Raw genomic sequence first — 144,179 nt, 5'->3', positions numbered from 1 at the left:
TAAAATTTCATCAGGAAGCTGGAACTGCTCTATAATGGGGCAACAGTTCGAGTCAGTGGGGCAATAGTTAGAGTCGAGTCCCAAACCCATGTAATCAATCACAAATATCAAATATATTCTTCGGAAGAGAAATAAAGTCGTTGGTCCCCGGTTCATGAGTTGATGGGTCGATAGGTAGGGTCCAGGTGTGGAAGCTGCTTCCCTGGCGTCGGTAGCATTGGTGCTCAGCAAGGAAAACAAGATCGACGGAAAACAAATCAAGGAAAAAAAAAATAACTGGAGCAAAATATGCTAAAACCCTCTATACAAATGTGACCTTTTTGTGGCCCTATTTATCCGTCGATGAAATCATTCGTGCTCTTGAATCTTTGGATGCTTCAAAGGGTGCTGGACCAGATGGTTTGACACATAGTTTTCTAAAGTCATTTCAGAGGAACTAACCTTTATTTTGGCTATTTATTTCTCTCAGGAGTCCAGTGTTCTTCCTTCAATTGAGAAGGAATTATTTTTAATCCAAATTTTTAAAAGTGGGAAAAGGTCTGATATATAAAATTACCTTGGAATTGTTATAATATCATGTATTCCTAAACTATTCCAATCAATCATTAACGATAATGTGTTCTCACAGGCTAAAACTTTAATTACTAGTAAACAACATAAGTTTGTTAAGGGACGATCCACAACTCTTAACTTGAACCATTTTGTAACTTTTTCTTAAAATGTAATGGATGAAGGAAGCTCTGTTGAAATGTTATATACTGACTTTAGTAAAGCGTTTGATAGAAATGACATACCGCTCTTGCTTTTTAAGATATCTAAGTTATATATTTATATTTATCACAGAGAGTAGGATTTAAAGGAAATTTGTCTACCATAGTTAATGTTACATCAGGTGTGCCACAAGGTTCACATTTTGGTCCATTACAGTTTATTTTATTTGTCAACGATATAGAACGCATTTGGAAAACTTTTCATGGAGATAAACAAAGCATCTGACATTTAAACATTTCAACATGCAATTGACGTTTTTAACACGTGGTGAAGGAAAATTTAATAGAACTTAATGTAAAAAAATGCAACTCTATATCGTTCACTAGAAAGCATGCTATTTTTCATGACACAATAACTCTAGGTCAGAAACCAGATTAAATATATGTTATCAAGTTAGACAGTTAGAGACTTAGGTGTTGTTCTTGATTTAAAGTTGTTATTTGCTGAATACTACAATAGCATTATCTATAAAGCAAATAACATGCTCGGGGTTATCAAACGGTTTAGTATGCACTTTAATGATCCTTACACAATCAAAGCACTGTACATAGCATATGTGAGGCCTCTTTTGAGTACTGTAGCGTAGTTTGGGCTATATACACACTTAGAAATTATCGCCGACTTCGGTAATTTTTACCGAAATCTGAACAGCTGAACTGTTCGGTAAAATTTATGCAATCCAATTCAATTGCTTTTCAGCTACTTTGAAACTAAATCTCCACTAAAATGACAATATTTGATCATTTAAACAAGGTTGAACAAGTTTTGAAATTATTTTCAAGTTCAATAGCTTTTAAAATGATGGTCAAAGTTTTAACGAACGTTCAGCTGTTCTGATTTCGGTAAAATTTACCGAACACGAAAACAAAATCTAAGTGTGTATCATGTTATATATGTATACTTATTGAGTCTGTTCAAAAGCAGTTCTTGTTGTTTGCTCTAAGAAAGCTAGGTTGGACGAGTCGTGATGTATGTTAATAAATTTAGAATGAGCCCAAAAAGCGAAGAGAGTTTGCAATAATAGCATTCATAAACAATGGTATTTTGAAAAAAAAAATCCAGAGGCCTTGGAAAATATTAATTATTATGCTCCAATTCACTCACTAAGAAATAGAAACTTATTTTATGTTAACATCCAAATACTATGTCAAAAATGGTACATTAAATAGAATGATGTTTTGCTATAATGCCTATTGCAAATCCATTGATTTATAGCGACTGTAACATGGTCACGACGCATGGTAGGCTAGTCGCATAGGAGTATTGAGCGAAAACCCAAAACTTGATAACTCCAAATCGAAAAAAAAACATCGTTTATTTTTTGATATGTTGTGTGAATTTTCAAGGAAAATAATAAAAAAACATATTGCGCCCTCGTTCTACAAACTATGAAAACCATAAAAAATCAATGCTTTTTTCAATACAAAATCATATTTGTTATTCATATGTTATATTTGTTCTAGGTAAAGAGTATTTTTAGTTACCTTTAATTTGATATTTTTCGGAGATGAGCCAAAGGCTAAAAATTTCCTTAATAAAGATTAAAAAAAGAAGATATTTGCATCTTTGAAATTGGCTAGTGGTTCGAAAGTTATAAACTTTTGAAAAAATGTAATTTTTGAAAAAAAAATGCCCCCACCCCCCTATCCTGGAAACGGTCACCCGAATGACAAAATAATAAAAAAAATACGGGTGTAATATTTTGCGTTAAGGAACAAAACTACCAATTTTAATGAAATTCTGCGAACCGCTATATCGTTTTGCTATGGAATGGCTGTGTATGTAAACTTAGTATAGTTGTAAAATAGCACTTAAGACAACTATTGTAAAACGGTCTTATTGACGACAAATAAATAAACAAATTTATGTCTCGCGACTGATACAAAATACACGCGGTCAGCAGGTGTTATGAAACTATAAAAATTCCCATGGTTGCGATCCTCATCCTTTTTACACATAAGCTTACGGGCAACCAGAATCCTCTAGCTGCAATGCATTTTTCTATTATACTAAGATTTAAATTGTAGATTTATGCAACAGCTGTTGTCGGTCCCGGGAGATATGTTATTCGTGTTCGGTGAGTAAAATAGAATCTCTGATTTTCATTTGCTCTCCCAGCAATTCATTTTTTGTCTGCAAATAGGGACAATTTATGTTAGCTACATAGGGTAAACGTGCCATCTTTGCCACTAGTGATGTGTTTTTTACCCTAGGGTCTAAATCAATTTTGAAATAGATTTTCATGTTTTATTTGCGTAGATATATGATATGGCAAAATATATGTTCTAAACTTGCACCGAAATAAAGTTGGTAAAGAATAAAAAAAAAGTTAAATTTAAGATCGGGCCAACAACTGGCTGAATTATCCTATTTTTATGCCAATATCAGTGAGTAGGTAATTCGTTTTTCCCATTAATTAAAGCCGGTATCTGCTCTGCAATCGAGTGCCAGCCAAGCACCGACGAGCGTCGATTGACAATTGACCACTTTTTCAAGCAGTTCTGGCGTGACTTTCTACCAGCGACTTCACAAAACTGGACCAAATAATTTATATTTTTTTATGAAACGCACAAATGTTGGCTACTTTTCTCGAGGTTCTAGAAGAAAAAATCTCAAAATAATGTTTTATTTCAAAGTTCGAGTGGTAGTAAACGTCATTTTAAGTGCTCGAATAAAGTGGTTAATTGGTGTTTCATTACTGAAGGCAATCTAGTGCCACATCTGGAACCTATCGAACCTATCAACACACGGGCTGGGACCAATGGTTTTAATTTCCTTCTGAAGGAAGACGTGACCAGAAATTTTTTAGCCTAACTACCTCGGCTGGTATTGAACCCAGGCACACTGAGGTGAAAAAGCAGTCACGCTTACCGCTCAACCACCGGCGTAAGTAAGAAATTATTTGTGACTATAAAAAAAAATGATAAGGGTTCATAAACTTCTTGATTGTGAGACGAAAAAAACTCAGACGAAATTTATCTCCAACCTAAGTGTAGTTACAAGGAAATATGTGCATGTCAGATTGACTGCTTTTTGATTAGTTTTCAGTTTACTACATTTCGTGGAACATAGTAATATATAGCAGTAGCAGGTGAATTGCCTTTTATTCGTAGATTTATTTACCTTTAACTAAGGCACTTTTTGAAGTAACTCAATCTCGTTCTTATTCATCTTATATATTTAGTAATATACTGCTGTATTGCTAGATGGAGATGATGCATAAACCGTGTCAATTTCACTTCACTCATAAAATCGTTGATTGTTACTTTAGAAATCAAAATATACAGGTTTTATGTGTCAATGCTTTGGAAACTTTTATTGTACACGCTATTTCAAAACCACCAAAATTTTGGTTGAATCCACCCATCGACATGAATCCGATCGACGTTGTTCATTTGTCAACTTGTCACTCCCAACATAGTTTACCCATTTTTGGGAAGGTTCAGTTTTGACAGATCTGGGCGGATTCTACCCAAATTTGGGTAGTTTTGAAATAGAGTGTAGCTTACAAGTAAAACATGTTATCATAACATGTTTTGATTTCATTATTCCATGGTTTGTCTGAGAAATGAGCAGCCGGCGCCGGTGGTATAGTGGTAAGCGTGACTGCTTTCTAACACCCCAATGGGTCTGGGTTCAATCCCAGCCGAGGTCGGTGGGATTTTTCTGAGGCATAAAAATCTCTGGTCACGTCTTCCTTCGGAAGGGAAGTAAAGCCGTTGGTCCCGGCCCATGTGTGTTGAATGGGTGCGATATCCTACGCAGGTGTGGAAGCTGCCTTCCTGCACATTCGATTGCCGTCAATGGATGGCAATCGATGTCCGTCGGTGATTGGCACTAGATTGCGGAACAGAGACCGACGTTAAATAAAGGAAAGAAGAAGAAGAAGAAGAAGAGAAATGAGCAAATGCAACCTTGGTTAGATTTAGGCGCCATCACAGGTGAGTTCTGAGACAATTTCAAGAGATGGTCCCTTGCTGGACACCAAGTTCTGGAAATGGTGCGCTTTGACTTTATTTATTTTGTCTCGGAAGGTTGCATTCCTGGCCCAGTGTGCAATGCTTGCGTCCGGTAAATGCAATTAAACGTGAAATAAAAACCCCTTTGGCATTTCTAGTCGTCCACGTCGCGACGGTAATATTGTTTATGTGGTACTGTAACTTTTCTTGGGAGATACTAAAATACATAAGGATGATTATTGCGCTCAGTTCGTATTTAGCTGTTGATTGAATATTTTATTACTAGGTTCTATTTGTAATTTTCGGTGTTTCTGATGTTGGGAGCACCACACACTCAATGTTATCATTGGCGTAACTAAAAGGGTGTAAGTTATGTAGGCCCCTCTAGAAATGTTACTACAACTTCTTTTTTTTTACACATCAAAACTGTTCGCTAATTGTGCCTAATTGAGAAATTTGAAAAATAAATTGAGTCCCGTCTAGGTTTCTTAGTAATGCCTAAACTTACAACATATCCCAGACATCCGTCGAGGTATAAATAAGTCAAAAATGCATTATGGTTTGTAATGCCTGTTTTTACATGGGTTTCAAAATCTACCAATCTTTAATCTTGCTGTTTTTCGCCACACGATCTGAAAATTCAGTTCATGTATAAATTTCCCTGTGATATTGCCATACTCTGTACAACAGCTTGCAGTGTACCTAGGGTTCATAACTATTTCGACGTATGCGCCCATGTCCGTCATATCGAGCAGAAACATCAAATAATATATCATTGATTTGGACGTAATTGAATCAATCATACATTTGGTACGATAGTTTAGCTAAAAACCGTAGCTTTAAGAACGTGTAATATGAATATTTACATTCATTATTCTCAAAAACAAAAGAATTTAATCCAATGGCGTTTCAATGTATTTGAACGGAATGAAACTCGTATAACGGAATGGAAATCAATAAGCAGTGTTAGATTTTTAGCAACATCTCAACAATTTGTTACCCGTTCGAAAAAGAGAGGTTAGTATGTCGGAAATTAGATCTTAGCCCTATTTGATATTGTGGAGGCCTGCCATGACAAATAAGATACGTTGACGGGATGACGTCGAGCTGTTGATGAAGGAGCGTATTAACTTGAACATCATCATCATTATTATCTTTCGCGATATATCATAGCTACTGTGACAATGAACTTTAATGACTATGACAGCACGTTACCGGCATTTCATTTGTTGAGCATCCATTGCATAGCGTGTTGGTCGTGTTCCGCCTGTTCCGGGAGACCTTTCAAAGCTCAAAGTTACAGTTAGCTATTTTGTCTTTTGGCTATCCTAATTAACCCTTTGTTCTAAATCAACTATTAAGGTTGCCTTGATTGATGAACTTTTTGCCGTATCCGTTTAAAATTAAGTTTCAAAAACACCAAAATATGTAATCCTCTATCAAATTGATACTATTGACACCCACTTCGTTAAGGACGACTTGTTTACTTGCACATACATTTTAATTCAATTAAGGATTGGCATAAGGTTTTCTTATTTTGTGGAAAGCGGAGATCCACATATATTTTGTTTTTCAATACTGCCAGCCATTCAAACGAAGTATATCTATATGTCGTCAATCACCTGACCCACTTCTAAGCCTTTGAGTGGAGATTTGAAGTATGATGTTCATCAAGCCAGAAATACCTGGACGTGGTTTTGTAAATATCTCAATTCTTGATGGAAGGTTAGTGGATTGTATATACTTGATTGGTGTGATGCGTGCAGTTTGAGCATGTCTCAGAGATCAGCAGTTATTTGCAAAACGGATACAGTACGAAGCAATCTTGAGAAGGTGCCCCAATTGCGAATAGTTATGCATGATCGAATCAACAAATGTGACGCATACGAGTACAGGTATGCGTCGAGATAACGTAACTGTCACTTCGCTGATTGTTAGCTAACAATCGTTGAATCAAACAAAGTAATAACATCATCGGATATATGAGACAATCGTCCATCTATTGGTCATACCAATTTATATGACTGAATTGTTATTTCTGAGATATCGACGATGGAAGCCAAAAGTTACAGTTACGTTATATTGAGGTATACCTATATTATCAATGGATCTGGCCAGGGCCATGGTCCATTCCACCATGTATCTTCTTTATAAGGTCATCGAGTTTTACTCCGCGAGAAATGTGATCCGAAAGATTTTGTAGCGTTGAAATGTTTTCCACGACAACAGCGTAGAATTGATGCAAAACGATTATGGATTCCAACCCAGTTGGTCCTTAGGTCCTTAGGTTACGACGTGTTAATGAATGCTCGATTGCAAAATCCGTCGACAACGCTGGTATAGGCTTTTGAGGTTTTTTTTTTCAATTCTTTTTATGAGTTTCCCAAAGGGTTTGGAACTCGGGTCTAATTTCGACACATTATTTTCAACAAATTTTGATCCTCAGGACAGAGAATAGTTTTTTAATTTGTCGGCGTGTTCTTTGATATTGCCTTCCACGGTTAGTTTTTCAGACTGATCAAGAGCTGAAGATCGTATAATTGAATCGAATTTAACCTTGCCATTTGGTAAGTATCATCACTCAGAGAAGCGTTTGCTGCGACTATAGAAGCACGGGGCATTGAAACACGAATATTATCGAACTTGAATGAACTCCGATTTTTTTCGTGGAAAGTTGGGCAAGAGGGTCAGAAACAAGATGCAGAAGTTTGCATTGGCGAAAATTGAAAAATAAGCATTTTTTTCATAAAACGGAACTATTCATTTGCTTGTTAAAACCATAATTTAGGCTTGTGCAATGGTTTAAAACCTTGATAAAACTTGTAATGTTACTTGGGTTGGTCTATAGTAAAAGAATAGTAACTTTTGAACAGTTCCACTCCAAATGAAGAATCGGAAAAACATGACCTTCTCTGATTTGCATGAAACTTTGCATAATTATTTTTATGGGTAATAGTTGATATTTCTACTAAAATTCGTTTAAATCTTGTAAATTTTCTGACATCTTTGAAATAAAAAAAAACTCTGCATTGAAACGGCATTTCTCATCAAAATGACGTCTGAAACAAAGTTTTGAGCATAATAATGTATATCTTAATAAAATATACGAGCAAATGTTTTTAGTAATTTCTAGTAAAAAAAGTAAGAGGTTGTATCCAAGACACGACCGTAGATTTGACATAGGATTACGAAAGGTAGTTTTGATGTCACAGCAAAAGTATAGTAGATATTAAATTGATTTCTTAACTCGTTATCCGAGAAAAAGTTCGATAGGTTGAAATTCGGAAGCAATTTGAGAGTTCTGTTTGTGAGGTGCTCTGTCGATGTCCATGTAGTCAATCCTGGATGGTATGTCTTGGATACAAGCTCTTACTCTTTAGTTAACTCTTTTATCAGTCATTTGTGGTCCTTAAAAGGACCGATGGGTTGGAAGATTGGAAGCCAGTTTAGAACAATGCTGTAGAAATTTGTCCTCGATGTTCTTGGAGATGATAGCGGTGCGGAAATGAAATATGTATTAGAGAAAACACATCAATCATAGAATCACGACGAGCAACTGAATCCGATCAGCGGTTGAGGGCAGCCTTGATAGCACTCACCACACGCAGTGATTGAATGAACAGCGTTTGTTGAGACCGGATGGATTTCAATTTTGAAATCTGTGTTAGGGAAAACCCTTTTTGCAGGCAATCGGTGACCATTTTATGATCATAGCAACACTTGCACATTTGTGAAATTTTCAAAAGTGACAATTTGAAAAATGATAAAGTTTTAATTTTAACAAATTCGTAATTTCCTATCCATTTGCGTATTCAGATTTAAAATCCATCATCTCTGGATCAAAATCAGACCACTTTCATGCCGCGACCGACTTTGGATTCTGAAATTGTTGCCTTAAAAATATATGCTATGATAGATTTAAACATATGGGAACTGACATCCGATTGAAAGGACCGTTTTGTCGTGTCGGTTGAGTAATGCTGAGCTATTAGCATAGAGGTAACTCCAAGACCAGAAGGTCTCGAAGAAACGAGCTCAACTTGTTGGCTCAGCTCTGGTACTATCTTCGGTCCCAAGCTAATCGATGCACCCCTCGAAACATAGGAAAATCCACTAACCCCTAATTTTATCTGTCAAACTTTCATAGTGAATCAAAACAAACATAGTGTAGTACTGGAATTTAAACTAGAATAGGGTACGTTAGTCGATTTGCTTGGGACCAATAGGCTAGTCAAGTAGTGAGCCAATTTGAAATCGTTAGTTTCGTATTGAATGTAGCATCCTGAACCTTTCCAGGATGAATACTCTCCGTTCTTCTAATGTCTGAATTCCAGCCAGGAGGTGGATCTTAGAATTTCTAGTCCGCGGGGGACTGTTTAGGACCATCCTAAGGATCTTGTTCTGGATCCTTTGGAGGTTTAATGATGTCATTTGGCGAAAATCTCCCAGATTGGAATCCCGTATTTTATTACGGGAAGGATGGTTTGTTTGTAGACAGCAATTTAATTTTTCAGGGACAGGGTAGACCTCCTGATGATGAGTGGATACAGTGATCTTATCAAGATGCTATACTTGGTTTTGGTTTTGTCAACGTGCTCCTTGAAAATCAGCTTGCTGTCTAGTGTTTAGCCGAAGTAGACTACCTCTTTCGATCATTCCACCACTGTTCCGTTCAGGCAGATCTTATTATTCACCGACGGAACAAGTCTGGGAGATTTAGAGTGTGGAAAGATGAACTGGGTCTTTGCCGCGTTGATACGGATCTTCCAGCTGTTGAAATATTCAGACAGGACGTCCAGGCCTCTTTGAAGTTTGGCAGTCAGAGCTCCGATGACCCTACCCTTGTAGACGATGGATGTGTCATCTGCGAACAGAGACAACGATCCACCATCAGGGAGAGCATGCATATCGAACAGGTTGAATAGAATGGGGCCAAGGATGCTTCCTTGTGGAACCCCAGCACGGTCAGCACCGATGTTAAAAGCATCCGATGTGATGCTATTCAGAGAGGCTCGGAACGTCCTGTTCGATAGATAGTTGTTAATTATCTCCACTAGGAAGATTAGAAGACCGTAGTGCTGCAATTTGAACACCAGGCCATCACGCCAGACATTGTCGAACGCTTTTTCAACGTCCAACAACGCCATGGCAGATGTTTTCGAAACAGACTTGTTCCGTCTGAGAATGTTTGTTACTCGAGTCAGCTGGTGGACGGTCGAACGACCTTTCCGAAAACCAAATTGTTCCTCGAGTAACAAGTTGTTTTCTTCGGCAGATGTTAGGAGCCGGTGGTAGACTGCTCTTTTGGCCAGTTTCCAGGTTTCTGGATGGGTATGACTTTAGTTGACTTCCAACACGAGGGGAAGTAGCCAAGTCGGAGGCACAGATTAAAAATCAGTGCTAGATGGTTGTAGAATCTGGAACTCAAGTATCATCCATCTATAGTAGCATCACTCCATTTTTGCGTTCATATCCGTTCGAAAAAGAGAAGTTAAGTGCGGGTCGTGCTTAGTAGGACGGAAATAAGATCTAAAAGTAAATTTGAAAATGTTTTCCGTCCAGATCATTTTCAACAAGATTAATAAATAATTTAAGAATAATTTAATTTTGAAATGCCTATCATGGAGCAACTTTCCGCTAATTGGTTTAGTGGTTACTTTTTTGCGTTTTCAATGTACACCCACAGACGCTGCCTTTCGTTCACCAAAGCGTCAATAGTCCGCATCCTCAACCGATGGTTATCAGCTTTAAAATAATAGATTTTTCTCACTTGGAAGACGCAAATTGAATCTGAGATTCGACGATGGTTGAATTTCTTATTTTGGCGTTTCATCAGTAGAGTTGGCGAAGGTCCGAGAAGAAACACGTAGAAGCGGGTAGTATACCCGAGTAAAGTCGGTCAACAAAATAAAGCAAATCGATATTAAAATTTGCTGCTCATAATTTTGGACTTCAATTGTTGCGAAATAAGTCTGATAAGCTTTCATTATTTTAAAATTTATAATATTTTCATTTTTGGAATAAAGTACCATAACTTCGAGTTTTAATAAATTTAATTTAAGCTGTCGTTGAAATAATAACTATTGTTTGTTTGTTTTGTTTAACACATTTTAGAGCATTCGTGATTTGTCTGGGGTGAGATTGGAACTCAAGTCTTTCAGCGTGAGAAGCATGGATGCACACCATTTTCGCCAGACCCGTACCCAGTTAAATATTATGAATGCAAAATCAGTAATTAAATCTATTTAATTGAAAACAGGATTAGCTTTCCGTTTGTTTGTGTTTAACCGTTAATGCATATAAAACGAGATCAACTGGAGTAATCAAAAAAAGCTACATCATAACTGCAAATTTTGATTTCAATTTGATCTCCCGCTTTGCTCAGGTAGGGGGCATTGTTGATAATTTTAGAGTTCCCCTCCCTCTTGTAGCGTATATTACTATACCTAGTACATGGCCGGTTACAACTTTTGCAGACCTCCCCTTCCCCCGTAAAATGATACGTCCCTAAGCTTATTGAGCCATTAAACCCCGTAATTAGCAACTTGTTTTCTTTGAATAAGTTGTTTGTTGTTTTCTGCAAGCATATCTTTTTAGTCTTAACAGGTCATTGCTTCAAAGGATAATACGGATTGTAGTGATTGAATCTTTCTAACATTTAGCTTCTGCGTTCAATTCATGCTAAAAGTTGCTCAATAAGATACCATGTACGTCATATTAATCCCAGTAGCTAGTGAAAGGCTTGTATACGTTGGTCGTTGACGTAGTAGTCTTTCGTTGATAGTAATTAATGACCCGTGGTGCGATAACTATGCCTATATTCGCATATCTGTCCCATATGCAAAAAGTTGATATTGAGAAAATGGCAGTCGAAAGTCAGCTCCAGTGAAGTTTGCATGTTTCGTTATGCATGTGGAAAATATAATGGACTGATATAGAAGACCTTTAGCTTGATATCTGAGCTAAATAAATAAAAAATCAATTTCAGGATGACAAAACTGACTGGTTGTATGTTCCATCTTTTTATAAGAACAAAGTCCTTGATTTTATCACACAATATGGAAGTAGATGCCAGTGGCTGAGACGAACCAAAATATCCTAAATAAAGATGTACGAAGAAGAAGAAGAAGAATATGTCAATTGATAGCCCTCAATGTTGTTTAATAGAATTTGTCGCATATGCATTTGGGACCGATATGCGATTATAGGCAGTTATTGTAGGGATTAATGACACATAGAGTTGTTTAACCTTCGGAGTGTGAATTTCTGCCATCAACTGTCAATCATCAGCTTGCGCATTGTTTGCTTTCAACTTTTGAAGGCTTGTACGCAATTTTTTTGGAACAACATTTTCCCTAATTTGAATAATATGATCGTAAAAGGCTTCCAAGGGAGAAATCCACTTGCTAGAGCCGCTCGTGGTATTTTGTTTCATACTTTTTCTTGTACGATGCTCTTTTTGTTGAACAGAGCCACCTTCTTATAGCAGCGATGCACAAGGGATGATGGAAAGAAGGTATGCTTATCGTGCTCCGATAGAAACGACCAATTTACTCGCTGTTTATAAGCCACACGAGCTATGCATGCATTATCGAAGGTGAAATTGATTCCTTTAGCGACAGAATGTAACCTTGAGTAAGCATTGGATTATAACAGATTATAACGTGTTGGAGAGGTAGGGTCAGAGAAGAATTTTAGGTTATGTTGTGGCAGGAAAAATCACCCGTTGGCTGGTTCGAAACATTCGTGACTAGTCCACTGCGTGTCAACTGTGAAATAATGTGACGCAGTCGGTTGGAAAAGTTCGTTTGATAAATTGAACTTGTATAACGTAGGATAGCAGTCTAAAAAAAAACACTGAGCTTGGATAGTCGTTTTGTAAGATTGTAAAAAAATTGCGCCGCACGAATTTTCATTGGAACCAAATTTGTGCTGCTTTAAAAGCTGAACTGGAATCCAACCACCATCGACAAAAGTTTCGTAGCCATTCAAGAGACCCTGCGGGATGCTTTCATCTATTTATGTGCTTTGATTGTTGCTGATACCTAAAGCATTTTCATTTGAATGCAAACCTACAATAGCGATGCGCATTTGTTGTGTTGAACCAAAAAAAAAAAAAAACCAAGGGTAGCGTCAAGTTCAAACGTGTTAGGTTGGGTTAGGTTGGGTTAGCCATGTCTTGGTCTGGGTCTTGTAGTGTATGTGATGTATGATCTGACATATCTTGGGGTCTGGTTCAATTTCAAATGCACCTGGAGATCCCACATTGAGCGGAAAAGCGAACAAAGCATCAATTTTCTCCGTAAAATTACCGGAACGTGGTGGGGAGCTCATTCGCAAGATCTTCTAACGTTGTACCGTACAACGATTTTATCGATTTTACATAGGATTTCCAGGGAAAACTAGATGTATGAGTGTTCACTGCAAGACAGCGTATATCACGTGATACACGATGTAATGTGAACGGGGTATAAGGTTTTAAAATGGAGGGTATACGTTTGAGTACATTTCTACCCGTGACATCCCAATAAACAATTGCCTATTGAAGAAACGACTTCTTGACGATTTTATTCCACTTCATGCTTAATAATACTTGTACTATTTTTAATAATAACTTCTGTTCAGGCTTTGTTCACACAAATCTGGAGAAATTGTTCAACCACAACATCGAAATATTTGGTGTTGAATAAGGTATGTCGAGAAGCTTTTATTCGACTTACAAAAGTTGTAACAGAGCTTATTCGATCAAATTTTTTTGATTATTCAGCGTCTATTATACATCATTACTTCCTTAGACAGCGATGGTATAAAGGTGTATAAAGACGCTTGATTCTCATGTGAAGTAATGTTTAATTAGACACTATTATACATTTATTAAACGATTATTCAACTACAGAATAATTAATCCGAAAATAAGAACGGCACAGAGCAGAGGGTTGTTCTCGTTTAGTGATTGTTGTGTCATTTATTTCTGTAGAAGCACGCACCCACCACCACAGATACTAGAAAATTCATTACATACATATATACATACACACACATGTCGTTAGATGGGATTCGAACCATGACTTTCCGATCACCAGCCGCTTGCCTTGCCATCTGAGCTATCCTAGAAAACATCATATGGGTAGCTAAATAAGCAATAAAAGCTTGAATCTGAATACCTATCAGCACTCCCAGCCGTAACTCTAGCTAATTCAAGTAGATGTGAGAATGATTAATTCATTCATAGTTGTTGAACATGAGACCAACGTTACCTCTCCATCTCTCTAATTTCGATGGAAAGGATGCTATTCTTTTCGATAGATCTATGAATTGGTTGTCGTGAGTTATACAATCTATGATTACGATTAAAATTAATTAGGCGTAGAAAATAAATAAAAAAAAAGGGTTGAGGCTGGGATTGAACTCGCGACCTTCTACTTGGAAAGCGGAAACGGTAACCACTATGCTACCAATTTCGTTTTGTTGTTAGCCTGAAGCAGTGTTGTGAAATAATTAATGAATACGCCGTTTGTAAAGCATTTACAAAGCATGAAATTAAAACATGGACGCATAGTGGTATAAGAGCTATTCTGCTGACTGTATTCACCATTATTCAGCAATATTTTAAAGCAATGCAATGGAATCTAATAATGAAGCTAGAAAACAATTATTAGACGTATAAATAAAGCATGTAACTAAATCAATTTAAAACAGTCGAATTAAAGCGTCAATGTATGTGAAAATTACACTTATTCAGTATGTTATTAGATCAAACTTCTGGTGTCGAATCAGGAAGACAGTCATCGTTTGTATAGATTTTAAAAAGTATATTAATCAAATCAGAGCAATCAGCGGAATAAAGGCGCATCATCGATCTCAAAGAGGTTTTCTGAGCACATAATTTGAAATCCCGTTTTATTCAGCATTGTACACTGTTATAAAGCAGTTATTCAATCTATATGCTTATTTGTGACTCTGAATTGTTTGTTGGGCAGTGTTGTGGAATAATAAATCTAATACGTCGTTTATAAAGCATTTAAAAAGCATTCAATTAAAACATGGGCGCATGAGCTATTTTGCTGACTGTATTCACCTTTATTCAGCAATATTGTAGAGCAATGCAATGACATTTAATAATGGAGCTAGAAAACATTTATAAGACGTCTAATATAGCATTTTATTAAAGCAATTGAAAACAGTTGAATCAAAGCGTCAATGTATATGCAAATAACACTTATTCAGCTTGTTATTAGATCAAACTTCTGGTTCTGAATCAGGAAGACAGTCAACGTTTATAAAGCTTTTAATGAGTAAAATAATCATATCAGAGCAAACGGCGGAATAAAGGCGCATCTATCGATCTCAATGAGCTTTTTTCAGCACATAATTCGACATCCTGTTTTATTCAGCATTGTACACTGTTATACAGCATTTACTCAATGTGTATGCTTATTTGTGACTGTGAATTGTTTCTTGGGATGACAACCCAGGTAACCAAAGGTACGTTATTTCGCCTTTTTGGCTATATACAGCTGAACAACGGCTATACCAGTGTTTGCAAGTTCTGATGAGGCCCGTATATAACCAAAAAGGCGAAATAACGTGCCTATGGTTACTTGGGTACTACCGAGCCTACTGATTGGGGCAGAAATTCATCTGGTCCTCATATGCAAAAAGCATATATTTTTATTCCCTTCATAGAATATATTTCCCTTCCGATTGAGGAAATGCAGCGATGTAGGAATTTCTTTTTTCACATCCCAACGTACATCAGTGTTCATGTCGAAGCACAGCTCTGCTGGGAGTTTTTCCGGATGACATGCCTCACTGTACACCGTTTGACCAATTCATGTAAATTTCTGGGAAGGGTAATCGAACCACCCACAATTAACAAATTTCCGATGTTACACAATATAACCAAAGAAGTGGAGAAGTACCAAAGTACCGATAAATTGGCTGAACTTACACTTTCCTGAGAACTCCGATAAAAGTTGATTTTGGAACTGCAACACAGTTTTCACCACAAACCTTCAAATACAATTTGCCGCACAATAAGCTTGATTTGAAAGCTCTGAAGGCGAGGCGAATATTTATTATTCTGCTCTCTTGAGTCCATCGGAGGGAATAACACACCAGGCGACAGATTTTTTCCTTATCATATTTTGCTAGCTGCCAACAGTCTTATGAGCAACACTGTACTATCCTTTATCAGAATATCGCATCGTCTACGTGTTTGAAAGAGTAGCTAAGCGTCGCTGTCTTCTGGTTACATCTAGCCTACACTGTGCCAGTGAATATTCGTTTTATCTTTGCAGACAACGTTTTTCGTTTCCTATCCGCCGTACCACCACCGTATCATATCAGAAGATAGCTTACCTATAGGAGAATTTCAATTTCACATTCACCACCTCGATTGAATTGCTTTCGACAGGGAAAGCTGTTCGAAACTGTATCCAATGCATCGTTGATTTTTATTTACTTAGGTACTTGAATTTTCCAAATTTAAAATTAAAGTTAAAAGCTAAGTTTTGCTTTGGCAGAGATTAAAAGCTTTGTAAATATTGATTGGATTTTCCCCCTCACTTCCCTAGGATACGTTCAATACTATATTATGAGAAAACACGGTTTATCAAGATAAAAGTTCAATCTGTTTCTCTCGCTCATGGCTTTAGTTTTTCTCGATACAATGAATCAACCGTGCTGAAAATGTTCTGTGACAAATGTTGCCACATAGAATTTTATTTTCAAGTATTCTTTCCTTGCTCTTAACTTGTAGTAAACATGTTGTTTTGGACTTGGTGTCGTGCCATCTAGCAATCCGAAAGAAAAACTGAGTAGGCTGTGGGAAAAGAAATTGAATTCGTTCTCTTTATGCGTTACGTGCCGAACATTTCGTCCTGAGAATTTGCATTAGCATACGCAAGCATGGTCGCGATTCAATCTGATAAGCCCATGCTACGGTATTATACATCTTAGGTGAAAGTGGGCGGGTGGGCGTCACTTTCGGTTGTTTGATCGTATCCTATATAATATATTTATTTTTTTAACGGGTAATTTTATGTGTCCGGTGGGAGTGATTAGGATTGTGAGCTCTTGTAGAAGTGAAAATTATGTTTTTGATTTCACTGTTGGGCTTGTCAGGGCTAGTGCGTCAGTATTGGCATTTGCGCCAAAAATTGGCCATGGCACGTTAGATGTTTTTATATGGTTTTTGATCTCATTCCGTCCTAGTTATGAAGGACGGGTATGAACAAAAAGTTAAATGTTTCTACCAAAAATGACTTCTAAATTTATTTAACTTTCCATACGTACCGTTGGATTTGTATTATTATTATTTATCTTTATTAGGGAGGCTTTCAGCCTTGGGCTGGTTCGCCTCGCCGTTGGATTTGATGAAGAGTCACAAATTGTTGAGACGATTGTCATGCGATTTTCAATTCCGTGCAACCGCATTGAAACGCCATGGTGTAGCAAAGATGTATTTCAACTAACTTTTCTTAAAACAGCAAAAAAGGTTATCTTCCATTTAATTCAACTAAATTAATGTTGGTATCCATGCCATGCCATCCATGTAAGTGGACTTAAATGGAAGATAACCTTTTATGCTGTTTTATTTAAGCATTCCGCTAACAACCCAATTTCATTACTTCATAACTTTTCTTACTTAACATAAATGTTCCCCTTCATGGAAGATGCCCTTAAAAGCTGAACTTTCACCAATTCTCATTAAATTCAACAAAATTCTCAAGTATACGACTATATAATGCTTTCGAATTTAAATGAACAACAAAGTTTGCTCAGGATGGGTCGTACTTTGGTTACAGTTTGCAGGCAATATAGATTCGCTGTTGTGAATCATGATTCAGAGGAAAGTGAACCCACATTGTTTTGGATTGCAGAACTAGCGGACACAGGGGCTACGTGAAACCAGTGGAGGTAATTCGAGGAAGGAAATCCTTCATTATTGATGGATGGTCAGGCCTACTCGAATGAAACGCAAGGCTTGAGTGAAATGAACCCTCTCAGTGAGCCGTATTGTTTGCTGACACTTCGTAGCAGGTGGGTGAGCAATGTCTTTTTTTGTCATTTTCTGCTTCCGGTTTATGCTGTTCATAGTGTCATAGGAGGGATGCAGGATACTAATGTTCATTAAAATTGTAAAAAATAGTGAAAAGCTGATTTTTTGTTTGATTAAAATGATTTTTTTTTTTGCGGGACGATTAATTTACGATTACGAGTTACGATTGCACTTTATTCTCGTAACACTTGAACTTAATGCTCACTGATATCGGGGTTATTCATGCTATTCTATAAATCAGAAGACTTGTAGCATCGTAATATTGTACCCTAAGTGTTGATGCCATGTGCCGAAAAAATCCATATATAGCTTTTCTCAAATACCCTACGATTATTTCTCTTCTTATTAAGGGTTGAAAATACGACTTCGTCACATATGGCTTGCCTGTATCATTCAAAGTTCTCGGTTGATTGATTTCAATACTCATAACTCATTTTTCTCGCCTGATTGCATTCGACGATTACGCATATGGTGACATTTTATTGTATTTCATATTAAATTTGAAAAAAAGAAATATGATTGGATGAGGTCGGAGATCTCTCATACGTCATGGTCGTTGACAATGTCGGAAGATATACGACTTTCCGCAAACATGAATACCGAAATTCTTTGATCCTATTATTGTTAAATGGAATTGAACGTGACAAGTTACACAAGCAATATGTACATATATTGCCAGAGGAAAAAGTTGCAGGGTTGTGTACAAGACACAACCGCATTGTTGACGTAGGACTACAAAATTTTTTACGGTTCGGACGTTTTCGAAGATGTCGCGCAGCAGGAGAATGCATACGATGAGGGTTTCTCAAGCGAACCCCACACGTATCAATATATTGACGCGAAGGGGAATTATTGACAATAATATTGATGATGTGAGTGCAGAAATATTGAATGTATTGACAATACGATTATTGTCAATAAAAGCAATCGTGTAGGGTCCACTTCAGTTAATGAAAGTGAAATGGAAAAAAAAATTTAACCCACCGATAAGACTACAAATAGAACATAATTTAGGGCAACTAAGTTCATTTCAAAAAAATGTTAGAATAGAATTTATATAGAGTATCCCCTGCTTCCTAGTTTGGTTACAAGATTACAACTCTAGAGAGCAGTGGCACCCGTGGTGTAGTGGTAAGCGTCCCAGCAGGCCTGGGTTCAGTCCCAGTCAACGGTGCCGGGAAGTTCTGAGGCATAACATCTCTGATCACGCCTTCCTTCGGGGTTCCCGGTTCATGAGTTGATGGGTCGATAGGTAGGGTCCAGGTTCATGCACAGTTGTACACACCAACTGCTCATTTGGTAATAATTTTGGTAAGATGTTGAAATTTATTTTTCTTTAAAGTAATTGATAGATTAGGCTCATAGTTTACTATAGATATGCGAAGATTAGGTGAAGCTTAACATTTGAATCAACACTAATCAATTTAACACTTAAATTCCGAGATGTGTAGTGAGCATTTCTCACCTCTTTTTTACAACGCAAAAACAAATACAGTTTACTACTAGCATTAAAATCTACTTTATTTTACGTATCTATAACACTCTATTCTATCTACTGCTTCGAAAAGAACTATGTTCCGTCAACTGTGTGCAAAGTTATTAGAAAATGAGCAGTTCGTGACCAAAACTGTGTATGCAAAGCATGGGTGTGGGTAGCATTGGTGCTCAGCACGGAAAAAACAGCATTTTGTGTGGTCGTTGGGGGCGTGTGGTTCTGAATTGGCAAGAAAATGTTCCGCAATTGTATCCCCCTATTCGTACACGCCCGGAGATCGTAGGCGAATGTCACTTCGATTTGTTTCATCTAGGAACCATTATTTGATGACTGTGTTGGGGAAGCAGCACATGCATGTACGTAATTGGTGGATTTGTTAGTTATTTAGAAGTTTTTGGACAATGCTTAACATTTACCACTTTTTCAATAGTTTAAATTTGAAAATCAACAGTCAAGAGCACTGTTATCGATGCGTAGAAATGTTTCTGATCGATTGGTGCTAAAATAATGGAAATTGGTCCAGAGGCAGCTATGTTATTAACGTTCAAAATCTTTCATAATTTCATTTTTCGCTTTTCATAAATTGTACCCCCATCTTCCCGAAAGACGTAGTCCTACGTCAAAAGCACCGTCAAACGGGGTAATTTGCGACTATTTTAAAATTTTCAGGCGTGTGACAAAATGTGTATAGATAAATTGATAAATTTTATTCCACTCCAAGTTATTAGTCTGAAATAGAACAGTTCCACGTACCTAATAAGAAAAAAAAAATTCAATTTATACAAAAATTTGGTCTTTGAAAAAATGGTTTCCTAAAATTATGCAGTAGGATCCATTGCAAATTATCTTGCTTATCTCGTAGGATATTATGTTGATAAAATACTATATAGACAGCTGTGAACCAGCATTTTTACACAAAGCCTTTTGCAGTCATTTGGTTTTTGTTAATTATATGTACTTTTTTTTCCATACGAGTTCTTTAATGCATTTCAAGTTTATATCATAGTTCTAAAATTTGATTTGACTGATATTAGAAAGGTTTTTTTCCTTCATTTTTTTTTTCGTCGATTTCGTGTTCCGTATTGAGTACCAATACACAGTGGTCCAGAATGCAGATTCAGGTGGAATGATATGTTTTGAGCCTAAAATTGAAACTTTAGACTAGAAGTCTCTTCTACAAAGTTGTTCCTTATAGTTAGGCCCTCAGTTTTATGACAATGAATTCTAGGGTGGTTCTTATTATCATTAAAATCATAAATATAACTTTTTTGTTTGAAGAAATTAAGGTATACATACTTTGGCAAAGTTAAAGCTGAGCTAATTTCAAGCCAATTAAAAGAAATAACCGATTTAGAGCTATTTTTTTAATGGAGTTAGGGTGTCTCTAAAACAAAGTTGTTTCGCTCCAATTTGGCTGAAAAACAGTTGAACTTTGGAATTTTTTTTCAGGAGAATGAAAAGACATACGAACTTCCGGTTTCGATAATTATATTTGTCCACTATTCCTGAATACTTGGAAATTTTTTGAAGGTAAAAAAACAAAATGGCGGCTCAAAATGGCGGCTCGCGTGGAGGAGTGTCAGTCAGGTTTTGCTGCAGAACTTCGAGTGCACACCCTCTGGTGGTGAACTGAAATGAAAAATTGGTTAAAGTTGATAATATTCCCTATGGCTTATACCTAACTAGAACGAAATCCGACAAAAATTGACCAAATTATGGACATTTGAAAATTTAGTGCTTTTTTAACTCCTTTTTTCTCACTTTGACCTTGCTTAAAAAATAGTAACTAACAATTTTTTTTTCATTTTAGGTATAAGCCATACAAAAAATAGTATCCTTCAAAGCGCAATTTTCCGATTGTAAATCGGATCATTTGTTCAAGCCCTATGCTCTAAGTTGTTATAAAAAATATGGTTTCGAGAAAAACGCGTTTAAAGTTTTTGTAGCGTCCCTCAGCGCGCATGACAAAGGTTCACTCAAAGCGTCATAACTCGCTAAATATGTTTCGGATCGTAAAATCCTTTTGGCCACATATTCTACACACTTGTAGCTTTCATTTTATGCAAAAAAAAATCAATTTTTTTTGAAAAAATCCAAGTAAACCTCCCCTCAATAGAAGAGATATAGACAACGGATTCTGGTATAAAACTTTCGTCTTAAAGAGTTTTAGAAGTCTCTAGAGGATGACTTTCATGAGAAATTTGAAATAAAAAAGTTAGTGCTAAAAAACTATTTTTTTTCCAGGAACACCCTGAGTCAACTCCGAAAAATTACTCTAAAATGAGAACGTTAGGAGATATTAAAAATTTATGTTGCACGAAGTTGCTTGAAATCAACTTAGCTACAACTTTTTCAAACAACACATGTATTTATTTTGTAAAACAAAAATGTTAGTTTTAAAAATCCTCTAACGTTTGCAAACACCAAAAAAGGGAATTTTTAAACACAAAAACTTCTTCGAAGACACTTAATGTGCAAATATTGAAACAAATGTACTGGCACCTTTTATTTAAATTTGTCATTAGAGTGGTCCTATGAAAACCATTTTTTGACAATAACTTTTTTATTTGAAATTTCTCATGAAAGGCTTTTAAAGCTGAACACACGTACTGAAAGTTGTGGTCTGTATCTCTTCTAATAAAAAAGATATACCCAATTATAGTAAAAACTATGAATAAATTCAAATTGATTTAATACGAGTTTAAAAAATAACATACCCCTAATTTTTTAATATTATTGAGAATAACATACGCGCTTTCAAATGCCGTAAAAAACTTTTTTTTGTTTGCCCCAACCAGAGAAAAGGGCATACTTTTAGTAGAAGACTTGACCCAACATTTGTAAAGGGCATATTTTTAGTAGAAAAACGTCAATAACTCTTGATCGGCGGAAGATATTCACAAGGTTTGCGCCTTCTAAAGATCTAAAAGTTATTTCAAGACACCTTTGCTGAGAAATTTGAAATAAGAAAACTAGAGCAAAACAATCTATTTTTTAGGGACACCCTAACTCAATTCAAGAAAATCGGTCAATTTAAGAGATACAAAAAAGTTTTTTTCAACAAAGTTGCTTGAAATGAAATGTACGACTCATGCTGAAAAATCATTATTTTACCCTTTTCCCTGGTTAAAAGGAACGTTCATAGACCAATAATGCTTAATTGAGCTTTATGAGCTTTGTACTGCTCTTTAAGGGAAAGCTAATCACAACAATGTTGAAAAAGAAACCAAAAATCCAAGAAAATAAGATTTTTTTTTTAAAGATTCCTGAGAAAATTTACAAATATGTTTTTATCTCGTGATGAAAAAATAAAATAAATTGGAATCAAAACACAACCGATAGGACTATTTTTGCGATTTTTTGAGTCCAACTTTCTTCCATGATACCATTTTTTTTCCTTGATTCGTTTTCCGTCGATCTTGTTTTCCGTACTGAGTACCAATACTACCGATGCGAGGGAGGCATCTTCCACACCTGGACCCTACTTATCGACCCAACTCATGCTCATGGACCGGAAATCAAGGGCTTTTCTTCCCTTTCGAAGGAGGCGTGATCATAGATTTTATGCGTCAGAATAAATGAAAATAAATTATTTCCTTTAGATTTTCGAAATATCTACAAATAATTTAAAAAAATTCAAAACTTATTTTTTTTTCGGAGCGGTAATCTTAAAAAAATTATATTTATTTTTATTTTATGTGTGAATATTTTAAGCATGCAAAGCCGATCGCCTTAAAAATCAGATAATCTGATTTTTAACGCAACTGGCACATTTCGATTTTTATAAAAATATTGGAAAAAGATGTAGATAGTCAGTTTTTTTCCTGTGATCTTAAGAAAATTTAAGTGTAAAATCATTTTTCTATTTCATCATTTTAAAAAGTTGGATAAAATCAAAATCATAAGGTCTGGTTTTGCGGTATTTCATACCCATGTTTTACTATCATGATGAAAAAAATTTTTTTTCCACGCTTATTTTTCTTAAGAATCACTTGCAAAAACTGATTTTATTGGATTTTTAAATCATTATGAAACATCTAAATTTCGGTAAATCTAGATGAACATTCCAAATGGTGCCATCCAGTCTTGGTAAAACCATCAACCAAATGATATTTGTCCGCTCTCATACGCTGGAACAAAATATCATGCTTGATAGTGATTTTACAAGCTCCTTTGATATTGCGAGACTATTCACAGCATGTAAAATGAAGCTAAGAGTTGACTCGATACAAAAATCATTCCGTTGCATATCGTTTACTTAGAAAGAGAAAGTATAGTTTGCTATCTCTCTTTATTCTTCTCCGATGGCAGACTCGAAGCTACTGCTGCCTGCAGTGACGGTAGTTTCGGGTCGCGATAGGATGTAAAGCAAAAATCATAAAACTCAAATTCACCCCGGCGAGCTTAGTTAGTTTGATATTCGTAGCTACGATATCACAGCTGGTAATATCATCCGGAGTTGCTTGCTTGTTGATTTTGGTTACGAAAATCAAGCGTGATCTTGGGCATTGATGGGATTTGATTTTTTTAATATTTTATCAACAATGGTCATACCTGCATTCATCAACTTTCTATTTGGATATCCTTAGCTATCGAAACGCATTTCGTCCTATTTATAGCTAATAGTCCCTATCAGGGATGTATAAAAGCCAAAAAGAAGAAGGAATCCCCCGAAGAGCGCCTTCATCCATCGCATATTTTCGGCTCTCCTTCAACCAATTGAGTTGATTCACTATAAGTGACTTGTTTATTGTTGACATTAATCACATACAAAAAAATCAGCTCAATCGGTTGAACAAACAGCCAACAAATAGCGATGGGAGGAACGGACCACCTACTGTGCTCTTCAGGGGATTTATGTATTATCTTAATTAACATTTGAAGACTTCGGAACATTTTTTTTTCATTCGTTTGACCCTAACTTTTTCTGCTGTTGCTGTGGCGAGTAGCTATTTGTAATGTAATGATGTTCTACAGCCATTTCTAATCCACCATATAAGCTGTAAAACAGGAAATGGTCAACCCAACAGCCAATTTCATTCATAAATATTTTCTTCAACTGAATAAGTTGTAATGCGGAATTCAAATTTACTGCTTATGTTTACGTCATTGTTAGGCACTTTTAACGGTGAATTGGATACTGAAATGAGATGAATCGCGTGTTATTTTTAACCTTCTATTCATTGCGATTGGAAGCAAACTTTTTAATATTCTATGAGATGCCACCGGCTGAGAAATCTTGCTTACTGTTTACTTTACTCTACTCAGCGTGGTGAAGTTGTCCACCGCAAATTATTCTTCATATGATCTTAACAGCATATGGCGCCGATGTTCAAAGACCTTCACGGCCAATGGAGTAACTCAGTGACTGAGTCGAATTCGACTCAAAAGTGGAAATAGTGGGGTTACTCAGTGATTGATTAAAATTTGCCTCGATTTCCCAGGTAAAACTTCTTGAATATGAGGGAAATCTAAAGATATTACACTCAGTCTATTAGTATACTCCTAGACTGAGTAAAATTTTCTTCGATTTTCCTAATATTCAAGTAGCTTTTCCTGGAAAAGTAAGGCAAATTTTACTCATTCACTGAGTACCCCACTTTGTGAACCTTTGAGCCGAATTCGACTCAGTCACTGAGCTACTCTCATTAGCCGTGTTTATGTCCGGAGCACACGACGAAAATTTGAAATACAAAAATAAACAGATGCTAATGGAGAATGGAGCTGACCACGACACCGCTGTTTCAGTTTGTTTTGCTTTCCATACAAAGCACTGCTGATTGTGATAATCTGCCACGTACAGACATTTACAGCTTTCGGTGTTCTTAAAAGAAAATTGCTCCTACATACGATAGCGGTCCCCATGCTGACCAGCCGATACGCTTAATGGCAATCACAATGGGACATCAGAGCGCCGACCAGTTTTTACACGGACAGGTATGGTAAAAAAACGTAACAATAAACATAACAATGAAATTGGCTTTGGACAGTGTGGCAGTCTTCAATGAGAAATATTATTAGTCCAATCATGCCAATGTTCATCTTTTTTTTTTTTGTTTATTAATTTATTTGATAAGGCTCAACCGAATTAACTTTACAGAGCCGAGGATTCTTGGTCACTATACAATACATCTTAAAACTATAGTCAAAAGGTACAACACAATAAACACTTTATCTTCCGCTATCCAAAAAGCCTCCTCCATCAGAACTGGAGCCGCTTCTAGTAGTTTCATTGTATGGCAAATTTTTGTACGCCAACGAGGGTCAGAGCGCGTCCATTGCAGCAATGGACGCAAAACGTGGTCAGCACTCACACACTCATCACGAAACGGTTGATTTCCAAAGTCGACGACGCATCGACCGAAAGAACTGCTGATGAAGAACAATGAGGAGGACCACACAATGGTTGCTGCCGAGAAAACAGACGATCGCGTAGCACACATCGAGAGTGGCCTGCTTTTGTCGACAGCCGAGTGAACACTGCAATGTTCATCTTAGCGTGTAGAAATCATACGAATATTGTTTGGTTGCGCTAAATTGTAATCACATAAAATTAAAGTTAGTAAAAACTAATGATAATTTACCATTTATAAATATAAAATTATATTTTCCTACCTTACTCGTTGACCCAAGACAATCTCGCATGTTTTGAGAGACGAACAGGATAGGATAGGATGTTTGAAACTGGAAATCCACCGATGCACGATTATTCGGCCGCGCTGCGAAAATGACGTGTTTTCGTTCTTGTGAAATTTTCAGTTTTAACAAGTTTTAACTAAAAGTACTGAAGTGGTGTTGAAAAGTGTATTAAGTGACATTTATCACATCCCTCCCTTTCCATTGCATCTGGTGTCGTTTGTTTCAACTAACTTGTTGCCGTTGCAGCTAAATTAATTTTCGTTCCTCTATAGGTTTTATCCATCTAATTTGAGAAAATAATTTAAAAACTTGTAAAATACGCGTCAAACAAGTATTGAACTACTGCTTGATTTAAAAAAATGGAGGCGAACCAGCCCAAGGCTGAAAGCCTCCTTAATAAAGCTAAATAATAATAATAATAATTTAAAAAATTCCCTTAATGCACCAACTATCTTTAGTATAATAGTGAATATCATCAGCGTTAACTACTGCTTGGCACACAAGCTATCGTTCTTGGCACACAAGTTATCTTGATGCAAAACATTTGTGATGGTTGTAATTACGAATGCTTCGCGTGTCGCACAAATCCGTCACGAGAGACGCATGTGACCCGCGGGCTTTGCGTTGGAGCACACGGCACAAAACCATCATCCCGAGGAAAGTCTGAGATCGATTTGAAAACTAACCATTGCTAAAACGAACTTTTGCCGATTCGGTTTAAAAAAATCGTTCAAGCTATGCATGGACTGAACACTGATCAAAGTTCTGTAAGAGAAAGTTGTATGCCTTGAATGAGGGATCCTGTGTATGGAGCTAATTTGATTCCAAATGCTTTTAATTTTGAGAAATTTTATTTTTTTTCAAGTCAGGTTGAGCTTTTGCCGCATCTTACTCTATATGGCAAAAAGGCTTATTGGTTACCATGTATCAGAACCCTAGTCTGAGGCCATGTATCAGAACCCTAGTCTTAACTACTTCAAACTAGGGAACAACGAATAGAAGATTAAAAATCACATAGATGAAGACTAACAAACTATTTTTTTCCTGGCTTCAATGTCATCCTCGATCCAGGCAATCACTATTAACACGCATAAAAAGTAACAAGGACTAAGATGTGTCCCTTTGATTAATTACTTAAAAATCCTTTTTGAAGTAGTCAGGACTAGGTGGTAGATCTTACATCCCGTAACGTACCACGAAAAGGTTATCACTACGGGGTGAGTACCTGGGATGTTAAATTCGAAACGTGTGAGTGAGCGATTAAGCGTGTTATTCGGAAGGAATTTTTCACATGTGCACAGGGAATACATTGTATAACGGGATTAAAGACAAGTGTTTCATATGCAAGATGGAGAGGCAGTTAATAAATTTCTGGCCCCAACGTAAATTTCGGAAACAATCAGAATAGTAATTATTAAGGTTGAGAAAATTATCTTGGCATTACTCGGACTTGGCGTTAATTAAGGAAAGAAACGGATCATAACTTGTTGAAAATATTGTGGCGTTTAAGCGAGCATCCTTATGATGAAAATTCATGTAGGAGGACAACATTGTTCGTTCTACGATAGCTCGCATGAATTATCAAGTCTGCAATGATTATCTCATATTATAAATATTCGTTCTTGGATAATACATTAAAGGATACCAATCTTGATATCAAAAAAGTTGCAATTTCAATCACACATCGTTATCAATCATAGTAACATCCCAGTTACTGCTTGAATTCAAGCTTAACATTGCATTAGGTCTTAAGTAGCATTGGCAGATCCCACGTAACGTCGGTAGATCACCTTTTCGTACGTTACGGGATGTAAGATATATCACCGATTCCTAGTCTTGACTACTTCAAACTAGGGGAACCGGATTTTTCAGTAATCACAGGAACACATCTTAGTTCTTATTACTTTTCATGCCTTGATGATAGTGATAAGACTCGGCTTTGTCCACCGAGGATGACCTTGAAACAAGGAAAAAATGAATTAGTTCATCTATGTGATTCCTAATCTTCTATTCGTTGTTCCATAGTTTGAAGTGGTTAATACTAGGGTTCTGATGCATGGTCATTATCGGTGTCATTGCTTATTTTTTGATTAGTGATGTTGTTGTAAATTAAAAGTTTGTTTATATTTTTTCTTATATCCAAGAAATATTGAATTTCAGCTAATTTTTTAAGCAATGTAACTATTTTTTGAAGTGGTTGTGCCAGCAATATCACTAATCTAACTGAGAAATGGTGTTTATTTTACCGAAAGCAAATTTTTTTAGCTTTAATTTAGCGTTAAAATAATTGATATAGCTTCATTACAGTCAGTTAGGTAATCAAACGTAAGTATTTTTTTTTCGGAGTGGTGATCTTCCCATTAAAATCAAACTTATTGAGAAATATTGGTAGGGGCCTCATAGCCTAGTCAGTAAAGGTACGGTATTACCAAGCCGGAGGCGGCAGGTTCGATTCCCGGTCCAGTTGAGGGAATCTTTTGGGTTGGAAATTGTCTCGACTTCCCTGGGCATAGAGTATCATTCTGCTTGCCACACAATATACAAATTCATGCATTGGCATCGAAAACTCTCAATTAATAACTGTGGAAGTGCATTTAGAACACTAAGTTGAGAGCACGCAATAAGCGAAATGCGAATAAGGAGAAGAAGATTAGAAATATTGGTGAAAGGTAAACGTAAATTTTCAAAGAAATGAACTTATTTTCTGCAGTTTGTTTGATCAATTTCACTCCAGTGATCAATTTACCCCCGGTTAACGGTAGTCAAGAAACGGAGCAAAATTCTTCAAGTTCATCTGTGGCCTGCGTGCACGTCGCTGTTTCATCGAATGACGTGAAGCTACATGAAGTGGTTAAATGAGCATAACTGAAAATAAATAATTAAAAAGAAGTAAATAAATGAATGAATAAATTAATAATTAATAAATAAATCGATAAATAAAAAATAAATAAATAACTTATTGAATCGATAAAAAGTAAATAAATAAATATATCAATAAATAAATAAATTAATAAATTAATAAATTAATAAAACAAAAATAAAAAATACATTAAAAAATTAATAAATATATAACTAAATCAATAATCAAATAAATAAATTTGATTATCATCAATTTGGGCAATGCATGTTTTTGCTTGCCTCATAATCCGTACATATGCCTAGTGACACATGAAAAAGTTACAGACAGTTTTTGATGTCCGTTTTATAACATGAACAGTCCTTATAGCTGCAATTTAGGAAATATTAAAAATCTGTACAGTGCTCGTACACTCATGGCTGTCCAAGTTTGATTTAAAAAAGATGTTTATGATATCTCAGTTTGCCAGCTGCCATCCGGAAGCACCGTCACCAAAAACCAACAACTAGAAATATGTGTCTGTGATGACCATTCGGTAAATGTTTTCTTTCATTTCTGCACATTAAAGAGCTTGCAAAAATAATTAAATTCACGATTCAAAGTAATTGCGTATCAATTTCTGAACACGGGCCGAACGTGGTTTCTGGATCCCAACAGTAAGCCCGAATAATTATGAAAAAAGGCAGCCTGTAACATGTTCATTGAACATAAATACCACCATTGAATGAAAGAAGTTTGGCGAACATGGACGGGATTGTTTTACGTCAACCCAAAGCCAAAAAACCTCAAATTAAATCCCAGCTCATTAACAGGGCATCAAAGTATGGTATTCTTAACATTATACATAGTTGAAACGAAAAGAAATAATCAGGAAAATTGTTCCCAATCCTGAGCGAACATTGGAAGCGAAGGAAACTTGTTTCCTTTTCTGCCTTCCAATCGTGTTTCGACACTTTAGATGAGTTGTTATTTTTCACGATCTTATTGTTATTATTATTGCGGTAATGTCGTAAAATACCACGTTATGGCTTTGGGTCAATGTGGTGGGTGTGTAGTAGTAACATGTTTCAATAAAGGCAATAACTTTTTTCAAAGTGTTGTTGTGTATTTTCTGGCTTCTTGCTCTTTAATCGTTGCATGTTGATACACAAATGAAAATGGAATAATAAAATTCAAGTGATACATATTTCGCTTTGCAAGTATTTTCTTGCTATCATATTGAAATAAAATAAATTGTTTGGTAAATCTCTAGGAATCACAACGCAGACAAATGTCAACTGTAGATATGTGTAGATATCATGATTCAATTTATCAAAGAATGCTACAAACAATTCAAGATAGATTAAATGCGGATAACTCGCAGAAATGCCAAAACTTTGTCCCTTCGAGCACCTGCTCTGGCAAAAATAGAACAGCAGATTGTGTGAAGATATGTGAAAGTCACTGATTAAGTTACAGCAGTGCATATAGAACACCACTTTGAGAGCACGCAATAAGCTAATGTGCGATAAGCTATAAGCTCAAAATGCGAGGAAGAAGAAGTCCTGCCGACCGAAATGGAACGTTTCGAACAATGAGCAGGAGGTCGATTGAGGGACATCTTATTAAACAGTATCTATTGAAAATCAATGAGATTCTTTGTGCTATGCTTGTTTTGTTGATTAAACAATTCTCTTCATACATATAGCGTCTTTCAAAGGAATTCTCGCTCAAAATATTGCATATTCGATGGTGGTGGTGGGTTTTGTTTTGAAGGTTTGACGGGTTACAACCTAGAGCTTCTTTGTTTTGCGTTGAATATCATTTATTACCAGGGCTATAATAAGTCGTTAGAAACTTGAACAGCTGCATTATCGAAGATGGCTCGATGGCTGCTGCATTCTTTCAGAAAATATACACAGTGCATAGTCTAAGTAATTAAATTCAATCATTATTGAACGTCTTATTACATCTCATTTATCTGAAAACACCGGCAATGAAGGAATGGAACAGGTTTAGCTGGTTTTTTGCTTTCCCGTAATTGTCTGCAGTACAGTAATCCCTCCATTTGCGTTCACAAACCGCTATTTTTTGGCTGTCCTTTAACCAATTGAGCTGATTTTCTTTGGATAACTAGTTTATATCACATACAAAAAATCAGCATAATTGGTCGAAGGGCAGTCGGGAAACTGCGGTGGGCGGTTGGTACCACCCACCGCATAAATGGAGGTATTACTGTATATGTGCAGTTGGGAAATCACCGTTTAATTGAAATACCGACTGATATGAACGATTACTGGATAATTTACCGGGTTGCATACACTCGCGCATCCAAGCAGCACTCGTTGGGCGTTTATAAGTTTTCGTTAACCTTGGGTGTTGATGAAAGGGTGGATGGATGATCAGTGGGGTCGTTGCGTTTGGTTGATACGGCAGGATCGCAAATGGAAATTCGTTTTTCATGTTATTTTCAATTTATTACTTTAATATGTATTAAACACTTACGGGAAGTTGCTTTAAATACTGTATTTCCCGAGGACTACGAAAGTTAATTTATAGTTAGATATACTCGTAAGAGAATTCTCGGTAATATACTTATTTGCAACGTGTTAATGTAAGGTTCTATTGAGTGTATTGAGGCTTGCGTTAGTTCATATGTTTTCAATAAACAACAATACTCTGTAGAGAACAATTCTAACATACGTCGTATTTCTGTCCATCTATCTTACTTATTTTTGCTGGTCCGACGTCCCTCAGGATTTGATCTGCATTATGTGCAATGTAACACCAACTAACAGAAGAAAATCTATTCTATAGATATCGTCAAAAAAAGAAGGGTTTGAATTTCCTGAAAATTAACCAATGAAAATTACCCTTCAAAAATATAAAACAAATCCAAAATCAATGGTGCAGTTCATGCAACAGTGTCGGCTACACATGTGTTACACAGCAACGTGTCTCACCCCATGTTGCTAGGGCAAAGTGAACCGAATGAACTCTGAGTTTGTGAATGGTTTCAATTTGCGAACGACGCCGACGACGGTACGTTGGCCAAAGAAGATACCGCGTGTGTTTTGTGTTCAGTATAGCGCGGGTTATCGAGCATTTCACAGGTGTAGCCGTTGCTCCAGTACACCACGCGTGGCAGCCGACGGGCGTAATTTTTGATTCGTGTTTGTCTTCGGCATAATCTACAGTGCTTGTTGCTTCGAATCACGAAAAGTGGTCCAGTAAGGAATTGCTTCATAGTGAATGTTATTGATGCACGCTGATTGAATAAAACTGGCATAGTGTTGTGCGGAATATAAGTGGATCAACGTTGGGCAGCATTAGAGGGAAACATTTCACCCGAGAGTTACCGATTGGATGCTGTAATGGGTGTGCGGACAGTAGCTCATAGGTTCACATATCGGTGTCAACGTTACCTAATTCGTTTGCGCAGAGGAGGGAATTGATGATAGCATGTTCGTATTAGTCGGAGTGATTTTTGATGAAGCTGTTGTTGCTAGTAAACAAGTGGCAAACGGAGAGTTCAAATTGAGACAACAGTAACGAAGAACACTTGTGAAAGATACCATACACGCCCGTCGAAAGTAACTCAGAGACTGAGTCTAGTTGACTCACTCTCTTTTTTTCCCATACAAATTATACTAAGTTTCGTAAAAAGTAGAGTTACTTATATCTCTGAGTTACTCCACATTATACAAAACTGTGTAAAATGTGTATGGGAAGAAATAAAGTGAGTCAACTTGACTCAGTTTCTGAGTTATTTACAACGGGCGTGTAAGCGTTTGAAGAAATAAATCAACTAGTTAGAACGAATTTGCCCCTAGGACAGGCAACTGGTTGGTATCGTAAAGTGGATTCAAAATACATAAAATGAAGTAGAAATTGCTTCAGGACTCCTACACCTTGATGCCGAAGCAAATTTAGTCAATGAGAAAAATTAAGCGTCACTCATGGATGACTGGAAGAATTATTCACAGACAGGTGAGCATTAGATTTGAGGGAAAAATATGATTGCTACTCAAATTTATGGTTTTTCGTTTCATATTTTTCCGTTCCGATTCGGTTGTTAGATATTTGCTCGTTCCCTTGCTGGATTGTGCAGACGTGTTTTAGCCTTGAATTTCAATTGGAATGGAAATTGCACGCATGCAGTCATAGCCTGGCTAATTTAAATTCATTCAATTAGCTGAGTCAAAATAACCACTTGAAACTGGTCAAGTATGGTAAGTAGTAAAAGTCAATATAATCCTGTGTAAAAATAAAACACGATCGTATTTTTCTTGATTGAGTAAAGCCATTATACCGCCGTTATCATTTCAAACTTCATATTGAAATATCAATTACCACAGCTAAAACTAAAGCTAATTGGGCCCATCGCTAAAAATCTGCTATTTATCAATTTTATTTATATGAACGCGTCATTGGGACGGTACTAATGAATATTTTTGGTCACTATTGATAATTTAGTCGATTGCTGAATTTATGTATGGGCCCAAATTAGGGGCATTTAGGCCAACATTACATCCATTTCCCTTATGTGTATCTACTGAAATTTATTTCAATTTTCAGTTTAAATTTTCTGTAATGAACAAGCATCTTTTATAGCAATATTTTATAGAAATAATATAGTTGAATGTATTGAGTAGACATCAATTAAATACATAAACATATTTTACATGAACTCTTCCGATGTTCCCGCTACAGAATTAGCATACTTTGCCATTCATTACAGAATCCGCATAAATATCAATTATACAAAACTACAAAAACAAAATCAAATATGACGTCCACTTTTAAGGTGGTTGGGGGAGGTGATCCTTGTGATAGTACGTGTTTTTTTATTACAGTCACTTTAACACTCTTGGTTCATTTGTGACTTGTCCGGGAATGATATTTGAACTCGTGACCTTGGCCATTACGCCGGGGCCGTCCCCTGACAGTACATGTAATAAGTATGACAGAGGAGGAAGAGGAGATAAAAAATCTAGAAACTTGTGAACGTCATGTCTTTGAATCGCTCCTGGCTGGATGCACAATTAGAATTGCAGTGTCATTTACGAATCACATTCATCCAATCAAAACATAGGGTTCATCACTGTTTTATAATGTGGATCCCATTTCTGTCATACTCGCTAAAAATCAAAAGGAACAAAACGCGCTTCGATTGTAAACAACTATTGTTTTTTAATCGTTTTTCTAATCGCTTCATCGGAATGTCAGAACGTATTTAAAAATCGTTCATTCAGTTTCAAATCCCGTCGAGCTGTATATATGTATGACATTTGACCCTCCGCGCCTTAGACCAAAAATGTGTTTTTAATGTGCTATTACGGTCTTTCGATACACCTACATGTACGAGAAAGGCAATAATTTCCCTACTGGTGTAATCATTTTAAAATCACCCGTACAATGTCGAAGGATTCAATAACTACGAAAAAAATTAAATAAGCACAGCCACATCTTCTTCTTTATCAAGGCTTTTTACGCTTCTGTAGCGAGCGTTTTGTCAGCTCTCAACGTAATGTTCTAGATACACTTCCACCGTTATTAATTAGAAGCTTTCTATGCCGACCAAGGCATTTATTTGTATATTGTATGCCAAGTAATACCGTGCCTATTGACAAGGCCCTAATAATGATTTTGAAATAAAATAAAATCATGCTTGTAAGGCATTACATGAATTGAGCATCGATAGAGGTTTTAAAATTTGACTTGACTGCAATTTAAAAACTATTATTTGATTTGAAGAGTGAGAGCACTTATGCATGCAGTTTCATCAGTCTTAAATCAAATCATTCAAATAGTTTATTGAAAAGATACTATCGACCCAATTTGCTTTCATTTTTGAAAATGTTCATCACATATTTCCATGAAAATTCCGGAGAGTGCTCATGCTGGTTCGTGTGAATGTGGGAAAACACTCACCTACAATTTGAATGAAGTTATGTTTCATTCCTGGACGCAATTTTTGCATGAATCACCGAAATAATCAAATGGAAGCGAGTAATGGCCATAAATGGCTAGGGCAAGAATAAGTGCTCATATCTCAACCGTCAGAGGAAAATGGAGCATCACTTAACCTTTCTAGACTTGATGATCAAAACGCGTATGTTCGATGTGAAACATACATCAAATAGACATGGTGTGGAGGTATATCCATCATTTTCCAGGATGCTTTCTGTGCACTGGCCGTGTTGGTGTTAAATAGGATTAAAAGCATCGAAATACACAAATGGTTTATATGACAAATTATATGTCAGAATTTTGGAACTGCCTTTCAAAATGTCGTCATGAAATGATTGCCCGAGTTTTTTCATGTGTGTTATTTTAGGATACGTTTATGAATATTCTCAGCAATATTTCAAGGATGATCGAAGTGTGCGGTGTCAGAAATGTATTGATTTTGTTCCGTTTTTTCTTGTTTCGGGTAGTTTCGGTTAGAATTTAGTGCGATATTATGCAGAAAGCCTTCAAGAATCGCCAATTTATTAAGAAATATCTGCTGAATCCAGAAAATGGGGAAACTGGTCAGAAGCCCAACACAACGGAATCCCGTGAATTTACCATAAAGGAATTCAAATAGATCAAGAAGTAGCTTTCAACATTACAAAATTGGTGAAAGATTTCCAAATAATACACTCACCCACAGTATGTTAATATTTTTCGCTTATTTAAATGCAACGAATCGATATTTTCGATGGCTGAAAATGATCCACACATATGTTCTATTTATCGATGCAATGTGAAATCACATAAGGGAAGATGCAAAATACGCTACAAGGGGGAGTGTTCGATGAAACACCAACGTCGGACCCCCTTCCTTTTGTAGCGTATTTTTCTACAAGGCTGGTCACCCTTAAATGCTACGTCATTTATGCATCCACCCTAAGCCCTCATTTTCTTCTTTTCTGTTTTCGAGACTCAAGTACCATCTACGTTGCGTCATTTGAATTTGAAAGGAAATGCTTTTTCAACCCTGGGGAAGGATAGGAAAAGCGAAATTTTCGTTCTCATCGTTCCGCCCTTCGCCATAATGCTATCTGTTCTTATTTGAAATTTTATCATCTACATCTTTGCTCCTTCAAGGTAATTAGTTATTAATTGATTTCAAAGCCGAAAACTTTCTGATATGACTAATTGACTGTTTTCTGGACAACACTGCATCTTGCACTTATGACATAGTAGCAGTGTTGGGAAAATATCAAAAAATCAAATCTCACCAATGCCCAAGATCACGCTTGATTTTCGTTGACAAAAATCAACAAGCATACAGCTGCCGTTGATTTAGCAAGCTGTGATATCGCAGCTCTCGGAATATCAAGCTAACAAAACTCACCAGCAGCGTTGCCAGATATACCGATTTATCGGTATTTATACCGATTTCCGTATAAGGTTCCTCAGAATACCTGTTTTTGAGATTTTGTACCGATTTATACCGATTTTTTTTTTAAATAACCAAAATGATTATTGCCTGCCCGCGCTCGAATTTCGGAGAAAATTATTGTGACAGACTTATATCTTTTTGAATATTTCAAATTATTTTAGACTTCAAAATTCTAAAAAAAAAAAAAAAATCATCCTCAAAAATGTCTTATGGATACTCTGTCGATTAAATTTTCTCACCGTTTTTGACGACCCATGAATCGATAAACAGTCGATGGCTCTTTCTGGTAATTCCGGGGGAATCGGGAAATACTTTTTAAACATCATTTAACTTCCTGAATTTTCTTCCAACTTTCCCCTGGAATTTTCTTCCACATTACATCGTAAATTATTTTTCGATTCCAAAAGCCTCCTAAATAAAGCTAAATTAATTAATTAATTAATTTTTCGATTCCTCTCGGCGACTTATTTCGACTTCCCTTGGAAGCTTCTTCAGTCTTCGCTCGAATGATTATTCCATCTTCTCCCGCCAGATTTTTTCAACTGTCCTGGAACTTAAGGGATGCTTCCAGATTTTGATTGCGGATCCACACTAGCTGCAGGAGCTTTTAAGAAGTTCTGAAACTTCAGAAAAGTCCAGACTTTTGAGTAAGTTTCGATAAATTAAAGAATGTTTCAATAACTTCTGTTAAAATTCTAAAACCCGGTCCAGCGAACTCCAGTGAACTTAAGGAAACATCATAAATATTTTGGATACTTCACAAGTCCAAAAAACTTCCGGAAAATTTAATGGTTTTCAGGACAGGATAGGAAGCTCCGAGAACATCCGGACAGGTCAATAAATTTCAAGGAAATCGCTGAAATTTTAAAGGAGTTCCGAGATATTCAGGTGATTTCCAAAAATTTCAGCAATGTTCCGAGGGGCTCATGCAAATTTAAGAAACGTAAGGGAAGTTACATGAACATTAGCACATTGTGAGAACATTTTATGGGAAGTTTCGTGTTGATAACTTTTAAAAATTAGAAAAATCGGAAGGATCAGAGAACTTCAATGAAGAAAAATTGTGAGAGCACTTAAGAAATTCCGTAATCTTCAAGAAAGTCTAGAGACTTTCAATGACCCTCATTATAATCAGGGAAGTTCCAAGTATTTCAAAGATTAGCAGAGTACTCAAAAACAGCCCTATCAACTTAAGGAAAATTATAAGAACATTTAAGGAATTCCGAGGAAATATGGAATATTCCTAGGTACATTTCAGGAATGTTCCAAAAACTTCAGGGGCATTGCGGGGTCTTCAGGGATGTGTTATGATCATTTGGAAAAATTTCTGGATTGTTAGAACATCCCCCAGGAGCTCTTTCTTCCGAAATTATGTCCTTGTTTCTTTCGACTGTTCCGTAAGCGCTCTGGCTTCCAACTTTCTCCAGAATTTTTTTTTCCAATCTACCTTAGGAAGTTTCTACCAGCGTATCCAGGAAGTTTCTTTAATGTTCTCCGGGAAGTTCAATTAAACTTCTCCCAGAAATTTCTTTCGGCTATTTCTGGAATTTTGCGAGTTGTTTTTTTTTACTTCTATTCGAAGGTTTTTCCGAGCTTCTTCTGGCTTCCCCTGGAAATGACTACTTCTGGAATTTACTTCTGATTTCCGAAACTTTCCTGTCTTCCTTTGAATGGGAAATCCAATATTTTTTTCTGAAAGTTTCTTTAAATTTTCGCCAGAAGTTTCTCAATTTATGTCTTGGAAGTTCCGCGGTTGTTCCGACTTCTCTTAGAACTTTCCTCAAATTTCTTCCAGGAGAGCTTCTTTCTTCTTTCTCTGGATGTTGTTTTCAGCTTCCTCAAGAAGCTAATTCAAACATTCCCCGGAGTTTTCTTCCGGAATTTTCCGATCATAGTCCAAAAGTTTAAACTTTCGCTTTCAAAAATGGCAAAAATTTAAAATTAATTAAAAAAGTAAATACTGAAAAATAGCGATTTTTTAAAACCTTTGATACCGATAAGGTTTAAAACATTCTGGTAACCCTGCTCCCGAGCTGCAAATCTCAACAAACTGTGGTGAGTTTGAGTTTAATGACTTTTGCTTTACACCCGAACGCAACCGAAACTTCCTTAACGGCTGGCAGCAGTCCCTTCGGTGAACAGTAAAAAGAGATAGCAAACTTTATTTTCTCTTTCTAAGAAAACGATGTGCAACGGAATGATTTTTGTGTCTATATACAGTCACCCCAGTATTGTGGGTCACCCACAATTATGGGCCACTTCCATTTGATTAACACACTGAACTGACTGACCCATAATATTGACTAGCTGGCCCATAATACTGGGGTGACTGTAGTCAATTCTCCGCTTGTTTTGTCTCGCAGCATCAAAGGAGCTTGTAAAATCAATATCAAGCATGATATTTTGTTCCAATATCACGCGTGATATTGAGAGCGTATGAGAGCGGAAAATATAATTTGATTGAGGATTTTTCCAACACTGCATAGTAGCCTTGATTTTGACGTAGGACTACGTCTGTGATTTCTAAATGGGGTACACTTTGTGAAAACCGAAAATGGAACATGTAACAAAATTATGAAAGATTTTGAACGTTAATAACTCAGCTGCCCCTGGACTAATTTCAATAATTTTATAACCAATGGATCAGAAATATTTCTACGCATCTGTTAAATTATAGACTGTATCGTTTCTCAAAATGTCAAAATTGAAAATTGCACAAATGTGCAATTGTTGCTATGATAATTAAAATTATCACCGATTGCCTGCGAAAAGCGATTTCCCTAACACAGATTTCAAAGTTGAATTCCTTCTGGTCTCACCGAACGGTGTTTATTCAATCACCGCGTGGTGAGTGGTGGTGTTCTTCAGTACACAACGAAAGGCTGACTGCAAGCAGCGAGCTGCAGCCCACATGAGCATCCATAGAAGGAGGAAGAAGCCGCAGCGATATTGATCGGAATCAGTAGCTCTTTGTGAGTCGTTGTTGGGAGCAATTCTCTACAGATTGACGAATTTTTTAATTTTTTTTAATTTGTCGGCTCCGATTTTGATGAAAATTTGCAAAGTTGTTCTTTTTTAGTAAAGATGCCAATTTGTGTTATCAGTTCTTCAAATTGAATCACGACTACTTTTCTACCAGGGCCTGTGTAAAAATAGTACTAATGAGTTAAAAAATATATATTGCTGAAACGGTTTGTTGGATTGATTTGGTGTCTTCAGCAAAGTTGTAGATATTATTTTGGCAATAATGTTAAATTGTAAAAAATTTCGTTTGTTTCAATGAAAAAAAATTATATTTGTTATTAAAAAAGTTAATTTCGAAAAAAATGCATTTTTTTAAATTTTTGTTTTAAGCCTCAATGAAGCTCATAATGTTTGCTACAAACTGGCAAAGTTTGGTGATGGTAAACTCAAAAACAAAATTGAAAATTTCACGATTTTTAAATTTTCATTAAAAACACATGTTTTTCAACCGTGTATATTTTTTCAAGAATCACATTTTAATTTTGCATAACTTTCCTGAAGACACTTTTTGAGAAATTAACTGTTTTAATAATAAATATTTTTTTTCAGTGATAGAAACGAGATTTTTTACAGTGTATATTTTTTACACAACTGCCAAAATAATATCTACAACTTTGCTGAAGACACCAAATCAATCGAACAAAGCGTTGCGGCAATATATATATTTAATCTCATTAGTTCTATTTTTACAAAGGCCCTTTTCAAAAAGTATTCGTGATTCAATATGAAAAACTGAGAGCACAAAATGGCGCCTTTACTAAAAAGGAACAACGGTGCAAAGTTTCAGCGTAATTGGAAATCATCGGTCAGGATCGATTTGCGAACCTTCGTGGAATGCCTCTTGGCCATCTATGCCGAGCGCGTCATACTAAAGAGTATAAACAGAGAAAACCCCGGTCAAATTCCTATTCCTACGCAAAGCACAAGCTCCTGCTGCAGTTAACAAATAAGATTTATTATATAAGATCACGTAGTCCTACGTCACTATTGCATACAACCCCACCGAAATTTTTGGCCCTATTCTTCGCGCCATGTACACCAATATTTCCTGCTGAGCAGTAGATGGAGCATACCAGAACAACATCATCTTCGAAATCAATCAATCCCTAATCATCTTGACGTTCTATTAAAATGTAATAATGAGCAAAGTTGTAGCTGGGAAAATTTCACATAAGTAAGGTAGCAAACTTTTCCGTATATGAAACTTTTCTGGTGAAGGGCTAGAACGATGCGAACGAAAATAAACGCCCATATAAATTTCAAAGGGCCAATGCAGTAGGAGTTCGCATCCAAATGAGCTCAAATTTTTGGGATTTGAAATCGATTGAACTTTTTGGAGCAAAAACGATATGTTGAACCACCTTATTGCCTATATTCTGATTTGTATGGGATTTGAATTAGGCTTCTAAATTTTCCGTTACTTATTAACTAATCCTGTTTTATTTTAAATTTGAATGGCGTACAACTTATAATGTCTCGATCGCAATAATTTATATTTTTATATTTTGAAATAAAACTTAAAAAAAACTCTTAACATCATTTCGCATAATACTAATAAGCAAATTGATTCTATCAAGCAGAACGAAAATAATACCTTCAGAAATAGCTATGAAAACTATCAGATGAATCACGAAACTTTTACGTAATCACCTTTTGTCGTTAAAGTTTTCTGAAATGAGTGCTTCCTCGTGAGAATTACATAATTAATTTACTCTATGCATGCTTAACGGAACATTGAAGTGTGCATTATATTGATTGGCACATTTAATTGAAGATTTCAACCTTCGTTTATATGTAGAGTAGATGTACCATTCATTGTTATACGCTGAAATTATGGTGTGTTCCTATTATGGCATATGGAATCTTCATAATAAGAATATTTGATAATAGTAACTGGTACATCTACACTACGAGTGATGTGAAATCTTTAATGCCATCCTCATCAAACACAAACATTTGGAATTCCAGTGACTTGTAGCTGAAAACACTGCAGGCTTGGTTACATTTACACTTTATTTGTTACCTATAAATTACTTTTACTGTAGTCTTCGCAGTGTTTGAAATGAGGCATCTTTTACAATTATTTATGAGCCTAAGTAACAAACGGATTCAACACGATTTATACAAATAATGAATGATGTTTATTTTTCAATATTCAGCTTATTTGGTGGCAAATAATACAAGTTGACAATCGCTACTCAGTCATATAATGGTCAGGATTGGGAAAGGGTGCTGAATGTCTTTCATGAATTTCGCTGTCACTGTGTTTCTTTTTAAATGTTTACCCTCTTCTTGCCAACCATGGCAACGACAACGAAATTTAAATTACTTATATAACCTATACATATCGCAGTGACTCCATAGCAGGTTTTTGGTTTCACTCTGTCGGTGGCATGGAACTGTTAGTTTCAGTAATAATATTCGTTTATCTTGGAACAAGCTTTTCGAGCAAAGAGTGTAGTCGTTTGATTTCATTATTTTCAAATTATCATCTATCTTCTCTTTTTATTTGGATGATATGTCTCAATTTTTAGCTTTACGTCTGTCCCCAACTTAGTGTAATTTAAGCACTACCACAGATGTTAATTGAGAGCTTTATCCTTACATACATGTGTCCATATCCATACGTCATTGCATTTGTCATTTGTTGTCAGTTTACCAAAAAACTCACATGTTTTATAGCAGTTTATATAACCTTTGTTTGACTGGTTTTGGTTATAAAAAAAGTTTACTTCACTTAATTCTAAGAATTTGTGTTACTTGGGTATCAGTCTGTGGTTGATGAATTTGTTCCGAATATTTAATACAGATAGGCGTACGCATATCGGTTTCGTAACATACCTGATCTCCCCCGACAAATATAAAGCCAACACGATGTTATATCGATGTTATAAAAAAATACACATCGTGCCCGAAATCGCGAGGACAAAAAATTTCAATGACAAACTTGAAATTTGTTGTTGGCTTACTTATCATCAGCAAATAATCTGACATTTGCCTGTTTGACTGGATTTATGCAATGCTAAAAATACTAATACTGGATTCAAGCAAATAGTTAATTTACTGACCTTATTTCAGAAAATTGTTTTGTGGAAACTGCTCGTTGGTGGGGTATATGAAGACGGCTTATGTTGGAGAAGAATGAACCACGAGCTGGCGAGCCCAGTAGGGGAGAACAGTCCACAATAAACCCCTGGGGTAAAATGGCACCGCGTGGTTTTTCGTTGCTTTCCCATTAGTATTTCTGGGATTTCATACACCAGAATGCCAGTTGAAGTAGTTCAGTTGCTGCTCGTTAAATTCACGAAATGACTATCGGGAAGCTATCAAAAACAGCGTGAGGTCAATTTCAAGGGTGCGTTTTAGTCCATCCTATCCTATCCAGAAAGTCGCTAAAGCTGGGTACGATGGGTGTTGTAAGAATGCGGAGCGCAGCGAGGTAGATGGAAAAAGTACAATGATACTTACTCTCTATACCTGGAGAAGTCGTGAAAATTTCCAACCCTAAATATTTTCTAGACCGGACTGGGATGTCTGAACTTACTAGGCTAATTATCTTAGGCCACCATGAACGAACTATTCTGATCATTTAATAAGTCTAGTTGAGCGTACATGGTGATTTCTCTCAATGAAAAGGTCTAATGAGGAGCATATCTTGTCAATCCCCGTGTAGCAAAGAATGAATGGTGTTGGTTATGGCTTAGTGCCACAATATAAAACCATTGTTGAGCACTTTGTGAGAGGCTGTGGTAAGTCGAGTCATCAGCAAAGCCTGATCAACCATCGAACGAATTTTGTTTTAATCTTTCAATTAAATTGCTGATGTTACAACTCCCTATACCCTATCGAAAATAAATTGTTGTTTTCTTGCTGTCTCACTGCTATTCTCACTACACCCTAAGCATATAGGTAAAAAACAATCAACATAGCAACACGAGACATCGGTTATAACTGGCAGACATTGGGTAGCATCATGTAGAACTATCTATCAAGCTTGATGAGCAATTTTAAGCACAATATTTCAAAGGCAGAGAGCGTGGTGTATGAATAAATCATGAAACTTTTTTATTGTTTTCTTCGGCTCTTAATGAAGCACCTGTCAGAAGTGGTTGGTTCCACTTGACGTTGAACAAATATTGAACCATGAAATAATTCAGTGTAAGAAGCATATATTATGCCATTATCTCATTTAGGGTGGGTAATAGAGGAAGTAAGATTGGTTATATTAGTATTTATACTTTAATTCCATGGCGTCCAGTGTTGGCAAGCGTAAAATTTGATTTTTCACTTTTAAATATTTTTTTTTCGTTCTGCTTTTTGGAAAGTTCTACTTTTCGACACTCTTTTGAGTGCGAAAGATTTCGTATGCAGCTCAATGCAAAAATCGATTTTTTCAACACTCGTCGTCATTAAACTACAACTCGTGTTTAACAAATCTTCTTTTTGCAACTTGCATCAGCCTTATCGTTTAAAAATAAGTTTAGCACTATTATTTATGTTAAAACCCCACACCACAACTATATTTTAGGAGCGACACTTTTACTGGAAAACCTACCCTAATTCTCTTGGAAATATTGTAAAAGTAGTTATGCGAGATATTATTAGGCATAGGTTTCTTTTTTTTAATTCTTTATTAAGGAAATTTTTAGTCTATGGCTAGTTCATCTCCGATCGCTTAGGTTTCTATTTGAGCCTAACGCATAAACCTAGGATTGAAGAAACTTGTATTTTATTTTCTATGTCAACGAACTATCGTAAGCTAGCTAGTCTCAATTCTTCTGATCCTTCAGACAAAAGTGCCTGAGGCTAATGAACCCGACGTAGACTGCAAAACAAGGGTAATTCATGTAGTACCCCAGTAGCACGCTTGTCACAAATCAATTTTAGAAACTTATATACGACTTATTTCAGTCATAAACAAGTTGCTGTAACTTATTGTGATGATAGTGTGCTACTCGGGTAGTGTTACAGGCCATTTAAAAAATGTGCAGAAATAAATTTATGTTTTAGGATATTCAATTGGATTCAAACATTTGATAGGAATTAAATTCAATAGGTTCAGTTGCAAACAAAATAGCATCGAACTATTTAGGTGATAGATCCATAATAAGTGCATAAGGTGACATAATGTCCCGTAGCCCTATATTTGTATGTGTACGTCTTTCGCTTAAATACTCTGTATGCAGATGTTCATGTATAGAGTTCCCTGACGTTTACTCATTTGGGTAAATTAAAACTTACATCAAAGTATAAGTGAAAAAACCGTGTAAATATAGGGTGGGTGAGCCAGTAGTGGTGGTACTAAGCCATTTTATCAATTAAACAATAAATATACGATGTACACACAATTGTTCTACGTCAATCTATAACTTTCAACCTCTATTTGATAGAAAAATATTACACTGTAATAAAATTGCATACAATTTAGAAGACTCACCCTTCATTAATAGGAACACTGTTCCAGTAGTTATGGTAGTTGCTAACTTTGGTTCCTATAATAGTGGAATACGTTGGTTTCTTATGGGTTCCACTATTATAAGAACTCTACCGCAACTATATAGGTATATAGGTGCAAAGGAGTGAAAATCTTAAGGAAAATTTTTGGGCATATTTCAAGTTTGAAATATGCAAATATGCTTTATTTTAGGACAGCTACCGATAAAAAAAATAATCTTATCTGGGTCCTCCTCACTATTCCGGCACAACCTCCATACCGCAACTATAGGTACACCACTATTACTGGAACACCTACCCTACGATCACCTATACATATAATTTTCCGAAATGAACAAACCAGAGACGATGTTATATAAGAGACGCGCGGAGAGAATAAAAGTTAATCTGGTTGCACGGCCAACTAAGTTATTTTTCTCCAAGGTTTGGCAACCCGCAATTATGTGTTTACTTCGAGTGACTTTTAATATGAGCAACTGTCGTAAGCGTCACGGTAAAATGAATACTTTTTTAATCGTATCGGTAGTATCGCTATTCAATCGAAGTATTTGAAGGCTCAATTTCGGACAACTCTAAGTGAAACAAAATATACCACATTGTAGGGCATATTCTACAGAGCGTTGCACAATATAATTCAATTTGCGATTGTTGCTTGCTATCTGGTATGAGTGAAATCTCTCTTTTGAAGTATTTCACAAATTTTACTATTTTGATATAATATGCATATGACTTTGTTACAGAGCCTGTGTAGATGTATTTCGTTGTGCACGAGCGAATATTTCGTGAGAACATAACGAGAATATAGTTGGTGAATAACAATCATATTCCTTGTCCAATTTAACTTTTCATACGCAAACTTAATTATAATTATTTAAATCTCAACAATTAACCAGCGTCTGACTGAAAATCTCCTTAATAAAGACAACCAACCAACCTCAACCATTAAATTCAACCCCAATCTCAATACTCCCCACGATTTTTTTTCATGAAGCGCTCGTGTTTATTTACATTGCTCGATTGGAACCGCGTTTGACGGTTCGATTGGAACTTATGGCTTCAGTCTTCACGCGTCTCTTATTTAACATCGTCTCTGGGACAAACGTTAGAGAGGTCTATCAATTCGGTAGGGAGTTTCTGAACCAACTGTAGAGGTCAGAATAATTTTACGCTTGGAGTATTGTGTATTCTGACACACCATGAAGATGACTGTTTATTATTTTAGTAATGAATACCTGAAAATGTGAAGGCTCCTAAAAATCATGTTGTGCTGGTGATGAGTGCCCTTCAATAACTATCTACTGTAAATTCTTCTTAGTCTGTATAAAATCTGGATTCGTTGATTTTTTTTGCTTCTAGATGGCCCAATGTCATGGTACCGACCGAAACACTTGACAAGCGGATGTTATTTCGAGCCGTCATGCGGCGATAAAAAAAATGCGATGCTAATTAGGTATTCAATGAGATGTGGTGGTTTATACTTTGCTGCCGTTTGCTTGCTCATCGCAATTCACTCTTATTCGAACGTTCGATGGTTTTTGTTCTGATTGCCATTATACAAGGAAAGTAAAATTGAAAAAAAAAACAAGTCGAAGGATGTCTTTCTAGACTGAGTTTGATTGAGTACTTGGCTACTTGTGCAGATAATTATCGATTAAGCAAAGCTTCAGTGCAGTACTTTTTTGGTTATTTTGCAAATAGGGTGAACTGCCCTAGTACAACAGTACTATTTTAAAGTACTTCATGAAATACTAATCAAATTATTTTGTAATAATATCGAAAATTGAACGGTGTAGTGATCAACTTCACCTCAATGTGAAGAGCTTTGAGTGGGTTGGTTTATTTCCTTTAAATTTTATAATTGCTTATCTTTTGACAAAAACGGAATTTAAAGGAAATAAACCAACCTACTCAAAGCTCTTGATAAAGGGATTCCGTTAAGAGGTTCGACAAATTTAAAGGAATCACCTCAAAGATCAACTTCACTCCGTTCCGTTTCACGGTACCGATATTAAAATTTCAAAGTTGACTAAACCGAATTAGAAATTAAGCAATTTTTAAGTCATTAAAGCCGGCGCCGGTGGTGTAGTGGTAAGCGTGACTGCTTTCTCACCACAATGTGTCTGGGTTCAATCCCAGTTGAGGTCGGTCTCTGGTTCTTCCTTCGGAAGGGAAGTAAAGCCGTTGGTCCAGGCCCATGTGTGTTTGAATGGGTGCGATATTCTACCCAAGTAACATTGCAGGTTTTATCGCGGTTTTATAGCATTCTACAAGTCTAAATCATGGTCTCCAGAACCTTCATGAAACCAAAATTGTTACTTGGGTACGCAGGTGTGGAAGCTGCCTTCCTGCACATTCGATTGCCGTCAATGGATGGCTATCGGTGTCCGTCGGTGATTGGCACTAGATTGCAGAACAGAGACCGACGTTAAATAAAGGGTATTAAATAAGTCAATAAAGTTTAAGGAGGCTGTGGTTCGTCAAGCTAGCGTTGTTTTTAAAATCAGGCTTGGGTAGAGATCTAAGGACCTCGTGCGATAAATTTCGTCGGCTGTATTTAATATTTTACTCATGAATTCGATGTTCATTTATCTGATAAATGTTCAAGAACTAAGCTGGTGAAGTAATTAGAACTGTTTAAACGAACCCTGCAAAAAAAAAACCGTGGTGAATAGAGCTGGTTCACGAAAATCGCGATTTGCGAAACTGTTAAATGTTCTAATTTTTGGTTTAATTTTGTAATTTCTTCGTCACGCTGGTTCTTAAACATTTATCCAATCGAATAAATATCGGATTCATGAGGAAATCACACATTTTAGTGAACCGCGATAAGAACCGTCCTGTACAGCCTCAGTTTATTACCCAAGTCCGTTTAAAATCTTAAAAAATATCTGATTTTAAAATTGTGTTGTGATTATCATGTTGTGGTTGTAATTTTGTAGCAAACAATATAGATAGAATTTAACGGATAGAATATTTTATTATTTAAAATTTCCGTAAATTGATATAAGCAATAAAATTAATAATATTTTTTTTCTATTCTGCAATTAAAAAAAATGGTTTCTATAAACAGGATCTGTAAAACTGGATTTTTTTTTTAATTTATTGACCAGGAAAACTGAGAAAAAAAAATTGGAATTTTAAACCGTTGGTTGAGCACCACTGATCTTGTGTATTACCATTAAAGTTACAAGGGAGTCCCCTAGAATGTGTCAACTTATATCGTGTGAAAAAAAGAGAAGTTAACAACACTGACCGGGAGCGGTGATAAATGTGCCAGTCAGGCAAGATTGGAAAGTAGTCCTGGAGTTACTCTCCTAGCAACTTGACATGTGCTTGGGCATAGTGGATGAAAGTGGAACTTCGGATCCAAGAGTGGCGTTGTGCGTGTGCTTTTCTATATCGGGTTTTCCAAAAGGGATTTACAAGTTCAGGTTCAAATCATATAGAGGAATTTACGTATTATCGGCAACCTAAGAAGCGACCATCTTTCTATAGCCTTTTTTCTCTAAGGAACGCACACATATGCATTTTTGGTTTGTTTACAATCTTTTGCTGCTAGTTGCCCAAACAATTTCAGTCGAAAGAATTGTCAAAAACTGTTTTGAAACGCTTCTACAAAGCTCCAATATTCCCTAGTGAGAGCGACTATTGTGGGTAACATCTTTTTATTCGGCAACCTTTCTATTTAAGCTGCGTGTTAAACAGCTGTGCTTTCATGGGCAACTCGACATCAGCAGCATTTAGTAGTGCGTGTGTTTCATTTGAAGAAAATCCTGCTAGATTGCTTTTTCTCAGTGGTAAAAATATAATCAAAAAGCATAAAGAATCGTTAGAATGCATTCAGCGAAGTGTTTTCGTAAGAAAATCCAGTGAAATTAGCGTTTCAATTTGGGTTGCCGAAAATAGTCTGTCATGCCGAAGCCGTCATTTCACCTAGGTACCTCGTCTATTTTAACATAACAAAATTAGACGAGGTATATGATCCCGCGTAAACGTATATTGGTCAATTGATGGTTTGATTTGATGTCTTTTTCATTCGAGCCATGAAGGTCCTAGTTCATCCAGAGTGAGAGTAAAAGCGTGTGAAATTAATCATGAAAAATGAATGTCAACTAACCTCAATCTTGTTTTATGTCCTTCACAGCCTTTTCGCTCACAAGCTGTGAGTATCTGTGGAATGATTTGTAAAGGGGAGTTGTACACTTCAGAGCAATGCTAAGCTCTGCTCTATCAAGCCTGCCCTATTCACACCAAGTACCACTGTGGTCAGTTCAACGGGTTTATCCGTAGGTCTATGGATTTTTAGATTTACTACGGATCTAAGGACTGACCATAGATTTTTACGGATTTTCTATATGTTTTGGGATCTTCTGGAAATTGCCGAAGAATTTCTACGGATTCTAAAAATGTCGACACACACAAATTTTTTAACTTTTTGTATGACTGTTTTTGGAAAATGGACATTAAATTTAGCAGTGTAGTGGAAGCAAATTTACCTATTTACGGATCGTACTTCATGAAAAGTTAACATCACTGTCAAGTATACCAATTTCTGAAGCATGAAGTAATGAAATCGTGTTGTTAGCGGAATGATTAAATATAACAACAAAAAAGGGTTATTTCCATTTAATTCCACTTAAATCATTTTGGTATCCATGACAGATACGTATTTCGACTACAATGTGCGGTCTTCATGAGTGTCATTCCCACTAAAAGTGGGACACATTTTTAGTGGGAATGACACTGATGAAGACTGCACATTGTAGTCGAAATATGTATGTCATGGATACCAAAAATATTTAAGTGAAATTAAATGGAAATAACATTTGTTGCTATCTGAAGCATCTCTGAAAAACAACAGAGCAGTTTCACGCCAAATGACGAATCAATCAGACTAGACCTTCTTCGTGAATCTTTGTTAGGACAATAGTTCATATGTTTGCTAAAATTCGGTCATTTTAGATTGTTTATATATTTTTTTTAAATGACATTGGAATGAATTTGAATGAAAAATTGACATTTTTCAATAAATTTTAACACATAAACGTCCCTTCTGATCGAAATGACGTTTGACACAAAGTAATGTAATTTTAAGAAAACATTAAAAAAGTGTTAAAAATTTAAATACATCAAAATCTTTTTGTTTAATATTTAAATTGACTCATGACAAATTCAAACTTCTGAAATATTAAAAACCTTGATCTTTTACACAGGGATCATTGTCTGAGATATTTAAAATCGTACTAACATAAAGTTCAAAAATTTGACCAAAAGTTGTTTAGTAAATTTTTAAATTGCCAAGGTTGAATTCAAAAGTTTTAATTTTTCATGAGCTTTGTTTTAAAATAAAATATGAAAATTAAACAAGGACATTTTGACATATTAAAGGTTATAATATTTTTTTAAATTTTTTCTCAAAATATATATGTATTTTTACTGTCTTTTTTTTCCAAGATAGACTTTATTTTGTCCACAACTTTGTTTTAAAATCTATTGAACTGGGTGGAGCAAAATCGATATTTGAACCACCCTAGTGGGTATCCAGCTCCCATTTGAATAGCACGCTGTACAAAAAGGCCAAAAATTCCTCATCAGTTAGAGTAATGTTTCCCAATAATACAGTGAGGTTAGTTTGCGTGGGTGAGCAAAAAGTTTCGAAAAATTGACGTTTGAATCTTTGTTTACAAAAGCAGATACGTCCTTTTGAAACATCATCCATGATACGGGCTACATATTTGCGTGGAATACAGATGTGTCATTCTGTAGCAGTGTACCGCCGTAAACCGAAATTATTAAAGCTGTATATAATGGTCATCATAACCTAGTAAGTATAGGCACGGTACTACCAAGTCGGAGGCGGCGGGTTCGATTCCCGATCCGGTCGAGGGAATCTTTCGAGATGAAAATTTACTCGACTTCCCTGGGCATAGAGTTTCATTGTGCTTGCCACACAATATACAAATTCATGCATTGGTATTGGCATCGAAAGCTATCAATTAATAACTGTGGAAGTGCATATTTAGAACACTAAGTTTAGAGCACGCAATGAGCTAATATGCACTAAGGAATAAGCTTGAAATGTGAATAAGAAGAAGAAGATATAGGGAGCACCATTGTTTACAAACAAATGATGGTCAGCTATCAATTTCTCGCGCTTGTTAGCGCAGCTACACTTTTGGCACTACACCGCAAAAACTAAAACGACATAACAAACAGTTGTACTGCAAATCCTTTTACAAATTTACTAGTGATACCACTTCAGAAGTGAACTCACGTTTTATTGCTGCAAACTGTCGTTTGCATAGGTTCCTGTCGGAAGTTTAAAACTTTCTGTAACGTCAAGCAAACGGGTTGGTGCCGTGATAGGAAACAAGCAGTTGGATTACCATAGAAGAATCTGAAAAATTCTTTGAAGTTGAATGACTCTGTCTAGAGACGGAAGACGGAAGACCGGTCGGAAGACACATTCTTGAATCCAAAGGCAAGGTTGCAAAGACTCATTTCAGCTAAAACAATGTTTTTCTAAATTATGAAATAATTAGATGCCATGATCAAATTTTGAATTGGTAGGATACAAGAAGAGGTTGCAAAGAATGTGTTTGACATATTAAACCTGTTTATTTCACTTCATGAGAGTCACAATCAGCGATTTTTCACAAACTCACTCACTCACTCAGCGATCAGCAAATCGCTGATTGTGACTCATAGAAAGCTAAATTTACAGGTGTTATGTTTCCAACGCATACTTTGTAACCTCTTCTTGTAAGTTACAAGTAAAACATGCCATCATACCATCTTTTGGTTTTATTATTCCGAAAAACATTATTTTAGCTGAAATGAGTCTTTGCAACCTTGTCCAAAGGACGGGTGGAGCCGTGCCACGAGAGTAGGGGAGCATTAAATAATTACGAAAGCAAGGAGGGGGTGCTAAAGATTTTCTTACGTAGGAGCGAGGGGGGGGGGCGACATATCTTAATCGCAATTCTAGATGCTAAACTAATCTCACACTAGCGAATCAATGTTCGGAAAATCTTCTTACTTTTCTCGTATTTACTTGCATCGCGCATCATCTTTTTGCAATAAATCTTCAGAATCGTCATCAATATTCTTTTTAACTACTCAGCGTGCACGCAGCTAAGCACAGCAAAATACATTTTTTCCTGCATCGTAGATAGAGTTGGAAATATCTTACGTAAGCATGAACAAGTCATATACACACCATTCAAATATTCGATGTTGATCTTACAAAGGGGGAAGGGGATTGGAAAATCCCTGAAAGGTGCTTACGTAATTATTGGTTGACACCTAAGGATTATGCCGATGAAGAAAGCAGGAATCATTAAAGTGAACAAGGTCTCGTCGGAACTATTTGGAAACTTCCTGAAACCTTGAACGATTGGTTGTAACCATGTCTCAAGAGTAGGAGAATGCTTGGATTCCTTAAAAGAGTAGAGCAGAGCAGAAGTTTGGTGAAAATTTATTGTTATCTTATTGTGAATTGGGTTCTTTAAGGGTATTGAGGTAAAAACATATTCGTATTCTGCATTTGCACTTTGATGTACTGGATCTATTTTTAATATAGAAATTACATTAGTAAAAATCACCACCATAGCCTCACTATGGAACTTTTTGTGAGAACGAGCTGTCAAATTGTTAGTTTGCTTGACACAGTGAAGTTATTATTTTACTTTCAATCTATAATTAAAAATCGAGATGAAAATCGTTCTGCTCAGAAAAAGGAGCTCTTTCTGATAGTGTATAAAAACCTAGGGGTATTCAACTCTGCACACATTAATTCGTGCCGAGTAATTGAGTTGTACCGAAAGCTGTGCCGAACGAGCCTGTCAAGATCAATCAATGTATGCCTATCAAGGCGTCAATATTTCATGAGTTTGGCAACCCTCAAAGTTATGACTTTTGAGATTGTGTTTACATTCTCAATTTCTCTGATGGATGGATGGTAAGCATTCAGTTTCATTCTCATTAGAGCGTTCGCGGGTCGTGGAAGAGGAATTGGAAACCATCAAACCAATATGGTGTTCAAGCAAATTCCACAAAATTCTGGCTCGATGTCTTTTTAAATTGTTGATTCCTTGCAGGTGTAGAGAAACAAAGATGATGAATGAAATTCCTCCCCGACTAAAATAAACCCAGAACTGGAACGGACGATAGTGCAATCCCACGCTAGCAGCAATATAGTCAAACCAGTTTTAAATCATCTGATCGACTCAGAAGTGCGTGTCCTCAAAGATATAACCCAAGCCTATCGTATTGCTGATTATGATACCTTCTACTACCTCCTAATTACACACCACCAAGGAATTAAAAATATATCCAAATGACAAAATGACAAGCGATCAACAAACCAAATGATAACGCAATGTCAGAAGTGGAAAGCAATAATGATTTAACCTTCTTCCTTTTTTTCATGACAAGCAGCCCGTGCGACACAGCTTACTCAGGGTGGTAGAAGGAAACGAGCAAATTGTTGGCAAGCTGCTTCACGAAGTAAAACCGAAGATGAAACACGTGTGTTAATGGGAATCTGTTTTGTTATGTCTTTTCTCGATTCAGATCCAGCTATGTCCTCTTCCGTGTATATTTCAAAAAAGCAGGCAAGCAATATATCATTATCCTTCTACCACTCCAATCGAGCTGTGGTACAGAGCGAGTTTGTCATGGTAGTCGTAGCAACCGTTTTGTTTGTATCGTTGGTTGCTATATGTGTTTGGATTCGCTGCACACCATCAAGCCTACCAAACTACGATCTGATGCAGTTGAGGTACCTTTCGCTATGTACCACCGATGAAAACTATCTAACATCTCCCCCGAACATCTTTCATGCTTCGAAAATAGGATTCTCGGCCATAGCAAACTTCAGCGAAAGCGCTTTATCCACCTGTAGGTCTTTATAGAACTCGAGCAAATTCCGACCAATCCACTCAGCTCCACACATATGACAAACGTGGGTGATTCTTGATTCAAGAGCTTATAGCATTCTATGGTCTTCCCTATAAAGTCCTGTGGTTATGCCATCGAAGTCCATGCCAATTGAGACTAATGACTAACAAGAATATTCGAGGAAAAACGCAGGAGAAAGTGTGAAAATTTCTGTCCTGAAGGTACTCGGCAAGACCGGGATTCAAATCTGGCCATCCCCTATGATAAGCTTGTTTTCTTTTTTATTGTCCATTCTGCATAATAACATTGTTAATGTACACCCGCTCTCTTCGTTGTACGCTTCATATAAAATGCTAAGTTCAAAAATAAGAAATGTATTCTGAATAACGCCTCCAATGGGTGACCTTTGCGTAAAACATGTGGGCGAGTATGTGAGCAGAGTTGGGAAACTTTTCGATATTTCACGAAGTTCAGCAAATAAATCGTGCGTCGTATTGAGTTTTGGTGAACTTTTCCAATGCTTAATGTGAGGATTCATCAAACTCGATGCTCATAGTTAGTTCGTATTTATTTTCGTACGAATAACAGCATAGTGTAGGTGTTCCACATCCCCGTCGTATAGTTGGGATCCATTTTCTTATAATTGATGAAATTGTTGGTTTAACCTTCCGAATTTATCACCAAAGGCAACCGTCCGACCGAGTTGTAAAAAGGGCCTATCTGCTTTGATCGATTCTCTTCATCGACTTTCTCTTTCATTAATAATTCAGCTGCAACAACATTCCCTGTTGTATTTGACGATGTGGACGATAGATAAAAACCTCTTTTATCATGCTATGTGGTAAACATAGCACGAAAGCTGTAGTCGTGGTTATCAAAAGAGAAAGTCGATGAAGAGTCGATATCAAAGCAGATAGGCCCTTTTTCCAACTCTGTATAGAATTATTCCATCATCGAAAACTAATCATCTCTAGAGGTAACCCATTTCAGCTGTCTTGACTGCCGTACCGACATGAACCGGTCATGGTGTAGATGAACTCGACTGAAGTGTGGCCCGAATAGAAGCTGCTCTAGATAAAAACACGATCCACTGAGATTTGTGCTGTGATTCGGAAGAGACGAACTTAGTTTTGCTAGGTTTGAAGAGATTCACGATTCAGACAATACTTACAGAATTTTTTGAAAGATCCTCAACACCGGTGGGTGCACGTTTGGTCTATCCTAGGTTTTATGTATGACACTCTCTCACTAGATTCATTTGTGAGTAAAAAAAAAGTATTGAGCCGAGTAGTAAACCTTAGCAATGATTGGCAAAACGTCAACACACAACAGTGATGCCGTTTTATATTATATTTTTTGTGTCCTACTTATCAAAGTGTGCCTTAATGTGTCCATGCTGTGTTTCGGCACAGTGTGCAGAGTTGATTGACCCTTGATAATGGCTGTCGGGATAATGGTCGGGATGGCTGAGCTGTAGTAGGCGTGCTATATAGAAGTGTGATTCTGTATCAGAGCACCTAATGAACGGTTGTTTTTACTATCGTTTTATGTGTAAGGTTGTCAGCCAAGGGCTGATTTACCAATGAACAGCTGTACTGCTCATCATTCTACAATTTCAGGATATATATTACATTTTAAGAACAGCCGGGTGGAATTTTAAAATGGAAATTCAGGTTCCAGTCTGAAAGTAGATCAACGGAACAAACAACTGAAGGAATTTTTAATAATGCGTCGCATTCGCAGGTTTCAAAAATTAATAAAAAAAACAGTCACATTTGAATTCAATTTACTTGCAAAGGCATCGTGAGCAACGAATGGATAACATTTGTCATACATCAAAAATACCTAATAAATTCTCTTGTTTTTATTTTTCGTTACAGTAACTGTAAATGGACATCGAGGGTGCAATGTACAAAAAGAAAAGCAAATGGATATTCAATCCTTAATCGTAACTTTATTGTGATGATGTGCTGTTCAGTACGGGAAAGCAGCAATCCTGTCGAGTGATCGGGTGATAATTTCAATGCTATTATAACTGTTTCCAAAATGTTCAGTACAAACACAACAAATGCAATGAAGTTCGCGGAAATGCAACGAGTAAATGAAACTTTTACGTCTGTGATAATTAATAGCAGTACCTTTTTAGATTATTTGGGTACATCGCTGAATTACAGTGGCACGGAATGGTCTATCGATAATTCGTCATACTTTTACGGTCCTAAACGGGATCCACTGTACGTTGTAATACCAATGACGATCATTTATGTTTTGATTTTTATTACCGGAGTCATTGGCAACATCAGCACATGCATCGTGATATCAAAAAACAAATCCATGCATACGGCGACCAACTACTACTTGTTTAGCCTGGCGATATCCGATTTCCTATTACTAATTTCCGGCGTGCCACAGGAAATTTATTTTATCTGGAGCAAATATCCTTACATATTTGGAGAAATCTTTTGCGTAGTACGCGGAATAGCAGCGGAAACGTCAGCGAATGCCACTGTCTTAACAATCACCGCCTTCACAATTGAGCGATACGTGGCTATATGCCATCCTTTCCTTTCACATACAATGTCGAAACTATCGCGAGCAATTCGATTTATATTTGCCATCTGGCTGGTGGCGATTGCTTCCGCCGTCCCACAGGCACTACAATTCGGGGTAACTAATCAGTCAGGAATGGATCAGTGCGTAGTGAAGCGAATAATCATTCAGCATTCCTTCGAGTTATCGACGTTTTTGTTCTTCTTCGCACCGATGACACTGATAACGGTCCTATATGCCTTGATTGGCCTAAAGCTCCGTTCTTCCACCTTAATGAAACGGGACGGAACTCTACAGAGGCGGAACAACGCATGTCCCAATAACCGACAGCAAGGAAATAGTCAAGGCACGAGAAGGGTTCTGAAGATGTTGGGTATGTAATTAATCCAGAGAATGCTTGCACGCCAAAAAGGGGTGTAGACCTACACTGAGCGAAATAATTATAAGGACAAAGCTCAATCCTGCTATCCCTTATACCTTTTGACAAATTTCTATTGCTGGTTATTCACGAAATGTATAAGTCAACTAATAAGCAGACAAGTTAATGAAGATCATGAAGATAATGAAAATCATCGTTTATGCATTCTTATAGGATCTATGCGGTTTGTCTTATGGAATGTATACGGCTGATGTTTTGGCAAAAATGTATAAGAGAAACATATGAATAAAATAATTAGTTTTCGTTTCGTGTAGATATCCAGCCAAGTGGATTTTTTTTTGCGCAGATGATCAGCTAGATATGCATGTATTTATGTTTTATTTACTAAGAGACTTGATTTACAAAAATAAACTTGGTTCTCAAAATATCCTGCTTTATCATTATCCTTAAAGTTATTTCGCACAGTGATGGTTTTGGGTTGTCTGATAAATTTAATGAGTAAATATTTTCCTCTGCGTTGTTTCAATTTTCCACATCCTTGCAGTTGCAGTAGTAGTTGCATTCTTCATCTGCTGGGCTCCGTTCCACGCACAACGATTGGTCTACATTTATGGTGTCGACAAGGATCACCAACCCACCGATCCACTGGTGTTGAAGTTATTCGTGATAACCACTTACATCTCCGGCATACTGTACTACCTATCCACCTGTATCAATCCGCTTCTATACAACATCATGAGTAACAAATTTCGTCAAGCTTTCAAGGTACGTCGTTTTATCTATATCACTAACCGTCAAAACTCGCAAAATTGTTTCACTGCACCTGGTGTCATGAGATCCGATTTTCCTCTTTCCTCTATCATTAAGAAGACAGAATACAGGACGGAGTGTCTTGTCTTCTTAATGATACCTAGCAGATTTTTCCTACCTTACTGTTTTGTAGGTACTTACCGTTTGTCATCACAAAACTTTGGCCATATGCGCGCGTCTGTTCGTTCGTACAAACACATTGCCCAAAGAAAAACGCATTCAGCGCTGTGCACTTCCCCTAATGCTATTTTCACGCTTCAGCGTTGCGTGCTCTTTCAAGCCAATCGGAAATTATGAGTCGCTGAATTTCTATCCTACTTTAATGATTGATTCCACTCGCTTTCTGGGCAGCACATCTTTGAAGATCAATCAAAATTTCCGTCGATCTTCAGAATTAATCGCACCTTCAAGAAAGATGGGATACTCTTTCGCTCGAACCCAATCAAAACTTTGCTCGTTTAGAAATGTAATTTATTTTGGTTTAATAAATAAACAGACATCTGCTAAGAGAGGACAGTTCGATTTTGTCGTACAGCCTTTCTGGCAATGTGACTAATTTCACCTTATGGATGGGAAAATGCAATTAAATTTGCGCTACCGTCAATATTGTTCATTGAAGTCCTCTGTGCTGGATGTCAAATAAATAGGAGTGAATAATCACAACGAATGTTTGATTTCTCAAGGGAATCTATGCCAATGGCTTCGCCTCAAAAAGCTCGACATCTTTCCGGAAGTTGAGCAAATTTGTCTTCACTGTCGTTTAGGGATCTCTTGTTATTCTGCTGCCAATTTAGTGAAGTTTTTTTTAGAAGCAGCACAATTCTTTACACTGAATTGTTGATTCAATCTGCGGCATATTTTAAGTGCCTGTTTCTGAGATTAACACTCCAAACAAGTCGCCTCCGGTAAAATATGTAACGGCAAATTGGCAAGGTTTGAAAAACCATTGCTCAGCAATTCATCGACAGACTTTTAAATTCTTGATATAAAATAAATCTTTAAAGTATGTAGTTTTAAATGTCGTCAATAGATCAGAAATTCGTCAATAAATCGCTGAGCTATAAATTTTCAACATTGCAAGTTTTCCATTACACATTTTACCGGAGAGTGTTAAACACATTGAAAAACCTGATTTTTTTTTACCGATGGTGCGATCAGACTTTCCTAACAAATATCTTACGATACTTCGATTTATGAGATTTGCCCACCCCAGATTCTGCCCAACTTCACGGGGACACCTTAAACACATCCAGGTGTGATACAATACATTTGCAGAACGAAACAACAGTGGGGAGCAGGTGGTTGTTATGTTGACTCACTCTAATGGTAAGTTTAGGATAAGATGTCAGATTCAGTTCACTTCACCAGGAGCACTTATGACCAGGTATGGCCAGTGTGATCCTGAGAACTCAACATAAATGCCAATGATTATGTTATTGAATTATCATGTGGTTTGATGTGTCGCATGATGGCTTTTGGCTAAAGTTAGATTCTGGGCCCTTCCTGTGATGTGGACATTTGATATGATAGGTTTGGCTCGTTTCTTGTCTTATGACACGGTCTCACCTGTTTTGTTCTGTTCTGTTCTGGCTTTATCTCCAGATGAAAAATGTTTCCTTGAAAATTATTTCGGTGCCAGGGTAAGGAAATTTTTTCAATGATTGTTTATGCTTTAAAACTTGTTATATTTTGCTGGTGAAAATTTTAGAGAGTTGCTTCTCACCAGTTTTGAGTTGAATAAAAAAAATTAAAAAAAACTAACAGCCCGGAAAATTTTGGTTTGACTTCTCTGATTGTTCCGAAATTTGCATATAGTATTTTCAAATTCCATAACTCATGAATTAAGTATTATAGAAAAATTCTTTTTCAGTGGAATGATCAGGAAATTATCTAGGCAATCCATAAAAAAAAATTGAATTTTTTTTCCATGACAATTTTCACGATGGAGGAAAATTGTAAACAATAACAGGGAAAACAATTTTCCGAATAATGATCTTTTTCAATGTCTTTTCTCTTGCCGTTTTTAATTGAAATTTTCCTCATAATCTAAAAATACTCGGAGAAAATAAAATTTCAGATTATATTTTTTATGGTTTGCTTAGGGAATTTCCTTAAAATTTTACTACAGATTTATTTGTTTACGATGAGTTATGAGTTTTAAAAGTACGTGATGCGCGGGAAAATCCAAAAACTTCTACAGCAAATTTTCAGGGAAAATTTACCACCCTGAATTTTTCGAATAAACTAAGAAAATACCTGTGAGCATAATTACATAAAATTTTATTGACAGATAGTAAAAAAAGGGACCGTCCCCTTCTGTGGAAGTAGTGACAGTAGCAAATTATAATAAATACATCCAAACCAAAAAATATTACAATGAATATTAGTTGCATTTCCTATAATTCAATAATTTTTTTAAATCTTTTTAATTTCGTGTTCTGTCTGCGCTTTCTTCTATATCAGCAATCTTTTTAATTATAACATTGTAGAACGACGCACACACTTGCCACGATTCTCTCCAATTTCCATTCAGCGGAAAAAGCATGCGAAATCAAATTATCGTTCTATGAGCGCTTCTCATCCTCTTTTAGCCTCTCCATGGTCCGAAGCATGAAGAGAGCAGTGGAGAAAGGACAGGTCTGTTAATCGTGACGTTCGTAGCTGGAGTCCAGTCAGCAATCTTTTTTCTATTTTTCCACATAATTCATTTCGCTCACTAATACACTCCACATTTTTGGGTATCCAATTTTCTTGCATTGGAGCGCAGCTCAGTATATTTCATCCTCCATCCATGTGGTCTCCTCTAACATCCTGCGATGATGAATTCCTTATAATTGTAAGCAAATCACACATCCTCCGGTTGGGTGTAAGAATAAACAGTTGACAACAATTCGCTTGTAAAATGGAATAACATAATAGGCAAAATTCTAAGGATATCTCAAAGCTTAGTTCAAAGTAGAAATGAGCAGATTTTTTAAGGAATCCCGAGAAGAATTCTAAGGATACCCTATATGACCGTTATAGACATTGGACATTTTAAAGTAGTTCTGAATAACAATTCAAAAATCTCTGGTATTTATAGTGGTAATAATGAATACAAAGAGAGTTCTGAGAATAAATTTATTTTCTGAGGAAAATTTTAAGGAAATAATAAGAGGAAAATTTCGACAAATTGACAAGATCATGTCCAAGGGAGTGCTGAGGAATATTCATAAGGAATTCGGAACAATACTTAGGAGCACCTGAGGAAAATTTTACGGACATTTTAAAGAGCAAGTGCAGTTCTGAAAAGATTTTTTAGAAAATTACAGAAGAGTGCTCCAAGGTAATTCTAAAGAGTCAAGTAAATTCTTAGAGTATTGTATATAATTGTGGAGGAGAACATAACTGAATATTTGTGGGACAAATTTGAAGGGAATTCTGACTTATTTATTTATTTATTTATTTCTTCATCAACAGGCTTCTTGGCCCCAATGATGGATAAGTTTTTGCCAATGAACTAAATGAATATAAAGAGATATAAAGTGATATTGGTCGCACATTCAAGTTGACTCGTTGTAGGATTTCAGGACAATCAACTCGACCCAGCAAGACATCAGAAACCAGCATAGCCTTAGCAACGTCTCTTCGTGTTCTAAGTGTATCCAGACGAATTAGCTGACATCGGTGCTCGTAGTTTGGGAGATGACATGGATCCCGCCATGGTAGTCGACGAAGTGCGAGTCGCAGCCGTTGCACTGATTCTATTCTCTCAATTCCATTTTGGTAGTGAGGGCTCCAAACAGTCGAACAGTACTCCAATGTCGACCGTAGAGCGCCTTTAGACAGTAAATGTCCGTGAACTCTTTTGTTAACCGGAAGATAAAGCCTAGAGATTTTGAAGCTTTATTCACTATGAACGACACGAGCTGCTTGAAAGTCAACTGGAAGTCGAGGATAATTTCCAAGTCCTTGATTTCGTTCACTCTTACCAGTGGTACTCCAGAAAATGAATAACCGTGGAGTTTTGGATCTTTCAGTCGAGAAAACGTAATAACTGAGCATTTTGCAGAATTTACGGTCATACGATTCATTTGGCACCAATGAGCGAATGCATCAAGTTGTTGTTGTAGAAACTGAGCGTCAGCCTCAGAACGAATCTTGAAATATAGCTTGAAGTCATCAGCAAACGAAAGCCTTGGTCCATCCAGCACTGCATTGACATCGTTGAAGTATAAAAGGAAGATGAGTGGTCCAATATGACTTCCCTGCGGAATCCCTGACGTGATTGGAAATGAAGCTGACGACCGTTCAAGTAGGACTAGAACCAATCCAAAAGAATTCCATGAATTCCAAGCTTTTCAAGCTTCGCTACATTCGACATTCGCACATACATTCGCACATTCAATTTACATGGGTAGTGGTTTACTAAGTAGACTGAGCTTTACGGAATGAATTCCTAATATAATTTCAAAGCCCTCGACTACTGTTTACTGATAACCGGTATTTTTTTTTAAATCCTAAAATTACTTTTTTTTAGCCATGGAATCGTGAACATTGTTCCAATCCCGGTGCTGCTTTTTATATTATTTTTTTCATCAAATCCAAAGATTTGCAAAGATTTATTTATCAAATTCGTCAATTGCGTAAACTGAAATTAAATTATGATTTCAGTTTGATGTTGATATCAAAACTTGATTTCAATTTGCTGTTATTTTGGTCGGGGATTGACCTGCATCCCGAGCAAAGTCCAGCATCAAAATGACAGCAAATTGAAATCAAGTTTTGATATCAGCATCAAAATGAAATCATAATTTGATTTCAGTTTACACATTGACAAATTTGATACCAAATTTTGTTTTCATTTTGCTGTACATTTGTTCTTTAAAAATATGTTGTTACGGGTTTGTTTTCATTGCCTTAGCATAACATCAAATTGAATACTTGATTTGTTATCAACAGGAAAAATGGATATCAATTCACATTGAAATAATTTTCAATGTGATGTCACAGGAAGATTTGTTTGCTCTCAATTTTGATATTATAACCGTTAAAACGACCAAAATGACAGCAAGCTGAGTAATCAATATCAGTGAAATCACAACATCAAATTTAGATTTCAATTTGATTTCAGACTTTGCTCGGGATACTGTACACACCTGCATACTATACACACATCTTGATGACAACACTGTTTATGCTGATGGCTGCTGCAGATTAACCGGCCCGTAGGGTTGAATGCCTCTTTTCGAGCCGCCGCTCGCGTTCATTTCGATGACATTATCATTCAAAACGCCAACACTATAGATTGGCCTTATCTTCAAGTGCCCGATCAATTGGTGACAGTTCCGTAACACTGTACACTGTTTGAAAAATTCGTGTAACTATCTGAGATATGTAGCGCACACTTAGTTAACGCAAGATTTGGCATAAGTGTATACGATATTTCATGTAAATTAAGCACGATATTGCATAAATCAAGCTTGTTAGCAATTTCGTTGTTTACGTAAAACTTAAGCTTAACATTGAGCAAGGGAATATTTTACGCGATTCTTAAAATTTAGATTTGTTTTGTGTGTAGCGCATGCCTGTCTGCTTGCTTTTCGTTGACCGGATATTGGGTCGCACATTGAAGGCATCTGGTTGAATAGCCCAGCGCCTTCACATTTTTTTCTTCCGGTTTCGTTTGAACCGTTAATCGCTTCGACATCTGGACGTCAGAATTTGCACACCCGTTTCGATAGAGGGGAATCCTCGCTTGATCGCGTGGTACGCGCTATGTCCGTCACATGCCGTGCTTCCAGTGGATAAATCCTGGTATTATGGAGCAAATGTTGGTCCAGGAATCCGTCAAAGAATTAAGAACTTAAAGAAGTCCAGTCGTGCACAGTTCGAAAAAGTAGAATAAATTTCTGTTCAATTTGACGACATAACAGTTTACAGTGAGCCATTTAATGAAATGTTGCAAATATTGTATACAAAATCCCATCTTTGTAAACAGCATTGCTTACAAGTTGCTCGTTTGCGTGAAATGAAAGTTTACATAACAATTGAAATTCAGAATTTTTCCCCATATTTTGATTTATTTTTCTGCGATATCACTCAAGTATTTCGAAGACACGCAATTTGAAAAGTTTTGTTTATATTTTTTATGTTCCAGAATCTCCGCACTTTAATTCCACGTTTGGGGTACTCGATGAATCTCACAATTTTGTTATTTTGTAAGGACTGGCACAGGGATGGCAAATGTCATTTTCAATGAAAGATCTCACTCGATATCGGATGAGAAAACGATGACAGAGATTTTCTTCAAAATCTCATCGATTTTTATGTCCTGCCAGAACGTGACAGTGCTGTGATCATCATGATTACTAGCTCATGATATTGCTGTTAAAGTTACTTGTATCAAGGAAATCCTAAAAATATACATCCTACCGATTACTTACGGTTACTTGCTAAAATTCATCTAAACTAGTTTGAAATGTTGATGTCAAAACTGCATAAGATTTATTCTCATGGGTGATTGATCATTGGAAAATGACAAGTTTGCTAATGATCGTTCGTTTCGTCTCGTGATAGTGAGAGGACCTGTTTTCTAATTGTCACATGACGGCCGTGATATTTACCAGCTCTGATCTGGCATCAAAAAAAAAGTTTTCCGGAATCATCAATATCCAGAGTATTAAATGGAAGTACCAAAATGTTGACTATTTTCCATGTTCTAGAAACGAAATGAACAGAAATACGAAATTCGAGAAATTTATAATTTTCCTTAGCTATAATTTGTTAAGCTTGAGATCCATAAAATACCGAAATCATCAAATATGTAAGTTTATAAATAATATTTGCCCCAGAATTTTAATCTTCGAAGACCGGAGTACCCGGTTACCTATTCCCCATTTTAATAACACGGTGTAGAAATTGCAAAAAAAAAATCTTCACTAACATTAATGACTGAGTTGTGACCCCTTTGGCCTTACAGCTTTCGGCTAATGGTAGTGAGCCTGTTGGTATCTTGTCTAATCCTGCAATAGAAACCAGGCTACGTCCTTGTTGCTTGTGTTGGTGTTCAGGGAGACAGAAATGAACAAATCGGTTCAGTAGATGACAGCAAAAACAGACAGATGTATGTACATTAGGGTGGCCCAAAATAACATTTTGTGTAGATGCATAATGCAACATGCAATCAGATCAGATGAGAAATTCAATGACAATAATTTATGGATGATTTATTACTTTCTAGAGAAAAGATACTCATAGTTTTGCAAATCGCCTATAAAATATTTATATATTTGCAATATCGCTCATAAAATATGATTTGTTCTAAATAATCGAGTGATAGAACTCTTCAGAGTTCTCTGATTTTTTGTGCATATAAATATCAGTATGAAGATCAAAGATAAGATAAGTTTAGGAGTAGGGCAAAAGTTTAAAAATTACCTAATATATTTCGATGAATTGCAATTAGTAACAAATAATTTTAAATATTAGATCATCTATTTGCGTATGATTTTTTGCATATTTTTAAGCTAATAATAAAATTAATGGATGGTGAATTTATTCATTTTTTTTTAATTAAATTTGATATCCCAATGTACTTTGGGTAAGCTGCAACGAGTTTGATCTAATAACTGAGATTTAGCGACACCTTAAAATCTGGAAAACTCTTTGAAAATCTTTATTTTAAAACATTTTCTTGATAACTCAAACTTTTAGACATTTGATTAGATTGGCTTTTATGGTGACGTTGAAACCGAAAAAGCTAATCTAATCAAATTAGTACATGTCGACGGTGATTAATCCTAACCATTTTTAGAAATTTTGATTGTTATTGTAGTCACAGTACAAATCTATCATATGCCAATAGTTTGACTAAAACCCATCGATTACGAAACAAGTTGAAAATCGAGCGTACTATACTATACTATACTATACTATACTATACTATACTATACTATACTATACTATACTATACTATACTATACTATACTATACTATACTATACTATACTATACTATACTATACTATACTATACTATACTATACTATACTATACTATACTATACTATACTATACTATACTATACTATACTATACTATACTATACTATACTATACTATACTATACTATACTATACTATACTATACTATACTATACTATACTATACTATACTATACTATACTATACTATACTATACTATACTATACTATACTATACTATACTATACTATACTATACTATACTATACTATACTATACTATACTATACTATACTATACTATACTATACTATACTATACTATACTATACTATACTATACTATACTATACTATACTATACTATACTATACTATACTATACTATACTATACTATACTATACTATACTATACTATACTATACTATACTATACTATACTATACTATACTATACTATACTATACTATACTATACTATACTATACTATACTATACTATACTATACTATACTATACTATACTATACTATACTATACTATACTATACTATACTATACTATACTATACTATACTATACTATACTATACTATACTATACTATACTATACTATACTATACTATACTATACTATACTATACTATACTATACTATACTATACTATACTATACTATACTATACTATACTATACTATACTATACTATACTATACTATACTATACTATACCGATAAATCAAAAAATGGTTGTTCAACCACCAGCTAAGATTTCAAAAATATATCTTTTCAATGGGGTAGGACACCATGGCTGAATATTTCAGATTATTTTTTGATATTGTCATTTTATTGACTTTGACGTAATTTAAAAGTATCCGCAGAACAAACGATGTTCACCATGAAAAGCTGTACCTTTTACTTGTATTAGTTTTTGAAAATACTTAAATATTTTCGTTGATATTTAGAAAATTTTGATGATAATTTCAAATATATCCAAGTAGTCTTGCCTCTTGATCTATTCGCAGTGTTGAAAAAAAGTCCATTCAGGTGTTCGCTAGATTTTGCGATACTCTGTAAATTTTTTTTTTATAGAAAATATGTAAAATGTATCCCTTCTCCAGAAAATCATGAATGACTTAATAGCAATCATAAATTGTCATATATTTTTTTTTGTAATTACTTTATTTGTACAGGCTCAATCGAATAAACTTTACAGAGCCGAGTTATCCTTTGCGTTATACATTATTACTGTCTTATATTTAAAGTTAAAGGAACTGTACCGAGTACTCGCGGTCGTCTCGAGGTTAGTGGAGATTTACAATTTTTTGGATGAGAAAAGGGAAGAAGGAGGTTTTAAATGTGGTTTACGATACAAATATTTAATTAATCTTAAAGCATGAAATTATTTCTATTCATCTTGAAAACAAACATTGAAAAAAAAAACTCCAGACGTACAAAATACAAACTAAACACAAGGTTAATCAAACTTACAATCTAAGGTTAATATCCTTAAAGTAAACATATATGAGTTTCATAAACTCCAGATCGCGTCTAGCCAAAATATCCCGAACTGGAACATTAGAAATAGTCATATAATTTTCCAGGAAAAGCTGTTTGTCGTTAAATCCGAGATAAACCAGCCCCAGGCTGAAAGCCTCCCTAATAAAGAAATCCTAAACCACAGACAAACAGACATAAAGCATTGAATATTTCTCACTGTAAAACATCGTCGCTAAAACATTACTGCCATCTGTTTAGTACACTATGGTGGGTAGTACGCAAAACAGATGGCGGTAGTATGTAAACATCAAACGCAAGGGAATGAACTATGCGCGCCACAGGTATCGGTACTACCAACTACAATACTTTTAAATTTACCGTTAAATGCTTGTTCGATGAACAAGTTGCGAGAGTTATGTCTGTTTGTCTGTGCCTAAACCTTTGTCATTAAATTTATCTTCTATTAGCTGTTTTCAATCAACTACAGGTATTATTTTGATACTCACTTTTGATGATTAAACGTCCTTATACTCCTAAAAAAATCATGATTTCTTGAATTGAAAAAAAAAAATATCATGAGAAAATAGAGCAACTAGCAGGCCGAGACATTTTTCATAAATAGCAAAGGAATGTGTAAAAGGGTTTGCGGACCCTAAATTTGTTTCATTGATTTGTTTTCCGCCGATCTAGTTTTCCGTGCTGAGCACCAATGCTACCGACGCCAAAGAGGCAGCTCCCACACCTGGACCCATCAACTCATGAACCGGGGACCAACGGATTTTCTTCCCTTCCGAAGCAAGGCGTGATCAGAGATGTTATGCTTTCGTTGCTTTCACTAGCCACTCTTTTTTTTTTTTTTATTATAGAGATTTTTAGCCATGAACTAGCCTATGGCTAAAAATCTCTATAATAAAGAAAAAAAAAAAAGAGATGTTAATCCCTGGGGATTGAACCCAGGCCTGCTGGGGTGAGAGTTATTCGCACTTACCACTATACCACCGGCGCCGCTAGTGCCCTGAATTTCGAAGCATTAGAAATATTTGTTCAGTTATTATTATGAAATATCGTCTTTTTTTCAAAAATTTCTTCGGGGCTACCTCTAAATCATGTTTTTTTTCAGTGTTGCATCCTTAACTATCATTTGGAGGGTTTTCAGACAAAGTGGTATTTTGGGCCACCCTAATGTACAAACATAGACAGTGCTATATTCTGTTATGTTATGTCGTACATCTATCCTTGAAATATCCCGTTAAAATTTTAATTGAGCTATAATTTGGTGTTGCTCTATTTCTGGAAAAGTCTTCATTTTGGGGAGTCCATTAAACGGTTTGTTTGGGGGAGTCCATTAATGCAAATTGTTTCAGGGTTCCCTGTTTTATGGCTCATTATGGTATGTCAAGTAATCCCCCAGGACCATCGAATCAATTTGAAGTGGCTAGTGAAAGCAACGATTGTTCCAACTTTCCAATGAGGGTTGTTGTCAAAATTATTCATAAATTTCCGAAAGTTGTTATTCGATGCCAGATGGCAATTTGCCGACAAGAACAGCATTCTTCCACAAGTAAAGAAGCCAATTCAACGATCGATATGGGCTTTGGCAGGAAAGAATGCAGACTAAACGTCTTCTTTTGCATTGCGTCGTCGAAACTCGTTAATTATTAACTTTATATTAGCCTTCAGCCTGCCCTGAAGAAGCTTCCCTTGGCGAGAATTTGATTTGTCGAGAGAGCTGGCATAAATTCGCTGTGAAATTGGTGAGTTTTTGTAAATAATAGACCCACTCTTCTATGTCTCATTTAGTTTTAACCTGTATTTCATGGTTGAGATTTCACGATACGTTTCTGACAACCACCATGGTAGGTATCGGGAGGGTTCACCAGTATCTAATGCAAAATCTTCGTGTGGTAAACCCAAGTCAGTGTGGCTGCCACACCACGACACTTATCCTGTTCACTGGAGAATTTATGGCACCAAGGAGTGGTGGAGACGACATCATAAAACGAACGCTGGGCGTGAGGGTATAGTGCTATTTGCCCCTGTTTTCACTTTCATTTATATAGTCCAGTGAGTTTCGAGCAGAAGCAGCCCCCCGATAAGGGCTGTTGAAATTCAGTAAGTACTTGTGTATAAAAGTCGATGAAAAACTTCAACAGAGGAGGGGTGCAAATGGAAAATGTCAACTTCTTCTTCTTTCTTTGATAGTCATGTAGGCGTGGAATAAATGAACAGCTATCGCATGTTGCATCTGCTTGTCTGTGTTCTCTTACATTGAGGAAGGGAAAGTGATGGTGAATATACTAGTTTCAGCATAGCACACCGTGTTTGACTGCCAAAACGAATAATCAGTGAATTTATATCACCGTTAATGAACTAGAAACTGTTATCAGAAGATTGCACATTTGGTAGACGGTATTAAATCTCGAGACGACGCAACATAGACAGACGAGAAAAAAAAATACTAATTAATTTATCAATTATTTTCCGAGTCCTTAACGTTAGTCATATCCCGCATTTTACTCATGTCACCGCATCTTAGTGTTGTCAAACAATTTCAACTTTTACTACTTGAGCAATGGTCATTTAAGATTCATTTACAGTCTATTTTGTTTAGGAGACGCTGGCCCGCGGCTGTCAAATTTCGCGTAAATCACGTGGTAAAGAGCGACCATACCGAATACTGTCCCGAAGGGAGCGACGTCCGACTTCAAACAAGGAGTCTTCTGAATTCTCAGGTATCGTATCTAGACATATAGTCCTAATCCAGGTGGTTGTTACGAATGGGCTACGGCCGTTATCCAATGAAAGGAAAACAATCTGTGGTGGTAATAAACGGTGCAATAAAATATCATTTCGACCTTGTGCGCTGTTATTTTCGCACTGATCAGGCGCATTCTTGGGAAAATATCGTCGAGTTTTATGTAATGATGATACATTCCAAGCTCTCCAGTATCAACAGGAAAGCGTTACGTGCGTATTTTTAATAATTCATAAGCTGTAATTTTATGGAAATGGTTGGCTGTTTACTTCGAAAAAACGATCGGTGCTAACCGTTGACGGTAGCTTCTTAGAAAGGTAGCTTTGATGAAGTGGAACCTGGTATCAATAATTAATACATTTTATAATAATGAAACGAGGAAATTTCCACGCTCGGTATATTAAACGGTAAAGCGGAAATTCGTTTTTTGAGAATGGCTCCAGTTGCTATTACTTCCATACATTCGATTTCATCGCTCTCTAAATAAGCTTGCTTGTGGTGTGTCAGTCATCTTGGGACTCAAATATTAGTTAAATGTATGCTACTGAGCACGATGAAGATGAAAATCTTATTATTTTCATCCCAGCGTACTTTTAAGAGGCCTACTGAACTGACGTAGTTTTCTTTTACCCATGTTTTTAAATCACCTTTTCGGAAGACTTTTTTTTAATTCATAGATTTTTATATTGTTCAGACCTTTTGTCGGTGATTTTTATCACAAATCAACAATAAAGAGCAAAATCTAATATGTTAATATGCAATATGTTATTATGTAAAAAAAGTTAAATTTGTACATTTAAAACCTATTATCATATTTGCTACATGCCACAATCATATATTTCGTGATCATAATCGTCGTCAATACAATCATTACCTATCATCAAACTCGTATGAGCCTGATTTGAGCATTGGCTGATCGTCCACAGGGAAATCTCTATGATTTAGTCAACTTTCAAAGTCCTGAGTAATATAAGGATCTGTTAAATATTGAAATCAAAACATGTCTAATTTTTTAGTTTCCCCAGAATTTTTTTTTTTCAAAAACCATGGGTGGGTGGTTGAATATTTACTGCCTTATCCGAGCCCCTTGTGGCATCCTCCACATAGTCTAAGAATTCAACAATCCTTCTTGATCACTTCTTGATACGATCCAGGATCTCGGATCCATTAGTAAACCAATTTTGTTTTATATATGTAGCAGCAACGAATAATTTACTTTAACGAATGGTTAGAGATGAACTAGCCTAAGGCTAAAAATCTCTTAAATAAAGAATTAAAAAAAAAAAAAAAAAAAAAACTTTAACGAATGGAAAGGTTGATCAATGATTGAACTTTACTAGCTCGATTAAATTTTTCGTATGAGTTCATCCAAACTTGAGAAACGTGTTCTTCAAACGGTGCTCGTGGACAATATCCCACATACTGCAACTGCCTACTACGATTGTTCTAATGAACTGCCTTCGCGGAGTTTACCGAAAAGATTAATATCAATAATATGGGCAAATTTGCGCCAAATGAAATAGCTTCCATTTTACTTATAAAATTAGCTATCATTTGCATATTTCAAGACCAACAATAAAAAAGTCCTCATTTTCATTTTGTAAACAAACCTTGTAAGGCCATTTTCCCGCCAACCGAAACCCACTTTCGCAAACCTAAAACACAATAGGTTAGAGGAGAATTACCACGGACTTCGGTTCGCGACAAAATTGTCTTAAAATTAAAATTCTTTTTTCCCTTTTTTTAATCTTTAGTTATTATTAGTTAGGTAGGTTCCATTTGGTTTCATTGTTATACCTATGGGCCTTTTTTTTTCTTTATTGAAGAGACTTTCAGCCTTGGGCTGGTTCGTCTCTGGGGCCCTATGGGCCTTTATTATCGATGTCACTTACATTATTACTCACGGTGAAGTGGTTAGGTTAGGTTTTCTTTATTAAGGAGGTTTTCAGCCTTGGGCTGGTTCGCCTCCGGAGGCCGCAGGTAGGGGCTTCCCAGATTACAGAGTTTTTGTATTACAGAGTTTTGTGAAAGGTTTTCCCGGAGAGAGACCCAGAGGGGGTTCTCGTTTCGGGCAGAAACTCCGGAGGGGAGCTTCCGTCTGTTGCAGTTTATTGTTATACGGCTTCCTGGAGAGAGTCCTGGGTCATGGCGGTTGTCGTTTTCATCGTGAAGTGACACTCGTAATAAGGGTCATGATTTTGAAGTTTTTACCAAGGGGATGAGTACTGTCAGTCTTTAGTAGGAATGACACTTATGAAGACTGCACATTGTACTCGAAATACGTATCTGTCATGGATACCAAAATTACTTCTTTTCCTTTATTTAACATCGGTCTCTGTTCCGCAATCTAGTGCCAATCACCGACGGACATCGATTGCTATCCATTGACGGTAATCTAATGTGCAGGAAGGCAGCTTCCACACGGCGGCTAACGGCTTTACTTCCCTTCCGAAGGAAGACGTGACTAGAGATTTTTATGCCTCAGAAAAAATCCCACCGACCTCGGCTAGGATTGAACCCAGACCCATTGAAGTGAGAAAACAGTCACGCTTACTGATACCAAAATTAATTAAGTAGAATTAAATGGAAGCTAACCTTTTTTGCTGTTTTATTTAAGCATTCCGCTAATAACCCAATTTCACCTTACAAGGTTTGTTTACTAAATGGAGTTGAGGCCTTTTTAATAGTTGGTCTTGATTTAATAATAGCGGGCAAATGAGTGCTTCATAGTTTGAAAAGCAAATTATTTTGAAAATTAAGGTTTTTGAAACAAAACCATTCTTATACAAAATTTAAAAGTATAACGGGTCGAATTGTATTTACAAATTGACAATTATAGCGTTCTTTTAAAGTTCTTTGAAGATACTATGCCGATTCAATGTATTATTTGAGCACAACAACTTAAAAACAACTATTCGGTAATTTCGCAGGAAAGCCTTCTAAAAATGTTCATTGATATTTTCAAGTCTATTCACTTCATAGTTGGTACAAAATAATAAATAATTAAAGTAATGTAACCGATTTTCATATTATTGTCCATTTTTTTTTTCACACTGTGCTGCCCAAGCTATCTAAACTTGATTGCCTCCCTAATAAAGTTAAATAATAATAATAATCTAAACTTGATTTTTTAAATGGCTTTATCTATGTTTGATTAACATGTTTAAAGCTACAATCCGTTTATTTATCGTTCATTTTGGGTTAAAATTCATAATAATAGAATAGTATGATATCATTGCTAAGATCCACGTCCGACCCACGGCAGCGCTGCTTTACGGTTTGTTATATGAAGTGATTTGTTTTCGAAATACGAGCTCCTGAATGCTGGCTACCAACTGCACTATAGTCCAAAAACCGTATTTAGATGGAATAAAGTCTGGAACGCGCAAAAATTGGTCAACTTCAAATTGGTGTATTTCTGTTAAAAATGCATTAAAAAAAACTGAAATGCTGCATTTGGAAGTTGAGTGTATATACAATGCTTGCTATGATGAGTTTTCACCGTTTGATCTCCAGTTTTCAAAATTACGTTCAAGCAGGAGGAGCAGCGTGTCAAAATTTTGCTCGCGCAGCAAGAGAATCCGACGTTTTCACACGCCAAGTTGGCAAAATTGCTGGATGACCGTGACAAACGTTGTAAAAGTGTTCGGGGAGCATCTATCGACCACCAGGAAGCTTGAAAGCGGCAGCAATCGTAATCCGGACGTGGCAGCGACGACGAAGAAGGTGGCGGTGAAATATAAGCGGAATCCTAACCTCTCCATCCGGGACGCCGCTGGCAAGCTCAATGTATCCCATACTACTGTGCAGCGGGCCAAGAAACGAGCCGGGTTGTCGACGTTTAAGAAAGTGAAGCTGGCGAACCGAGATTACAAACAAAACACGTCGGCAAAGCAGCGGTCCCGAAAGCTGTATACGAATCTGCTCACAAAGTTCGACTGTGTCGTCATGGACGACGAAACTTATATTAAGGCGGATTTCAAGCAGCCTCCGGGACAGCAGTTTTATACCGCATCAGGAAAAGGGAAGGTGGCTGAAATTGTCAAAACATCAAACGATCGAAGTTCCTGACAAAAATATCTCGTCTGGCAGGCCATATGCACGTGTGGTCTATAAAGCAGCATTTTCATTACTACGGGAACCATCAATCAAGAGATCTACGTCCAGGAGTGCCTGGAAAAGCGGCTGCTACCATTCCTAAAGCAACATAATAGACCTGTGCTAAAAAGGCAATCGAGTGGTACGATGCGAACAACGTGGTTGTGGTACTCAAAGTCCACAACCCCCCCCAACAGCCCAGAACTCCGCCCTATCGAACGGTATTGGGCCTTGGTCAAACGGAACCTCAAAAAAAAAAAAAAAACTAATAAATCCACGGAAAACGAGCAGCAGTTTAAATTTAACTGGCGTTCGGCGGCGAATAAGGTCGATGAGACCACTGTGCAAAATTTATTTGAAGGGTTTAAGCGGAAGGCACGGCATTTCGGATTTGGCAAACCGAAAGAATAAACGAACATTTTTTCCTTTAAATATATGAATTGAACTACCAAAAGAAAAATAAGAACATTTGTGTGATATGAATTTTGACTGAAAAAAAACGATTTTTTGTCGACCAATTTTTGAGCGTTCCTGTCTTTAAACGGTTTATGCGTAAATCATTACTTTTAGGTATATAGTGTCATCAAAAAAGATTTAATTTATTTTAGTCAATCTTTTTATGTTCAAAACATTAGGGTGGTCCTTTTTTTTGTTGGGATTTGAACCACTGCGACCATTAATCTGATCTATTGTGGGTGGTCCTTACGGTCCATGAGTTCAAAATATTTTCTTTTAATCGAGATAAACCGGCATAATTTTTGACAAAGTTCTAGAACAAGTTATTTGAAACAACTTTGCTGAAGGAAGCGAAGGAAGCAATTTTATATCTCTCTAAGCAACTTAGGACGGCCCATGAAAAATCGGTTATTAAACAGTAACTTTTTATACATTGATTTCTCGTAAAAAGTATGCTTAAAATTTACAAACGGTGAAAATCGTCATCGTGTGGAATTATTTCCCAAACCTATCATATTTTGTATATAATATTCTCCGAAGACAGTCCGAAGTTTCTAGGCAAACAAAGCCCCATTATTTGACCCGTTGTTTGATCAATCCCTAATAAAACATATTCGGAGATATTGTAATATATATTTTATTAGAGATAGAAATTTTCTTTCTTGAGCAAAGCTTTTTAAAATAACTTGTTCTACAACTTAGTTGAGCATTATGCCGATCTATATCAATTAACTAAAAAGTTAATATTTAGAACTCATCAACCGTAAGGACCACCCTAATGTCTTAAACATAATAAGAATGACTAAAGTAAATGAAAAAAAATTTCCTTGAGACTCTATATACCTAGAAGCAATTATTTAGGCACAAACAATTTATTCCACCTTAATAGGGCTACTGGACTACTGTGGACTGGAAGCTTTTTCTATCGAATGATTTTTTTTTGATTTGCTGTTGCTGCTTGTAGCACAACGGAATTTCTTTTTTAATCTCACGCCTCATCGCAGCTCGATTGCTGGAACCTGCTGGAACTGGCTTCAGATTGTCAAAGTGTTCATTTATGTGAAACTATTCTACTGACTAAAACTGTATAAACAAGTAAATTATGTACCAGAGATGAAACAGGCTTAGCAAAAAAATTATGCACACATTGCTTTCCTTGAATTTTGAGATAATTTCCTTTAAACCTAGCAATTGTTTCTAGCATTCATGGTCGATTTTCCCTTTATATTAATACAATTAAGTGGCGCAATCTGCCGAATTGTTTCCAATATAGTACAATGTAGAAGGTTGTATTAGCTAGTAATAGCTACAGTAAACGCACCAATAAATGTTTATCCAGCCGAGTTATTAACAAAACAGAAAATCGATGAAGATACTCGATCATTGCAGTTCGGCCCTTATGATTCTGAATTCTAGATTTAATTAAATGTCTAGTAACTTTCCTATGATCGAAGAGTTTTAATTTCAAGTTCCCTACTTTTTCAGGCAATTCCATCAAAGATGACAGCATATACTCATCCTCTACTCAAAAACAGTCAATCGATTCCGTAGCGCTGTCGCGAGGCCACTCTGTGAAGCGTTTCAACCACGAGCGTTCGGCGGATTGCGAAACATTTGATCGCCCCCAGATGTTCACTTCAAAAGTGATGATGGCCTCGTCTGCTCATTTGAATCTGTACACCCAGGAGCAGGAGCTGTGTCTCAACATTTATCCTGCCAATGATTCGTTGTCCCAGCCGACGGAAAATTTGTCTCGCATTAGCATACAATTGAATCGATTATCCTCGGACGAGACGCACCAGCACAGCCTCCATCGACCTCACATGTGCCCAACGTTAATACCGCCATCCTCGGCGTCTGAGCCAACCATGCCAGGAACAACTTTCGCGGCTCATTCGCTTGATGAAAATCTCAATCATTCCAATCGGCGACTACCGAATGATGTCACCAATCTCGATCTAATCTGCAGCCAGCAGGGGGATATAAAAATATGTATTAAACGTAAAAAACGCCACCAGGATAACCGTTTAAAGCTTTGGAGTTGTCTGCACCGCATGTCGCCGTTGAAGGGTAAACAGCATCATTCTAGTCGACACCCAACGGCAGTTCATTTTTACAGCTCCGTATTATGCAGTCAAAAGGAAAGTGCGGAGGATAATCATAAATCGAAAACTTCACCAACAGCAAATGCGTATCCGATAGGTTTCAGCATGCCGGTTTCGGAAGGCCAAGAAGATGACCTCGAGGCATATATGAAAGAGATAAAATTGAGGGAGAATCAAAGCGGGTCCGTCCCCTGAGATGTGCAAAAGACAGTTCCTCGGTAGGGCGGTAAACACACTGTACAGGCGAAGTTGTATTTTTTCCGGCAATTTACCGGAGTAAAAGTGTAAAAGGCCAGCAGGGTCAAATGGGTTTCCAAATATGAATTCAAGTGTGGGAAGGAAATTTTCGCTTTCTCCCGTCGGCTCACAAGCAGATGTTAGGTGGAATAATCAATGTTGGAGAAGATTCTTACAAAATGTTTTAGATGTGCCGCCAACTTTTCTGTCGTTAATCTAGGATACTATTTTGAGATGGCAGCAGACCATAAACTCAGTTACGCTGGACTGATTACCTAGACGCAGGAGTTAGCTGTTACCATCTATCAATCATTCAGTCACAAATGACATCGGTTAAACGTGTCTAGTGTAAGCCGCTACATATGTGGAGGTGGAGCTTCCCCGAAGAAGGATTTGAGTGTAACAATTAACAGATTATAAGCTTTGTCGTACTTCACATTGAAGCTAGCAAATTTGTTAAGAGTAGAGCGGAATTAAATCAGATTGGCGCGTTGATATAGTAGGTAGGAAAAGCATTTTTGTGTGTGTGCAAACAATTGACGAAAACCGTAAAATTCAAGTGAAATGGCTGTGCATAGATCTATCGAATTTTTCATTACCGTTACCATTTAATCTAACATAGTACGTAAATGTGATAAGCTTAAAAAAATGTATGTATTAAAGTTTCTATATTGACCGTATCATTGGATTTATTTATTGCCGAAATCACAATATTCAACACTGCAATTTTGTCTTCTGATTAACATCAATTCAATTCGTTGTGTTCAGTTAAAGTCGCTCACTTTCACATCTTCAGGTACACAACACTGCTTTCGGGAAGACTGTTGGAATGAAATATTGAGGATATTTTACTTTTTGTTTTTCACATTTCATTTGGTTAATTTTATTTTTGTTCACTCTGATTTTTTTTTTAGTTAAAAGGTGTGTCTAAAATTATTTTTATTTTATTATTTAAACTCAACTTATGCAACCTAATCTATGTAACGAATTACGATGGTCTGGCCAGGTGAGAATATTCTTTTTTTTCCAAACCTGATTGAGAAATATCGATGGGTTCATTAGAAGCAGTACTGGGCTGCAATTGAATAGGACTTGGAACTGACCGTTGATCACATTTATTTGTGCTGAGCAATTACAAGCGATACAATAACAATGGCAATTAATTTCCTTTTGGCAATTTTCTAAGTATTTAAATGAAATTCATATGTTTATCGCAGTTTGAATCGTTCATCGAATACATTCAGTCTGATTGGAAATATCAAGTAGAAAGTCTCATCGTTGCATTTTTTTCAACTGTGAAGCATTGGAGAATTGGATTTAAGGAATCTTTTTGTTTTTCTTATTTAAGTTACTTTAACATATTAAAAAGATAGATGGATCTGGAATTAGGGTGCAACAGCTTTTGTAAACAATGAATTCTCTCGTTGATTTCTATGAACTCAAGGTACGCCTACACAAACCAAAATATCCATCGGATAGGGGAAGTCTTCCTCTACTCGATGGTGATGTCATGGTATGGAAAATCATCTGCATTAATTTCGTGCATTCATTTACATTCATTTGCCTCTAACTTTTTTCTTGAACAGCATTCCGCGAAATGATATATGGAGCTTATGTAGGTTTTGTTATTAGCTACAACTTTTGTTAAATTCGTAACTCTTATGCATGACGAACCAGAGCGAACAGAAGCCACTACTGTTTTTCAGTGAATGTATTTTACATTCACTCAAAAACAGTAACAAGTTCTGCATGCTCTAGTTCGTGATGCATAAGAGATACAGTTATGAAAAAAAGTTGTAGTTAATAACAAAACCTACAAAAGCTCTATACATCATTTTGCGGAATGCTGTTGATGAAAAAAGTTAGAGGCAAATGAATGTAAATGAATGCAAATGATTTTCCATGCCTGGGGAGAGTCATGACTTTCGGGAAATCATCGAGAAAATTCATTGTTTACAAAAGCTGTTACGCCTTAATTCCAACTCTATCTAGATTTGTCCTATAGCTACAATAAAGCTTCGTTCTGAGTTCTGGCCCGTCCGAAAACAGATCAATTAAGGAATGGGTTGGAATTTGTTGACGTGATGCCCGAGAAATCCTATGTAATGCCTCGATACATCAATAGGATGTTGAATAAAAGGGTTGGGCTTGCAGCAGCTCGTTTTGGCAAATGGTACGCTAAATTAAAGTGATGTGTGATTATTAAGAATTAATGCAACTAATGAATCTTGAATGTGAAGTGGCTAGATGTTAAGCCTATGATGTTCTGCTCAGAATAACATATAAAATCACACCACTTATGATCGAGTTGTTGTTGTAACCATTCAAACCCGGCACCGACGATGACGCCAAGTTTCACAAAATACACGATGAGCAACGATGAGCAATATGACACTAAAACTACTTAATATAAAGGGGCCTGGGATTGATCCCCCAATTTTCTCGCTCAGTAAGCATTAACGACTGATTAAGACAGCTTTGTTCCCTCATAAAGGGTGGAACGAGCAAAATGTAGTCAATTAAAATTCAGTGCATTTCTGTTTAGCGTGCACTAAAAACAAAATAAAAACATTGTTTTTAGAAGGTGTGTGTCTAACATCTCTTGTCAGTTTTGGTTTAGGAATTTTGCATTAATTATAAAATGGCGTACATTGTCAAATGATTTCATTTGAAAATACAATAAGGCTACGCAAAACCTAATGTAAAGGGTCAACCAAAGTCCGTGAAACTGTATTTGGCAAAAAATATAGTAAACTTATCAAGATCAGGGCTCCATAAGAGAGTAAGCTGCCAGAAATCATAAAGCAGATCATTAATTTATTAACATTGTTTTACAACACTGAATTTTATGTGACTACCTTTTGCTCGATCCACCCGTTATCACAACACATCACTTATGATCGAGATGATATACGCATATCGTAGACGATATTAAGTAGAATTTAAAGGAAACTCTAATTCTTTTATCTCTAAGAGAGACCTCATTTTAGTTGTTTCCTTTAATAACACGTATTTAAAATATTTGGAAATCTTCACCACCTTAAAAGTATAGATTTCTTCGGAAGAATGGAAAGAATGACATTTGATAAATGGAATGAGGTTGCGTTAAAATAAGATACACTGGGGTAAATAGGATCGTAAAAAAACAGTCGTAAAAACAACGCTAATCTGGCCATGCTAAGCTTTTAAGATGTTGGATTTGAATGGAAATGACTTTAGACGCTTAATAGATCTTTCGGTTCTTTTTACTGTTTTTCACGGCCTTATAACAATAACATATTTTATTGTCCTTTGCAGTAGATCATTTATTTTCTAACGTATTTTATTTTTTTGCCAAGTTATAAACTTCTCTGCTCTATAATAAATCCTAAGATTAGCCAGCGGTAGCAACCATTCTTAGAAATCGTTCAATCTTTGTACCTTCAAACACACTCGCTCTTTAAAAATCAATTTTCCTTTCCAACAGTCGCACCGATTACGATTTTCTGGTTCTATATCATTCCGTTTCGATTTCATCACATAGTTATTTATAGATTCGCTTTCAATTCTTTTTTCCATTTTTGAGTGGTTATTCTGCTGTTGTAAATGTATTATGTGCATAGCACATGGTCACTAAACGAAACCATCGCGTTCAATTCCGATTTAGATAATGTGGGAAATAAAATTCAAGATTTCCAGATCTTCTGTAACACCACCTACTGAGCTGCGCTTATTGTCTAGTTCAAAAACCGACGGTAGACTGTGAGAATTTTTCATAGTAGCTTCGAACTTCCGCTGGAAATGGGCAACGGAGGGATAAGCCTCTCTTGAACGACTCAGTCGCTGAGCTTTTCTACGTTTTCCTTCTTGCCAATTACGTCTATCATCATCGCTGGTGAAGCTTTCGCTCGTTGTTGGTCTGGTGTTAAACTTTTCATCGAACATATTCCACTGCACGGAAAGCTTTGAGTTGATGCTCTTTTTGCTGTAGCAATCGGGCGAAAGCTTATGACGAGTTACGCCATCTGTACTTTCATTATGATCCATCGGTTCGTTCAAATCTGAATTCAGTGAGAGATATATGTTTCGCAAGTGTGGATATAGATCATACTGGCAATACAGTTGATTAGGAGTGTGATCGTTGATCAGTTCTCTCCTCGATGGTTGAGATAGCCTACTGCATTCGTGACAGTACTCATCAGTTGTGCTTACATTTTCCATAGAGGAGTGTTTGGAGCGTGTGTCTTTGGTGAAATATTTTATAGGAAACCAACTATGCTTAGTAGAGCGTGTCACGGAGAAGTTATTTCCATTTCGAGCCCAGCTCGAAGGGTTCGCATTGTTGAATTCCACTTTATCTGGTTCGTTTTCGGATGTCTTTTTGCTTCGATGCGTTTGCGTGTGGTTGGACGATGGCTCATGTAGGCAACAATATTTGCGATATGGCTCTAAATCAGTATCAGTAGTTGATAGTTTTGTGGTGTGTAGCTCATTCGGGTGGAAAAATTGTCGCCGGATGTTGTACCCATTAATGCCATTTTGGCGTTGCATTTGCTCAAACGAAGAATTTGTCGTACTGTTGGTGGTTGTTGGGATTTTCCGGAACGATACAACTAGGGGACGTTTCAGGCATGCCAGATCGGTCTCCCGGTAACGGATCTGATTTTGGTTCGAGCAAGCTTCGGTTATTGCTGCAGCAGTAATTGTGGTTGTCTCATTTACCGCACTACTCTGTTGCAATGGATAGCTGGTACAGCAAACGGACGAGCACGTGTTCATCGAGTGCGAGTTAATGGAACTTGAGTGCAATGAGACATTCCTAAAAAACATACGCTGTCTTAGTGGATGGCCAGAACGGCGGTTTAAATAATTCGCTAAAGTGTCCTACACCGTTACCGTACCGGGAAAAAGAAAAGAAAGACACATATAATAGATTTTGACTGCAGCCAATTGCGTATCTCGTAGGAAAAAAATATTCACGCATGCATTCGATAGAAATTCAATTTAGACTATGATTCAGTTTTTGAGTGTATAAAGTAGCCGCCAATAACAATAGATTAAAAAAAAATCAAATGGTGGCCAACGGTAAATATTATAAGGGCTAACAGAATTGGAAAATGGATACTTACTCACCTTGAAGGCCTCTCGGAACTTGTGGCTCATAATGTTGTACAGGACGGGATTGATACATGTCGACACAAAATAAAGAATTCCCGAGATGTGAGTGACTATTTCGAAAGCCCGTCGTATTGCTTCATCGTTATTTTGGTCGCCTCCATACACCGCAAACAGTCTCTGGGCGTGGAATGGTGCCCAGCAGAGGAAGAACGCTATCACTACGGCCACTGGAAGTAAAGTAATGCAGCATAGTATTATAACAAGGGATCAGTTCCACGGCAAATGACGAATCGGAAAAACTCGACCCCCATCCGATATGTTTAAAACTTTGCATAATTGTGTGTTATGGGCAATTATTCTCATTTTCACAATAATTCGGCCTGATGTCTGTCATTTTTAAATAAATTGTTTTACGAAAACGCCAAATCTTATCGAAATGACGTTAGGAATATAGTTGTAGAGAAAAATAAAGTCTTTTTGGAAAAAAATATGCAAGGTATTTTTTGTTAGTAGTTTTGAGTAAAAATTGAAAAAAAAAATTAAAAACTCAAGTATTGTTAAAAAAGTATCTACAATTTTAATATTTAAAAAAAATCTAATAAAAATACATACTTTTAGAATATTTACAAACATGGACAAAATGCAAAAATTACATAAAAAAGCTTGTTTACAAGAAGCTTAAAGATATGATCAAACATAGGCGTAGGCATAACTCAGCAACACAAAGGCTTTCGGTGAAATGACGTTCGGTGAAATGGTATTTGGCCAAATTTTCCATAGTAATTTTTTCGCCCCTTTCTGGCTCGAAACCTGGCTACGACCTTGTGATCAAATGTTGAATTCCAACAATTTTTTTGTCAATTCTAAAGTGTCCATGATTTTAAACACTTAAAAAGTTTTGATTTTTCGTGAGATTTATTTAATAAATTTTTAAAAATACATATGCATTTGACAAAGGTACTCGATTCTAATTAGCAACCTTGATTAATATTCCATGGACTTGATAGATGAATAACTCGTTTCAGCAGAACAAACATGCATTTATCAGGGTGGCCGCTGATCCAGAAAAAAACAAGGAGAACAAGAAGGGAAATAACCGGGAATTTGATTGGAACCTTAAAATATTTCTTATACACCTAACCTCTACGACTTGGTCACATTTAGTTTTTAAGATTTTCATTAGTTTTAGTTAGGAATATTGAACAAATTCATTTTAACTCTCTTCTATACCGATAACTTGTCAGAATTATCAACAAACTGATAAAATGTCCTAGAAATTTCGATAACTAATTTCAGCTGAAGAAACCTACATGCTTGGCAATTTATTTCGATTGTTTTGGTTTTTTTCGAGGTAGGTACTTCTTATTTATATTTTGGCATTTACATCGATTTCCTCCATTTACCGTATTGCAAAAAAAAAATGTGGGGTTGTGTACAAGATATGACCGCTTGGTTGACGCAGACTACGTTAAGCGATGTAGTGAAATTCTCGTGCATTTATCTAGATATTGATTTAAAATACAGTAGAAGTAATCTATGGTTTCGGTACTAGGTACATATTTTGGATTTCCTACTTAGCCAAACTTGCTTAAATTCAGGACCTCATAAAAATGCGAATACATATCCTATTACATTTGGTTCCGAAATTATAAACAGATATGAGTAAGGCTTTCTTCCGGTGATTCATTGAAGGGTCCAACAATGACCGTGGCTGATTTTCCCCATAACTTCAAGATTTCTAGGGCACAAATCTTGGACGGTTGTGACATCACTGATGAAATTGAAACTTCTTGTGTACTGCACTGCAGCAAACGTGAAGTTCCAGTTTCTTTGTTATAAGTTTTGTGAGAGCAGATATTTGTGCTCTTGATTTTTTTATGTGGTACTGAGATTGATCAAAAATAAGGTTTCCACAGCGATTCAACTTCAAATCACTAAAAAAAATGCACACCCAAAAACGAAGTGCACAATTTTGCACCAATGTTATGCAACATTTCATAGTTGATCGGGAATATCTCGATTAGCCATAAATCCCTTCTCGGTACATCTTTTATTTACCGATTGCTATTTTTTGTTACGTTTTTTAAACGCATCATTTGGCAGAAGAACACGGAGCGTTTCTGTGGTGGGAAAAAAGTGACTTTCATATCTATCACAGATTATAAATTCGACAGTGAGCATGCATAAGGGCGTAACCGCGATGGCCGATTCTCTCTTTTGTTAATAATTGACTTGGATTAACACATCTCGGTGCGTTTGCTGTTACTTTTGATAGCCAAAACAACCTGTTACAGGTTACAGAATTACAGCATTACAGCATTACAGATAATATTCAAGCTGAACATTGCAGTAGGCCCTAAGTATAACATTGATCGATTCTTTTCGTCGACTTTCTCTTTCGTTAATAACTTGAGCACATAACCGTTTCCTGTTGTGTTTGTCATATAAGATGCTAGATAAAAGCTTCTTTTATCGATCTGTGTGCTGAAAATACCTTCTTCTTCTTCTTATTCGCATTTCAAGCTTATTTCTTAGTGGATATTAGCTTATTGCGTGCTCTTAACTTAGTGTTCTAAATGCACTTCCACAGTTATTAATTTAGAGCTTTGATACTCTATGCCCAGGGGAGTCGAGAAAATTTCCAACCCGAAAGATTCCCTCGACCGGACCGGGAATCGAACCCACCGCCTCCGGCTTGGTAATACCGTGATTTTACTGACTAGGCTACGAGGCTCCCTGGCTGATAATACCTGGGAATGTCTTTACATAGCCGAGGGGATACAAGTCGACGAAGAGAATCAGTCAAAGTTACTTAGGACATAATGCAATGTTCAGCTTGAATTGTTTCGCTTAGCTATAAAGGCCCACGCACATTAGATCCGGATCGGACGCGTTGCGGCAAAGTGATAGCTAAATCTATTGTCTAACTGTCAAATTTACGTCAACGCAACGCGAACGGATCTGATGTGGGTGGTCCTTAACAATGTAAAGAGAAAATCGTTGAAGATAATCGATCATTGCAAGTAGGCACTTTTCAACGCTCAATGTCGAATTTCAGTATCTAGCACTGCAAAAAAGTCGACGGTTCCTCTATTTATGCTAAGAGAATAGCATTGTACATCCCTCCTACTTGGAGAATTATGCAATCGAACGGCTTGCTATGCTTCGCCCCCATCAGCAAAAAATCCAGGATTTTATTAACTGTTCTATAGCATTATTTTCCAAGTAGGATGGACTTACATAGCTAATCTAAAAGCATAAATAGAGGTAAAGTCTGATAATTTCAGAACTTGGGACAGAAATCTGTAATCTGTGTAGGGAAATCCTTTTTTTTCCACCACAGAAACACCCCGTTTTCTTATGCAAAATAATGGATGTTCGTTCTTAAAACGCAGGAAATCTTAAAAAAAAAACAACAATATTTAGTATTTTTTCAATTCAATCGGTAGATAAAAGATGTACCGAGAACTAATTGGAGGGATTTCAAGCTAAAATGTTCTGATCGCGAGATATTTACGATCAATACCGAAATTTCGCATAAATGTCAAACCCGTTTTTGTGTGCTTTTTTATAGCATTCTGAGGAAGCCCTACCTGAATATTAAAATATGAACTTTTTTGAGACATGGCACTGATTTCACTGTTGCCCAATGCTTAGGCAACTTTCATAAATAACGTTGTAGTTAAGGGGTTTCAGAAGTTGTGACCGGCCAAAGTATATCAAAAAACGCTACGAGGGGGAAGGGGGGTTAATTAGCAAAACAAAAATTACGGCATTTATGGATGGTGCGTTATTTTACTTCCAAGGCTGTGACCCAATTGCCGAGTTAAATTTAACTCGATTACATTCATCACCTTTGTTACACGCATTTGATCGTCGATTTAGCGTAACTGGTAGCTAACCCACGCATGCTAACACTACCATAAGATAGGGGGAAATTTTCCCTACCTGATATAGTGTGTTAGTATGCGTAGGCGAGCTATCAGTTACGCCAAACCGACAATAAAATGCATTGTTTAAAAGCTAATATGTCCTTTCAAAAAAGTAATCGAGATTTGTAGAACGCGGGACCGTTAGCACTCAGACAAGGAGGTTGATTCACTTCGGAGCGCTTGCGCCATCAAGGCAACGGCGCTGCCTGCAGCCATTGATCTCGACGCGAACAACGCGCAAGGTTCGAGGTGGAAAACTCGAACGCTGCGCGCATGACAGGAACTGGTGCCTTCCTACTGCTGCTGCTGCAGTTATTTATGAAAAATTGAGAAAGCGTTTATTGTATCAGATTAATTCAGATTTTAATTTCATCTATAAATGGCAAAGTTATAAGCGTTCGAAACCTTACACCTTTTCGTGACGGTTGCAATTTTAAATTTTCGATTTACCCCCAGTGCTTTCCCGTGAGACGTAGTCTACGTCAAAAGAAAGAACTGCGTTGTTTGCCCTGCAGTTTAGACCACAACACAAAATGTGCTCAAAATGTCCTGGAAATACTTCCGGAAACTTCTTAAAATTCCCTCATAATGCTTATAGATCCTCTTGAGAATTTTCCCGAAACTATCGTCAAACTTGTGTATTTCTAAAGAATTGGATTCCTTTAGAATTATTATCCAAATTTCCTTGCAGGCCTCCTCATAATTTCACTCAACTCACTCAAGCCTCAAAACGATACCGATTAATATTGAATAGTTGATGTAATATGCCACAACTTCAGAAAATGTGATGATCATTTTTCAAAGTTATAGTTTGTTGACTTTTTGAGAGTAAAAAAAAGTTGGATGGTGGTGTACAGGACATGACCGCAATGTTAACGTAGGACTACGAAATTTTTGTTCGATTTTCTAGTTTGTTGTTTCGGATATTATTTTGGAATTAAGTGAATTTCATAACTCAACTCTTTTGTAGAAAGTTATGGTGGCCCTGAACTGTGATTGTTTCTTTATGGCAAGCTTTGATATAATCACTGGACCTCGTTGTTATTCGCGTTTATACATATCACTTGCGCAGGAAATCAGTTTGACACGGCATTTGTGACCAGTATACCTTCCATTAGCATGAAACAGGTCAAAATTTGCCCAAATCTGTCAATAAATGTGTTTGTTTTGCATTTGCTTATAGAAAATTACTGAACTTTTCGGGAACATTCACGCCAAAGAACTCACCAACACACTTTTTGTTACCTCCTCACATTACTATTGTCGTGTGGCAAGTTCAATCATCCTATATGCCCTGGAAAGTCGAGAAATTTTTCAACCCGAAAAATTCCTAGACCGGACCGGGAATTGAACCCAGCCACCTCCAGCATGGTCTTACTTTGTTGCTGCGGCTTTACCGACTGAGCTAAGGGAGGCCCCAATTTCTAACATTTCTAATTAGCAACCTTGATTAATATTCCATGGGATTTATAGATGAATAACTCGTTTCAGCAGAACAAACATGCATTTATCAGGGCGGCCGCTGATCCAAGAAAACCGGGAGATCTGAGGATTACCGGGAAATAAAGGGTGATACGGTCAAAATTTGGTCAAGGGAAAACGCGTGTAAATCGGTGAAATCGTTTATTTAAAAAATCAAATTAAATTTCTTTTTCAAGTTCAATTAGTATAAAATTCAGGAAAAATATTCAGTTAGGCTTCCGCTTTTCCAAATCCGAATTGCCGGGCCTTACGCTTGACCCCTGCCATCAGATTTTGTACAGCCACCTTGTCCACCTTCTTCGCCGCAGAAAGCCAGTTTGCCTTGAACTGCTGCTCGCCCTTAGCAGTTTTTTTGGTCTTCTTTAGGTTCCGCTTGACAATAGCCCAGTATTTCTCAATTGGGCGGAGCTCGGCGTGTTGGGAGGGTTCTTGTCCTTGGGAACCACCTGCACGTTGTTGGCGGCGTACCACTCCATGGCCTTTTTACCGTAATGGCAAGATGCCAAATCCGGCCAAAACAGTACGGAACAACCGTGTTTCTTCAGGAAAGGCAGCAGACGTTTATTCAAACACTCTTTCACGTAAATTTCTTGGTTGACAGTCCCGGAAGCTATGAAAATGCTGCTTTTCAAGCCACAGGTACAGATGGCTTGCCAAACCAGATATTTCTTTGCGAACTTTGACAGTTTCATGTGCTTGAAAACATCTGCTACCTTTCCCCTTCCTTTTGCCGTATAAAACTCCTGTCCCGGAAGCTGCTTGTAGTCGGCTTTGACGTAGGTTTCGTCGTCCATTACCACGCAGTCAAACTTCGTCAGCATCGTCGTGTACAGCCTCCGGGATCGCGCTTTGGCCGTCGTATTTTGTTTATCATCGCGATTTGGAGTCACTACCTTCTTGTAAGTCGATAGTCCGGCTCGTTTTTTGGCTCGATGCACGGTTGTAGACGATACACCCAGCTTATTTGCGGCATCTCGGAGAGAGAGGTTAGGGTTTCGCTTGAAACTACCGGCAACTCTCTTTGTCGTCTCAGCGGCTTCCGGTTTTCGATTTCCCTCCGATCCAGACTTCCTGGCTGTCGACAAACGTTCCCCAAACACTTTAATTACATTTGTAACGGTTGATTTGGCAACTTTTAGCGATTTTGCCAACTTTGCGTGCGAGTAGCTCGGATTTTCGCGATGCGCGAGCAAAATTTTGATACGCTGCTCTTCTTGCTTGGACGGCATTTTGACAACTGAAGAGTGAATTCCAAAATCAAAATAGGAGCAACATTCTACACACACACACCTTCAAAATGAGGGGTGTTCAGGTTTTTTTAAATGCAAAATTGAAAGAAATACGTCAAGTTGATATTGACCAAATTTTGACCGTATCACCCTTTAACCGGGAATTTGATTGGAACTTAAAAATATTTCTTATATACCTAACCTCTACAACTCTTATACACCTAACCTCTATAACTTGTCAGAATTATCAACCAATTGATAAAATATCATAGAAATTACGCTTCAATTCATAAGGTTTAACTCATTTCAGCTGAAGAAACCTGCACGCTTGACAAATTATGTTGATTGTTTTGGGTTTATTTCGAGGTAGGTACTTCTTACTTATATGTTGGTATTAATATCGATTTCATCCACTCACCGTATTGCAAAAAAGAAAGAACTGCGCTCTTTACCCTGCAGTTTAGACCGCAACACAGATATTCTTTCAAAATATTCTCAAAATGTCCTGCCAAATACTTCCGGAATCTTTTTAAAATTCCCTCATAATGCTTATAAATCCTCTTAAGAATTTTCCATTTCATCACTACTTAATCTCTATCACTATCGACTTTTCATCACTACCTGAGAACTATTCCACAGCCGCAGCCAGTAATGAGCAAAGACGGGCGCACGCGTTTTGCCTGTAGATTTGAAGACATACTTCAAATCTCCGCGTATATCGTACGGGTTAGGCAAAAAGTGTGCGTTTGACTTTGTACTGTCGAATTGATGGCCCTTCGCTCATTTTCAACTTCTATTCAATTTTCATACTGCCGTACTCTAACGGAACTATCTACCTACCCTCTTCTAAGACCATTATCTAGCTAATAAATTAGCACACTAAAGCTTCATGTTAGATAGCATTTCCAACCAACTCTGAAAATCGCTAACTTCGCGTATGAAGTAACATAAAACACTTTGAATGCAGTCAAAATGAGTTTGACAGCGATTTGTTAAGTTCGAAAAAGTAGTGTAAATTTCTGTTCAATATGATGCACTTAAATGGAGCGTCACATATCATATAAGTTTACATTATATATCATGTAAAGCTCTGATATATTTCTTGCAATGTAGCAAATATTGTATACAAAAGCCCATATTTGTAAACAACATTGTTTACAAGTTGCTCGGTTGCGTGAAATGAAATACAAGTTTACGTGAATGAATGTTTACATCACAATTAAAATTCATAATTTTTATCTGTTATCATATAGCCAATAGCAACCCAGGTACCCAGCAACCATATAAATAACAGGGCTAGTCTTAACTTTTCGAAATGGGCACTTAAAAATATACAAGAACTGTGTAAGATCAACTGTTTATTAGAACAAATACCTAGATCGGTTAATCATCACAAAGACCCACCCGTTTGTAAACTCAAACTAAAACTTTAATCAAACTTACCCAGCATTTTGACTACATGTCTGGTGCTGTGGTATTGCACTCGGTTAGAGTAATTAATTCGTCCATCTTCCGAGGAAAGCGAATTGGTCTGCTCCACCAACAAATGGATATTGTTGGCCATGCTGCGTTCGATTGGAACCTTGCCGTCATCGTTGCCCAGACTGCCGACGTTGGCGTTGCTGATACCGATGCTCCCGGGTAGTGAGAGCTGAGCTTGAAGGGGCTGCTGCTGCTGCTGCTGCATGAGTATGCTTTCACTGTAGTGCTGCGGAGAATCGTTTTGATAGTTGATGGAGACAATCGTTCGGTGGGAGTTTTTCTTGAAAATAGTATGCTGTGGAATGGAACGAATACGAGAATAGTAGGCAATGGATGTAGAGCTAGACAATCAGTTATAGGAATCAAATACATGTGGCCTAATAGTGTGCCGTGGAAAACCGGAAGATGCCGATGAAAAGTCACGTTCTGTGTGTTCATTTTAAAGGCTAATGGAAAAATTCTAGCATGTCCTTTCTGTCTTCGGTGCGATGTAATGAAACCGGATGAATTATTTATTTTTATGTACCTATGTCAGTGAAGAGAAAGAACTGCTCAATTGCGTAAACGGTAGAACAGTGAATGGCGAATAATGGATTTTTCAATCGGGCACCAATATGTGTGGCTTTAAGGTGTTTTGATTTCTGCACCTCATTCCAATGAGCGTCCACGTTTCTCCTTTCAAACCGTTTGGGTTTCTCATATGTGCCATATTTTGTTGTGTTTTTTGTCATCACCCTTTTCTATCGAGTGTTTGCAGAGACTGAACTTGCCATCAAGTTTTATCCCAGCGATAATGGCTCGAACAATGTTTTCCTGTTTTTTATGTTTTTTTTTTTATCTGGTGAAGAGCAGAAAGCTTGCCGTTAATGCATGTGACCGTCTGCGTCGTCCTTATCGGTTGATGATATTTTTCACTTTCGCTTTTGGCGTCCTCCGTTTTAAAAGCGCGGTATGGTGAATCATATCCTTTTGGCGTCTTTCAAACTGACGGTGGTAAACTGAAATAAATAAGTTTAAAGGGGATATATTCAGAATCCCAACAGAGAGAAAATTAGTAATTGGGGATTCGCTCAAATTGGATGATTAGGATCTTATCCCTCGATGATTGGCCATTATCTCAATTCATAATATTTGATATTTGAAGCAAATTGTCTGTCTCTCTGCTCGGTATCTTCCAGTTTTCCAATAATCTCCTCAGTTGGTACATCTGTATCGGATGGTCAATACATACCTTCAGTCGTACGCTGCTCCCCAGTTGGGTCCCCCGTTTCATCACCTTCGAACTACGAAGCTGCAGTCCGATCAGAACGTACAGAACCGTCAGGACACACATTGGAAATACGAAAACAATCACCGTCGAAATGGTGAACACGTGCCGCTGCTGATCCCGCCGAACAGTGCACATACTGTACTGCTCGTCAATTTCGAGTGCCAGTGCCTGAAATTAAGTTGATTTTACTCGTTTGTTTATACGGGGTTGGTTCTACTGGTGTTGATAACAATGTTTATAAATGCGTTTTCTGGGGAAAATGTTTGTTGTAACATTAATACGATTAAACGCTCCATAATCCTTGCAAAAATGCTCCTTAACTGCGTAGCTACTCAGATTGACTGTGCTGCCCGTGTATTTTTAGTCAGAGCTCTAATCTATGATAAGCTTCTAAAATAAGTTTCTAAAAAAAGCTTTCAAAAGAAGGTTCTTTTGGAAGCTTTTTCTAGACGATTGCCCGCGCTCCACTTCTCTGACTAAAAAAGACACGGCAGGACAGTAAATCTGAGTAGCTACGTAGTAAAGCAGCATTTTTCCAAGGTTTTTGAAGCATTTCATTGATATAATAATGTGTTTCTACAGTTGCCGTAACCATCCACAACACTAATTATTTTGTTTGCTTATAGGGTAATTTAACCAGTTTTTGGCAACTCTTATTTTTTTATTTGTTTACCAAATTCATGCAGGGTTAGAACATAGATTTTGTCATATGTCTACGTGAATAAAGCTATGCAAATTTATTTAAATTTTCAGTTCGACCCTAGGGCCAAAAACTGGAGCACTAGTGCCATAACAGGCTTAGCCTAGCATTTGATAAACTGATACAAATGATCAGGCTTTAAAATAAGTAAACAACCGATCAAAGCATATCAGCAGGACGACGAGGTAAATATAAAATTATATAAACATGAAACTGCTGGGCGCCGCCCATTATTTGATTGATGGTCTTTGATTTGCATTAAGTTCATTTCGTCGCCGAGCTGGTCTTGCTTCACTTTTGGCACAACGTTGCGTCACAGCATCTACTCCACGCTAGGTTGGTGTACGTTTTCGACGGTATCTTTGATAAAGCTTGAGACGACTTCGCAATTTTTATTTACTACAGTTTGGAAAGATTAATAATCCCCCCTAGAAAACAAATTAAGCTGTTGTGCCAAAATATATATTTACCTTTAATTACTGTACCAGTCGACGGCGGTCGTGGGTAGAAAGTAATTTTCCAAATGATATTGGATGGGAAAAATTCTGTTTCATTAGACGTGTTTAATTATATCTTAGAATGTCAGAGCCAGACAAGCTAACCCATTCATGGCAGCTGCCCAAGTCGAAATTTTAGTTTCATCAATAAGAGGCTTAGATTGGGCTTGAAGACCATAGTATAACCGAAATTCTTGCTTGCATGATGGCAATATTAATTTTGCTTTCAAAAATTTTCATTAATTTAAAGGGTGTCCCAGAAAGTAACAACGCAGCTTGGTATTCAAATAAAAACACCTTTTATTTAAAGGAACCTAATTATTTTGCATGTACATGTTCTTTATAGTATGCGCTTGAAATTGGATGAATTAAATCTCTTTTTTGGTTTTTTTGGCCATATTAAGTCGATTTAATTCGCTTATATAAAGCGTTTTGTAGATACTCATTGGCCAGATTTTTATAGGCCGGGTCTCCGGACGGCTAGAAGGATTCATGATTTTTCACACAACATTCTATCATCTATCCTAGCCTTTGGTTTGTCGGATGTGACCTGTTTTAGTTTTCTTCTGGACGTTACTCGTTGATGTTGCAAGTTTTTAGCCAAATGACGGCCAAATCATGGCTCAGATTTTGACAGTTCATTTGGCTCAAAACATTCTCTCCACCCATCGCTCCCTCTGAATATTTCTAGTAACGGCTATTTACATATCGAAACATTATTGAGGGAGCAAAAGTGTCTCGCACGCACCCTATGTTGGCGCTTGTGTCTGTATTACGTAGTTTATCACTTGGCTAGTTTTTTTTAATTAGTTCGTTTATTTACTAGGCTCAGTCATGTGTGACGCTTTGCGGAGCAAAAATTCAGTAATGTTGGTATTTACATTTTTAACAGCAGTATCTAGTTCTAGGTTAGTATTGGGTACCAATTACTCGTGGCGGGCTCGAGGTTAATGGGTAACAATTTCGATTGAAAGGAGCTAGGTAGGAAACTGGTTTCTGACGCCTCCTTCAGATACTACTATCGGACGGTTGACCAAATCCTGGCTGGGCAGAGGCAAGTAGCACAGAAACAGGAGGACACAATGGCTGGAAGTTGTTTGGAAAGGAGGGGATGGTCACATCAGACTCTAACATCAAACAAACAAAGGAATTCGTAGATCGCCTGCATGTAGGGAAGATCACGGTTTCCAAATACATCTCTTACTAACTCGGGCCACTAGGGTATCCAACAGCTGTGCTCTGGAGGGCATTACCCGGGCAATACCAAACTGCGTGGTCGATGTCATCATAACCGGTTCTACACCTACATATATTGCAGTCAACAAGGTTTATTCTGTAGAAATATGCGTCTACCTAGTAGTGGTTGGACATAAGTCTTGACATCACGCGAATGAAGACCCGACTTACATCCAGACCTTTGAACCACGCTCTCGAAGAAACATTTGGAACAATGGAATGTAACCACCGCCCAAGAGAATTACTTGTCCAATCGTGTCTGTATTACGCAGTTTATCACTAGGCTAGTTATATATCACTTCTTTTATTTATAATTTCAAAATTGTCGACGATATAGGATTGAAAGACAATTTGATAATTTTCACAATTTAAATATTACCATAAGCGTTGCTTTTTTCAACCCATTAAATTAGCTTATTAACTTATTAATACGGAAGAGCATTTCCTGTCAAAAACGCAAACAATGTCAGTTTTATCTCGACCGCCTTTCCGATTTGAATGACACTTCTAGAGTAACATTTGAAATGGGCCTATGTAAACAAACCAGAAAATGAATTTTAAATTTTTGCGCCACTATTCAATTCATATTCAAGAAAATTGAAGTATTTCCGGCATTTATATTGTTCACAATATCAATGGTAACTGTATCTCAGTATACAACATCCAAAATATGCGAAAATCTTTCAAAAATATATGAAAATCGATAATTTCATGAAATTAATAAGCCTTTTTGTGAATCTTTCAATGGATAGGCCCTTTTGCAAGCCATTGTGCTTGTCATCAGAAATGGTACGCCCTTTGCTAAGCCTTTTCGCAACGTCAAATAAATTCAAAACAAATCATCGGCCCTGCCTCAAGCAGTAGGGCCTAGCTTTGGTTTGAAAATTTTCAATCATCGGTCCTTCTACGTCACTAGGCTTATCAATAAAATGAAATTAATGAATGATTGGCCGTTTTAGCGCGAAGCGAAACATTTCGTTGAACGGCCGTTTCGAAAATCGAGTTATTTTTAATGATTTTTCTCGATTATGCGGAGCTTTCCTACACGATTAGTAGCTATCAAGCGGTGCTAAAGAATGGTATCAAATGTTACTCATATATTGGCTACTATCCAAAGTTGCATTTTTCATATAAATATGAGTTATTGCGTACTTTTAAAGTAGAAAACAATAAACTACCATTAATGCAAATCAAAAATTTGTGTTGGTCGAGGGAAGAGTATTCCCTTCTTAATTAAATATATCTAAAAGGGAGTGTTCCCATTATTTGAAGAAAACTTAAAAAAATTATAATTCCATTCCTTACTAAGCATTCAAAGATTAAATATTCGAATAAGGACCTGAACTTGTTAAACCTCCTGGTTTTCTTCAATCTCTGGATCCATTGAGCATTAATGGGCTTGCGTTATGAGTAAACGAAAGAAGGAAATTTTCTTCCCTATTGCTTCCATCTATTGAACATATACTGTTGTTTAGGTATGCAATATAGAATATAATGCTCAACTTTGAAATAATCAACCTAATGAATGGTTCAAAAATGAACTCCAATGGGTATCGCTATAGAGAATTGTTCTATGTTAGAAGGAGTTTTGATTCTTGTGAAATGGTTGTTGGATCGTATAATCGGCGCCGGGCTCTACCATATTTGACAGCGCTGAGCGGAATTTATAAAAGCCTCCCGGCGCCATGCAAACGACGTGTTCCACAATAGGAAAACAGACATCGCTAGTCCCGTACTACAGTGGTTGCTTATGGTAGGAGTGTATAAAACGCCCAAACGGGGCAAATCGCATTTCTACGATTTCATAATTAATATAAATGCAAAACTAATCGGGAATCCAAGTATTTAATGCGATCTCTCTTCTTTGAACGTCACAGCTGGCAATGTCAAGTATTTTTTTATGTGGGGGGCATTTATATGATGGATGGAGCTCGCATAGTTGAAGATCCTAGGACTTAGGCGTTGTTGAAAAATGTCGAAATTCTTCTTTTGCCACTGATGATTACAACTTATTTCTAACTCCCATAGCAACGAATATACATGATTGTTCCTTTAATTAAAGAGAAAACGTGAAAAAAGTTCATTTTGAAGAGTACATTTTTCATTCAACATCTTGCCAATTACTATCGGTAATTGTCTTATTGGATGATTTTCCACTGATATGAACTAATTTGCACTCAAACTATGTACACACAAGAAATCCAGAAGATCATAAGGGAAGGGCCATTAATTATGTCACGCAAATTTGGCCAATTTTCAACCTCCCCCCTTCCCCCCTTTGTCACATTTTTTATATGAACCTTAATTGTTTTTTGTAAGGCTCGTCACAGTTTCCACCCCCCCTAGAAGTGTGACATAATTAATGGACGATCCCTAACCACTAAGGCACTATTCTAATTTTCATTTTTTCTCAACAAAAATATTCTTGAACATCAGCAGGATCCTACAAAACCGATATAGAATAGGCTGTTTCTATGCACCACATATGAAGAGACGCTAGATGATTATGAGAGGACACGTCAACCAAACCGTTTGTTTCCATCAAAACTACATTTTTTACATCTCAAATTAATGCATATTTTTATGCATATCTTGCATATTTCCATCGGGAGGGGTCTTATTTTATTATTTTTGAACAAATGTACAGCTCGAATAACACCACATTAAAAATCCGGAAGATCATAACCGCTGGGGCAGTTTTATAAATCTTCACTTTTCTTAACAAAAATGTATGGAAGCACCACCCAGATCACTGCAAAATTGTTACAGAAAACAAAATATTCCATATGGATGATGGTTTCAAGCACCTGCGATGGATAAATTAATCAGAAAAGGTAAAAATATTTTCCTCTTCCTATGCTTCATGGCGAAAATTTCAGCCCTCATCACTCTTCTGATAGTTCCCCTATTCAGCACCAGAGGCTGAAACGATGGCTTATTTTCTACTGGATTCGCCTATTAAATTTTTCAACTGTAGATCAAGTTTTGGAGCATCTCTGATTAAACAATTTATCAGGATAAGCGAAAAAGTGTTCCGCTTCCTATGTCTCACGGTAGAAATTTCTGCTCACAACACTCTTTTTGACGTTCTCCTATTCATCAGCAGAGGTTGAATCGATCGCTTACTTTCTATTAAAAAGGCGCGTTATCAGACCTGTACTTTCTCCACTGCTCTCTCCATGCATTGGAACATGGATAGGTTAAAAGCGAATTAGAAGCGCTCATAGTCGCATGCTTTTTTCTGCTGAACAGGAATTGGAGAGAATCGAAGCAAGTGTGTGCGTCATTCGACAATGTTATAAATAAAAAGCAAAATATAAAAAAGGTAAAAATTCATTGCATCGTGGTCATGCAACTCATATCATTCGCTGCGGACGATGCTAGGAAATGCAACTAACATTGAATGTAATAAATTTTTGGTTTGCGTGTAATAATTCTCTCTCATATAATCCATTCTATCGTTACTACCCTAGTTTGCTTCAACCTTATTGGTAAATCAAAAATGAACTATGAAAGTGTTGAAGGTTTCAAAATTTAGCACGGTGAGGTATACGAGTTTAATCTTAAAATGCATTTATTTTGCGAACAAATTATTTTAATAAAATCTAGTTGATGTGTCAGTAGAAAACTTAAGGGCTACTCAATAGACGTATAATATAGAAACAATAATTTCTTTTCAGATCTTTTGTTGTAAAGGGGAAATTGCTCTAGTGTTGGCCTATGGATCAAAGATTGGGCCCATCGCTAAAAATCTGCCATTCATCAATTTTATCTAGATGAACGCGTCATTGGGATGGTACTAATGTATATTTTTGGTCGCTATTTGAAAATTTATTCGATTGTTGAATTTATGTATGGGCCCAAATTAGGGGCATTTAGGTCGACATTACATCCATTTCCCCTATATAGATTTCAGCTTTTCTATCATCGTAGCAGCCACCAGATTTAAGAAAGCTCCATTAGAAAAATAAAAGCATTTTAAGATTGCACTCGTATACTTCTCCGTGGAAAATTATGAAATAATCATCACTTTCATAGTTCTTCTATTCTCCACGTGATTTGCCAATAGGAATGTTATTTCATCGTGAAACAACCGCAAGCACAGATCAGAATAAGCATTCATGTTTGAAAATAGTTTCTTTTGTGAACATTACATCGGATTTGAAATAAAGATGCGTGCCTGTATGCTGGAATGCATTGATTTATTTTATACATAAATGAATCGATAGATGCACGTCTTCATATGTCTTGTTATACGAACAATACTAAAGGAAATGGAAACTCTTCCACTAGCTTGCGAACGTGCTGACAGAAGTCGAGAATGACAATAAACTATTTGAATCATTTTTCAAAATATATCTTCAATGTCTTGAAATTTGAGGGTATAGGCTTTGAACTACGTTTTAATGCGGCACTATCTAGTAATGAGACGATTGATATAACTGCGATAATTAATCTTCATGTTTGTGTATATTACCTGTGGTACCGCCAAACACATGGCTATCACCCAGATGGCTAGAATGTACCGAACGGCACGTGACAGCTTGGACATAGTATGCGATCGGAATGGTTTGCAAATTGCAACGTACCTATAATGGAGAGGAAAATATATTGCTTTTTAAGACTACTAATGGAGTGAAGAAAACCATCAATCTTGAAAAATTAAATCGTGGAAAGAGAACTTTGTGGTTTGAAATATTTTTTGGAAACTCAGCAAACAACAATGTCAATAAAATTAATGCTGCAGGCATTCTCTTTTCGTTGGAATTTTTGGTAAACCTGATTCTATGTTACAACCAAAGTGTGTGTTTATGGCTCTGTGTTTCACATTTCCAAGATTTGTTTCATGTTGGCCTTGCTTGTTGCCGTTCCTCGAAACGGAAGAACAATTCAACAAGGATACGACACAGCCTAAACATCCTTTTCTGTTTGGCATGTGGTTATTCTAACTTTTTATGTCGGATGAAACGTCCCCTACTTAATATGTCACGACATTCTAACACTCTTCATTCATTGCGTAACAAAATGGAACGCTAAAAAACTGTCAAATACTGTGAAAACTTTTACGAGAATTTTCAGCTTTTCTGCGTTTAGTCTTATTATTGTTATTTGTTTTAGTGTGTTCGTGAAAAAGTTTTAAATATATTTTGTTTGATGCAAATTATTTGATCGCGCTGCTTGTTGGTAATAGATATAGTAGGTGATGGAAATGGGTACAACAAATACATATTAACTTACCTTTCGACCGTGAAGGCCGTAATCGTGAGAACAGTTGCGTTGGCAGATGTTTCTGCTGTAAAGCCTTGAAGAATGCAGACGTTGTTGTCGAAAGGATACGGAAATCTGTACCAGAGTAAGTAGACTTCCTGGGGTACTCCTGCAGAAGTATATGATATTTTTTTGAAAATCGTCATCAAATCATTGGAAATACGTTGAGTCAATCTCATGAGCAATCAGCAAATATCTTATTAAAAAACCCATATTGATCCAACAGGCAGGTGAATAGAACTTTTGTTACACAGTATAATCTCGTTTTTGATATTATCCATAGATATGGTGGAGGCGAACCAGCCCAAGGCTGAAAGCCTCCCTAATAAAGTTAAATAATAATAATTATCCATAGATATACGAGGCCTCAATGTACATTTTTATTTTTATTGATCTCAGTTTCGCACTGCTCAATTGAACAGCAAGTGCTAGTTTAAATTGGAGTTCAAATCATAATTCACTAATCAATTGTTTTACGTCTTCACGTTTATTCCCTAACATAACAATAATTTTAAGATATAATTGTGGCTTATCTATGTGGAGTTGGTATGAGTTTTACGTAGTGCAAAGTGTATATAAATCACTTTCTTTTTCTTGACTTACAAATGGAGCTTTATGACTTTATACTTAATCTGCTTTATTGTGCACTACATACTTTAAGCACAATCTTATTATGAAAAATCTTATTATATTGCAATAATATTTGACGAACCAATAAAGTTCAAAAATCAATCACTTCATTGATTTTCGCGAATAACCCGACTGCAAATGAATTTCCCATTCAGTGTGTTGATTCAGGCGCAAGCTAACTATAGTCGCTATATTTATAGTCTGGCGGATAGAATTTCGATCTATCAAAAAACGGAACCAATTCAATATATTATAGACCAACAATTGAAATGGTACTATCAAGTTTTACAAACAAAACGTTGATTATTCTTTCCTCTACAATCGAACGAACATTACCGGCATTATCGGATAGGGGAAATTTTGCCTGGCCCAAAGATGGTGTTGTGTAGGCGTGCCTTAAGTCACGAGAAAACGGGTTCCGGAAGTTTTGTTCGCAATAGCTGATGTGCTCTTTTCAGTTGTTGATTGTGATTTGACAGCTCAATTGGTGAAACAGCTATTTGACAGCTCAATTGGTTCCCGAGATTCTCTCCGCCAGGCTATGAATATAGTGACTATACAGCTAACATCATCTTCTGTCGAACTTTCCTGTGAGCTTAGCGAGAAATTCGTGTATGTTGTGAGAAAGTCCATGAAGAGAATCGGTCAACGATGATAGGCCCTTTTCAAATGTTACGCGAGAATACAGAATTAAATTCGAAAAACAATGTGGAATTGCTGCCTACGGCACCCCCAATAGCTACGTCAAACGGGGCTGATCGGTTAGAGTTTCCAGATTTGTTTCACGATGTACCATGTCACCCTCAAAAATGAGGGTGATGTATACAGGGTGCGTCACGAATTTTTGCAGTAAATTTCAAATAGTAATTTTTCATGCTTGCGGATCATGATTAAGATATATTTGGCAGCACAAAAGTGCTCATACTGTTAGGTGTAAGATGTAAACAAACAGTGTTGAGTAAACGTAAAGATGTCGAAACAAAAGAGCAATCGGTCAGCCGTCGCTTTGTTGCGCGCCGGAGTAAGCGTAACAGAAATAATTCGGTGGATAAATGTGTCTGAAAGAACAGTGTATAATATAAAAAGGCCTGGGAAAGTGATAAAACGGAGAACCTGCTCATACTGCTAATAAAACACAGAAATGGCTTGCGGAAAATATTTCGGAATTTTGGGAGAAAGAAATTTGGCCCCCAAGCAGTCCCGCTATCAATCCGTTGGATTATTTTGTAAGGGGCATCGTCGAACGGAATACCAATAGAACCCCTAGCACCACACTTAAGTCCCTAAAAGCTAAAATCAAGGTAGTGATGACATCTATGGATTAAAACATTGTCAAACGTGCATATGGCAGTTTCCGGAAGCGTCTAGCTACAGTCGTCGAAAGGGAAGGCGATTTTTTTTCAATAAAATTAGTTACAACTTCCATATTTTGCGAAAGAAAATAAATCACATAACATTCATTGCTAGAATAGCTAACTGGTGTAATTTTTCTCAAATATGTCATTTACTGCAAAAATTTGTCACGCACCCTGTAGACCAAGGTATAAAGCGCCAGTTACACTATTCTCCATGTGAATATATTGACACGTGTGACGTCCGCTTTAGAAGTATAGCTTTTTGATTTTTAATTTTAGAGATGAAGTAGCCTATCGCTAAAAATGTCTTAAATAAAGATAAAAAAAAATGTTTTTTAATCGGCGCAATTTTGATTCAGACCTTATTTTTTAAAAGGGCCTTTAGTAATTATTTTGCTCATGATGCCTTTACTCATCGCAAAAGTGCATAAATTCAGCAATGAGTAAATTTGCTTCATGTTTCCAGCTTTTTCGCGCTTTTCAAGGAAAAAATCCAGAATATTGGATTATTATATTGAACGATTAGATTTTTTCGATCTATTGGTAATAGGGGAAACGCTCCTATAGTTGTGGTACGTTAGAAGCCTTAGGTTCCTATAGTTGTTCATGGAGACTCAATACACAACTATACACCCAACCGGGGGATGTAAGATTCGCTTACAATTATGTGTGATTCATCATCAGAGGATGTTAGTGGAGACCGCATGAACCGAGGATGCGATATACCTAGCTGCGGTCCGATGTAAGAAAATTGTAGACCGAAAAATGTAGAGTGTATTAGTGAGTGAAATTAATATGTCGAAAAAAATAGAAAAAAGGTTGCCGACTGGACTCGAACCACGGACGTTGCGACTATCAGACCTGTGCTTTCTCCACTGCTCTCTCCATGCTTCTGAATATGATTAGCCTCAAAGCAAACATGAAGCGCATGCTCGACTTCGTATGCTTTTTCTGCTGGAGAGATTCGAGGCAAGTGTGTGCGTCGTTCTACAATGTTCTACAATGTGCGTCGTTCTACAATGTTCTACAATGTGCGTCGTTCTACAAGCTTACTGGTATAGTCGAAAGCGTAGATGGAACACGAAATAAAAAAAGACAAAAAACCATTATATCGCCTGCATGGTCAATTTCTGACATTCGTTGCGATGTTCATGAACAGAGGATGATAGGAAACAGAACTAACATTCATTGTAATAGATTTTTGGTTTTCGTGTAGGAACCTAACGCTTCTAGCGTACCGCAACTATAGGAGCATTTACCCTACTACTAGACTAAATTTGTCGTAAATTTTCCTGATTTTCCAGCAGATTATTGAGGTTTTTATTTGGGTTGATCTCATCGGCCATGCACAAATTTGAAGGAACAACATCTGACTGGTCTTATAGAGCTTTTCGACGTCTAATCGGCGCACACTACTGAGCCTTTTAAATCCAACGAGTGCGAGCAAGAGGGAAACAGATTAGTGAAAAAATACACCGTCGATTCAGATAGAGAAAGACGATTAAGCATCGAAAAAGTCTATTGAAATACGTACATTCTACGATTTTGCGCACGATTTCTTCTTCTGATGCACGCAAACCAAAAATCTATTGCAATGAATGTTAGTTCCGTTTCCTATCATCCTCTGTTCATGAACATCGCAACGAATGTTAGAAATTGACCATGCAGGCGATGTAATGGTTTTTTGTCTTTTTTATTTCGTGTTCTATCTACGCTTTCAACTATACCAGTAAGCTTGTAGAACGACGCACATTGAAGAACATTGTAGAACGACGCACACACTTGCCTCGAATCTCTCCAGCAGAAAAAGCATACGAAGTCGAGTATGCGAGAAAATGAGTGCTTCATGTTTGCTTTTAGGCTATCCATATTCAGAAGCAGAGAGAGCAGTGCAGAAAGCACAGGTCTGATAATCGGAAAGTTCGTGGTTCTTCGAGTCCAGTCGGCAATCTGTTTTCTATTTTTTTCGACATAACTAATATACCTCACTAATACACTCTACATTTTTCGGTCTCCAATTTTCTTGCATTGGACCGCAGCTAGGTATATCGCATCCTCGGTTCATGCGGTCTCCACTTACATCCTCTGATGATGAATCCCACATAATTGTAAGAGAATCTTACATCCCCCGGTTGGGTGTGATAACTCGCGATTCTCTTCATCGTTTTTCTCTTTTGCGAATAGCCCGACTGCAAATGAATTTCCCATTTAGTATGTTGTTTCAGGCGCAAGCTAACATCATCTTCTGTCGAACTGTGCTACGAGCTTAGCGAGAAATTCGTTTATGTTGCTGTAGTAAACCAAAGAGAAAGTCGATGAAGAGAATTGATCAACGAGGATAGGCCCTTTTTAAATGTTACACGAGATAACGCCCAAAATAAACATAAAGCCTTCCCCTGACTGAAAAAAACGGGGTTAAGCGACATGCACGTATCCACCATATAGATCGGATAAGCCATCTCGAAAAAAGCTTGCCTAGATGAAACGCGTCCACAGACGCACATTTTCATGTTCAATTTGATTCTACGATGTCGTAATCAAACTGTCGAGCCAGATCGAGCCGAGTTCTATCAATTGGGAATGTTTTATACAGGTGAGATACCTTGTGTGGATGGCTATCGGTCACAGACGGCAAGACGTGAAAATCAATTCTAATACCTATGTTACGGTAGTAACAAAGGTAATATTGCTCTAATAGAGATTTTGAGGGTTTTTAGGTGTCAAAATTTGTTTTCCCAAAAAAAAATGGCCCACCCCATTATTTTCAGGCTGGCGGGTATGAAAATCTTTAAATCGATTTATCTCCGTCAATATGGCTCTAATCGCGATTTGGAGGGTTTTAAGGTGTCAAAAAAAATTTCCTCCAAGAATGTCCCAACCCATTATTTTTAGGCTGGCGGGTATAAAAATCTTTAAATCGATTTATCTCCGTTAATACGGCTCTAATCGTGATTTGGAGCGTTTTTAAGGGTAAAAAAAAAACTCATCAGAAAAATGTCCCAACCCATTAATTTTAGGCTAGTGGGCAGTGTTGGGAAAATATCAAAAAATCAAATCTCATCAACGCCCAAGATCACGCTTGATTTTCGTAGACAAAAATCAACAAGCAAACAACTGCGGTTGATTTTGCAAGCTGTGATATCGCAGCTTGGAATATCAAGCTAACAAAACTCACCAACTGCAAATCTCACCAAACTATGGTGAGATTGAGTTTAATGATTTTTGCTTTACACCCGAATGCAACCGAAACTTCCATAACGGCTTCGCGTCTGCCATCGGTGAAGATTAAAAAAGATAGCAAACTATGCTTTCTCTTTCTAAGAAAACGATGTAGAATGGAATCTTTTTTGTGTCGAATCAACTCTCAGCTTGATTTTTGCACGTTGTGAATAGTCTCGCAATATCAAATGAGCTTGTAAAATCAATATCAAGCATGATATTTTGTTCCAATATCACGCGTGATATTAAGAGCGCATGAGAGCGGAAAAATTTGAATTGATTTCTGATTTTGCCAACACTGCTGGTGGGTATGAAAATCTTTAAATCGATTTATCTCCGTTAATATGGCTCTAATCGCGATTTGGAGGGTTTATAGGTGTCAAAAAAAAAATCCTCTGAAAAATGTCCCAACCCACTATTTTTAGGCTGGCGGGTATGAAAATCTTTAAATCGATTTATCTCCGTTAATACGGCTCTAATCACGATTTTGAGGGTTTATAGGTGTCAAAAAAAAATCCTCTGAAAAATGTCCCAACCCACTATTTTTAGGCTGGTGGGTATGAAAATCTTTAAATCGATTTATCTCCGTTAATACGGCTCTAATCGAGATTTGGAGAGTTTTTAGGTGTATTAAAAAATTCCTCAAAAAAATGCCCCAACCCATTATTTTCAGGCTGGCGGGTATGAAAATCTTTAAATCGATTTATCTCCGTTAATATGGCTCTAATCGCGATTTGGAGGGTTTATAGGTGTCAAAAAAAAAATCCTCTGAAAAATGTCCCAACCCATTATTTTTAGGCTGGCGGGTATGAAAATCTTTAAATCGATTTATCTCCGTTAATACGGCTCTAATCGCGATTTGGAGGGTTTTTAGGTGTCGAAAAAAAAATTCCCTAAAAAAATGTCCCAACCCATTATTTTTAGGCTGGTGGGTATGAAAATCTTTAAATCGATTTATCTCCGTTAATACGGCTCTAATCGAGATTTGGAGAGTTTTTAGGTGTATTAAAAAAATCCTCAAAAAAATGCCCCAACCCATTATTTTCAGGCTGGCGGGTATCGCTAACTAAAATCAGTATGCCTTGTAAATCTCCGGAACCGGAAGTCAGATCGGTATGAATTGTTTTGCACAAGTAGATAGGAATGAGGTCTTTCTCCTGTTAAAAAAATTTTGTTGATGTTGTGTACCGTTGATTTAAAAAAAAAAAATTAACTAAAATCATTCTGTCCTATATATCTCCGGAACCGGAAGTCAGATAGAGAAAAAATTGAATAGCGATCAATGGCGCAATGGGGCCTTTCAAACGAGACATCAACCGTTTTGATCGGTTACGATGTCGTAATCAAACTGTCGAGCCAGATCGAGCGGATTTCTATCGATTGGGAATGTTTTATACAGGTGAGATAGCTTGTGTGGATGGCTAGCGGTCACAAACGGCAAGACAGGCTTGCAATTGCTCATTACAGCTAAAATGCTATTTTTCGTAATTATGAAACAATGAGATACTACAATCATAATTTCTATTTTTGTGTTTGTGTATGACATATAAAATTTGTCAATTTTGCTTTCCGAAGGTCACAACTAGCTATTTTATGATCGCTGATTGCTCGCTCATCGCGTTGCTCATCGTTACAGCTAATCGCTAGTTGTGACCTTCTGAAAGCAAAACTGTCAAATTTTATATGTCATACACAGATTTTACCACCTCTTCTTGCATCTTACAAATAAAAATCATCACTATAGTATCTCATTGTTTCATAATTACGAAAAATAGTATTTTAGCTGTAATGAGCAATTGCAAGCCTGCGGCAAGACGTGTGAAAATCTATTCTAATACCTATGTTACGGTAGTAACAATGGTAATATGTTAATCAAGAACGCTAGCTGATGTGTTCAAATTGTGAATCCAGAGGTGCTCTTTTAAATTTATCTCTAGTAGAAAGCTTAAGGAGTAATGGATTTACGTATATTATGATATCGATTTGTTGTATTCTTTTACCGTTACCTTCCCTCGAGGGATCAAATAAATGCCAAAAATCTTCCGTGCCATGCACTACAGTGTTAGGAGTTTAGGTAAGTACACCCTATTTATCTTGGATCTCAAGCTTTACATTTTTGCTGACATTTAACATTCTGTTTCCGCTTTTTTTTTGTCATAATATTTGATTGTTTGACATGAGCCGTTCTTCCGAATGTTATTCAAATTTATTGATTTTTAAAGCATCGATTTTTATTTGAAAATAAAAAGCGTGGTAAAAAATTAGAATTTAGAAGTTTTAAGAGATTTTTCCCCCTTCTTGCGCAGTTCTTAACGGTTCTAATTTTTTTTTGGTACTGCCATTTATGAAACTTGCCATAAAATCTGCACTAGTTTTCAGATTTATTCGTTCTTTTAGTAAATTGTAATATGCAGCTATTCCGAATTTATCGTTTGGTTTGGATTTTTTGGTTTGTGGATGCCGAATGCCGATTAGCCTAATACCATTTGGTCGAATGGGCCGTGTCCCCATTTTACAGAAAGCCCTTGTGAAAATGTCAAAAACTGGATACATCTTATGATTGAGATTATTCGCCTACAAATTTTGCCTTGGAAATTTCAACTGTGCAATAATGATCGAAGAAATTTCAGGTTCAAAAATTCTTTGCTTAATATGTTGTCGGGCATATCTTCAGAACCATTAGACTAACTCCAAAGGACGTTGATAACATTCATTTGGCACTGTTTTTTTTTTTTTTTTAATTTGGAGCAGTTCAGGCTTATGGCATAATGATGTAATTGCATATAGAACAATCTCGTTGGAAGCAGTATGCGTCATAGCTGGGATTATTCTCATCGGTTATCTTCTTGGTGGGGGACAGTGAGTGCTATAAGCGGAAGGAAACCACCGTAATGTAGTGAGAGCTGAACCGATGAGCAGATGGTAGCAGGAATGAAGGATGGCGGACAACGGTACATACATACTGGCCATTTGCGGAGTGATCATCAACATGAAGATTATCATACAATAAATGTGTAGAATACCGTCATCAGGGCAGTAACCAAATATACTAAATTAAAAATATAGTTTAATCTTCGCTTTTCCATACATCACTTCCTGTTCGACGCACCACCTATCAACTGAAAAGGTAACCAATATTACACAAAATTACACACAGGAAAAAAAGGTGTGCACGTTTTTTAGACTGTAGATACTTACACGACAATAAAAGTTTTGTTTTCAATCATTGTTGTAGCTTTAGTACATTACAGAAGTACCTTTTTTTCTTTGATTTGTTTTCCGTCGAACTTCTTTTCCGTGCTGAGCCAGGGAGGCAGCTCCCATACCTGGACCCTAGCTATTGACCCATCAACTCATGAACCGGGGACTTTGACTCAAACGTCATGTCGATGTAAAAATGGCCGAATTCCATCACAAACTAGGTTCATTGCCCCTATTGAATAATTATACGAAGTTTCAAGTTATATTGAAAAGGAAAAATAAAATCGATTTGTCAGCAAAGGCTCAATAAGGTCGAAAGACGTGTCTTCGAAGGAAAGCTAAAGAGTGAACCATATTGTTAATATAATATGTTTGGAAAAATGTAGGATGCGTTTATTCCAACGACTACCACTGATCTCGAAGCAAGAGAGCGCAGTGCTATAGGTCAGAAAGAATGTAGTGCTAAAATGATGTTTATATAATATATTATATATATAATTTTTATCAACATTCTTACATTACATCCCCTATAGCAAATGCGGCGAAATAAAAATATCTTTAGCCATCTTTCGAACACTGTTCCAGCAGCACGTGATGAATCAGCTGGATTATGTAAGTTAGGGTGTATCACATTTACAACCCCGTGTACTGCTCTTTCGATTGGTTTCGAGGTGAGCTTATTTGAACTAATTAGCCCTCTACAGCTCACCTCGCCTTTGAGCGGAGTAAATTCATGGAGCTGGAACAAAAAAAATCTAATTGTTTAACACTATTTATCTACCGTTTACATTAACATTTGGAAGAAATCGGTTGCTAAATCATGTTGTCAAGATACGTTGAAAAAACTGAATGTATCCACCTATAGAGGGATCTGAATTTTCTTACTTGTTCAAATTATGGCAAAATTGCTCCGTTTTTTCTGCATTCAGAGAAGAAAAGTAAAGTAAGTAAGTAAGATTTAAACCTGTTTGACAGTGAGCCATGTTTGAAGGAAGCAATTTGCATTTTTTTTTATTAAATAAGTTCCTTTAAAGATACTAACGTTTAGTCTAATTTCACTTGCGTAACCAGCTATCTCATGAATGTATAAAGATCGAAATAATGATGTTGATATTTCGCTCTGGCTACATCACAAAATTGGATCCGAAAAGTTTATGGAGATGGAGAGCACTTGTGGATGAGGATAACAGATTGTAAAAGGAATCATTATTTGCTACTTTTGGAAACATGTACAGTAAAGTGTCATTGTTGACGACCCTCCTCAAACTTCTTCCATGTTTTAACATTTTCATTCATTGTGGATCATCGAGCTGGATTAGATATCTCTTATTATATCTACATATACAGATAGCAATGAGAAAGGGAATGGAAAGAATGTATGTATGGTTGAGAAATGATGGTTACACGTGGTCGCTGGTGCTCAATGTGATCAGCGGTCAAGCGTTTTTTTAATTCTTTCTCAATTTTTTTTTTTAATTCTTTCCAAAATTTTATAATAAAATAAAATCACGAAAATTAGCTAGCTTACCCTATCCCAAATTGGATTCCGTGATAGAGGAACTACGTATCCGTCAAGTTTGTCATCACTCGATAGTCATAACAAACATGCAAGTTTGGTTAATTTTCAATACTTTGCTATTGATAAACAATAGATAGTTGAATTCTCTACAAATCTAACATCACATCCAATTCAACACAATGTAAATCCATCCATAAATGGCCAAGTTATACCCCATACCTTCGACAAAGACGTAGTCGTAAGTCAAATTCATTGAAAGCTTTTTTTTGCTGCTCCTCTTTTCCCTGACTTAGACCGTGTGACGGTCCATCTCGCCAATTCATTGAAAGCTTTTGTACTTTTCAACTATCGATGGACTTTTTATCGATATTTCTGGCGACATCAATCGAAAAATATTTCTGCAAGCGGACTGTCGAAATATATGTAAAAATGATGTCCGGATTAATGAACCGTCCTATATGTGGTGCATTATGGAGAAAAGATTGTCTCGAGAAAAAAAGCGTTCACACAAACAACTATAACCGTTTAACCAAGATACCAAATAACTTGAAATTTCCAGTGAATTGTAAAATCTTAAACAACATTTTCCAGAGGCCAGCATTCCTTCAGCAAACGAATTTAAAGTTTGACCATGGACAGTCTCAATATCTTTTCAGGAAAAAATATCAAATACCAAATCGATCAGTTTTAACTTGCTAAAACGTACTGTCTGCGATTCGACAAAAAATGTACAACATTTTTTTTATTGATTATCGAACCTGTCACATTAACACAATTTAAATGAAGCCATGAAAAAGGAAAGTTAAAAACGTTTCAAACCAAATAGTACCAAATAACTTGAATTTTCCACTGAATGTTCTTTAGTCCTTATTGCGCAGGTATTATTTTAATGTAGGTCTGCGAGGTGCCTTATCTAACGCTGAAATTGGAAGATGCTCAATAAATTAATGATTTGAATTTGCCGGATCTCTGATTCAGTTTTCCGTTTTTATACTGTCCTTCCCACAACTTCTTATTAACCTTTAGGTCACACACTCGGTTTATTATTTTTATAATTTTACTCGTTTGTCAGGCTGGACTTCGTGACGACTAAGCAACGGTGGAGCAAATGTTCACGTCCAATCCTTGACAAATTTTGGAAATACAAATTGCAGACACACCATCTGTTTATTGATTTCGATTCAGTGATGAGGAGAAATGGGCTTTGGCAGATTATGCTAAAATATGGTTTTTCGGCGATACTAGTTAGATTGTTTTAACTATTCTGAGTTTTCGGCTCATTCAGTTTCAAAATGCTGTAAAACCGTTATGTTGCCTCAACTTTCTGATGTTTCAGTGATGTATTCCACCATTTTAAATTAAACAATTCAAGTTCAAACAATATATCAGTCACAAGCTCTCAATTGTTCCAAATTAGATAGATTCACGTAATGCTTGATGAATTGGGATTCATACCTCATTCGCGATACACTTTCGAACCTACTATTCAACATTGCTGTTGCTTGGCTTTGCTATCGATTTCGATATCATCTGGCCTGTGGAAGGGGTGTTTCAGTTCATAGAGCAGTGGAAAACTGAAAGTAAAGATTGGGCTCACGTTCAATTCTACCAAATCGAAATACATGGTCATCGGCAGACAGCGTGGCAGAAGTAGTGGTGTTAGATGGTGATAAGCTTGAAGGAAGGTTGCAATTGCTCATCTGGCATACCCATTTTTTTTCCGAAATTATGCAATCATTAAGGTGTCATGATAACACGTTTCATTTATAAGTTACAAGAGTAGGTTGCATATATATAAAACTGCCAATTTTGATTTCAGGGAGTCACAATCAACAATTTTATGATAGCTGAGTGCTCGCTCATCGTAATCGCTTTGCGATTAGAAAATATTAAAATCTCTTAAAGCAAAATTGTCAAACACATACTAACGGGTGTTCAATAAAAAATGGGAATGATTTCAATACAGTCCAGCGCTCTTGTGAGAGCATCGCAACTATGTTGCGTCGTACGGCTGACCATGGCCCCTTCTCCAATATTCATTGACGTTTTTTTGAAGAATAAACTTTTTTTTTAATACTAAATTCGTTGATAAAAATATTTTTTACTAGCTTCGGCAATACCTTAACCTATCAGGGGGTTAAACAAAATCCTAGAGCACTCGAATTTGGCCAATAGTTGCTCTGAAACACAATGTTTACCCCCTGACGATAATAGGTTAAGGTATAGCCGAAGCTAACTTTTCCCCTATATGACTGAAAAAATTCTCATTTTTTATTGAACATCCGTTAAGCTACATATTTCTTGTATACTTAGAAATTCAAATTAAAAAAAAATAAGACAAATTGTATTTTATGCAAAATTAGTATTTACAAGCTTGGTTTGAAGTAGTTTAAGAATTAGTGTATTTTGGTATCTTAGTATCTTAGTGATTTAATGATTGATTGAGCTCTCAAGGACGTTGTTTACCCCCTGACGATAATAGGTTAAGGTATAGCTGAAGCCAACTTTTCCCCTATATGATTGAAAAAATTCTCATTTTTTATTGAACATCCGTTAAGCTACATACTTCTTGTAACTTAGAAATTCAAATTTAAAAAAATTAAGACAAATTGTATTTTATGCGAAATTAGTATTTGCAAGCTTGATTTGAAGTAGTTTAAGAATTAGTGTATTTTGGTATCTTAGTGACATGCGATAATGATCTTATCCGCAAAGTGAAGAAACGCATTGTAGCTGTAAAAAGGGCTTTTTTAACCGCTGAAGTCCTGTAACATGCAGCCATATAATAAAATTCCCTTTGTATAAGGAGTCATGCAATAATTACATAAGCAATTTTTTTAGGCTTTTCAACCCATCCCCTTACACTTTGTAATATTTAACAAACTTCTGCTACAAATCATGGACGTTCTAGCTTTCGATGTCTTCTAACGTAAAGTGCTGCAAAACAATTTCCGGCAGTAAGCTAGAAAATGGCACCTCATGAATCAAGAGTTATACCAACCGGTGGAAATTAACGATTTTAACTTGGCTCACTACTTTACTAGCCTATTGGTCCCAAGTACATCTACAAGCGTATCCCATTATAGTTGAAATTCTTGTTCTACACTATATTAGTTTTGATTCGCTATGAAAATTTGACAGATAAAATGATTGGTTCGTGGATTTTCCTATGTTTCGATGGATGCATGGATTAGCTTGGGACCGAAGATAGTACTAGAGCTGAGCCAGCCCCGTAACGTGGGTAGATCACCTTTTCGTGGTACGTTACGGGATGTAAGATCTACCACCGATTCCTAGTCCTGACTATTTGGAGGCGAACCAGCCCAAGGCTGAAAGCCTTCCTAATAAAGATAAATAATAATAATAGTCCTGACTACTTCAACAGGAGGGGGAACAGGATTTTTCAGTAATCCAAGGAACACATGTTAGTTGTTGTTACTTTTTATGCCTTGTTGATAGTGATAAGACTCAGCTTTATCTACCGAGGATGATCTTGAAACAATGTCCTCATCTATGTGATTCCTAATCTTCTATTCGTTGTTCCCTAGTTTGAAGTGGTTAATACTAGGGTTCTGATGCATGGTCATTATCGGTGTCATACCTTAACTTTGTTTCTAAGGAATCCAATTTTGACCGACAAAGGGGCGCGCCTTTGGAGGGTGTTTCAACACTCCGAAGGGTATAAATAGCGGGACCTTTCAATTAGAGTCGGATCCTTGCGATAAATGCAAGAGTGGCTGCTGTAAAAAATCGAATACTTCATCATTTCTCAATAGTGATGGAGTAATACGACATGCACTAAACTAAGGACACGGGATATACTACAATATATCAATTTACTGGTCGCAATAGTGTTAGGTCCCGAACAGAGAAAAAAAAAGAAAAAAAAAGAGCTGAGCCAAAAAGTTGAGTAGGTTGCTTTGGGACCTTCTGGTCTTAGAATTACCTTTATGGTTATATCATAGAGGTAACTCTAAGACTAGAAGGTCCCGAAATAACGTGCTCAACTTTTTGGCTCAGCTCTGGTACTCTCTTCGGTCCCAAGCTAATCGATTCACCCCTTGAAACATAGGAAAAACCAATAACCCCTCATTTTATCAGTCAAACTTTCTTAGCGAATCAAAACAAACATTGCGTAGTACTAGAATTTTGACTAGAATGGGGTACGTTAATCGTTTGCTTGGGACCAATAGGCTAGTCAAGTAGTGAGCCAATTTAAAATCGTTAGTTTCGTATTGATTGTTGGTTATACTGTATCAAGGATGGAGAATGGATATTGTTTGACATTATGAAAATTCATAACACGGCAGTTTACGATGGGCTAAGCATGTAGCACGGATGCCGGAAGAGCTACACGCTAAGGTAATATTCAACAAATAACTGGAAAAGGTAGTTGACCTTGCACAATTTGGCTTTTAGTTGAGGAGCCAATACAATCGTCTAACTTCCATTTCGACTGAAAAACACGAAATCACCATTGGAGTGAATTGCATTAAGTAATCAAAAATGACGTAAGATTTGATGAATGAGGGAAGGAATTTGTGACCGGCCGGGTTTACGCTGTCAAAAAATAGTCAAAAATATCCTACGACATTTAAATATGTTCCCTTACCCTATAATTAAAAAAATTCAATGAGTCAAAGGATCAGTTGATAATGATTCAGATTTGATTTAATATGAATAGAGTGAATATATAGTGACAACGGTGGTGTAGTGGTAAGTGTGATTACCTCTCACCCCAGCAGGCTTGAGTTCGATCTCAGTCAGCGCCGCCGGGTTGTTCCGAGGCATAACACCTCTGATCACGCCTTCCTTCGGAAGGGAAGTAAAGCCGTTGGTCCCCGGTTCATGAGTTGATGGGTCGATAGGTAGGGTCCATGTGTGGGAGCTGCCTCCCTGTCGTCGGTAGCATTGGTGCTCAGCACGGAAATCAAGATCGACGGAAAACAAATCAAGGAAAAAAAAATTATGAATCTGCCTTCAAATAACGAAACTGTTTTGTGGGTTATGAGGCACAATAAAATATTTGGCCATCATCCAGATGAATCTTTTCAAAATTGTAATTCAAAACATATTAAACGTGGACACTGGTGGATAGTTTTCTCTCTAAACTGTCCACGTTTTATATGGAGATACAAGTCCCTATAGGAAAAATCAATATATATTTCACGTAGCATTGAAGTGTACGATTTGTTGCGTGTGGAGCTGAGCAATTGTAAATGGTTAAACGTTAGTTTTATTTAGAAACGGTTCCAGCGTTCTGTTATAGTGTGCCTCACTCCTAAACACTCTATATATCAGCAAACATGTTATTTGTACCCATTTTTGGTTTTCTTTTAAACACAAATGAACAGCATACAAGTTTTACATTTCACAGTCATGCAATCACAAGTGCAATAGTAGTTTCCGCTTGATTATAATTTATTGTCGTCCGTCTGAAAGGCATCATCATTTAACAGAATACGGAGCAATATTCTGTTTTCAATTTCGTTTTGAATTTACATTTTGATTGAGCCTGATTGAGATAGTGATTTGTCACTGGCGATGGAAATTTTATTGAATTTTACCTTCTGTATTGATTGCTCTCAACATAGTTAGAGGCAGCTCTCAATTTAGTGTTTAGGGTTTATAAACAAATATAGATGAACATTTCAAAAAGTCCTAAGGAAGGTGCTACAGCTATGGAACTACTTAAAAATTGTACATGTACTAGTGATTGCCACTGGGATTTAATTCGGGTAGGGTAAATAGCGAACCATAACAAGAAAATTTACCCAATCTGCATTGATAGATTCTGTTAATTGACTTTCATTTTGGATTGCCTCGTCCGTGCAAACACATTTCAAGCTGAATAATACATTAGATCCTAAGTAACATTGACAGATTCTCTTGGTCGACTTTCTCTTTGCATCCTCATGGAAATGTTAAGACATTCCCAGCTATTTTAAGCACACAGATCGATGAAAGAAACTATTATCTATCTTCTAATACGACAAACACGACAAGAAACGGTTCTGTACCCAAGTTATTAACGAAATATAAAGTCGATGAAGATAATCGATCAATGTTACTAAGGACCTAATACATTGTTCAGCTTGATTTCATGCTTTTTTTCCAGGGTTGATGTCTCTAAAATCCAAAATGTGAGATACATGTATACCTTGATATAACGTAACTGTTCCTTTTGCCTTTCATTGAACCCCGAAGGACGAATCCAAGGATCCAAACTGCATCGCATAACACTCGACAACGATTGTGCGGTACTCCCATTTGCTTCGCACACTCTTTTCCAACTTTTCTTTGAGAAAGCGATCCACCCAATGAGTTGTACACTCCATGCGTCACAGGGAGCGAATAAAATACAACAAGCAGCTAACATCTTCTTTGAGTTCTTTGCCGTCTTTGCCTACCACGATAGCATGCAGAACAGATGAATAAGTGCACAACAAAGAAGACTGTTGTCTTGTTGCTGGGTTTCCCATTTACAACCCTACACTTTGTGCCGCTCTTTGCATCGGAGTCGTTGAGCGGCACATTGAGTTTTTGTTATTTCTGGGTGTGTGGGTCATTCTTCTCTTCTCCGCTGCTTTACACTTACACAGGCTGAAAACTTCGAGTTTGCTTGATTTTAACATAATGGATGTCAGAAAATTACCCCATTGAGTGATCAGGCTTCCAATCAAAATGACATCTGAGACATAGTTGTAGGGAAAAAATCCTTTTCTGAAAAAAATACACGGTAAAATATTTCAAATAATTTTGTGTACAAAATCATTAGAAGTGATTTAATCTTAAATATAAAAAAACTGCCCCTTTAATGTTTTTAGAATAATTACCATTAAAAAGCTTTTAAAGAATGCTATCTTCTGGCCATTTTCTTTTATGTTGGAACAGTGTCCAACTTAAAATGTTCACAAAAGATATAATTTTTCAAAAGCTTTTTAATGAAAAGTATTCAATAATTTTTGAACAGTGTCATTTGTGGTAGGTTAAGTGTAAAGCACGTTTTTGCATTTTTTTTTTTCGAAAGTTTAGCTTAAATGATTGAACATATAAAACAATTATGCTACGTTTCTTGCCGATCGGAGAAGGTCGGGTCTGAAATTAATTATTTTCTGCTAATTGTCGTGGAAGTGCTCTGGAGTGTTTTAAAATCCCTCTAAAACAGTGTTTATGAACAGCCTCCAATGTGAAACACAACATGGAATGTGTTTGCAGCTGAGTTCTTAACGACAGAGAATGTCGATGAAGAGTATCAATCAATACAGAAAGGGCCTTTGTTTAGCAGCTCAGCAAGAAAAAAAAAATTAAATGCTTTATTAATAAGAATCTAGAAGTTGTTGATGATTGGATGTGTTTCTAAAATTTCATGCAAAATTTATTTGAATCAAAAATTATCTTCAGATGATCCAATCTCCTTAGAGAGAAGGGCTATGAGTGTGTTGATTTATTTCCATTAAATTCTGTTCTAATTGCTTATCTTTTGACAGATACGCGTATTTCGTCTACTACTTGCAGACTTCATCAGTGCCAAGTACTCAACACCACAATGATGAAGTTGCAAGTAGCAGACGAAATACGCGTATCTGTCAAAAGATAAGCAATTATAACGGAATTTCAAGGAAATAAACCAACACACTCAAAGCTCTTCATAAAGGGATTCCGTTAAGACGTTCGACGAATTTAAAAGAACCTTAGAGAGGTAAATTTTCCGATTTTTTTATGGGAGTAGTGGTCAAAGTAGCCTGGATTTCTATCGAGTTAGGGAGAGTATTATCATAGAGGTAACTCTAAGACTAGAAGGTCCCGAAATAACGTGCTCAACTTGTTGGCTCAGCTCTGGTACTCTCTTCGGTCCCAAGCTAATCGATTCACCCCTTGAAACATAGGAAAAACCAATAACCCCTCATTTTACCTGTCAAACTTTCATAGCGAATCAAAACAAACATTGCGTAGTACTAGAATTTCGACTAGAATGGGGTACGTTAATCGTTTGCTTGGGACCAATAGACTAGTCAAGTAATGAGCCAATTTAAAATCGTTAGTTTCGTATTGATTGTTGGTATTATTGTGCTGTTCTAACTAGCATAAAAATCAACTCATAGTTCAGGATCATCTGAACATAAATTTAAATTTACATAATTTTTTCGTTAAATTTTAGAAACAAATAAAAATTAATCACGGAGTAGCAACCATTGCACAATGGGAAAAATGAACGAAAAAATACATTTTATTTTGTAGCATTTCCGAAACTCGCTGAAACAAAAATATGGTTCATATCATATCATTTTTGTAGGATTATTATTATTATTATTATTATTATTATTATTATTATTTAGCTTTATTTAGGAGGCTTTCAGCCTTAGGCTGGTTCGCCTCCACCTATTTTTTTTTGTAGGATTACAACTCGCGGAATCAAATGGAAATAGTTTCAACCTGAGATGAATACAGTAAGTTTGGATTTTTTGTTTTTTTTTTTTATTCTCAAGGGATTTTTTTTTAAATGATGAAACCATTTCCATTCGATTCCGCAAGTTGTTTACCTACATAAATGATTTGAACTATATTTTTGAACCAGCGAATTTCAGTGGTACACAATTATATGTAAATTTTCGTCCATTTTTCCCTATTGTGCATTGATATGTGCAGTCAGTCTAAGCTAAGCCCCGTAACGTGGGTAGATCACCTTTTCGTGGTACGTTAGATCTACCACCGATTCCTAGTCTTGACTACTTCAAACTAGGGGAACAGGATTTTTCAGTAATCAAAGGAACACATCTTAGTCCTTGTTACTTTTTATGCCTTGTTGATAGTGATAAGTCCTCGGGTTGCCTGGACCGAGGATGATCTTGAAACAAGGAAAAACGAGTTTTTGTAATCAAAGGAACACATCTTAGTCCTTTTTACTTTTTATGCCTTGTTGATAGTGACAAGACTCGGCTTTGTCCACCGAGGATAATCTTGAAACAATGAAAAAAATGAGTTAGGTAGTTATTTTTCATCTACGTGATCCCTAATCTTTTATTCGCTGTTCTCTAGCTGGAAGTGGTTAAGACTAGGGTTCTGATGCATGGTCATTATCGGTGTCATAGCTTGTTTTTGTCCAATTTTGACTTAGGGTATTTCAACACTCCGAAGGGTATAAATAGCGGGACCATCAAAATTAGAATCGATTCCTTGCGATGAAGGCAAGAATGACAACTGTATCAAAACCGAATACTTCATCATTTCTCAATAGTGATGGAGTAATACGACATGCACTAAACTAAGGACACGGAATATACTACAATAGATCAAATTACTGGTCGCATTGGTTTTATGTCCCGAACGGAAAAAGAAAAGCTAAGCTTGAGATGCCTTTCTATTTAGTTTTAACAATTTGTTGGTTTCATACTACTCATATATTTTGATCCATCAATGTTTTCAGATCATGCCCATTTAAGGCCACTTGGTAAAGTTAGCGTTTTAGCGTATTTTGGTCGATTTTGGCTATTTTTAAAGTATTTATTGCGTTTTTAACCCTTTGTCTGTACCTCTAAAATAAAACAAACTTCATTACGAAAATCCTTCAATATGTATCAACTAAGAGGCAGACATATTCAGAAAACTTTAACATGCAAAAATGTTAGAGAAAAAATCGCTACCTCTAAAAAATAAAACAAAGTTCATTGTGAAAATCCTTCAATATGTCTCAACTAAGAGGCAGACATATTCAGAAGACTTTAACATGCAAAAATGTTAGAGAACAAATCGCTACGATGAATAATCAAGGTTGCAAACATTGCCTGGGGTCATATTGACCCCAAGATACAGACAAAGGGTTAAATAGCTTTGATGCCGTTCTGAAGGCTAATAGTATTTCTCGAAGTGATGTTTGTAGTTCCGAAAAAGAGGGATCTGGCTGGAAGGAAACCATTCTATTGAAAAGTGTCAACAGATGACGAATCATTCGGATATTGAGTTGGTTATCTGCATGCTGCTTCTCCGTAAATTGTTTTGAGAATGCTTCGGATGCCATCCCCCGCACGATAAACATTGTAGATGGTGTGAAAGAAAATTGTAGACGGAACGCAAACCGTGGTTCATTAATACGTCCTACAACGTTTCGTTTGTGATACAGGAAGAGTTTTGATTGACTGCAAAGAGGTCCCGCAGAGCTGTTTGGACTTTTAAACATACGTATTGTTTCGAATGCTTCTGGGTCAATTGACCAAATGCCGTTTGGCCGAATGGGTCATTTGGCCGAATACTGATTGGTTGCAAATTTTAACGAAGACTGACCTCATATATAGAACATCAAAATTCAAATTAACTGCTCATGTTGAGAAGAAGGAAACATCACCTAAAATTTTAAATTCTGTTGAATTTTATGGCAAGCTGCATTTGCTGGGCGAAAAATAACTAGAACCTCAAAACTCCAAAGAACTGCTCATGTTTAAAAATGGAATAATTTCCCCCTTATTTAAATCTCCATTTTCTTTAATTTGATGGCAAGCTGTATTAGTTCATTCAGGCAAAAGTCATGCGGCCAAACGACATGCGTCCGTTTCGCATAATTGAATGAGATATTTCTTATTACATATCTCTAATAAAGCAATTTATAAACTGCTAAATAGCAGTCAATATTGGGTCAATATTGCTAAATACGCGCTGGGTTCTAAAACATCTTATTGTTCAATCCATTTGATACAGGTAATGTATGCATGCGGGGCTTATATGAAAGCAATTTCAGAATACACGTAGTGATTTGATTGATTGATTTATCTTTATTTAGGAGGCTTTCAGCGTCTAGAGATTATATCCATTAACAGGTAGAATAACAAGCCTGCTAACTGCGTGTCGATGCTGTGAAACAGCACGACTATCCAGTTGCCGAGAAGCGACCTTGCTGACAGCATTGCACGCAGTTTGCAGGCTTGGCACTCTGAGAGTTAACGCGAATGTGACGGATTCTGTGAATATATCTTACCGTGAACAATAGTGGGTTGTTTTCTGAAAGTGTTAATTACCTGTCAATAGCAGCAGCAAATCCGAGATGGCTAAACTGAATAGGTAGTAGTTGGTGGCCGTGTGCATTGATTTGTTCTTCGAAATTACGATACATGTTATCACATTCCCCAGAACTCCAATTACGAAGATGGTTGAATATATAATGCTGATCGGTATCACAATCCACAGAGAGTCACGTACATCATCCGACTCGGTCGGAATGTTGTGGTTGACGTTGCCATTATTCACATAGTAAATTCCACTCAATCCGCCCGCATAGTCGTCGTTGGGTGACACCACATCCGTTGTGGGGTCCGTACCATTAGCAAAGCTAGCATTCGAGACGCTGGTCGACAGCGAGCTGATATTTGTAAACAACAGATTTAGCTCGATGGTCGTGAAAGTAAATCGCCCGTAGTATAGTCGAGTTTTCTGCACCATTTTGTTTTTGCACGTTTGTTAGCACTTTCTTAGATTTACATTCAGGGTTGTTCCAAACACTTCGTTCACAAAACACTCGTTCTTCAGTCACGAAATAACTTTCCTTTTCCTCAGATCTTTGTGCAAAGTACTAGTAGCGGCAAGTGAACGTGTTTTATTGTACTCCGAGAAATCCAATTTATTCAGGTGGCCACTTCACTTGTCGCAAATCATCACTAGGGGTTGATATCCTGTTGAAATTGAGTCGAGCATTTTCATTAGATTGTTTTCTGGGACCGGGAATTATTGATACAGTAAAATTGGAATGTTTCAACCTCGATCAAGAGCATATACTAAAGTTCCAATAAATATTCGTCTACCATCATAACAGATTTATTCCTAACAAGCCACGGCTCCCGAATTTACGACGACGTAGGATATAAATAGGCTTTGACTGTATTAACGATTAAACATCGATCTCTTTTCAAGTTAGGTAATAAATGTACACCAACTACTGCAAGTATCAAGACAGACGTGGCATGGATGTGGCTCATGGTTATTATTATCAGAGATGTGATTGGTGCTACTCGTGATTCTGTAAGCATTAACAAATTGAACTATGTGGATTGATTTGCGGCCAGAACGATAAAATTGGCGCTTATAGAAGAGTTGTGACATGTTCGATTAAGCCAATTCGACAGTTTTTGTCATCCCCTTTAGGCAATGGTTCGTGTTCTTCCGATGATAGCAATAGATGCAGAGTGGTGTAAGACACAAGTAAATAGCCAGCAAAGCTTTTGGCACGCGCATCATGTTTTTTTTTTCGTTTCGTTTATGCTAACAAAAAAGCTGCACCGTCTATATAGGAATATGGAATCTGATCTCATATGTTGAGTTCATGCTTAAGTATCTTCTGCCACTTTACATGACTATGATTGAATTCTGCATTGGCATATTGAAATTGAAGTTTCTGAAGCTTTAGACCCACACAATTATCCATACATATTAGTTTTTCTACTTTCCAAGTTATTTCGATTACGCTAACCCCGCTGTAGAAATCCTTAATTTAATATCATTCCGGTTGTATTAAGCACGTTTGCCAAATGAAGCGTATTGGCTGATCGTATCGATGTTTGACACACGTGCACACAACTCGAGTCAACCCGGTGTAACTAATGCCGATAAAGTTTCGTTTCGTTCGTTGGAATGTCCTTTTCCTTGGGAGTAGCTTTATCGAGATTGGCCCTTTTAACTACTGTTGAATAAATGATAAGAATTGCTTCTGGTGGTATATTGGGTAGCGATGAAAGCAAATGGAATGTAAATATATTATCCGTACCGTTCAACAAAATTGGTCGATGGGTTCATAATATTTTGGTCGGCATTTGACTGTCGAAGCAAGGCTTATGGGTGAGGACATTTTAGCAAAACGTTGGCATTAAGCAAGACTCAAAAGATTGTTGGCTTCATTGGAATTCATGTCATGCCTCCAGGTGCCTTCTGCGAAGAATCGTTCCGCTCTTTGATTTCTTACACATTTCATTGACGTTGGAAATCTGGAAGGTTTATTTTTCATTCATTTTCCTTTGGTACATGAATATTCAAATATTGTTTATTGAAAAAAAGGTATATGATAGGTGTTTGAAAATAAAATGTGGATTCAAGGGTTTCTGTGCAAGTAGGTGTCTTTATGTAGACATTTCCAATCGAACCCGTCAACACATAGGCTGGAATCTACCGCTCTTAAAAAAAAATTGTTTCGTACAAAAGTGGAGGCCATATACATGCAAATGTGAATCTAGTTTCAAACGAGTTGATTTAAACAAGTTGATATACAATTTAATCTGTAATAACAAATTCAATTTGAAAAGACTTACGATGTAATCAGATTTAATTTGTGATACTGTGCGATGGAACAATGATTCATCGCATGTAAGACAGTATTTGCATTCTATAGATTTAACTTGAACATAATGCGATATATGACATTCTTATATGCGATGTTGACTTAAAATGTAGCAATTTACGATACTGTCTGTACATTGTTATACGACTTCTGGCTGTCTGTGAATGAAAACAAGAAGTGCTTATTCATCCTAGCTTTGACGCTTAGCATGACACGAGCCTGACCTGCTCTCGACTTAGTGTTCTTGAAGCACTTCCACAGTTATCATACTCTCTACATGCCAACCAAAGCATGAATTTGTATATCGTGTATCAAATACAATAATTATTTATGCCTAAGGAAGTCGAGACAATTTCCAACCCGAAAGATTATTTGAATCGGATCAGGAATCGGCATGGCAATGCCATGCCTTTACTGTCTGGCTACCTGAAGCCAAAAAAAGAAGTTTATGGATCGCATACATTTTATCTCAAAAAATCAGTTTCATAACAATATAAAAAAGGAAGTCCGTTTCTAGCCTTTTTTTTTCAACTCCCATTCCTTTTTCCAACCACATCAATAGATTAATGAGATTACCTCAGTTCGCAAACGGGTTTGTTTTTCGAACGAAGTGCGGGAAGGTTGTCAATGATTGAGAAATCTTGGACTTGAAAGAAACTGATATCCAGAGAGTAAAAATCGAGGTCCCGAATAAAAAAAATTCTCAAGCTTTCGGAGTAGGAAAATTTAAAAAAATCTGAGACATGAAAACTTTGTAACATCGCAGACAGCTAGATACGGTCACAGAATTCACCTCAAATGAGAGTTCCGTTCACTCAAATTCACTCAAATTACTGGTTCCTGAGTAATATTATCCCCGATTTTTCGCATATTCAAGCAACTCGAATATGTGTGACATTTACTCATATTAGGAGAAAATTTTACTGAGTCTATCTTTTTGTTACTGGGGTTTAATCAAATGTGCATAAACGGAATCTTGGGTCAAGAATTTCATAAAATTCAAGTTCTTTTTCGACTTAAAAAATGCAAGTAAATGAATGATACGGAACTTAATTTTTAATCGAGACCTTGGATACACATTTAATAAATTTAAAAACCAACTTGAATTATAAAGCATGGGAAACATTTTAAGATTTAACGACTTAGGCCATTCTTTGAGACTATCGATATTTTTTATTTATAGAAGTGAGAGAAAATCTCAAATCATTTGAACTGTGGTAAATATTAAATTTTAACAAATTTTAAAGGCCTTCAGCAAAATGTCAAGGTTAATATGTATTGGAAATTGCCTGCTGGGGAAATTCTCCATGATCTTTAAGTTGATTTTGTTTGAAGACCACGGAGTTAGAAAACACACATCTAACATTAGCTTAGTAGTCAGTAAAGGCACAGCTACAAAGCAAGACCATGCTGAAGGTGGCTGGGTTCGATTCTCGGTCTGGTCTAGGAATTTTTCACGACTTACGAGTACATAGAGTACGATTGTACTTACCCCACAATTATACCATTAGTATAAGCATCGAAATCTCTCAATTAATAACTGTGGAAGTGCATGTAGAATAGACTGGCCCACAAAAATAAAAGTTCTAATTTTCCACGGGCCAACCCCTAGATTTATGCCATTAGGTGAGAAAATCACTCTCTGAAAATGTATGCTCATTCGAATGTAACACGAGCTGGATTTTGTATGGGGAATTTGGATAAAATACATGAAAATATGACTCTCCTATCGATCATAAAAAAGTTTCCTTATTATTTGATTTTCAAAACTTGTAGTTCAATCGAAAAAGATTGAATCATGGATCCAGTTAGTTTTATTGAGGCATTTGCTTTTGAATGAAAATTTCAACCAAATCTCCTAAATGAACGTGAAACCAAAAGTACCAGCCCGTGTAATATCAAAAAAAGCTTAAGCATTCAGAGAGTGGTTATCGCACCAATAAACACGATCCTGGATGTTGGCCAGTGGAAAATATGAACTTTTATTAATAGCGGCAATCGTTGCATAAGCTGCATGTATTTTGCTGCAATATACGAGCAGAATACACATAGTTAACTAATATCTCCATAATGCTAATTTGAACCGTGATGCTCTTTAGCAAAGTTGTTCCTTATAGTTTAAACTAAGTGTGCTGAAATTGTCTCTGTGTATACCATACCTTGGTTTTCTTTGCATGCACGTAACCTATAGCTCATACCGTAGTAGGCTGTGCATAAAAGAAAATGATTTACTTAGTTTGACAGTTGCACCATGACGAAGTGGCAGCGTATTCGTGATTTGTCCCACGCGCAAATGTCGCAAAAAGACATTTCAATCGCCGTGGGAGGTTTTAGACCAAGAAAAGAAAGGGCAACTATCCGCGAAGGTGGCCACAGGTCGTCCGAGGTCAGCTCGGGTTCCGAGGGTTATCGCTGCTATCAAAAGGAAGATTCGAGTGAATCCAGTGCGTTCAATAAGGAAAATGGTAAAGGAACACGGGATCAGTGACTTTACGGCACGGAAGATCGTAAATGAACATTGCTGGGCGAAGTCGAGGGCACGAAAAAAAAAACTCACATGATTACCAACCGCATCCGGGAGCTACGAGTCGAACGAGTTGAACTTCCTTAAGCGAAAAAATCCGGTAATCCTGTTCACCGACGAGAGCATGTTTACCGTCGATCCCGTATAAAATTCCAGAACCGACCGGTACATTAGTTCTGTTCCGGTAAAAGACGTGGCCGACGAGCACAAGAACGTGTATCTGACCAAGCATCCTGCTAGCGTTATGGTGTTTGGATTGGTGGCTTCCGATGGCAAAAAATGGACCCGGTGTTCATTCCAGAAGGCGACAAGGTCAACACGGAGGTCTACATAGGGATTTTAAGTAAGTATGTTCTTCCGTGGATCAAAGAACAGTACGGTCCGAAGCCAAATGTTGTATTTCAACAAGATGGGGCTCCGTGCCACACCTCGAACCGCACTCAGAAGTGGTTGCAGGAACATCTTCCGTTCTGGGCGAAGGATATGTGGCCGCCATCCAGCCCCGATCTTAATGCGCTGGATTACTCAATATGGCGCGTCATGAAGGGCAAGGCCTGTTCTAAACTCCACCCGAGTACAGCAAGCCTCAGACAAACATTGACCCGTACCTGGAGAGAAATGGATCCAGACTACATTATTAGAACCTGCCGTGCATTACGGAAGCGTGTGGAGGCCGTAATTGCAGCAAGTGGAAACAGTGCGAAACCGAACTTTTTGTCAGTGCGAACCTCAACCTGAGCTAGGTTTTAAAAACAAACGAGCAAACTGACGTTTGTCAGAAAACAAGCAGACCCAATCCTGATACCCGATCCAGGTTGGAACTGAATAATAAACGAATTCGCTAATAGTTTAATGCTCTGAGAAACAAAAAACGAAATTTTTGAATTTTTTTTTAATTTTGACATTGCTCAATGGTGTAAATATTATCACGCATACGGTACTTAACAACTATTTAAGAAAAGATACTTAACAAATTGAAAATAGCCCCAGCACCCCACGTCCTCTTCTTCACCCCATCTGACTGGTGACACACTTGTAGCTTCCGGATTTATGGATCGGTACTATGGACGCCATTTTCCATGCATTTGGGATAGTGGATAGTTGTCTTGGAGCGAACGGTTGAAAACAGCAGCGATGGGCGTCGCCAGCGTAGCGGCCCAGTTCTTCAAAAACACAGGAGGCAAGCTGTCTGTTCCGGGTCCTTTCTTTGAATCAAGCTCATCGAGAACTTTCTGTACTTCGTCTGGAGAAAACTGTATACACGGTAGATTAATGTTATAGGACGGTATCTTTTCAAAACAGTTTTGACGTTGCACGGGTGATGCTTTACTAAACACGCTCTCGAAGAAAGTAGCAAAAAGATTGGCTGCTTCTGAGCTTGACCGAGAAGTAGTTCCATCGAAGTTGACTGAGCCAGGGATTCCATTTCCAGCTTTCCGTTTCTTGATGAAGTCCCAGAAGCGTGAAGGATTTTCCTTGACGGTTGACTGAATACTGAGCAAATAGTTTTCATGTGTTGCAGAAAGAATGACTTTGTACTCCAACTCAAGCTCACGGAGTCTAGCTTTGTCAGACCCAGTTTTTGTAAGGAAATATCGGTTGCGCATCTTACGTACATTGTTACGAAGGTTACGTAGCTCAGGAGTCCACCACGGTTGGTTAAAAACAGATATCGATTTTTGTCTTTTTCGAGGTACATGACGGTTGATAACTTCTGAGAGAGATTCGTAAAAAGCTGATAGCATCTGATCTACCGTACCATTATTCGATAATCGTTCCCACTCAATATCCATAAAAGTAGAGTTCAACAAGTCAAAGTCGCATGCAATGGCTTATACAATATTATGGGCAGTATACAATACATCTTAAAACTATAGTCAAAAGGTACAACACTTTATCTTCCACTATCCAAAAAGCCTCCTCCACCAGAACTGGAGCCGCTTCCAGTGGTTTCATTGTATTGCAGCAATGGACGCAAAACGTGGTCAGCACTCACAAATTCATCACTAAACGGTTGCTTACCAAAGTCAACGACGCATCGACCGAAAGAACTACTGATGAAGAACAATGAGGAGGACCACACTATGGTTGCTGCCGAGAAAAAAGACGATCGCGTGGCACACATCGAGAGTGGCCTACTTTTGTCAACAGTCGAGTGAACACTCCGATCTTATTGTCATAAAGCTTAAACTAGCAAGCATCTGGTCGCAAACTGTATTTTCTAGCAGCGCCCCTAGTAATCGGTTCTTAAATTATTCGACAGCATTTTGTTTGAAAAGTGCACATCTTGCATTGCTGAACAAATTCATCACGATTTATGATGATTCTAAAGTTATGTGATTTCGGAATAAGAAAATTTATTTTGCACAAATTGATCGAAAATCCGACGTTTTCAGCCTTAAAAATCACAAATACGTTTGAATTGGCAAAACATAATAAAAATTAAATAAAATGCAACGGGATGCAAAAATAATCACAAATGCATAATTATATAATTTGCACATATACATACACAGCACCTACATTCAGTACTCATTCAAAGTGTAATACACACATGTCACGCACCAGAAATAAAGTTGCATTGAGTAGCGATTCATTGAAGAATTAATTTCAATACCGTTTCAAAAGTTTATCACTTCCATTCATCGAAATAGTATGTTTTATGTTTTTTTCTTCTGCATACCATGATACCACTGCGACTGTAAATCATTAATCGCTCTACCACGTTGAATGAAACGCTTTAATGTTGCATACAATTTATTCAACATAATTCCTTAAACATAACTAATCCTCTGTGGCTGATTCTGGAACACACAAGCTCATTGCTCCTCTTTTAGCACATCTTCAGCTGCAGTTAATGGGAACGTTGGGCCATAATTCAATTTGGTGTGGCAAAGTTTGAGGATGGTTCATTATGCCACATTAAGATAGTATCCAGCATCACACAGCCGATTTAACGCCGAAAGCTTCGTGTATACTGCACAGAAATCCATTAGAGAATTGCACACCGCCAGCAACCTTCGCTTTTTATAGCATAGAGGAATGTATGGTCTAGGCTCACATCACTCATAACATAACATATTTCAGATTATACAGTTGGTCACTGCACTTTACTACTAATAAGAAAACATGATCGCAGAGATGGTATACAGTGGATACCGTCAGTTGCACTACTTTCACCAATCGTTTTCACATGTTCTTATACCTTAGTGGCGCGAATCACTACTGCAATCCGTGGGTATCGGTGTTTAGCGACAGACGTCCTCGGCGGTTGTAGTAGGACTAAACACCGCCAAGAGCCACCAACTGATAAGAAATCCCGCCTTGTAAGCTTCAACATGGAAACGGATCTAAAACAGCATCGCGCATGTCCGTGGCCAATACTATTCTGCTACCGGAGGATGGCTACACGGCTATTCGGACTGTTTACATCGAATAGTCACTGAACAAATTTTACTGCGGGAGCACTGATTGCTTTGTGGCTTTTGGGATTGACATGGGTTGCCGTGGTTTTATAATGTTTATATCAAAGAGTTGTACCATAACGGCGAAGTAGGCTCTTGATAAAGTTGAAAAATTACGTCAATTTATTGCCGGTAAAAGCAGTGGTTGATGCACCTGTCCTATGATAATTTCATCAGCATTTTCGAAGGGAAAAGGGTGTGTCGATATATTTTTTATTGATTAAGTAACATGTTTTGTACCGCAAATTTTTCAAATTACTGTCAGAAATGTTAGAAGTCAGACTGGAAGCCACTTAACGGTCTATAATTTAATCAACCGGTTATCAGGGATAGGATCTCAAAGCTGTAGTCAGACCACTTCAATGGCAAACATGGTGAAAATCTCCTTAGTAATAACGCCCAATAATGTAGCCATTTTAGCCCAGCCCGGGTTGGCATATGCTTGGAGATAACACGATAACATAGCTTTTCAATAAGCTTGCTTTATCGAAAATTCAAACTTTGTGCTGCGAACAACGAAAGTGTCTCTGGAAAGGCAATATTGTATGGAATAAACGATTCCCTTCTGGTTATCGCTGAAAGGTAAAGAAGCAAGGTTTACTTTTAGGTCCTACTGCGAGAAATTTTCCTGCTTGTTTCTAGGTTATTAAGTGTGTGTGTTTATCGTCGTTTAGTAAACAATATCGTGTAGGATGCAAGGATGTAGTCGAAACCATATTTACATTGATGATGAACGTATTGATTGAGCTTGTAAGAATAAGGAGAAGTTATTATGATGATTTCCATTACTTTTACTATATTTGTGATGTACATACGTTTGATGACAGTTTACAATTAGAAGTTATGCAGTAGGATCTTGATTTTGGCGCGTTATTCTTTTATTTGAGATGTAATGCTTAAAACAGCGAAAAAGGCTATCTTCCATTTATTTTCACTTAATTATTTTGTGTATCCAGGACAGATACGTATTTCGACTAGAATGTGCAGGCTTCAACAGTGTCACTAAATACTTAAGTGGAAAATAACCTTTTTTTGTTGTCTTTGAGCATTCCACTAACAACTCAATTTCATTACTTCTTTATGATGGCTACCAAGCATTTGGAGATTTTCCTTATTAAAGAGTAGTTTAGATTTTCCTCCTTTACTTTTAATAAATTCTGCTGTACGCTGCAAGTTTTTCTAGAATGCATATTGTTGTATAAAACCTTCATGAGATCATTTTGTAGCCTCAACATATTTGAGGAAACGAACTTTGTTCAAAAAATAAGCTCACATAAAAATTAAAAAAAAAAATTGTGAAAACTTCCGACGACCACATTACAGAATCTGTTCCTGTTGCGAAACATCATGCAAATCTGTAATAGAATCTTACATTTAGCGGTTGGGTGTACGGTTGTTTTGTCAACTGGATGAACGTCTGAACTTGCTGAGAAAAGAAAATTATTTTTCGAACAGAATGACGTGATGACGTACGGCACTGCTCTCCAGGCACAATGGATGAAATGGGTCGCCGGATTTGCAATAGAACTTTCACCTTCTAAACCAGGGACTAAATCTGCTTTTCAATAATCAAATTGATGATTAATATAATATAAGACATATTTACAAACAGAATTTTTCCTTAATATCACTGCCGGACAGTGAGAGTTTGATTGAATTCATACAAATCCCTTACTGATGTAGCTGGGAAACTTAAGATACTCTTACTGTTACTGTATAAAAGATATACAGAATATGTGATAAATCACCGCACCTTTCAAAGAGTTTTACTAAATTTATGTTATTTAGTTTTATGAATTAAGTTGTATTGCGATAAGTGCTGTGTTCCTAAAATTTGAGCTAAGTAATCGCACTTAATATTGACCTGCACCCTCAAATATAAATCTTCCAAAAATAACGATACGTTGTTTCAAATAGTGTATTATCCAGTTGATGTGGTATGTGCAAAACATTTGCACATTATTGCTGCTGCATGATGAGCAGCACTGTACTCTACACAACAAAACCTGATGGGTGGGAAATCGCTCTAATATTCCTTGCATATCTACAAAGTCCCCTTATCTTTACTTCTTGAACTTATTCCTAGTTCCTAAATGTTCCGTCAAAATTGTCCAAGCACTATCATTTTGTTTTTCCTTAGTTATATCAAAACAAACTTGCCTTTTTCCAAATTTTAAGAAAAACCTTGAACCATTTCTAGAAATTTTACTAAACATTCATGGGCAAGATCTCGGGTAAAACAAAGTTCCCAAAACTTCCAGTAAGGTACCAAATCAAACCCTAAATTGTTTAAGAAGTATGCTGAATTTTAACAAACATGAGCTAAGTTTTTAATAAATTCCTAGAACTTCTACCAAAAGCACTAAGCTTCCTCAATTTTGGATGCCTAATTTTTTCTAAAATCTATGCTGGAAATTTATTGATTCCGGACTTATAAACAAAAATACACTCAGAAAAGCACTGAAGATACTGCTACATGATCGTTCGATGTGTGGACAGACACTTAAGCTACCGAGTTTAAAATAATGTTCAAAATTCAGGGCTTTGAAAAAGTCTATAGAGCATAAAACTATCTTAGACCTTTTTTCATAATCTTAGACTTCGAAAACTTTCACGATGACAAAGTAAAAATTAAGTAAGAAATTGGATCCCAATTTTTGTTTATTCGAAACCTCAGAAAATTTGAGCTTGAGCATGGCATAAGCATGATTGACCGCCCATGGTTGCTACTCTGTTACTGCCAGATCAGCTGTACTTGCACAGTGAACCAATAGACGATGCTTGGGACTAGCAATCATTCTCAATGTGTAAAAACTGGTGATCTCAAACTAGGCAATACCAGCACCAGCTGCTCCCGAAGACAGGTCAAGAAAGAAATGGGTAGTAATATGTTGACGTGACACTCGCTCTGATGGAAGCCGAGAACACCTCTGCACTTTCACGAGGAATCACTAGGATATTGGGTAATAGGGTTGAGTTTGCAGCAGGGTTCATTTTGGTAAGCGATAAGCTGAATTGATGTCCTAACAATCATTTAACGCGAAGGAGCTTGGGATTAAACCCACGGTCTTCTGCTGAGTAAGCAAAAACGTTTGCCACTAGGCAAACGAGCTTCTTTTAATCATCGAATTGCTGATATTACCTTGTAGTCATATTACCAAATAAAACGATTGACAAATCTTGAATGTAGATGGGCTTGAGATTAGACTCACGATGTTCTGCTCAGTAAGCAAAAACGGTCGCTCTAAGGCCACCGAGCCCGTCATATCACATCATACCGCTATTCGAGTTGATGTAACCATTCAAACCCGGCACCTACGAAGACGGCGACAAGTTTCGCAAAATGCACGATAAACAAGCGATTTGACCATAAATCTCTTTAATATGAATATTTAAAGGGGTATCATGATTGGAGGTGACAATTTTAATATTTTTTCATAATTCGAGGTAAAAAAATTTCATATGATATTTTCTCCTTGATCCTTCCTTATCATTATTGGAGGTGACAATTTTGCATATGATTTTTTTTTCAAAAATTGAGGTAAAAAATGTCATATGATATTTGTTCCCCTTATCATAACTGGAGGTGATCATTTTGCATATGATTTTTTCATATGATATTTTCCCCTTGTTTCCCCCTTATCATAATTGGAGGTGAAAATTTTGCATATGATTTTTTTCAAAATTTGAGGTGAAAATTTTCATATGATATTTTCCCCTTATCATAATGCATATTTCAAAATTTGAGGTAAAAAAATTATATGATATTTTCCCCTTACCATGTTTACGAGGGGCGCAAGCTACTTCAAATTCATCGATTTTTCCTGACATATATATATATATATATTTTTTTAACATGTTTATAAGGGACGCGCCATTTAAAATTTTAAGATTTTCATTCATTTTTTCCTGAACATGATTTTTTTTTTGTCTTTATTATAGAGATTTTTAGCCATATGGCTAGTTCATCTCTTCTTCTTGGACATGTGATGTCGACGATTTTCGCGTAACTACCTCGGATCTTTGCTACGACATCATTATTCTCACGGAGACATGGTTGGATTCACGCACGCTCTCTCGTCAGGTGTTCGGCGACGATTATGAAGTTTTCCGTTGCGATAGGAATGCTGCTAATAGTCGGAAAGTTAAAGGTGGAGGTGTTTTAGTGGCTTTAAATTGTAGGTTTAGAGCGAGGTTACTAGAAAATAATGCTTGGACATGCTTAGAGCAGGTGTGGACGTCGATTAAACTGGGCGATCGTACCTTGTTTCTCTGTGCGGTTTTCTTTCATCCCGACCGTATACGGGAGCGTGACCTCATCGAAACCCATTTCCAATCGGTTTTCTCTGTTCTGGATACCGCCAAAGCAACCGATGAAGTTATTGTGTTTGGTGACTTCAATCTCCCGGGAATTTCATGGAAAAAAAAACTAAAAACGGCTTCCTCTATCCTGGCATGGATCACTATGTCATCCATTCCTACGCTTCGCTCCTTCTGGACAAATACAGCTCAGCCACTCTTTCTCAAATCAACCATGTTATTAACCAGAACAACCGCAGCCGCTACTGGTGACGTTAAGTGCTAAGCTGATGCATGATTTTAATATTTCTCCTGCCACCGTTTCCTACGATTTTAGCAACGCCGACCATGGTAGTATCGCCGAGTTACTCTCCAATTTAGATTGGGACGACTTATTGGACACCGTTCACATTGAGTCCGCCGCAAAAACTATTTCCAATGTCTTCGCATATATCATTGACAGACACGTTCCGAAAAAGATCCATCATCATACGACCCATCCACCATGGCATACGAGCGAATTTCGTCGACTGAAATCCAGAAAGAGAGCCGCTCTAAGGAAGTTCACCAAGCACCGCACACTATGTCAGGATCAATCACGCATACAAACGAGTTGCGAAACGGTGCTTTCTTCAGTATCGACGTGCATTGCAGAGAAAGCTTAAGTCACGTCCCAAGCAGTTTTGGAGGTTTGTCAACGAACAACGCCATGAAGCTGGTCTGCCGTCGTCTATGACATATAATGGTAACGTGCCTCATCTACGCAAGATATCTGTCAGCTGTTCTCTGAAAAATTGGCTAGTGTGTTCACGGACGAGAGACTGAGTGACGACCATGCCCGACTGGCTGTCAGTTACGTACCACTCTCTGGCCAAACCATGAGCAGAATTGACATCAATCCCGAGATGTTTTTCAGGGCTTCCTCGAAACTCAAGTCATCGTACAATCTGGATCCTGACGGAATTCCATCGGCGTTCCTCAAAACGCACTTGGACAGTTTGTTGTCTCCACTGCTGCACGTTTTTCAACGGTCTGTGGGCGTCGGAGTTTTCCCATCCTGTTGGAAGCTAGCGCACATGTTTCCAGTACATAAAAAAGGCAACAAACAGGACGTTGGCAACTACCGTGGCATTACTTCGCTTAGCGCTGTTGCTAAATTGTTCGAACTCGTTGTTATGGAACCGTTACTCGCTCACTGTAAGCCGTATATTAGTATAGACCAGCATGGTTTCATGGCTGGTCGCTCCACTGTCACTAACTTGCTGTGCCTTACTTCCTACATCTCTAACAGTATGCCGGATCGTGCTCAGACGGATGTCATTTATACTGACTTATCTGCTGCCTTCGATAAATTGAATCACCGCATATCAATCGCTAAACTGGATAGGCTTGGTATCCACAGCTGCCTTTTGCTATGGTTTCAATCGTACCTCACCGATCGTTTTCTCACTGTTGTCATTGGTGATCACCAGTCCCGTACGTTCGCTGCCACATCCGGCATACCTCAGGGTAGTCACCTGGGACCGCTGATTTTCCTGATTTATTTCAACGACGTGAATCTGGTAATTGAGGAACCACGATTATCTTACGCAGATAACCTTAAACTGTACCTCCGAATTCACTCAATTGAAGACTGTTGCTTCCTTCAACGTCAGCTGAATGCTTTTGCTGATTGATGTATTCTGAATCGTATGGAGGTTAACCCGTCCAAATGCTCGGTTATCTCTTTTTTTTTAACTAGTTCGTTTATTTACTAGGCTCAGTCGTGTGTGACACTTTGCGGAGCCAAAATCAGTAATGTTTGGTTTACATTTTAAATAGCAGTATTTCTAGGTTAGTATTGGGTACCAATTACTCGTGGCGGGCTCGAGGTTAATAGGTAACAATTTCAATTGGAAGGATCTAGGTAGGAAACTGGTTTCTGAAGCCTCCTTCAGATACTACTCTCGGACGGTTGACCAAATCCTGGCTGGGCAGGGGCAAGTAGCACAGGAACAGGAGGATAATAAGACTGGGACACAATGGCGGGAAATTGTTTGGAAAGGATGGGGATAGTCACATCAAACTCTAACATCAGACAAACAAAGGAATTCGTAGATCGCTTGCATGTAGGGAAGATCACGTGTTCCCAATACATCTCTTACTTCACGGAAGGGTTGTCTACCTCGGGCCACTACGGTATCCAATAGTCGTGCTCTGGAGGCGTCATTATCCGGGCAATACCAAACTGCGTGATCGATGTCATCATAACCGGTTCTGCACCTACATATATTGCTGTCAACGAGGTTTATTCTATAGAGATGTGCGTCTAGCGAGTAGTGGTTGGACATAAGTCTTGACATCACTCGAATGAATCCCCGACTTACATCCAGACCTTTGAACCACGCTCTCGAAGAAACATTTGGAATAATGGAATGTAACCACCGCCCAAGAGAATTATTTGTCCAATCGTTTTGCCAACTTAAAAGAGAACTCTGACGTACTAATGGGAAAAATTCATCATGTGAAATTCTTCTATCATAAATCTCGCCTTGTTGTGCGCCCACCTTTGCGAGAGAGTCTGCCTTCTCATTGCCTGGGATTGAGCAATGTGAGGGGACCCATACAAAGGTAATCATATATGATCTTTCGACCAGCAAACTCATCTGCTCCCTTACCTTTGAAAGGAAATAAGATGAGTGCCTACCTTGTTTCATCGACCGAATAGCCTCAATCGAACTGAGACTATCCGAGGAGATGAAGTAATGGTCTATGGGCATATCGGAAATCATCCCCAATGCGAAGTTGATTGCTGCTAGCTCAGCAACATAAACGGAACAAGGTTCCTGAAGTTTCCGAAAGGCGGTTGAGTATTCATTGAAGACGCCGAAGCCAGTGGATCCATCAATGCGTGATCCATCAGTGAAAAATCTTCTATTGCAATTGACTTGTTGGTACTTTTCAGCAAAAATGCGGGGAATTGAGATAGGTCGAAGTTGATCTGGAACTCCTTGAATAGCCTGTTTCATGGAGAGATCATAGCCAATGGGGGAACTGTAGTTAGTAAAGCATACACGAGAGGGGTTATAGCAAGGAAGGCTAATATCCGATGACATATAATTAAGATAGATTCGCACGAATCTAGACTGGATGCTCAATTCGAGCATTTCTTCGAAGTTTTCAATCACAAGGTTGTTACTGACACTACATTTAATCAATATTCTTAATGAGAGCTCCCAGAAACGGTTCTGCAGGGGTTTTACGCCCGCTAGGACCTATAGGCTCATATTGTGTGTTGAATACATACAGCCAAGGGCAATACGTAAACAACGATATTGAATACGTTCCAATTTGATTAGGTGGCTTTTTCTTGCCGAGTGGAAGCAAAAAGAGCCATACTCAAGAACTGAAAGAATAGTCATTTTATATAGATTAATGAGGTCTTCCGGGTGAGCACCCCACCATGTCCCGGAAATTGATCGTAGAAAGTTGATCCTTTGTTGACACTTTTGTTTCAAATACGTAATGTGGGTACCCCAAGTGCATTTTGAGTCAAACCAGACTCCAAGGTATTTGAAGGTTAAAGATTGGGTAATGTCTCTGCCCAAAAGATTTAGACGCAGTTGGGCTGGAAACCGCTTCCTTGTAAACACTACCAATTCAGTTTTTTGCGGTGAAAACTCGATCCCTAAATTTCTTGCCCAGAGAGACAGATTATTTAGGGAATTTTGCAATGGTCTTTGCAAGATTTCTGCACGTGGACCTCTCGTGGAAACCACGGCATCGTCTGCAAGCTGTCTAAGCGTGCATAGATTATCTAAGCAGTTATCAGTATCTTTGACATAGAAATTATAAAGCAAGGGACTTAAACATGAACCTTGGGGTAAGCCCATGTAGCTAATTCTAGAAGTTGTCAGTTGACCTAGTTTGAAGGTCATTTGTTTTTCTGACAGCAAATTATACAAGAAATTATTCAAAATACCGGGTAATCCACTACTGTGCAAATTGTCTGACAGTATGTCTATGGAAACCGAATCAAATGCGCCCTTAATATCCAAAAAGACTGAAGCCAATTGCTCCTTGTGCGCAAAGGCCAGTTGAATATCAGATGAAAGCATCGCTAGACAATCGTTTGTTCCTTTACTCTTCCGGAAACTAAATTGCGTATTTGAAAGTATATTGTTTGATTCAACCCAATGGTCAAGTCTTAATAGGATCATTTTTTCTAATAATTTCCTCAGGCATGATAACATAGAGATCGGACGGTAAGAATTGTGATCAGACGCTGGTTTCCCAGGCTTTTGAATAGATAGCTATTACTTTAACCTGTCTCCATGCTGGTGGAACTATATTGAATTCCATAAATGAATTATATAGGTTTAGTAATCGTCTTTTAGCGATATCGGGGAGGTTTTTTAGAAGGTCGAATTTGATCATATCGCTTCCCGGAGCAGAGTTATTCGATGAAAGAAGTGCCATTGAAAATTCCAGTATTGTGAATGGTTCATCCAGAGAACCGTTACTTCGGACTGTATCCCGTAAAGTTGGTTGTGCTGGAACAGAATCTGGACAAACCTTTTTAGCGAAGTCGAATATCCATTGAGAGGAGTATTCTTCACTCTCATTGGAAGATGAGCGGTTTCGCATATAGCGAGCCTTTTTCCAAAGCGTTGTTATCGAGGTTTCTCTAGAAAGTCCCTCGATAAAAGTACGCCAGTAGTTTCGTTTCTTTGCTTTTAGTAAGTTTTTAAGCTTTTTTTCAAGCTTTAGATACTTTTCAAAAAGCTCAGATCTTTGATGTCTACGATAATCTTTAAAGGCATTGGATTTCTCAAGATACAACTTTGTGCATTCGTCATCCCAGCCAGGGGTGGCGGGTCTTCTTTTGAGGGATGCACTTGGAACACGTCGTTTCTGAGCTTCTAATGCGCTTTTGTAGATTAGCTCGGTAAAGAAACGATACTCTTCCAGTGGTGGTAGAGGATCGGTAGAATCAATACCAAGAGTTACCGCCGATACAAATTTTTGCCAATCAATGTTCCTCGTGAGGTCAAAAGGAACTTGAATTGACTGATCTGTTTTTAGAAGTCCACTTTTGATTGAAATAATAATTGGCAAGTGATCACTACCATGGGGATCATTGATAACCTTCCACAGACAATCTAATGATAGTGAGTTAGAGCACAAAGAAATGTCAAGACGGCTCTCTCGAGCAGGAGGGTTTGCTATACGTGTTGCTTCACCAGTGTTCAAGATAGTCAAGTTGAAATCGTCGCACAAATCATAGAAAATACCCGCTCTATTGTCATCGTATGATTCGCCCCAACCAGTACCGTGTGAGTTCATATCGCCCAGTATTAGAACTGGAGATGGAAGGATATTAACTGAACTCCAAAGCTTACGGCGGTTTATGGAAGTCCTTGGAGGGACATATACAGAAGCTATGCAAAGATCTTTGTTCTTCACATTTATTTGGCAAGCGACAATTTCAATGCCTGAAATTATTGGGATTGAGATTTTATAGAAGGAGTAGCACTTTTTGATCCCCAAAAGTACGCCACCATATGAATCATCTCGGTCCAGGCGGATAATGTTAAAATCGTGGAAGTTTAGTTCATCTTCAGAAGAAAGCCAAGTTTCAAAGAGTGCAAATATATCACAATCAGAATTGTGAATCAAATACTTGAACGAGTCTAATTTAGGTATTAAACTACGACAGTTCCATTGTAATAAAGTGATCATATCTTGATCCTCACTCGACGAATTATCCATCGAAAGATATGAATTCACCAATGAGGGGCCATGATGCAGTCAATTGCTTGAAGTAGTTTCCGACTATAGGAACAAGCAGGTCAATAAGCCCTCGAAGTGGCGATTCGTCGAGAAAGCCGAGGGCATTCAAAATGTTATCCACAATGTCCTTAAATTTAATCTTTCCTCGCTTGGACGGGAGAGTTTTCTTTGAATTGCGAGTAGACGTGGTGTTTATTTTTGGTAATCTCTTACGATTACCTTTATTAGGTAGCGGCGGGGTGGAAAAGCTGCAGCAAGGATCAGATGGAGCAGCAATTACCGATTTGTTCGGCTTTTTCAATGAATCCCCGCTACCTTCAGATTTTTGCATGCTTTTGAGAGTGGTTTTATTTTTTTTCCGGCGCACTCCCGGGGAGCTAGTCGGCTTCCTTTTACCAGGGGCGTGTACCTCCGGAGACTCACTCTCATCTGCTATGTCAGAGTCCAGTTCATCGGAAGACAAAATCTCAAAAGTGTTTTCATTTTGAGCGGCTGATGCCAACGAAGCAGAGGTTCCATTTTGCAACTTAACCATTTCTGCAAACGTCAGCTTGGAGCGTTCTTTTATTGAACGCTTCACATTATTGGTACGTTTCTTGTACGCGGGGCAGTCCTGCAAAGCATGAAGAGGTTCTTTGCCACAGTAAGCACATTTAGTTGCTTCCTGTTGGCAAGCACCCTCCATGTGGTCTTGGCTACATTTGCCACAACGGGGCTTGTTGTCACAAAAAGCAGCTGTGTGTCCCAACTTTTTGCAGTTGGTACAATTGTATACCCTTGGTACAAAAAGTCGCACCGGGAAAAAAACATTTTCAATTTCTAAAAACTTTGGGAGAACCGATCCAGCGAAAGACACCTGTAGTGAGCCTGAAGGGGAATAAGTCTTTTGACCATCTACCGTGGTCGCTGAATACAATATCCTGCAACCCAAAACATCCACGGTAGATGTAGCAGAATTTTGAAGGCGCCCCATACCTTCCATGACGTCATCACACGTCAGGCTCACTGCAGAGACCACGCCGTCTATCTCCACATCTCGAGATGGGATGTAGACGTAATACTCTTCATTATAACCCTCGTCGTCAGCAATGTCATTTGCGACTTTATATGTGAGTGCAGTTATACGCAGTTTGTTCCGATTGACCTGATGAAATTCGGTCTCCGGAAAACGACGCGTCAACGTTCTTTTAATCCCTAAGAAGTTTAGGGCTTTCTCTTTCTGCCGAAAGTAGACAACCCAAGGCGAAGCAGAAAACGCCTGGTAATGACGCTTTCTAACTTTATCATTGGGAGGCTTGACGCCCCCCTGTGCATCATCCATACGAAATTTAAAACTTTCGTTAGCAAGTAATTAATTTTATTTTTACTTTTTTTGATTTACGAACCACCCTATGTGGAATCGTTTACTGGGGGAGAGACAGACGATTCACAAGCAAACAGTCAGAGGAATGGGTATACAAAAAAACAGATACGTGCTACTATTTGCCCTTACCGTTTCTACTGCTTATATTGTTGCTGCTCTGCCACAATAGATGCCGGTCGTACACACCGTCCGTGCGTTGGCTCACTGCTTTCTGCGGTTATTGTTTCCAGTTGTACACACCGTCCGTGTGTTTTGCCGTATGCCGAATTTCGATATCGTCGAAGCGGGTTTTAAAGGTGGACAGTCCGACCGTAGGCTTCGCCAGGATCGGCTGCTTCCTCCAGAAATGCGCGAGTCACCTGAGGCACAAAAACTTTTTCCGGAAAATAACGTTTCGCGGTGAAAAAAACACTTTCAAAGCTATGCCTTGTGACGAGACAACAGACCCTGATGTTGCTCATTCGCTAGCAGAACGAGGAATGGTTATCTCTTTTTCGCGCAAGAAAGAGACTATTATGTTCAAGTATGTTTTGTTAAGCACTGAAATTGAGCGCGTCAGCCAAATTAAGGACCTAGGCGTGATTCTGGATACAAAACTCTCTTTCAAGCAGCACATCTCGGACGCCGTCGACAAAGCTTCCAGAATTCTAGGGTTTATCTTCAGGATTGCCAAAGACTTCACGGATATCTACTGCCTTAAATCGTTGTACTGCTTCTTGTCTCGCTCCATATTAGAATACTGCTCGGTTGTCTGGACTCCTCACTACAACAACGGTGTCGAAAGAGTTGAGTCTGTTCAGCGACGGTTCCTGAGATATGCGCTACGTAAACTGCCGTGGACGGATCCCTTCCGATTGCCTAGCTACGAAAGTCGTTTGCAACTGATCCATCTGGAGCGCCTGTCGGTCCGAAGAGATACAGCAAGGGCATTGCTAATTGCGGATATTTTGCAAGGACGCACCGATTGCCCTGTCCTCTTTGAGCAAATTGACATCAATGTTCAACCCCGAGCCCTACGGAATAATTCAATGCTGCGCCTGCCCATACAGCGAACTAATTATAGCATGTTCGGTGCAATCGGTGGTTTACAGAGACTCTTCAATAGGGTCTCCGCACTGTTTGATTTTGACCTGACTCGCCAGCTGCTTCGCCGGAGGTTTAGTTCGTTTTTTCTAGATCAGTTTAGTTTGTTTAGTAATGTTCCTTTTTTTTACGAGATGACTATCTATGTACTTAATGATGTTTTGTTTTAGTGATTTTTAGTTTAAGTTACATTATTGGGGCAAATAACGTCTGTTGATGTTCAGTCATATAAATAAATAACTTGGGGCGCAAGCCATTTTAAATTTACCATTTTTTTTTTATTTGTCCACAAACTTGTCTACCGCTGGCCATTTTGATTTTTTTTTCGTTTTTTCCTGAACATGTTGACCTGGGGCGTCATTCATTTCAAATTTGACATATTTTCAATTAAATTTGCTTATCAGGGGCGCTGGCCAATTCAAATTTAACGATTTTGATCAATTTTTCCCTTAGTATATTTACCAGGGGTGCAAGCCATCTGGTAAATATACTAAGGGAAAAATTGATCAAAATCGTCAAATTATAATATTTTTCAAATTTACATTACATTTCTCCAAGTTTTCTCCGAACTTGTTAATCAGAGGCGCAAGTGTTCGTAGGTAGCTTAGTAATGTGCAGTGTAATTTTATTTTTTTTAAACTAGTTCGTTTATTTGGAAGGTTCAATCGCGTTAGCTTTACGGAGCCGATAGTTCATTGTTCTTTGTCTGTAACAAAATTCTCTTGATTCTATGTCTAGTAGGAGTTGGGCCGAATACTCGTGGCTTCCTCGAGGTTAGAGAGGTACATTGTCGAAGGATAGGATCAAGGGAGGAGCTTGGGGGTAAGGTTTCGTTGTCTCATCAGAGCGTTGTCGCCAGTATGAACGGTAGTGCGGTTCTAGTTTCGTCTGGGGTTCGACCGGCTATTGTAATTTTAATATTTAGCATTTACGGTGAAAAATTGCTCTAATTTAAGCGAGTATAAATATTTTTTCTGGATTGGACTGCTCTATTTGACCTATTTTTTAAACTTTTTTTTTCGGTTTGGAGCTACGTAGTCACGACCAGGGCTCTACAATTTCGAAGCTCTAAAATGAACTCGTGTTTTGTTTCTCTCATACATACGTGTTCGACGCTTCATTTCTATAACGCCTAGCTAGACTATCAGCAAGAAACGAAAATAAAAAAGAAGGACGCTTAGAAGGAAAGGCTGGCTGTGGAACTTCTCGTCGTTGCTTTGCTCATAGCTTTCAATGTAACTAACGTCGATTTTCTAGTTAAACGAACTTCATTATGGCTTTCAATCCCATTTCACGAACACTCTATCACCGCTCTTTCAATTTGTTTAAAATGTGTTAGGTCCCGTTTTCGATCATTTTTTTTAGATAAATATATGGATGGAAGATAAATTCGAAATATGACGTGTAATCTTCAAGTGTTTTGACGTGAGAAATGCTTTAAATGTGTTATTTCATTTTCCGTCATATACGTCATGAAACCTCTGTTGATGCGTTTCATGAAAGAGAAAACTATCAAACTCGAGCGTTCTTTCGCTCATCCATTTCGACGAAGCTTGAAAGGAAGACCAATGGAGCGACGGGAGAAAGAGAGACAAGCGATTGAACATTTGTTTGTGCACGCCGACTGAGGTTCTAGAATGCTGCGAAGCTGTTCGACTTTAACAGAAAAAGAAAGCCAGCAGTCTCTTCGTCGCATCTATTTGGTCGATTGAAGCTGATATTGTGACGCCCTGGTCACGACTACCCACTACCACAGCACTGTACCTACTGCATCAGGATCTGTCATGTTACCTGCTTGCTCAGGGATTGAAGGATATCAGGGTCGTTAAACTGCTTATAACTCTCATCCACGTAAGGTCGCTCACATCAAGTAGGAACACGTGAAATGAAGGAACCCTTTCAAAGGTGTTGCTAGATTCAGACACAAATAAACCCACCAGGCTGTACCAAAGTGTGTGCTTAAAAAAACTAATACGAAGGCTTTCCAAATCAATTCGGGAACGGCGAGGCTTAATGGCTCCTTTGTGAGCCCGGAAAGAAGCGGAACAACAACAAGAAGTGGAAGTACTATGACCTAAGGATGTGCTCTACCTAATAAAGCTATAGATGCAACTTTTCATTTTAACATTTATTTTGTGACGTCACATTGAAAAGGGTTACCTGCGGGCATACTGCTTCTGGTTGATGATGTAGTTGGTGATCTGGTTGTGTTACTGATCGTGGCGGTTGTCGACGGGTGGTGGAGCTGATGATGTTGTTTGCTGGCCGGTATTCATTGCGGATGGAAACTAGCTTCAGCGAGGCAATCGCCGAAAGGCCAACGACTACGATGAACTGGACAATCGGGTGGCGACGGCGGTGTGATAGACGTACTGCCAGCGACGATGGTGAACTAGGCAGCGGGATGGCGACGGCGGTGCGGTTGGCATTTGTGCTCCGCACAAAGGATGCCGGCATGAACAATGCTGGGACTGTCTGGAGGTTCCACCGAGATGACTGGTGGACGTTATCGGCGGTCTGCCGATGAGTATGATACGCCGTTTGCCACTCACGCCAGTCGTCCACGTACTTCTCCTTATCCTGCCAAATAATTGAGAAATCCAACTTAAACTCCTGCGCGCCTGGTGGCAGGAATAAGCACTAACCGACGGTGACAAGTCTGTGACAGCCCTTGAAAATATCATTGATTGTTTGCCAAATTATTTAATTTCAATGTAATTTCATGAAAATTTGTTGTCAGCATGGATGAATCTTGTACAAAATGCATAAAACTATTTTGCAATGCATTGTGCTTAAATAAAAAGCTACTTCAAGACTTATAAATCACTGAAAACATGTTAAGGTTTGAAATCATCTGCCGATTAAACAGCAGACAAAGTTGGCGGACTAAATCAATCGACGAAAAACTATTAAATAGGCCGATTGCTCGGTGTAGCACCAGACGAAAAACGATTTAATGTGCTGATTAATACACCGACTCAAATTAATTTTTAAGTGGCAATGGATTTAGTCGATGGACGCATCGGGTGATTTGGATGATGTTTGTTTATTTGGAAGATATTTTCGAAACAAAGCACGATAAAATTCAGCATTATATACCATTATTACGAGTACTACTTTTTTGCTCGGATCATGTTTTGACTTCCACAGAAACTCACTAGAATGAATAGAAAATAATAGTTTTTTGGTGGAAATTTCAAAAATGTATTCAGTTTGACACATTATTTCGGACTTATCACCGCTGCGATTGCAGCGTCACGGTGGTCGATTGAAACATGGATTTGTCAATTCCAAACAGAAAGAAAAAAGGCCCACTTTTTCCTTATGTTCCTTTACTTCTATTCGTAGGAATCTCCTTTCTCCTTCTAATTTTTTTTAATAATTTACACAAAAAACTACCACTAGAACAATGAAAATTCCTTTGTTTCTTTGACCACCTGCTAGCACAATGGTCACGCCACTTTCACTGAAGTCGCAAAATAATCAATTTGACTTTCGCGCGCACTTCTCCTTTCGAGAGTTGAAAATAGATAGCCTTCTGCTTTTGGAATTTTATTTCTTTTAACTGCTTTTCGGCACCACAGGGCCGATGAAATGCCGAAGTTTGACATTTCGGCCTGGTTGGTTCATTTTTCTTCCTCATGCGCCACCTGTGATTGAGCTAAACAACTGGGCGGGGAAGTATTTCGCCCGTTCGTTCAAACTCCTTGACACTTGCAACACACACATGGAGAATCGTGAGAGTGGAACAGGCTCTCTCACTTGCTAAGCCTACAGATGAGAGCCACTGTTCCAGGGTGTTAGTTTATTTAATTTATTTCAGGTGGGACTGTTACAGGGAGGGAGGTTTTGGACTTGTGGAGGAGCCAACAAGTAAACA

The 144,179-nt window shown here is 37.3% G+C and overlaps 3 protein-coding genes across 4 annotated transcripts; 1 reads left to right on the top strand and 2 right to left on the bottom strand.

Moving 5' to 3' along the window:
- The first annotated feature begins 32,595 nt into the window (after positions 1 to 32,595).
- LOC135697172 (pyrokinin-1 receptor-like) lies at positions 32,596 to 77,004 on the top strand. Of its 2 annotated transcripts, XM_065216793.1 has the most exons (6): positions 32,596 to 32,753; positions 32,843 to 32,995; positions 55,416 to 56,458; positions 57,009 to 57,229; positions 69,323 to 69,443; positions 75,506 to 77,004. In XM_065216793.1, the coding sequence occupies exons 3-6, from the start codon at positions 55,582 to 55,584 to the stop codon at positions 76,318 to 76,320; spliced, it is 2,034 nt and encodes a 677-aa protein (XP_065072865.1). In that variant the 5' UTR covers positions 32,596 to 32,753; positions 32,843 to 32,995; positions 55,416 to 55,581; the 3' UTR covers positions 76,321 to 77,004. The 2 variants fall into 2 exon arrangements, with proteins under 2 accessions (XP_065072865.1, XP_065072866.1); XM_065216794.1 differs by lacking the exon at positions 32,843 to 32,995.
- A 4,035-nt stretch (positions 77,005 to 81,039) lies between these two features.
- Positions 81,040 to 119,909, bottom strand: LOC135697179 (pyrokinin-1 receptor-like). Its single transcript, XM_065216806.1, has 7 exons — positions 119,489 to 119,909; positions 98,526 to 98,664; positions 97,765 to 97,876; positions 90,816 to 91,022; positions 89,546 to 89,879; positions 81,475 to 81,686; positions 81,040 to 81,160 (listed from the first exon to the last, which is right to left on the bottom strand). The coding sequence occupies exons 1-7, from the start codon at positions 119,907 to 119,909 to the stop codon at positions 81,131 to 81,133; spliced, it is 1,455 nt and encodes a 484-aa protein (XP_065072878.1). The 3' UTR covers positions 81,040 to 81,130.
- A 5,470-nt stretch (positions 119,910 to 125,379) lies between these two features.
- On the bottom strand, positions 125,380 to 125,925 carry LOC135697096 (uncharacterized). Its single transcript, XM_065216684.1, has one exon. The coding sequence runs from the start codon at positions 125,923 to 125,925 to the stop codon at positions 125,380 to 125,382; it is 546 nt and encodes a 181-aa protein (XP_065072756.1).
- Positions 125,926 to 144,179: the final 18,254 nt, after the last annotated feature.

The sequence above is a fragment of the Ochlerotatus camptorhynchus genome, unplaced genomic scaffold (genome assembly GCF_037179485.1).
Source record: "Ochlerotatus camptorhynchus isolate MF236.1 unplaced genomic scaffold, CSIRO-AGI_Acam_v1.1 ptg000067l, whole genome shotgun sequence".
In the NCBI taxonomy this organism is placed as follows: Eukaryota; Metazoa; Arthropoda; class Insecta; order Diptera; family Culicidae; genus Ochlerotatus; species Ochlerotatus camptorhynchus.
This window is presented reverse-complemented; position numbering and strand designations above follow the sequence as displayed.

Excerpts from the sequence above, each read along its gene's own strand:
- LOC135697172 (XM_065216794.1), top strand. The coding sequence starts at position 55,582 with ATGTTCAGTACAAACACAACAAATGCAATGAAGTTCGCGGAAATGCAA. Across the intron at positions 57,230-69,322 it reads AATTTCGTCAAGCTTTCAAG|GAGACGCTGGCCCGCGGCTG; the intron begins GTACGTCGTTTT and ends TATTTTGTTTAG. Across the intron at positions 69,444-75,505 it reads GGAGTCTTCTGAATTCTCAG|GCAATTCCATCAAAGATGAC; the intron begins GTATCGTATCTA and ends CTACTTTTTCAG.
- LOC135697179 (XM_065216806.1), bottom strand. The coding sequence starts at position 119,909 with ATGGTGCAGAAAACTCGACTATACTACGGGCGATTTACTTTCACGACC. Across the intron at positions 98,665-119,488 it reads TTTGCTGCTGCTATTGACAG|GAGTACCCCAGGAAGTCTAC; the intron begins GTAATTAACACT and ends ATACTTCTGCAG. Across the intron at positions 89,880-90,815 it reads GGAGCAGCGTACGACTGAAG|CATACTATTTTCAAGAAAAA; the intron begins GTATGTATTGAC and ends TCCATTCCACAG.
- LOC135697096 (XM_065216684.1), bottom strand. The coding sequence starts at position 125,925 with ATGCGCAACCGATATTTCCTTACAAAAACTGGGTCTGACAAAGCTAGA.